At 41.9% G+C, this 144,179-nt stretch overlaps 4 protein-coding genes, 1 long non-coding RNA gene and 1 pseudogene across 5 annotated transcripts; 3 read left to right on the plus strand and 3 right to left on the minus strand.

Moving 5' to 3' along the window:
* Positions 1–9,347: 9,347 nt before the first annotated feature.
* On the minus strand, positions 9,348–16,197 carry LOC142391281 (uncharacterized). The gene is made up of 3 exons (XR_012770522.1): positions 16,109–16,197; positions 10,803–10,919; positions 9,348–9,619 (listed from the first exon to the last, which is right to left on the minus strand). It is a non-coding gene; the product is annotated as an uncharacterized LOC142391281 (long non-coding RNA).
* A 21,314-nt stretch (positions 16,198–37,511) lies between these two features.
* On the plus strand, positions 37,512–39,161 carry LOC142391964 (proprotein convertase subtilisin/kexin type 5-like). Its single transcript, XM_075478160.1, has 5 exons — positions 37,512–37,575; positions 37,684–37,917; positions 38,280–38,497; positions 38,754–38,854; positions 39,024–39,161. The coding sequence occupies exons 2-5, from the start codon at positions 37,829–37,831 to the stop codon at positions 39,159–39,161; spliced, it is 546 nt and encodes a 181-aa protein (XP_075334275.1). The 5' UTR covers positions 37,512–37,575; positions 37,684–37,828.
* Positions 39,162–45,930: 6,769 nt separating this feature from the next.
* On the plus strand, positions 45,931–71,425 carry LOC142391464 (riboflavin kinase-like). The gene is made up of 5 exons (XM_075477219.1): positions 45,931–46,181; positions 47,810–47,961; positions 56,247–56,349; positions 56,494–60,072; positions 68,910–71,425. Exons 1-4 carry the CDS (start codon positions 46,100–46,102, stop codon positions 56,664–56,666), a joined length of 510 nt encoding a protein of 169 aa, XP_075333334.1. The 5' UTR covers positions 45,931–46,099; the 3' UTR covers positions 56,667–60,072; positions 68,910–71,425.
* Positions 71,426–73,094: 1,669 nt separating this feature from the next.
* LOC142391965 (proprotein convertase subtilisin/kexin type 5-like) lies at positions 73,095–75,619 on the minus strand. Its single transcript, XM_075478161.1, has 6 exons — positions 75,556–75,619; positions 75,214–75,447; positions 74,634–74,851; positions 74,277–74,377; positions 73,903–74,107; positions 73,095–73,538 (listed from the first exon to the last, which is right to left on the minus strand). Exons 2-6 carry the CDS (start codon positions 75,300–75,302, stop codon positions 73,129–73,131), a joined length of 1,023 nt encoding a protein of 340 aa, XP_075334276.1. The 5' UTR covers positions 75,303–75,447; positions 75,556–75,619; the 3' UTR covers positions 73,095–73,128.
* Positions 75,620–88,196: 12,577 nt separating this feature from the next.
* LOC142391966 (general transcription factor II-I repeat domain-containing protein 2A-like) lies at positions 88,197–90,092 on the plus strand. The gene is made up of 2 exons (XM_075478162.1): positions 88,197–89,698; positions 89,825–90,092. The coding sequence occupies exons 1-2, from the start codon at positions 88,197–88,199 to the stop codon at positions 90,090–90,092; spliced, it is 1,770 nt and encodes a 589-aa protein (XP_075334277.1).
* Positions 90,093–103,795: 13,703 nt separating this feature from the next.
* On the minus strand, positions 103,796–106,985 carry LOC142391466 (muellerian-inhibiting factor-like; annotated as a pseudogene).
* Between the last annotated feature and the right edge of the window lie 37,194 nt (positions 106,986–144,179).

A 144,179-nucleotide genomic window follows, 5' to 3' on the forward strand; every position in this document is an offset into this window, starting at 1 on the left:
ACTCAAACAATACTAAATATCATAAACAACCAAAAAAGGTTTATTCCCCAAACTAAACCCCCAAAAGATAACTAACTAATAAGTGAGGCAAATATACAAAATAACAAATAGCTCCAACATTCCGGCCCCTAATTGTGAAAAGTTTAAACTCACAATTATATTAATTTTTACAAGGAGCTATTCCCTTTATCTCTCCCAAACTCTACAAAGAGGATTCTTCTGTCTTCTTCTGGTATGCTGTGAACAAAAAACACAGACAGAGGATAGAGTAGTCAGGGAGAAAGAAAGAATAATGTCCAATGTCCATGATCCTATACTGTGGCCTCCAGGAGCAGGCAGATCTTTGTTACAGGCCGCTGGCATCAGACTTGGTACTCAGAACTTGGCCCATCATCCAGGATCCTCTGGGAGCTGTAGCATCAGCGATGATGACAATATCTTCTCCGGTAAATCTGCCATCTTCTGCTCTCCAAGTTTTGGCGTCAAAATCCTCCCTCGAAGTGTGGCTTTGAAGCTCTGAAGTTTCTGTTGAAGAGAATTTTCAGCTCCTGTTTCCTTGTTGGTGTTCTCCATGTCCTTTGTATCTGCAGTAGCATCTGTATGTTCAGTATCTTTGTTGCTTGGAGGTGTCAGACTGTCCAAAGTCATTCTGCCCTCAAACTTTTGCTGCCTTTTTTGATGCTTTGCTTGCTTCTTTGCCTTTTTCTTTGCTTTTTTCTGCTGGTATTTGCTGCCAGCTCCAACAGGAATATCATAATTTCCACTTGTCGAGGCAGGACTGTTTGTGCCATTTTTTTCCAGTTCTGTTGTAGTTTCCATAGTTTTCATGAACTTAATGTCCTCTCTTGACATTTCCAATTGCTCCACTGATGTTTTTTCACTGAAATCATGATTATATTGACTAATAAGCATCTCCTCCAGATGTTCCACAGAGATATGATTAGTCGTGACGACAGAGCTGTTTCCACAACGAAGTGGTCCATTGATTACCCAGCCGACTCTGGTTCGGACTGCGTATGGTCCTTCCCCCTGACTGTTAATCAGTTCCCAGGGTTCCATCACCTTAGGAGCATCTGTCCCAATGAGCAGATCAACCTCTGCATCCAGGGTGTGAAGTTTTATGCTCCTCAGATAAGACCATTTTGCAATATCCTCTTGCTGTGGAATGTTCAATCTTGACACTGGCATGGTCTCTTGTGTCAAAACACTTGGCAACTCAATAAAATCATTTGCATCCATACCAGACACTTCCACACCAGACAATACAGTGGTACTCACAATTTTCTTCTGACCCATGGTTCTCAATAAAATGTTGGTTGGTTTGCCTTTCAGGCCCAGTCTCCTTGCCAGACTGATGGTGCAGAATGTACCTGAACTCCCAGGATCCAGAAAAGCATATGTTTGCACAATCTCATCACTTGTGTGGCATTTAACCTGTACTGCGACAATGGAGAAGACAGCATCATCCTCATCACCGGCCCCAATAGCTCCACATGTCTGCGAAAGCCCAGGAGAAACACTCTGTGGGGGGCTCACAGTAGCTTGTGCATCTTTAAAGGATGTAGCTTTATCCTTTTCCTGAATGTGAAGGACTGATGGATGCTTCTGATCACACACGATACAAACCAAACGACCTCTACAATGTTTGCTTGTGTGACCAATTCTCAAGCAACCAAAACAAATTCCATTTTCCTTTATGAAATTTATCTTGTCCCGATGCATCTTCAACTTGAACTGTGAGCATTTATCCAGAGAGTGACTGTTAAGTTTGCAGAATAAACAGCATTTGAGATGGCTTTGATCAGAGGAGGACTTGATGTTACTGTCCATGTAGATTTTGTCACCTTCCTTCACTGTAGCGACACTGGTGGCAAAAGTGCTTCCACTTCTTCTTTGCTTTGTGTAACTGACATTTGAGGCTTTGCTCCGGCTGACAAGAGGCAGATCTTGAATATTACCAAAGAGCGGATCAGAGACTATTTTGGCTTGTTTTTCCACAAAAGTCACCAGGTCAGTGAACATTACTCTGCATCCATTTTGCTCCTGCAGATCACATGCAACACTCCTCCACTTCTCACGTAGCTTGTAAGGAAGCTTCATCATAATAAGTTTGAGATTGGAGGGCATGTCCAAATCCTTCATATAGATTATCCGCTGTGTCAAATTGGAGCAACCTCGAAGAAACAGGGAAAACGATTGCAATGCTAGTACATCCTCTGCTTTAATGGGGGGCCAGTTGAGAATTTTTTCAATGTAGGCTGAAGAAATTTTATGCTCATTTCCAAAATGCTCCATAAGAAGGAATTTGGCTCTCTGATAACCCACGCTTGGGGGTAGATGCTGACAGCTCCTGACAAGATCTCTTGGCTGCCCCCTGGTGTACTGTTCCAAAAATGACAAACAATCACTGAAATTGTTAGTTTTTCCTTCTACACAGTTTTCAAAGGATCTCATAAAAGACTGGAACTGAAGAGGGTCACCATCGAAAACAGGAATATTTCTCACTGGCAAAGCAGATGCCAAATTTTGCTGAACCAACAATGCAGTGATGTCATTCTGCCTTTGCATAATGTCCATAATATCGTTGCGTGAGTTCCTGTTGCTGGCTCGATTCAGAGCGTTAGGAACCATTTGTGTTGTTTGAGTTTGACTTATTATTGGGCCAGTGTCAGTTTGTGTTGTTGCTGCTCGTCCGAGTCTGACATTCACATGGGTATTAGTTGTCATTGATGGTCTGACGGTGACAGCTTGAACCTCAATGTGAGCTTTCCTCTGAATGTTATTTGCTGCATCCTTTTGTGGAACAAAGTCATCTGCGTGTAGATTCAGCCGGTGCGTTCCCTGAGCATCAGTCCAGTTCCTGTCGAAATATGAGTTCATTGCGTCCGATCCTTTAGAGCCACATTTTGAATTGATTTCCAACACATTCAGTTTTGCATTAGCGGCAGCAAGTTCCGTTTCCAAAGCGAACAGTTCTTTTTCCTTTCTGAGTTTTTCCGCTTTTGCTTCCAATGCATGTTTCCTTTCTAATGCAGCCATGCGCTCTATAAGTGCTGCTTTATCAGCTTCTGTCTTTATTCTTGCAGATGATGTAGATGATGCTTTGGATAACTTAGAATGTGCTCTGGAACGTTTCTCCTCTTGACTTGAAACGTTTGAAACACTGTCTTCGGGATTAATCTCATCAGAAGCCACACTTAAGTTATCAGGAGGTTGTTCATCATCATTTGATTGAGCATATGGATGGCCAGCATCAGACAACCAACATTTGACATTTTTAATGAAATCAGAAAACACAGACCGTTTTGCATGAAAATACGTATTTTGCCGTTCAACTTCATCCTCTGGCAAATTAAGATTCAAAATGGCTTCATGCATATCATTGGCTTCTTCAAAGCACTTAATACATTTGCTCAGCTGAGCTTGCACTGAGTTCACATTGTCATTGGATTCCATCAAATCGCGTATTTTATCCATACACTTCTTTACTTGTTTGCACTTCGTAGACCTTTTTTCTTGACATGTCTTTACATAGAATTCCAGACCCTTTGAGGTAAACGTGACGCTCCGTTTTGAGAGCACGGACACAGCGTCATTTGCTTTAGATGCAGCCTCAGACATGTTTTCCACATCAAATAGTTTTCAGTCTTCTTTAATTTCCACACTCTTTGTTGAACTATTCACAACACACAGGGATATCGTTTGTGACACACGGCTCCGCATCAAATAACTTTATGAATGAGAGTAGGCGTGGTTTACCGTGACAGTAGTAGTATTGCTCAGCACACGCGCGTCATCCAAACTTCCAAAGATCCCAATAAACATCCAGTGAGAAGAAACGATGATTCAAACACTCCAATAGTTAAGCCGTTTTCCAATACAGCCTGCTTGTAATCCGTTGCTCACCGATGCTGTTGAGTGGTTTCGTGCGATGTCCGTCGGCCAGTGACTCTCCAAAACTGACGCGTTTTCCAATCCAGCAATCCTCTTTAATTTACCATCAATCCAATATCCAAGCTTCCAGAGATTCCATCCTCCTAATCTTCACTTTAGGGAAGGTTTTTACTTTATGTAGTGGCTATTCGTCCTCTTGTGTCGTTAATCAAAAAACAAAAAAGATGTCAAAACCATAATAAACTAAATGAAATCAAACGGCCACTGAGACACCATGGGAGTGAATTTACGCAGGTAATTGAATCCATTGTCCAGGCAAAAACCACGTTTCTTTCGGTTTATTTCTCCAAAACAAGCAAACAAACAAATGACAATGGCCTTTGCCGCCTCTCTTGCCCTGGTAAAAACCTATTTGCCCTCAGGTGCCTGCTCACCTGTGATTGCCTGCTCATCTAAGTAAACTCTCCAGTGCACCCCAGCTCCCCAGTGCTTTCAGAATAAAAGCATAATTAAATACCCAAATTAACTCAAACAATACTAAATATCATAAACAACCAAAAAAGGTTTATTCCCCAAACTAAACCCCCAAAAGATAACTAACTAATAAGTGAGGCAAATATACAAAATAACAAATAGCTCCAACAGGTGTTCCTAAAATCCTGTTTTTAATCATTTACAGATCCAGGATACTGTGCAAGTTTTATTGATTATTTTTCTGAATTATTGTCTGTTATTTCGACTGATTTTAACCATTTTATCTTGACCGGGGATTTTAACATTCACATGGATAATATGACGGATGGTAATGCCAAAGAATTTTCTTCTGTGCTGGACATGTTTGGTTTGTGGCAACATGTAACAGAACCAACCCACCTTCGAGGTCACATTCTGGACCTGCTCATTTCTAAAGGTGTTGATATTTCTTCTGTTGTTGTTACTGATTTGGCCTTGTCTGACCATTTTTGTATTTTATTTTATTTATTGATCACTCAGAATGTTCAAACAACCAGCTTCTCAGTTAAGAAGAGGTACATCAATGAGAAAACAAGTGCTCAGTTTAGGGAGGCCATAGCTATGTTACCAACAATGAGCGCAGAGTCGGTTGAAGGAATGCTGGATCATTTTAACTTGAAAATTTTTAATGTAATGGAAGCTGTTGCACCGATAAGAATCAAGAGCACCTTGATCAAACAGAAAACCCCATGGAGAAACACCACTACGGTCAAAGACCTGAAAAGAGAATGCAGGAAAGCTGAATGTAAATGGAGGAAAACAAAGCTTCAGATTCACTATGAGCTGTATAAAGAAAGCCTGCGTAGTTATAACAATGAGCTGTGCAAGGCCAGACAGCTGCATTTATCTGAAATGATTAATAAGAATGTCAACAAGTCTCGAACTCTGTTTGCTATGGTTGAAAAACTCACAAATCCTCCTAAACAGTCAAATCCAGACCTCCTCTCCACTGAGAAATGCAACGAATTTGCCCACTTTTTTAGCCAAAAAATCAAAACAATTAGACAAAACATTAACGCAACACAGACAAACAAGAAAACTAATCTGTGTCTAAAACCTAGAAATAACTCTGACGTTATGTCACAATTTAATATTGTTAATTTAAAAATCCTAGAGGAAACAGTTCGGCAGCTGAAATCTCTGGACATAATACCATCCGACTTTTTAAAAACTGTTTTTACCTCAGTAGAAAGTGATCTCCTACGAATAGTTAACAGCTCACTGGCATCAGGCATTTTTCCCAAGTCACTAAAGACAGCTGCCATTAAGCCACTCCTAAAGAAGAGAACTCTAGATGCCTCTATGATGAACAACTACAGATCTGTCTCTAATCTCTCTTTTATATCTAAGATTATTGAGAAAGTTGTATTTAACCAGCTCAACGACTTTCTGAATGAAAGTGGAAGTCTTGATAACTTTCAATCAGGCTTCAGACGTCATCACAGCACTGAAACAGCTCTGGTCAAAGTGTTAAACGACATCAGGTTGAATACTGATTCTGGTAATGTTTCAGTCCTGGTTCTGTTGGACCTCAGCGCTGCGTTTGGTACTGTAGATCACAGAATCCTGTTGCACAGGCTGGAAAACTGGGTTGGACTTTCTGGAGCGGTCCTTAACTGGTTCAGGTCCTACTTAGAAGGCCGGAGTTATTTTGTTACAATTGGCAGCTATGAATCTGAGCGAGTGGCCATGACTTGTGGAGTCCCCCAGGGGTCCATTCTTGGACCTCTTCTGTTTAACTTGTATATGCTCCCTTTGGGTCAGATATTGCAGAACTTTAACATCAATTATCACAGTTATGCAGACGATACACAACTTTATGTGTCTCTGTCAGCGGACGACTGCAGCCCAGCAGACGTACTGTGTCAGTGTCTGGAGGAAGTAAACACCTGGATGAGAGAGAATTTTCTACAATTAAATGAAGACAAAACTGAGATCTTTCCGTTTGGTAGCAAAAAGAAGAGGGTCAGCGTTGGTAAATATCTTGAGACTCGGGACCTTACAATCACTGACCAAGTTGGTAACCTCGGAGTGTTGATAGACTCAGATCTGACTTTCAGCAGCCACATCAAAGCTGTCACCAAGGCAGCTTTTTACCATCTCAGAAACATCAGCAGAATTAAAGGTTTCCTCTCCCAAAAAGACCAGGAGAAACTCATCCATGCATTCATCTCCAGTAGACTCCATCACTGTAATGCTCTTTTAACTGGACTTCCCACAAAGAGCATTAAACATCTGCAGCTCATCCAGAACGCTGCTGCTAGAGTTTTAACCCGGACTAAGAGATCTGAACACATCACAGCAGCTTTAAAATCTTTACTCTGGCTTCCAGTCAGTCACAGAATAGATTTTAAAAGCCTGCTGATGGTTTACATCTGTGATCTGTTCAGAGAATATAAAGCCAGCAGAGCTCTTAGATCCAAGGACTCAGGTCAGCTGGTCCAGTCCAGAGTCCAGACTAAACATGGAGAAGCAGCATTTAGCTGTTATGCTGCCAACAAGTGGAACAAACTGCCAGTGGAGATTAAACTTTCACCAAATGTAGACATTTTTAAATCCAGGTTAAAGACATTTCTGTTCTCATGTGTCTATGCATGAAATCTGCACAATATCTCTGAACTTATCTGGACTGTTGCTGGTTTTTAAATTCATTTAAATGATTTTATTTGTTTCTCTTTATATTCTTTTATGTATTTTTAATGCTTCTTACACTCCCTGCTGCAATGCTTTTATTTTATGTAAAGCACTTTGAACTGTTTGTACATGAAATTTGCTATATAAATAAATTTGATTTGATTTGATTTCAGCTGAAAAAAAGTGTAAACAGTACTATGTAGAAGAAGGCAGAGACATACATTCTGTCAGAACGCTGCTTTTTAAACCAATGTTGAGCTATTAAAAAGTGGTAGCCTTAGGGCCATTTCAGACCAGGGCGGCAAAGCGTGGCGGAACGGAAGCGATTTTCACCGGCGGAGGTGAAAATACATGGAAACAGATCTGTCCTTGCACACCGACGCGGCGGTAGTCGGGTGGTAGCGGCGCGGAGACGCCTCCCTCCCGCGCTGCTTTTTGAAAATAGAACTCGAGCGGAATTTGGACGGCAGCGGCCGGCGGCGGCTGGCGGTGTCCCGTTGAAATGAATGGGGAATGCAGACAGGGCTGGAGCAGAACTACCACGGCCGCGGACTGTCCGGTGTGAAAAGCCAAGTTGAACACACCGCCTGATAACCGGCGTAAAGACTGCCGTCGTTTCGCTGCCGCCACGCCACGCTCTGGTCTGAAATGGGCCTTAAAACAGTGATTGTCAGCGGAAGTGAAGGAAACAATAAAGAATTTCAATGCAAAAGTTGAGAAATCAGGTGACCACCAACTGTGATTAGCAACACAATGAGAGCTTAAAGGCGGGGTAGGGGATCTTTTTCTGGAAATTTTTTTTACATATTGCTTGAAATACTCTTCACACCCCCATTGCAAACAATTAATTAAAAGTTTTGACACAAATATGAAAAGTTCTAGTGGCTTCTAGAACATACAATCTAGGAAAAACAGTATCCAATCATTGTGAACGGACCGTTAACGATGATTGGATACTGATGCGTCTATCAAACTGCAATCTGCTCCTCCCTCCCCCTCCTCCCCCCCCTGTGCGCGTACCCTGCTCCGTGAACGAATTACGCGTCCAGAAGCTTTGCAGGAAGCTAAACTAGAGCTAGCTTGGCTAGCACCTAGCATTATTAAACGTATAGTTAGCATATACTAAATACGGCAACGATCGATGCTTGCTGTCAAAATAGCGCTTGTGGACCTTTGTGCGTGTTCATGTACTCTAGAGGCGTGGCTTCGGGGGTAAAGTGAAGAAAACGGTTGGGACTTTTTACCTGTGTATTTTCAAAATGCAGCTTCGCTGGACTCAAAATCCAGGATCTCCTGCCCTACCTTTAATGCAAACACTTTCAGTTAAACAGTCAGGGAACCCACTGACAGCCAACCCAGCAGAACAAACCCCTCACAAAGTATATATGTAAAGGTTGTCACATCTGCACGATGTGAAGAACCTTCACACAGATCATTTCCCACACGGTTTAAAAGAACACAAAGTGAGTTGAAAACTGCTAACGGAAGAGTTTTGATAAAACAAAACAGAAAAAAAATCAAACCCAGGTGTAGATATGAACTATTATTAACTAATAACATACAGTACAAATGTGTGGTATGGCGGGATGCAAAAAAAATGTAGTACAAACATCTAAATATCTGTATCTTTTTCTTTATGCACAGTAAACAGCCTCCATGAGTTTGGGATAACGTGTGATAGAATCTGTAAACAACATGAGTGGACTCATGAGATCAGCAACACAAAACAACGTTAAGAAGAGGCTACCAGAGGACGTTATCAGTGTCTGAGAGGATGTAGAGCTAAACATTTTTAAGGGCTCAAAGTGTACTTACATCTAAAAGGATTCGTCTGGTTAATCAGTTCTACAAGTCAACAGACTGAGGAAGTGCTCTGGATCAAAAGATAAAGCTACATATGAATCTATTTACAGTATCCATGCATTTCACTGCCTATGACATTAAAGCAGCAGGAAAACTACAAATAGGTCACATTTGGAATCGGCACAAATTCACTTTACTGAATTTGTTCAGTTTCGCTGTTCTAATTTTACTTTAGGTCTTAGTAGGTGTCTAAGTATCTATTAATTGTCGTAGTTTGAACTAAAACAAAACTCAAGATCACAAACTGACTTTATAAGCAATGAGAGAATCATTTAACAACGGTCTCGTTTCAGATATGATCTGTGTGTGGGAGCATGTGATGGCAGTCTATTAACATAGAGTAAATATTGTGTTGTATCCGGCAAATCAGATCATTTCTCTGGATGTGAATAACATTTTTTTTTAAGGATTTAAGGAAAGCATAAGGAATTCAAAACAAAAACTTCACAGCTGGACATCATAAGAAATTAAGTGAGGTCACTGTTTTATTATTTGGCCGATACACAAAAAACAAATCAAAACTAATCTAATATCAGTAGCTGTGAGATTGTAGTTACAAAATTATACATAGGGGCGGTCTGTGGCGTAGTGGGTACAGCAGACACTCCAGAGGCTGTGGTCCTTGTGGCCCCGGTTCAAATTTTGCATCGGATGGCCCTTTGCTGTGTGTCGTTTCCCTCTCTCTGCCCCTTGCTTCCTGTCTCTCTTCACTCTCCTATAATAAAGGCATAAAAAGCCCCCCCCAAAAAAAAATTATATATAGATTATGTACCTACATCGAGCGCTTCTATCAATTATTATTGAATAACCTCTGCCAAAGAGGTTATGTGATTAGCACCGTTTGTGCATTTGTTTGCAATATTGTGCTTAAATTATCAAGCCGAATTTTTATGAACTTGGACTTGGAGTGTGAGCAAAGAAAGAAACCCATTAAATGCTGGAGCGGATCAGGATGACTTTTGTTCAGATTTCAAAACCTTTCAGCATTGGCCTCGGTGGTCGGTGCGCTCTCTGACATCTCTTGTTGTTCACTTGCTGGGAACTGATAGAAGACCGGACCCAGATGAGCTGAGGGGTCTGGAAGGTTCATACTGGGTCAGGAGGTCCCTGATGTGTTCTGGTCCTGGACCATTCAGAGCTTTATAGACCAGCACCAGAACTTTAAAGTCTATCCTCTGATGGACAGGCAGCCGGTGTAAAGACCTCAGAGCTGGACTGTTGTGCTCCACTTTTTTGGTCTCAGTGAGGACTCGAGCAGCAGAGTTCTGAATGAGCTGCAGGTGTCTAACGGACTTTTTAGGTAGACCTGTAAAGATGCTGTTACAGTAATCAAGCCTACTAAAGATGAATGCATGGACTAGTTTTTCCAGGTCCTGCTGACACATCAGATCCTTTAACCTCGATATATTCTTAAGGTGATAGTAGGCTGACTTTGTTACTGCCTTAATGTGTTTTTCCAAATTTAGGTCTGGGTCCACCACTACACCCAGATTTCGGGCCTGGTTGGTAATAGAGGACATAGAGGACACGCGTGTTTTGCTACTCCACAAAGGAAGTCTGGAGCGTTCTTATTCAGACTGGCAGTCTTTGTGTGTACATGGAAACATTTTGATCACAAAAGATATGGCCCCTGTGCTTTCCCTGTCAAAGTTTTAAAAAAATCCAGAACAGCCCGCACGGTTTCTCTTGAGTCATTTATTCTGAAACACACCCTGTTTCTTAATCATTCACCTTGTCCAAACAAGAGATCGTGGGAGCTGCGTTTCAAGTCATCCAAGATTCTCTGTAGATGTGGCCTTGAGGTCATGTACTAGACTTTCTAGTCCCTATATTTTTTACTGCTTTTTTTTGTTTCACATGTATGAGGTTTTCTCTGGTAACTGTTGTCAAACTTGTACCTCCTCCATCACTTCCATGACGATTTTCCTGGGTCCGGTCAGAATCAGGTTGCTGATGGTCCGGTAGTCGTGACAGAGGACATTCAGTCCATTCACAGACACCACAAACTGACACACCTGGAAACAGACAGACAAACGGGAGAGCTTCTTTGGCTTGTGAAATAAAAGGATAAACAGTACAAACATGAAAGATTGTGAGAAATAAAGGAATACCCCCCCCCCCCCCCCCCAAAAAAAAAAAAAAACTCTTCTTGTAGTATCAGTTACAAAAGACTTGAAAAGTTTGACAGCTGCTTTGTTTTAAAGCTATGACGATGCTGTCGGGTTTCTGGAATGTGACAAACGTAAAGATTAATGCTGCTGTGTGAACATGTCTTTACTTATTTATGAAATTACAAACGATGGCTCTGGATCATCACTGAAATCAGTTCAAACTATTCATAAAGCTGCAAAATTAGGCTGGCTCCTTTAGAGTCATCCCTTCAGCCCACAGATTATTGGCATTATTCTAAACAGATTAATATTTGATGTATACACTCTGTTTATTCAGTTTAGACACAGATTTGATGCTATCCTTTTTGTATGTGCCAGTGAAGTGAATGGCTTTGGGTTTGACTTTTGGCAACATAAAACAATCTCAACAAATGACATTGGTGATTTAACAGGCATTTTTTTATGCAACAACAAGCACACAATCATCTGATAAATCCGCCCCAACACAATCCATAAATCTACTACTTTCATGTCTTTTTTCTATTCATTTTTCTCTGATTGATGATTATCTGGATTCTTTTTTTAACATTTCTTAGAGCTCAGCATTAGTGTACAGTTCCAACAAATAATTTTTTTGTTACACATAGGGAGCATGTTTATAGCCTTTGGTTTGGGTCTTGATACTCTTGATACTAGATTGTTTTGGGGTTTTTTTTCTTTCTTTTTATTACTCTTCCAATCACAACTGATAAAGTTCATAAAAAGCAACCAAACACAGGGAGAGTCAGTGAGCATAATCATAGCTCCAAAGTCAACAGCATGAAGGCTGACTGACATGAAGTGATAAGTGATTCTAAACAACACCAGGACACACACCGAGTTCACTCTTCTGCCACACCTGAACTCCGCTGTTCTTATCAATAAATCAACAGTGCTGCAACGCTGCAGGTTCCAGATTAAATTAAAACACCTCGTCTGAGCTGATTTTTAATCATTCAGATCATAGGTGTTGTTAAAAAACAATCTTTTTAAAAACCTAAGAAGTGCTTGAAAACACCCTCCTTAAATTTTCTCGAAAAAAATATATATCTCAGCCTTTGAAGACACTTTAAATATGTCATTCAACCCTTTTACTTTTACCTTTTACCCTTTTACCACTACCATACTGAGCAAGCTCCATGAAATTGTCTGATTTGTTTTATGGTAAATGATGTGGCCTCTTTTTCTGTTTCAACCTCATATCAGGGTTGCACTGCTATAAAAACGTGTTTGCACATGGTCTGAAGAATGCACGAGAAGCACACATTCTCACAGCAAATTGTTCCTTTATAAATACCAGTTTGTGGGTAGAAAAAGGTCCGCACATAGTTCTGTGTGTAAACTTCTTTTAGTTATCTTGCCTCAGGTCTTCAAGAGAAGATACGGGCATATGCGAACAGTCCTGATTCTTTGCTGGCAAGAGCCCTAAAAGCATGATACATGTAAATGAACACACATACTTATATTTGTTTTTAAATCAAAGGACAGACAGAAACAGCTGAGTGAGGAAAAACTGAGTGAAGAAAAACCTTTACAGATGTTTCGTGGACTCTACAGCACAAGAAGTATCACAAACAAAGAGAGCAGCCATTCATAAATTATCTCTTGCGTACATGTAGATGCTTTATGTACATATCGTGATAGTTTTTACAGCGAAAAGATGTACTACCCCCCTCAATATTTCAGTAAAAGAAAGGCGAATAGGTGACAGATGGATTAAGAGATATAAAGATACTTTATCTTCACACCAGCTGATGACTTTCTCTGTTCTAGGTTTCCTATAAACCTGTTTAACTCTCTCCTTACACCTCCCCCTCCTGTCTCTCTGCCATTGCTATTCTTTTTTCAGGCCCTTGAGTTGTTGGTCTTGGCTGGGGTCCAGCAGAACTTAATGACTCCTTGTGCCGAGTGTTAAAAACAGAAAAAAGAAAAGACAAGGAAAAGGATATGAAGAAAAGACATGGCAGCTGAAAAAGGCAAAGGTGAGCCACTCATAGCAAAACTACTCAGGTAATAGATGAGCCAAGACAGCACATTTAGGCTGAATGCAGTCTATATACTGCATGTTGCATTTACAATAATAAAAGCCCAGCCTCACTGAGAAAGTAGAAGACTGATACCACTGATACCTTAAAGCTAGGAGACAGCTGGCTCAGCTTAGCATGATGCTGGGGTTTTATTAGCCAAAAACGAGTTGTGGTTTCACAGTGTGATACATGCCTGGATCACAGCCAGGAGCAATGGCTTGCAGAAGTCCAGTGGTTGCCTGGCAACCTCAATGTGACAACAAGATTCCAGGAGTACTAACAAGTGAGGTTTCCAAATGTCAAACTACTCCTTGGTATCTTTTTCGATTTTTCTCAACATCTCATGACTGTGTGCATCTAAAGTGTAATGGAAGTATTCTTCATTTAATAGCTCACGTTTAAGATGTCACATTTTTAATTTTATGCCTAAAATTTATTTTATAGTGAGGTGAAGAGACTCTTTTGTCCATGTTATAAAAATACAATACCGGGACCTATTATTTTCTGAATCCGTATTGTAATGGTGAAGCATTCAGAATAAATGGACATGAGGTGAGACAGACACCCTGCTCTATGTTCTGCTTTAGAAAGTGCATCTGATTAAGCTCAGAAATAATGTATCCGACAGTTAGATAAGTGCTCCAACGGCAACGTTGACGTGTGTCTGTGTGTGATGGAAAAAGAGACACACAGACCAAAATTAAAACGTTTGTGAGCGTGTGTGGGTGATGAGAAATTAATGTTTTTTACAACATGCAGTCAGAGTACAGTGGGTGTACACCTCTCCTTTGGTCTTTTACCTGGAAGTGGCAACTCTTTACAAACTCAGTAACTCATCATCTTAATTGTGTTCTTGACTCATCACACATCACTAAAACTATACAGGTGAGGGGAAATGGGAGTTACCTACTGGGAAGTGCAAGCAAATAAACGGGTGAGGTCCTAACAAACTGCTGCACACCAGAACTGCAGCAATTTAAGGCAAAAAAGAATGTGATAAATCTAACCCAATATTCAGATTCTTCAGCTTCGCTCTTAAAGCTGCAGTCTGCAACTCTTTTTCAAGCATAATGCCTGGAACTGTCCGGGGATTCTGAAAGTAGTACATTAAATACCCCAATACAAAATAAAAAGAGTTCTCTAGGTCCCCTATATGTCCCGCTAGGTCCCTCCAAAGCCAGCAGGTTTGTTTACAAAATTGCAGACCGGACCGGTAAAAGGTAACCAATCAGGTTTACGAGCTGGGCTCTGCTGCCTGTCAATCACCGATTGTGCACGTGCGATACAAGGTAGGCTCGTCCCCACGCTTATTTATCTGGACTATTGAACTTCATTACGGGCTAGTCTACTTACTGTGTCTTCCATGATCGCAAATGACAGGTGAGTTGATGAATGAGGAGTCGTGTACGCGCATCTGGCGTGCACGTCTACGTGCACGAGTTCTCATGTGTTTTGATGGGGCGGGACAGGAAGTTGAATAACTTTTTATTTTTCGGTTAAAAAATAAGCATTTCTTGCATTTTGCGACTACGGAGGTCACCGTTTTCAACTTCAAGCGTTCTGATAGATCATGTAAACTCTTAAAATGCCAAAAAGTAGGACTTTACGTATGACAACAACAAATCCTGCAGACTGCAGCTTTAAAGACTGAATTGTGATAAACTCACAAAGAAAGTTTCAAAATCAGTCCACCATGCCTTCGAAAGGACAAATCACACACATAAAAAAATATTAGCAATGAGAAGTTTATGACCAACTTGAACCATGATACAGTAGATGTTTCCATGGTAATAAGAGTAAGCAGAACTGATATTATTTCCACTGACCGTTTCCTCTTTTTGTGTTGATACTTAAACTGTTCCACATCTACCTCCTTCCTCATCTTCCACAAACTTCAACTCACATGCTTTAATTCAAACATGACAATAATCACTGCAGTTACTAGTGATGGGATTTTCGGCTCTTTTTCGAGATGCGGCTCTAATTGCTCATCTTAAATGTGGAGAGCCGGCTCTTTCGGCTCCCAAACGGCTCCCCATATATATATATTTTACATTATTAATTAATTTATAGCTTAAACCTAATTTTATAACTTTTTGTTTCATTATTGACATTGTTAAGCACTTATGATGAGTAAAAATGCTGCATGACAATGCTTTATGAGTAAAAGTTTGATTATAACCACTTAAATTTTTACAAAATAGCACCACTTCCACAAAAATAACTTTAAATAAAGTAAACGGTTATAAATACAAACACCCACTACAATATGAAAAAGTATCAAAGCAGCTACATAACAAAAAAGGTGCCACAATACAAATATCAAATACAGTGCTATTAAATTAAAGTATAAAACTATGAAGGATAAAAAACATGTGAACAACAAGTTTTGAACCACTAGAGATGAAGAACTCACTGTATTAAATCGCTCAAAGACTTACAGATTGGCGTTGAGAAACACCAGGTGTTTAAGCTTTTTGTTTTTAAGTTTTAAGGTGTTTAAGGGAGGGAGAGGGAGAGGGAGGGGGAGGGGGAGGGGAGAGACAGCGAGGCACCGAAGGACAAAAAAAACGATGTGGGGAAAAAACTGTCGGCTCTGTGGCAATTGCAGAGCACAAGCGCAACGACAGGGAGGCGGAGAGACAGCGAGATACTGAAAAAAAAACGGCTCCACAATGGGAGCCGTTTTGGGATCCTATTTGGGAGCCGTTTTTTTCCTGTCGTTCACTTCAAAGAGCCGGCTCGAGCCGGATCGTTCGCGACCGACACATCACTAGCGGTTACTTAAAAAAAAGCAAAAAAACACATCACTTCTTTTTTAGGGAAAACAAAAACAAAAAATAATAGTTTCTCAGTGGCTGGGGGATATCTTCGGGTGGCTGGATCATTTTCATTATGCTTTAAAAGTTTTTTATTTCATCAATATCAATCAACGCCTCAAATCATTATTGAAATGTTATTCTTTCGCCACCAGAAAGATTTTTTCCCCTCCCACTGCTTTTTCCATTTAGTCCGTTCTGGTTTTACCTTCATGCCAGCAGCAGCTGCAGGTCCACCAGGGTCCACAGCCTGGATGTGACAGGGTTTGCTGCCTCGCACCACGAAGCCCCAGCCCACAGCATCGCCCACAATCTAAGAAACCACGGCAACGGATTACATGTCAACATGATGAATCACTGTGTTTCGCACGGAAATAAGGACCTCTGTACACAGATCCTATTCACAACATGGTGTTTAACAAAACATCAAGTGTCTATAAACTATCGCATGCACTTGTATGTAAAGAACTCTGCAAAGGTCTTGACCCACACCTTGTTCATTTACATATTGCTGAAAAACCAGGAAATAGTTGCAGCGATTTACTGACACATTGGCAAACATAGATGTAAATATAGTATGACAGTAACAGAGTTTGTACAATTACAATAAACTTGGAAGTGAATAATTGGTCCGACCACCTTTATTCTTCAACACGGCCTGAGCCCTCTTAGACAAGCTTTCTTGTAATCCTTTAAGTCTTCCTTGAAGGACTTTTCAAAGCTCTTCTTTGGACGTTGGATGCCTTTTGTTCCGTTTTCTGTCAGATTCCACCCCACACTGCTTCAATAATGTTGAGCTCTGGGGATGATTCATTACATCATACGCCTGTTGCCACAGATCTTTAATCCAGTTGTGTCATTTGGCATATCTCAGCCTTTTCTCCCTGTCTCCCTTCCTTAAGGATGGCTTTTTGACAGCCACTCTTCCATGGAGACCATTTCTGATGAGACTTTGGTGAACAGCAGATGGTTCAACTGAAGGCCTAGATGCTCCGGTGCTGCTTCAGGTGATTGCTGGATGTTTTTTTAAGTTCCAGATTTTGTTCAACTACTCTAAATACATTTTTAGGCCTGACACTTTTTTCTTTCGTCATCCACTTGTCCAGTTTCCTCAAGTTTTATGCCAATATTTAACCTAATACCTCTTTGGGAATCATCTTGTTGGGGAAAAAATGTCATGCCTGTCGAATTTAAAAGACATTCTTTATTACATTGTCTGGTATACTTGGACACGACACTGGTTCATCCCTTGAGTTAGGACCCCGTTATTATGCTTAAATGACTCATAGGTCGGTGTTAATTGGCTTGAGAAACTAAAAAGCACATTGCTCAGAAAATGGTCAGGACCAAATTAAAAGTTTGTCTCCTTGGAAGAAAAATGTAAAGAAATGAGAGGTGTCCCAAGACCTTTGCACAGTACTGTATGTGAGAGGGCACATGCGCCTGTGTGTGAGTGTTCCCTACGGTGAATCTCTTCTTTACAAAAGGCCCTCCTGGTGACTGCAGCTCCTCTAGACTCACTTGTCTCTTTAGAACTGTAGAGAAAAAACCCACCAACACAGCACATAATGTTACTTTGTACAGTGAGACAAAATCAGTTACCCACAGTAAGATTAAGATTGACCCAGAAAGCATGGATTAAACAACATATCTGAACATTCAAAATCAAGCATGAGAAAACACATACAGTACAAAGTGAAACCCAGAGATCTAATCTTACAATCATATATTTGTTTTTAAAAATGTGTATGCATGTGTGTGAAGCAAAAAAAAGGGTTGGTCACGTGCTGACAGAGCCTGAAGGAATGTTGCTTCCTGAAACAGTGCAGCATTTCTCTCCTCCAACTTCCCCTTACTATTACTCAGTTCAACATAACTCTATTAAGGGATTAACAATAACTTTGCATCTAAAATGACTTTAAATCAAATTCTTTAAAGCAAATGACTAAAAAATGTTAAAACTTAGATAGCTCAGGGTGACACCTGAGTATACAGATTACATTAAAGATTATACTGTGGTGGACTAGTAACAAGTCCGTGTTTTAACCAGCCTCTCGCCCAGTGCATGCTGGGATAGGCTCCAGCCCCCCAGCGACCCTGAACTGGACTGAGCTGGCACAGAAGATGAATGGATGATGCTTTTGTTTCTTTTACTCCTTCAGACACTTTCTTTTCTTGTCATTCAGTCTCTTTTCTTTAGTATTCTTTCATTCAAATGTGCTTTTTCTGGTCATTATCAAAACATTTTAAACAGAAGCCCTTAAGTTAACAAACCGGTGATGGAAGATGATGACTAAATAAAAAACACTGTCACCTATAAATTAAAAAAATGTGTGTAACAGAACGATGAATTACTCTCACGATGCTTAAATCAGAGTGTGCTCCTTATAATGCCCTAAGGCCTGTGTGGAATGCACTGTATGTGTGTGTGCTGTGGCCTGTGCACTATCTCACACTGATCTGATAAGAAAAAGGAAGTGAGAGTAAAAAAAAAATCCCTTTTTTCAGGACAATTTCATAATATCTCATTTGAATCCTGATCTGATTAGATATACGGAACAACTTCGTTTTAATACTTTTTCCATCTGTCGCTTTCACCTCATATTACAAGCCAATGTCAGGCGAATTCTTTTGATCTGTCTGACTTCATAAGAGCATAAAAGCAATCACACCAGACACTAAGCTCATCATATTTGTAATATCTGCTGTGAATGTTATAGACTTTCCTCCTTATCTTCTTATCATGTGATACACAAAACTAACTATGATGAGGAAAAGGAAGATGGGAAATACCCCAACAGTATATTTTTTATGTGTGTGTGTGTGTGCGTGTCTCCATTCCTCTTTCTGTTCATTGTGTGAGTTATATCGACGGGATTCTGCTGCTTCAAAGACAGTCCTGTCAATAATTCAGTTTGAATTATATATCAAAGGGAAACCTCAAAGTAGTCAAGATACAGAAAGTAGAAAAACATACAGTGAACGATGTGCATTCAATAGTTCAAACAGTTTATGTCAACATTATTTTCCTGATCATTATTATGAACAAGCAGCCTATATCTGTTTTTGTCTCTAGTAAACAAACCCTCCTTTTTAGCACTTATAAATCCCCAACAACAAAAAGCAGGTGAGCTGCTTTGTGGTTTGTGATGGAATTTGAGTCCTGATCTGTTGTGAGTCTTCTACATCTACGATTAATTAATTTTACAATCATTAACTGAAAAAGCAAATTACGATTAAATGTCTTCTAAATTGGTATAATCCTTTAAATTGTCCGAAGAGCTGTTCAGATTTGCAGGGCCAAAGTAAGCCAAAACTCTCAGCTCAGAGTATTGCTGCCCAGCCTCCTCATCTATATCTCACCCAAGTTCAGCTTCAAATAGTGCTGCATTCGCTGTGCCTGAGAATTAGGAAGTTCTAACTCTTTCACTCCTGCTTTATGCTTTTACAGCAGATTCTCACCAGCATCCAATAAATCCCTTAGCTCAAAAATAAAAGGAGCTAATAATGCTTTTCCAGTCCTTTGTTTAATGTTTTATAATTAAACTAGAAAATAATTTACCTCTAACGGGAATTCTTTTACTTTTTTTTACCAGTCAGAAGCTAGATTTGCAGTTTGTCATTGAATGGAGAACACTCAACATTAACTCCTAAAAACTAGAGCAAAAAAGAGAGGAAAGGGCCCACAGTGTAATATCATGTCCTCTTTAACTTTAACTTCTCTTTTTTTCATTTTATCAGTACTTTTTATTGAGCACCGACAATTAACAAATACACAACAAAGACAAGATCCTTGAAACAATGCTCACATATTTTCATTTATGTCACACACACATACTTACACATACACTTAGTCCCCACTCCCCCATCCCACCCCGCAAACAACCAACAGAAGGGACACTCACCCAAAGAAGCAAAGGAGGCATAAAGCCGTGTACTGTTCATAAAGTTATACACTATTTGCTATGTTTTGCATGAAGGAGCATAACTGAGAGAAAAGACTGCTCAGTGAGAAGGAGTAGGCATAGTTTTAGTCTAGCTAAATACGTCAACACCGGGTTCCAGATGGAGAAGAAGTTTTCCCGAGACCCTCTGAGTGTATGTTTAAAGGTGAGAATGGTTGAATGGGGCATTAATCCTTGTTCTGTGATGTGATATGTAGCCCAAAAAAAATTGGTTGGGTCTGTAATGGCTCAGAACCTCCCTAAAAGGCTCTCTGAAACAGCTGTTACTATGCTGGGTTTAGAATGCGTCGTTTTCCCTTATTGGCGTCGTTTCAGAGCTTTTCTGGCAACCTCATTATGAAATGCAGGTAGGTGTTGGCGCTATTCGGTTGCCGTTGCTTGATTGGCTGCCCTTGCTCTCACTGAAAACAGAGCTATAGAGTAACACACTGACTGGAAACAGAGCTATAGAGTAACACACTGACTGGAAAGAAAGCTCATCAGAATCAGAATTCGTTTTATTGCCATTGTTAGTGAACAGTGTTCACTAACTAGGAATTTGCTGCGGCGTAAGGTGCAAACATGTAACATAGGATATAATAATAAAAAATAAAGAATAAAAATATATGAATATAAAATGTACAAGGTGTGTACAACAATACACAGTATCCAATATACAGAGCAACAACAGTGCAGCTTCATTAGTGCAGTTTTAATGATGGTAAAGTGACTGGGGCAGGTTATGAGGTGATTATGAAGTGTTCATAAGTCCAACTGCAAGGGGAAAAACTGTTTTTCTGACGGGAGGTTCTGGTCCGAATGGACCGAAGCCTGCCCGAGGGGAGCGGTGCAAATAGAGAAGGGTCAGCTGTGATCCCACCTGCTCGCCCCATAGTCCTGGAGACTGCAGGTCATGGATAGATGGGAGACGTGCAGGTCATGGATAGATGGGAGACTGCGGGTCATGGATAGATGGGAGGCTGCAGGTCATGGATAGATGGGAGGCTGCAGGTCATGGATAGATGGGAGACTGCGGGTCATGGATAGATGGGAGACGTGCAGGTCATGGATAGATGGGAGACTGCGGGTCATGGATAGATGGGAGGCTGCAGGTTAATGGATAGATGGGAGGCTGCGGGTCATGGATAGATGGGAGACTGCGGGTCATGGATAGATGGGAGGCTGCAGGTTAATGGATAGATGGGAGGCTGCGGGTCATGGATAGATGGGAGGCTGCAGGTCATGGATAGATGGGAGGCTGCAGGTCGTGGATAGATGGGAGGCTGCAAGTCATGGATAGATGGGAGGCTGCAGGTTAATGGATAGATGGGAGGCTGCAGGTCATGGATAGATGGGAGGCTGCAGGTCATGGATAGATGGGAGGCTGCAGGTCATGGATAGATGGGAGGCTGCAGGTCATGGATAGATGGGAGGCTGCAGGTCATGGATAGATGGGAGGCTGCAGGTCATGGATAGATGGGAGGCTGCGGGTCATGGATAGATGGGAGGCTGCAGGTCATGGATAGATGGGAGGCTGCAGGTCGTGGATAGATGGGAGGCTGCAGGTCATGGATAGATGGGAGGCTGCAGGTTAATGGATAGATGGGAGGCTGCAGGTCATGGATAGATGGGAGGCTGCAGGTCATGGATAGATGGGAGGCTGCAGGTCATGGATAGATGGGAGGCTGCAGGTCATGGATAGATGGGAGGCTGCAGGTCATGGATAGATGGGAGGCTGCAGGTCATGGATAGATGGGAGGCTGCAGGTCATGGATAGATGGGAGGCTGCAGGTCATGGATAGATGGGAGACTGCGGGTCATGGATAGATGGGAGACGTGCAGGTTAATGGATAGATGGGAGGCTGCGGGTCATGGATAGATGGGAGGCTGCAGGTCATGGATAGATGGGAGGCTGCAGGTCATGGATAGATGGGAGGCTGCAGGTTAATGGATAGATGGGAGGCTGCGGGTCATGGATAGATGGGAGGCTGCAGGTCATGGATAGATGGGAGGCTGCAGGTCATGGATAGATGGGAGACTGCAGGTTAATGGATAGATGGGAGGCTGCAGGTCATGGATAGATGGGAGGCTGCAGGTTAATGGATAGATGGGAGGCTGCGGGTCATGGATAGATGGGAGGCTGCAGGTTAATGGATAGATGGGAGGCTGCGGGTCATGGATAGATGGGAGGCTGCAGGTCAGGGATAGATGGGAGGCTGCGGGTCATGGATAGATGGGAGGCTGCAGGTTAATGGATAGATGGGAGGCTGCAGGTCATGGATAGATGGGAGGCTGCAGGTTAATGGATAGATGGGAGGCTGCAGGTCATGGATAGATGGGAGGCTGCGGGTCATGGATAGATGGGAGGCTGCGGGTTAATGGATAGATGGGAGGCTGCAGGTCATGGATAGATGGGAGGCTGCAGGTCATGGATAGATGGGAGGCTGCAGGTCGTGGATAGATGGGAGGCTGCGGGTCATGGATAGATGGGAGGCTGCAGGTCATGGATAGATGGGAGGCTGCAGGTCATGGATAGATGGGAGGCTGCAGGTTAATGGATAGATGGGAGGCTGCAGGTCATGGATAGATGGGAGGCTGCAGGTCGTGGATAGATGGGAGGCTGCGGGTCATGGATAGATGGGAGGCTGCAGGTCATGGATAGATGGGAGGCTGCAGGTCATGGATAGATGGGAGGCTGCAGGTCATGGATAGATGGGAGGCTGCGGGTCATGGATAGATGGGAGGCTGCAGGTCATGGATAGATGGGAGGCTGCAGGTCATGGATAGATGGGAGGCTGCAGGTCATGGATAGATGGGAGGCTGCAGGTCATGGATAGATGGGAGGCTGCAGGTCATGGATAGATGGGAGGCTGCAGGTCGTGGATAGATGGGAGGCTGCAGGTCATGGATAGATGGGAGGCTGCAGGTCATGGATAGATGGGAGGCTGCAGGTCATGGATAGATGGGAGGCTGCGGGTCATGGATAGATGGGAGGCTGCAGGTCATGGATAGATGGGAGGCTGCAGGTCATGGATAGATGGGAGGCTGCAGGTCATGGATAGATGGGAGGCTGCGGGTCATGGATAGATGGGAGGCTGCAGGTCGTGGATAGATGGGAGGCTGCAGGTCATGGATAGATGGGAGGCTGCAGGTTAATGGATAGATGGGAGGCTGCAGGTCATGGATAGATGGGAGGCTGCAGGTCATGGATAGATGGGAGGCTGCGGGTCATGGATAGATGGGAGGCTGCAGGTCATGGATAGATGGGAGGCTGCAGGTCATGGATAGATGGGAGGCTGCGGGTCATGGATAGATGGGAGGCTGCAGGTCATGGATAGATGGGAGGCTGCAGGTCATGGATAGATGGGAGGCTGCAGGTCATGGATAGATGGGAGGCTGCGGGTCATGGATAGATGGGAGGCTGCAGGTCATGGATAGATGGGAGGCTGCAGGTCATGGATAGATGGGAGGCTGCAGGTCATGGATAGATGGGAGGCTGCAGGTCATGGATAGATGGGAGGCTGCAGGTCAGGGTTAGATGGGAGGCTGCAGGTCATGGATAGATGGGAGGCTGCAGGTCAGGGTTAGATGGGAGGCTGCAGGTCATGGATAGATGGGAGGCTGCAGGTCATGGATAGATGGGAGGCTGCGGGTCATGGATAGATGGGAGGCTGCAGGTCATGGATAGATGGGAGGCTGCAGGTCATGGATAGATGGGAGGCTGCAGGTCATGGATAGATGGGAGGCTGCAGGTCATGGATAGATGGGAGGCTGCAGGTCATGGATAGATGGGAGGCTGCAGGTCATGGATAGATGGGAGGCTGCAGGTCATGGATAGATGGGAGGCTGCAGGTCATGGATAGATGGGAGGCTGCAGCCGATCAGCTTCTCAGCGGAGCGCACAGCTCGCTGCAGTCTGTCTGTCCCTGTCGGAACTGACCCTGTACTGAGCATTAAATTCCGACTGAAGCCTGCTCGGAATCGTGCAAGCTTTGTGAAACTGTACTCCGTGAAATGTGCAGAGCAAAGGAAAAGTCGGCGGTTGTATGTACAGGGGATGCTGTTAAAAATAAATAAAAGCCATTGATCGCGAACATTGCTTTCCGGGATCGTAGTCCGCTCTCACAGCCTTGGAAGGCTCACCAGTTCCTGTTTCTCGCCGAAGGGGCGTGTCTGAAACGGGGTGGCTGTGGATTTGGGTGTGGGGGGGGTGATTGCTGAAAAAGTGACATCACTTTTTCACAAAAACGGATTGGCACTTTTTCAGGGGGATATTCAAAAAAGGGGATTACTTGAAACAGAGGTTCTGACACTTGCTGGCACTTGGTGTGTACTCCCCACAGCGGGGAGACTCAGAACTAACACCAAAAACGGGAAAAAGACGATTTTGATTCTCTATCCCCTTTAATCTTTTCTAGTTGTATGAATTGCATCAGATCACATAACCATTATGACACTTTACGTTGATTCTTGGATTTCCGATGTAATAATATTCTCCTGCGTGCCAGTAAGGTGATAAAAGCAATGATATGTTTATCTTTTCCTAATTGTAAAGCAGTTCCTATCTGTGACACCAAATATAGCCATAGCGGCACTGGGTTGTAGATTAATATTCAACCATTCTGACAGTGTTTTAAAGATCACCGACCAGTAGGTTGTCAGGGAGGGACATGCCCAAAACATATGAGTTCGGTTGGCAGGAGTGCCATGACACCTGTCACAGCAAATTGTATTATGCCGGGTTTTGCACAAGAAGTACTGTTATTTACTCTTCGTAGAGCGCTGTTCCAAATATCCTCAAAACAATTCCTCCCCTAATTCATTCTCCCATTCAGCCCTGATCTTTGCAAGGGAGATGTTTTTAATAGGTTATAAAGACATTTGTTCTTGAAATGAGTCTCCTTGAGTCTAAAGGAATTTCTAACAGATTACCCAAGGTAGACATTGATATGTACGGGAAGTTCGGGTCATGACATTTCAGAAAATGATGGACTTGGAAATGGCGGAATAAGTTAGACCGAGGAAGGCTGACTTTTAGGGATAGGTTGTCAAAACCATTTATGTACATATCCTTAAATGCATAAATCCCATGTCTTTTTAACTTTCACTTTTAATATTTCTTGTATTAGATAAGTCAAAGATCATCCATGTGATCATACCAGATTTAGGGTTGCAGAGGACAGGTGGACTGCTGCTGCTCATGCTGCTCCGCCGGGCTCCGACCACTGAGACAAGAGGGAGAGAGAGGCATTGCACTAAATAATATGCAGGTCAATGAGCAGTTGAGTGCTAACATAGAGCCTTTACCTTAACAAATATTCAAAGACCATCTTACTAATGTTGCACATTGGAACTTTAGGAGTGACATGCAAAACTCTGGTCAAAATATAAAAAATGTCTGCATGTAAAAATAAATAAATAAATAAAAACAATGACATCATTTCCAAAAGTCACTAGGTTAAAGATGACACTTTGTTCGGACAAGCTACATAGTCTGAACTTTTAACACAATCTCTGACCCGGCATGATCACTGTGTGTGAGAGCTTTCAGTAGCAGTGAAGAGTCCTTTTTCTTTTTTGGAGAATTTTCTTGCATTCTTCCTAGAAAAGGCTTCTCATTCTGTGAGATTCTCAGGTCATCTTACATGCACTGTTTTGAGGTCTGTCCACAGATATGTGATTACTTTTTAAAGACAGTGAGGGCCATGGGAAAACCTTCAACTTTCACCTTTTGAGGTGGTCCATTTTGGATTTTTGTTACATGTAGTTAGGATCACTGTAAAAAATCAAAGCTTTCCTCTTTTTATATTTAGCTTTTTTTTGTTTGTACAGACCACAGAGTGGTGGTTTTTTTTAATTGTTTTTTTTAAATCAGCAATTTATTCTTTTTTTTTGTTATGTCAAACATGGGCTTTAGATTTACATCTCTATCAATCTTAGGAGCTGTTTTATTGGCCTTGCAGACTTCAAGTTGACTTCCACATTGCCATTAACAGCCATACTCTACTACATAAAGAAATAAAGGAAAAAGTTCTGGGAAATTTCTGTGCTTCCGTCTTATGACCTCTATCTGCTTTGTGGATATTAATCACTTTAATTTTAGAAAAATAGGGCAGCTGCTGAGGAGAGCCCATCGCTGCTGCATGTTCGGATAATCCCTAACAACTAAATCATCAACGTCTTTGACCATACTGAAAGCTACGAGAGCTGGAAGGTTTTACAATTTGATTTGCTTATGACAACAGCTTTATGCCACTCTTGTGATATGAGCCTGTTTCCTCTTGTGTGCATGTAAGCGTCTCCAAAAAATGCTTTGAGCTAAAAACAAACAAACAAACAAACAAAAAAGTCTCTAAACTAAAATTAAAGACAAGAATCACGATAATTCATATCTATTGATATCCTGATCCCTTTGACATTCATACAATGCAGTAGTATAACAGTGGAATAAGGCTTATTCAAATTCCAAGAAGCTACTTATTTTTGGAAATGTTATGATGACAGTTGAGCACTTTTCACAATCTTATTCTGACCGGTAACACAAAGCAGGACAGCTTTGTTAGCTGTACATCGCAGACGCCACCAAGGACATTGGCTGCCTGCGTTTGGGTATGTGTGTCAACAGATGATAAGACAAATGGGATAACTTTGTCACTGTTCAGTAAAGAATAGGGGCAATTTCCAGCTTCTATAATTAGGCTACAGCTGCCTCGGCGAGCACACAACAATATCGCCACATTTAAAGTTTTCGATGAGAGAGCAAAAGTTAGCCTGTACCACTTCCCAGAACATGTGGCGCCATCTTCAAATGTAAGCAAATCCTTTTAAAGAAAGACTTAACCTAAACTTTTTCCTGATTTTAACAATATTACCAAGGTGAGAGAAGGCAGTCCTGGAAACCTGTTTTATATGCGAGTCAGAGGACAGATCCTGGTAAGATATAACTCCAAGGTTCCTCACTGTAGAACTATGGGTTGCCAACTCCTTGATAAAAAAATAAGGGACACCTCATTGGCAGGAACGGCCGACCCGATTGCCTTCACCCTTCCATGCATGGTGATTTTTTTTGGGGTCTTTTTTTGTAAGTGAAATGATTTTTTAACTATTTGACTTGAACCTGAATTGAATTAAATGCATATTTTTGAGTGATATAAACACATGCAAAACAAATGTTTTACCAGAAATGTACTTTCTTAAAAAATAACAATAAACTGAATAAAATAAATATCTTTCTTAAACAGAAATGTCTTAAACCTAAAACTGTATAAATAAATATAAATCGATAGACAACGCAGAACTTGAAGAGGGCAATTATTTGTGTTCCTATTTATCGAGTCATTTTCACAATTTAGTATGTCAGCATTGGTGGTCCAGAGGGTGGACGCCCGCCCGCCACGCGGAAGGGCACGGGTTCGACTCCCGGCCAATGCAATTATATTTATTATTCATTATTTGATATAATATTTATACTCTTTAGGCGGCCGTCGCTCAGTGTTTAGAGTGTATAGTTTCTCTCTTGACTTATGAGGCTCTGGCTTTCTTTGAGATTTTAGTCACAGCATGCATGATAACTGAAGGCTGTATTTTTTTCATTTTTTTTAGGGGAAAGACTTTTTACATGCTGCACCTGATTTAAGTCTAATATAGTTTGATTTGATTTATTAAGATCTCAATTCAGCTCAACCATTGCAGATGCAGGCCTTTATTGGCCGTAATGGTTTTGCCTCTAATGTCCTGTGCCAAGCTAAAATTATTGCTGCATACATTTATTAATGACATTCATGCTTTTGATTACCAACATGGACAGAGCAAGCCGTCTTTTTGGTAAATGCATGTATTTATGTTGTTATTGAATGTTAGGTAAAGAGAATGTTTTCACTTTCCATAGAAACCCTTTGAGAACAGCTAACCATCTAAACCAGTCAGAAATGTACAAAGACAGTATGACTGGATTTCCTGGCAGACAGCAGAGCAGTCAATGGAAACTCCAGGCCTCTGCTGATCTGGTCTCATCTCTACTGAAGTTAATGTAGTTTTAAGGATGATCTGTTCACTGTCAGACAGGCAGGCAGCACTTGTTCTTCCGTTTGGTTTGGACCGATCTAATTATGTGAGCAGTTGTTAAGGTTTCACAGCCTAAAGTCTGATACCTTCATTTTTACAATGTGTACCTACCGGATAGCTTTCATTTTTCTGCTATTTCAGTTGAATAAATATTCAGAGCCTTATTTCAAATGTTCCAGCTATTACTTTTATACCTGAAACCTGTCTGAAGTGCACTGTTTGAGTTTTGGAATGGACAGGTCAGTGAATAACAATAGTTTAAATAGAGTGTATTAGTGTCTCTCTCTCTCTCTCTCTCTCGCTCTCTCTCTCTCTCTCTCTCTCTCTCTCTCTCTCTCTCTCTCTCTCTCTCTCTCTCTCTCTCTCTCTCTCTCTCTCTCTCAACGGACATTGTCTCTGATATGGCTTGCAGGGCTCTTTGTATCGTTAAAACTTGTAGGTTATTTTGTTTCTGTGACTCTGTCACCAGTGTCATACAGAAGAGACCAGACCACCAACTTGAGACGGTATACAGATTGAAACACGCATCACATGCACCACAGCACTAAAACACCAGAAGTGAAACATTCATTGAAGTTGTTATGCTTTTTATTTTTTAGCAGTAAAAGAAGAAATCTATCCTACATTAATCATCAGTAAAGGAGATCTAGGAGTTTTTCTTCCCTTGCTGTATTCTGTGGTACGCCAAGTTTCTTATCTCAGATGGTAAAACAGGAGTATGGGTTATATTGTGGCTATCAATTATGAATGTTGGAGCATTCTTGAAAAACCATCTGTATTCTGTCGGCTGCTGTGAGCTGTGGACATTGCTGCTAGAGCAAAGTGTAGCAACATTTGCCAGAGGCAGCTGCAAAATGAATGAATGAATGATCATATGCACCCTTCTCTCATACTTGAATAAATGTTGTGCTGAAGATGCAACATGAATTCAAAACCAAATGTTCTACTTGGTCCTGCTTTACAGTCTCCACAAGGTTACAACATCAGATGGACATTGAGTTTGACTTTTTCTCTCTACAGGATGATGAACATGGAGAACAAGTTAATACAGACTCGAGAGGAGGAAGGCGAGTCGTTTGAGCGGACGCTGGTGGCGTCTGAGTTCGTCGACTGGCTGCTGCAGGAGGGGGAGATGCCAACCAGGGAGGAGACTGAGCGGCTTGGACGACGGCTTCTTGAGCATGGAATCATTCAGCATGGTGAGGACGAGGGTTACTGTGTGCACTGTTTGAGCCCTTAAAGATGTAACGCAACAAATAATCAATTTTCTTATGCTAACTATGAAAATCAAAGTGAATATGAACGGGTCCCTCATTGCGATTAACTCACAAAGATTTAACTATTTGTTACATTTACACTTTATAACGTGGTAACACTGCTTTATATTTATCTTATTGTTATATATGTTACATTTTCACTCTCTGTTTTGCTTTGCCAGCCCATACTTGATAACTTTGGTTACTCTCACTGCTCTCAACACTGTCAGGCTGCTGTCTTTAGGGAACAAATCAAATCAAATCAAATTTATTTGTATAGCACATTTCATGTACAAACAATTCAAAGTGCTTTACATAAAATAAAAGCATTGCAGCAGGGAGTGGAAGAAGCCTTAAAAATACATAAAAGAATATAAAGAGAAACAAATAAGATAATTTAAATGAATTTAAAAACAAGCAACAGTCTGGATAAGTTAAAAGATATCGTGCAGATTTCATGCATAGACACATGAGAACAGAAATGTTTTTAACCTGGATTTAAAAATGTCTACATTTGGTGAAAGTTTAATCTCCACTGGCAGTTTGTTCCACTTGTTAGCAGCATAACAGCTAAATGCTGCTTCTCCATGTTTAGTCTGGACTCTGGACTGGACCAGCTGACCTGAGTCCTTGGATCTCAGAGCTCTGCTGGCTTTATATTCTCTGAACAGATCACAGATTGTAAACCATCAGCAGGCTTTTAAAATCTATTCTGTGACTGACTGGAAGCCAGTGTAAAGATTTTAAAGCTGCTGTGATGTGTTCAGATCTCTTAGTCCGGGTTAAAACTCCAGCAGCAGCGTTCTGGATGAGCTGCAGATGTTTAATGCTCTTTGTGGGAAGTCCAGTTAAAAGAGCATTACAGTGATGGAGTCTGCTGGAGATGAATGCATGGATGAGTTTCTCCTGGAAACCTTTAATTCTGTTGATGTTTCTGAGGTGGTAAAAAAGCTGCCTTGGTGACAGCTGTACAGTTGAGTACAGTTGAGGTCTCATTGTGCCAAAGACTATGAAGCACCAGCAGGTTTTCTGTGGTCAGCAGTCAAGATATTTACACAGTACATCTTAAACTTACTCTTTGTCTGACAAAATTTCATCCTGAATCAGTTAACAGAGAAAGACCAGCCCCTCAGTGAAGAGGAGTGTAAAATACACTGAAGGCTGATCTATGGTGTGTGTGTACTTCTTTTTTCCCTTTTGTCATGCATAATAAAGGGAATATGTCAGGCTGATTGCAGCCTTGTATCCACAAATTGGCTGGTGAACTAACCACAAGCCTGAGCTGTATTACTTACAACCAGGTTAGTATTCAGCAGAAATGCATTCAGTTAACATGACAACATAATGTGGGGCAGATCTGTGGACTACAGTGTGTAAAGAAAACACCAACTGAATGCATAGTTTCTGTCATGGTCTCGGGTTTTTCTTATGTTTTTTATTCTGTTTGTATCTTGTTTTTTCTCATTTCCAGGTTTTGTCATTTTAGAAATTCTGCATTACATTTTGTTAATCTTTCTAATTCTGTTTAATTCGTTCGTTGTTTTAGTGTTCTTTTAATATTCCCTTTGTCTTTTCATTGGGTTGTTTCAGTCAGTCCTGCTTTCTGCTCTTCCAAACCGTTTTCAGTTTGTCAATTACATCACACCTGCCTTTTGTACCTCCTCAACACCTTCTGAGTAAATGTTTCCTTGGTCCTCTGTCAGGTCCTTGTCTTGTTATGGTTGTGTTTCTCACCTTGCTATGTCCAGTCTTGTGCCAAATGCTCTGTTGTTTTTTTCAGTTTGTTATTTTATTTTGCTCTGGCCTGCCTCTAGAATCTCATCTGCATATGTCTCCTGCACTTCTCAATACACTACACTGCATAAGACTTCATACGTGGAGAAAATGGTTCTTTTCAAGTACTTTTTTCAATCTTAAGTGTGGGTTTCAAGTGCAATGTCAACAAACCAACACAATAATGAAAAATGATGATTTTTTAAGCCATCTCATCTGGATATCTGGTTTATAATCGGGTCAAAGCTGATTTCTAGGCATGTCAATGTAGTCAGCAGAGACTGGAGTTCATTCATTTTAGAGGACCTGCTGCTGTAAAAAACAATTTTTTTCTATTTATATATGACATTTCTCTAAATTGATTTACAGATGACATTAAAGCTCAGCTTCTGATAAAGATAATCCAGTTAACAGATGCTCCTCAGTCTTGTCATAAAATATTATTGACAGCTTAACTTGTACATAACTTATGTACCAACCACACTGCATATTTTTTTTATATACATTTTCCATTGGCTCTTTTAGTTTTAGCTTAGTATATGTCTTACCTGTGTGCCCTGAATGTTTACTTTGTATTGATATGTCCTGTCCTATCTGTTGTGCCTGTGCACTTTATATGTCACCGTGAGAGTGTGTGAAATGTCCTCTCGATTCCTTTGGATGTTTTGGCATGTGAAGAAATTGACAATAAAGCAACTTTGACTTTGATATAATACTTATAATATAAATAATATGACAAATATAATTGATTATAAATGAAATGATGATAATATATTAAATGATAATATATTATCATTTAATATATTAAAAGATAATAAATTAAATGATAATATATTATCATTTAATATATTATCATCATCATCATCCTCTACCTTCAAAACGTTGTGGCCTGTGCATTTATCTGGGTGGGTTGGGTCAGGATTGATAAATGCACAGGCCACAACTGTCTGAGCAGCTCTATAAAAGCTGCTACATTTACCAGAACATAGAAGCAACATCAGAAAGCATGAGCTACACCTAGAACTCATGCTTTCTGATGTACCATAGGTATAACACATACCAGCTGATACCCCACTGGGGTGGGGGGAAAGGTGGGTTGGGCAGTCAAAGAACTGTAACTCTACAACAACTAAAACTGTTTAGATCTGTTTCCTCCAGACAGGAGACATGTTCTCCTGTATCCTCCATGACAACATCCTCCAGCACCAACTCCAGCAAAAAAACACACACTACGATACAATGGCCCCTGTTAACCCTCACCTGACCACCTGGCTGACCCTGAGAAAAAAAACCAATCATGCTGCCTCAGACCACCAGCAACAGGGAACTCAGCCCTGCTGCCTCATACAGAGACATGTCTTCCTCCTGCCAGTGACCAGGGTTCTTCTCAGCTGACAGAAGGTAGAGTGGAGATCTTCTCTTTGGAAAGACAAACATTCACTTCATTCCTCTGAGTATGCTGTGTTTATTCATCTGTTGATATCATTCTTATGAATCCATTCTTTCATATCACAGATCCCAGTATCTAATTCACAGTTCCATTGTTTTTCTGTAGGCCTTCCTCTCTTGTGAATCCTTCATAGCTGAGACAGCTGTAACAATGACACGTTTTGTGCTAACTACATTAATGAGCGCTTCACTGTGTTATTTAGCTGTGAAGATGATTTTCATGGGGAGAGAGGAGGTCCCACTGTGTCAGCTGAAGCTGCAGCAGGTCCTCAGTGCAGCATCAGGCCTTCTTAATGAGCCTCACAGGTAAAAATACCCCTGTTTCCTGGGTGGAGGACGAGGAGGCAAGGCAAGGCAAGGCAAGGCAAGGCAAGGCAAGGCAAGGCAAGGCAAGGCAAGGCAAGGCAAGGCAAGGCAAGGCAAGGCAAGGCAAGGCAAGGCAAGGCAAGGCAAGGCAAGGCAAGGCAAGGCAAGGCAAGGCAAGGCAAGGCATCATTATTTATATAGCGCATTTCATACCACAGGCAACTCAATGTGCTTTACATAAAGACAAGGCATTTAAAAGAACAGCATAAAGCAGCATAAAAACAAGCAATTTAAAGAGAAAAAAAAATAGAATAAAAATTAAAGCAATCAAAGAAGAGGGGAAAAAGAAAAATATAAACTCAACCATAAGCACACTGAAAGAGAAATGTTTTAACCTGGATTTAAAAGTGCTTACAGTTGTGGCTGATTTCAGTTCTGCTGGTAGTTTGTTCCAGTTGTGTGCAGCATAACAGCTAAAAGCTGCTTCACCGGGTCTAGTTTGAACTCTGGGCTCCACTATCTGACCTGAGTCAGCAGATCTCAGAGCTCTGCTGGGTTTATACTCTGCTAGCATGTCATTCATGTATTCTGGACCTAAACCATTCCGTGATTTGTAGACGAGCAGCAGAACTTTAAAATCTATTCTGTATCTGACCGGGAGCCAATGTAAAGACTTGAGAACTGGGGTGATGTGATGTGATCTCTTTGTTCTGGTTAAATCTCGGGCTGCAGCGTTCTGAATGAGCTGCAGCTGTTTGAGACTCTTTTGGGGGAGTCCAGTCAGAAGACCATTACAGTAGTCAAGTCTGCTGGAGATGAAAGCATGAATCAGCTTCTCCTGAACTGTTTGGGACATGAAACCCTTCATTCTGGATATGTTCTTAAGTTGATAAAAGGCTGATTTGGTGACTGATTTCATATGATTGTTGAAGGTCAGGTCTGAGTCTATCAGCACGCCGAGGTTCCGGACTTGGTCTTTAGTTTCTAGAGACAGTGACTCAAGATGTTTACTGACAGCAAACCTCTTCTCTTTGTTGCCAAACACAATGACCTCAGTTTTTTCTTGATTTAACTGAAGGAAATTTAGGTTCATCCACTTTTTGACTTGCTCTAAGCAGTCGCACAATGACTCTATAGGACTGCAGTCATCTGGAGACAGTGTGAGATATATCTGTGTGTCATCTGCATAGCTGTGGTAGTTGACTTTAGAGTTCTTCAGAATTTGACCCAGAGGCAGCATGTATAGGGTGAACAGAAGGGGTCCAAGAACTGACCTCTGAGGAACTCCACATGTCAAAGCCACTCAATCAGATTGATTACTTCCAATGGTCACAAAATAACTCCGCTCCTCCAAGTAGGACCTGAACCATTCTAGGACTGTCCCGCTGAGTCCTGCCCAGGTTTCCAACCTGTTCAGCAGTATACTGTGATCCACAGTGTCAAATGCAGCACTGAGATCCAACAATACCAGAACTGACACCTTGCCTGAGTCAGTGTTCAACCTTATGTCATTTAACACTTTAATAAGAGCCGTTTCTGTACTGTGGTGAGGTCGGACGCCTGACTGAAATTTGTCAAGGAGTCCACTGGAGTTCAAGAAGTTACTGAGTTGATTAAAAACCACTTTCTCAACAATCTTGGCTATAAAAGGAAGATTTGAGGTGGGTCTGTAGTTGGTTAAAATGGAAGCATCCAATGTTGTCTTTTTTAGGAGTGGCTTGATGGCAGCTAATTTTAAGGGTTTAGGGTGGAGTCACTCTGAAAAACGGGGAGTGCTTAGAGGGCAGACAGCTGGAAGCTTGTCCTGAGAAACACTTCAGAAACAGTATGGCACATGTTAATTTTACTTCGGTAATGAATGCCATCAACACTGACCTTCTGTTTCGATTTGTACACAAAGGCATTTGATTAACTGAAGCATGTCTCTGATTTTGAAATTGTGGAGCTGACCCTGTGCTTTCTTCTCTTAACGATAAACTGAAATAAGAATGTGAATCCAGATGTCCATTCAGACATGTTGCCATGAAATATATATGTACACAATAACACATTGTTGAGTCTGTATTCTGTTCCTCTGATGCTTCTCTTTTTGTTTCCTCCTTCCTGTTATGTAGTTCCTGACATAGTTGTTTGTGCTGTTTTCTGTTGTATTTTTCCTGTAGGTCAGGATGAATGTGAGCTGTGTCACTCATCCTGTGAGACGTGCTTTGCTGCAGGGAAGGAGAACTGCAGCAGCTGCCACACAGGTACGCTTATTCCATCTATAGGTTGTGTTGGAGTGCCTTGGAAACTAGGAAAGGTTTAGTCTTGTCATAAGCTACTGGAAAAAATTCCTTCACAGCACAAATATTTTTATCAGGTGGCGGTGTGTGTAAGGGCGATAAAGATCAGCATCTACCTTGATTGCATGTCATGACATGCTTCAAAGGAAACACAAACCTTCACACGGCAGCCGAGATATTAACTGCTGACAACCTTTTTATCCAGCTATTTTTTTTTCTTGAAACGCTGTTTAGATTCTTTTTTTCTCCCCCCCTTTAGGTCGATTTTTGACTGCTCATCAGACTTGTGTGTCTCACTGTCCATCTGGTACATTTGGCAGCAAGACATCTGGCAAGTGTGAGGACTGCTTGAAGGGGTGTATCACATGTCAGGAGGCCCAAGTCTGTCCGCAGTGTGGCCAAGGACTTTATCTGCAAGAGGGAGCGTGTGTGGTTGAATGTCAGAGGTGCTTCTCGTGTTGTCTCATTTCTTAATTTGTACATAAACACACGCCATGCATTAGCACTGACACCTCTCTCTTCCTCATTCAAAGAGGGTTCCCACGAGATGATGTATGCCAACCGTGTGCCCCAGAGTGTGGATCCTGAAAGGAAAGTCCCTCCCACTGTCTGAGCTGTGAGAAACTGTTGCTGCTGCTGGACCACTCCTGCAAGTCCCAATGTCCAGAGGGCTATTATGCCAGCAACACAGAATGCCATCGCTGCTCAGATCACTGTAGCAAGTGCAATGAGGACGGCCTGTGTAAGAGGAAGTGCACTCAGAAGAGTAGTGAAGGGTAGAATGATGGAGGATGTGAGGATGAAGATTAAAGAGATGCGGACTGGAAATGTGATTTAATTTAGAATTGAAGTGGCTGGCTGAAGAGAGGAGGAACATGAAGAGGAGATGCGCAAGAGAGATAATCAGCAAGGACAGCGAGATCCCTCTCTGCTCCCTGCTCTGCGAGTGGTTCAGCCTAAATTTAACAGCAGAAGGGGGGGCCGGTTGTAGGAACCACAGTAAAAACATAGCAGAAATGATTAACATGAATACAGGATATATAAAACCATCATTTGTTAGGATTAGAGTAGTTTCAGTAGTGACACCTTTGTGTGTATTTTAGGCATATTGAATATCATTATGATTGGATTTCATATAATGCACAAGGCTTTAGTGCGTAGCTTCTGGGAATTGGAAGATTGTTTGACTTGATAAAAGGTCAACTGATTAGCTCAATGGACAGGATTGCTTTGAGCAGTTTAGAAATGATTAACACCGAGACAAACTGAAATCGTTCTTCTTGGCTGCATCGTGTTCCAGAAGTGAATCCTGGATAATATAGACAAACCAGTAAGAGGTTATGGGCTGTTTCTTGTTAGCCCAATCTATTTCCCTCCTTAAACCCAACAAGGTGAGATCGTTTTTAGTCATTATACTGCCATCTCCTGGTATTAGCTCCCGCTGGACCTTTGTTTGCTCATGTCTTCACTTTAACATATTTTGTTTTGAAAATGTCTTTTCCGGTGCTATTTTGATTTGCCTTTGAATACTGAATTTATGAAAATTAATTCTAATTCCCAAATCTTTTTTTTTGCAAAAACGTTTATATTTATCCATGAAATTTGTTTCATAAATTTGTCTTGCTTGGAAAATATTATGGGGAAAATATTCAGTTAAAGTGAGAAACGGCTGGTGAACAGGGTCAAAGTTTAACCTGGCAGGTATCAGGAAGCGTCCTCATCTGTGAGTTGATTTCTAGTTTCTGAAACACAAAGTGTGTGAACTAGAATTTTTTTTTTATCTCTTATTGACAGATTTCAATAGAAAATCCTCTTTACAGGTTTACGGAGAACTGACGTAATGGTAATGGAAGCATTTTTCCAACCGTCAACTGCATGTTTCATGTAACAAAATAAACATAAAAATGTGTATTTTAGAGATTTTCTTTCCAAGTGCCTGAAAATGACGAAAAATGTCTGGACAAAAAGCTAAATGATTACAAAGCTTTTGCTGCATTATGTAGAAATTTTAATTTTCAGTGCGATAACAGATCAAATTTCAGCTTTTCAGCAGTGGAACTTTAGAGTTTAAGAAAAAAGAGTGAGTTGCTTGTATATGACAATAGTCTCAATCATATATGCCAAACTGGTCCTGTAGACCAAGTACATGCATATTATGAAAAGCAATAATCATTTATAAATAGACTTTATTTTTAACTTAAACTACCTAACCAAAATTCAAATTGTTGTATTTTCTCGACAGTAAAATAAACGAAACACAAATAAAAGCCCACACTGAGTCAGCTGAGACTTCAGTACAATGTGACAAACACAACCTCTCCTTTATTATCTTGCATATTCTTTTCTTCTATCTCCCAGAGTGTTCGGAATACTACTTCCTCCATGAGGATAAATGTGTGGATGATTGTCCCACTGGATACTTTGCCAGTGAGAAGCAACAGGAGTGTGTGCGGTGTCACGCTGATTGTGCCTCGTGTGACGGACCGGACATTGATGACTGTGAAGTGTGTCACAACCCGAAAGCTGTGCATTACAACGGAGAGTGTCTGTCTGAGTGTCCAAACAACACGTTCTATGAAAAGAACACCAATGAATGCAGAGGTGTGGAACTCCAAAACTGATATCACAGTAATATTCATGATATTAATGCACCTGTAATGTGTTACAGGTGCTTTCCAAAAAAAAAAATGCCTTCTCATTTTTTCACAGACTGTGACAAGTCATGTCTGACCTGCTCAGGACACGGGCCCTCAAACTGCCTCAGCTGTGATACCAACAGACGGAAAGACGCCAGCGGACACTGTGCGTGGTACAGTCAGTGCGCCCCGGACACATACGTGAATCAGAATGGGGAATGCCAACAGTGCCACGCACTCTGCAATCGCTGCTCCGGGCCTGGAAAAGACCTCTGCCTCAGCTGCAAGGAGCCATGCTTCCTGCTGAGTGAGTCCTCAAAATGCCAGAGTTGTAGTTTGTGCTCATTCAGGTGTGCTTCCAATCTTTTTAACTTTAAAGTTCTTGACTTTGTGTGTGCGTCCATCAGACATCACCTGTGTGAAAGAGTGTCTTGTGGGTTACTATGCTGAGGACAAGGATGAGCGTGTGTGTGAGCGCTGCCACCTAAGCTGTCAGTCCTGTGTTGGTCATCATAGCGTGCAGTGCGTCACCTGTAAACCTGGATTTTTCAAGCTGGGTAGCAGCTGTGTTGAAACCTGCTCAGAGAGGTTAGAGGACACGCGACAGACTGAACGAAAGCCTTCCCACTAGTCTACTGACACCTATCAATTGTTCTTCCTCTCTTTTAGTCACTTTGGCAACATGGCCACCATGGTCTGTGAGCGATATGACCCCTCCTGCAGCCAGTGTTCAGGTAGTAGTAACAGAAACTGCCTGAGTTGCCGGGAGGGCTACGTCTACCTGGGGCAGTGGGGCCAGTACCTGAAGAGCTGCCCTCCAGGCTACTACAAAGGCAGGAGGTCTACTACCTGTCACAAGTGTCACCCTACCTGCAAGACCTGCAGCGGTAAAAGAAGCCCGTTGTGGCTTTCTGTATTATTATTATTATTTACCCAGCTTTTTTGTATTTTTGGGATATGAGATGTGGTGAGAAGTTAACACATGTTGATTATAAAGACGGGGCAAAGACAGGGCAACATACCCATCATATGATATACTTCGGCTGGGCTTTTTGATTCAGTTGTTGTGCTTCTTTGTTTGTAAATTCCAGCTCAGTCATGTGTTTACGCGTTCTTCTTTGTGTTATATCCCTCTCCTAACAGGTGAGGGTGCTCTTGCCTGCCTATCCTGTTATGATGGCTTTGACTTTAAGAGAGGCATCCGTTACAACCCTTGTTTCGTAGGCTTCTATGCTGCCTCACAGGTGACAGACAGCTTTTGTGTTACTTTATGTACAAAAGGGTGTTTTGCTTCATGAAAAAATAAAAACAACATCCTGGCTTTGTGTCAAGATTTGGTGAAGTATCCGCAGGTCAAATTCACTCACAAGAGTGTGGCGCTGCAGTCTAATCTGTATTCTGTTGTTGCTCCAGGATTCAGAGAGTGAGAAACCAAATTGCAAAGCTTGCGACCTGTCTTGCGAGGGCTGCCATGGTCCCAGCATGAGGGACTGCACTCTGTGCCCTGCGAGCCAGATCTTGTCTGATGATGGCCAAAGGCTGATTTGGTGACTGATTTGATATGATTGTAGAAGGTCAGGTCTGAGTCTATCAGCACGCCAAGGTTCTGGACTTGGTTTTTTAGTTTCTAGAGACAGTGACTCAAGATGTTTACTGACAGCAAACCTCTTCTCTTTGTTGCCAAACACAATGACCTCAGTTTTTTCTTGATTTAACTGAAGGAAATTTTGGTTCATCCACTTTTTGACTTGCTCTAAGCAGTCGCACAATGACTCTATAGGACTGCAGTCATCCGGAGACAGTGCGAGATTTATCTGTGTGTCATCTGCATAGCTGTGGTAGTTGACTTTAGAGTTCTTCAGAATTTGACCCAGAGCCAGCATGTATAGAGTGAACAGAAGGGGTCCAAGAACTGACCTCTGAGGAACTCCACATGTCAAAGCCACTCAATCAGATTGATTACTTCCAATGGTCACAAAATAACTCCGCTCCTCCAAGTAGGACCTGAACCATTCTAGGACTGTCCCGCTGAGTCCTGCCCAGGTTTCCAACCTGTTCAGCAGTATACTGTGATCCACAGTGTCAAATGCAGCACTGAGATCCAACAATACCAGAACTGACACCTTGCCTGAGTCAGTGTTCAACCTTATGTCATTCACCACTTTAATAAGAGCCGTTTCTGTACTGTGGTGAAGTCGGAAGCCTGACTGAAATTTGTCAAGGAGTCCACTGGAGTTCAAGAAGTTACTGAGTTGATTAAAAACCACTTTCTCAACAATCTTGGCTATAAAAGGAAGATTTGAGATGGGTCTGTAGTTGGTTAAAATGGAAGCATCCAATGTTCTCTTTTTTAGGAGTGGCTTGATGGCAGCTACTTTTAAGGGTTTAGGAAACGTGCCTGATTGAAGTGAGCAGTTTATTATTTGCTGCAAATCTGTTTGGACAGAGCTTACAATAGTTTTAAAGAAGTCAGATGGCATTGTGTCAAGACAGGATGTTGATGGTTTAAGATGCTGGACTGTTTCTTCTATGGTTTTTTGGTCAACTGTATTGAATTCTGACATCATAGTTGATTGATTCCTAGGTGGTTTTAAGGTTTGTGTCATTTTATTATTTTGCTGATTTATGTTGATATTTAGCCTTTTAGATTTGATTTTTTTCATTGAAAAAACAAGCAAATTCATTGCATTTTTCTGTGGAACAGAGTTCTGAAACTATCTGTTTTGGGGGGGTTGTCAGCTTATTAACCATAGCAAACAGAGCACGAGTGTTGTTGATGTTCTTATTAATCATTTCAAAATTTCATTTCATTTCAAAATTACAAAGACTTTGTTTGTCGAGGTCATGGTGAATTTGAAGTTTAGTTTTTCGCCATTTACGCTCTGCTTTCCTGCATTCTGTTTTCAAGGGCTTTACCATAATAGTGTTCCGCCATGGTGTTCGCTTTCCGCTCAAGATCATCTTATTTTTAACAGGTGCAACAGTATCCATGACATTTGAGATTTTCAAGTTAAAGTTATCTAAGAGTTCATCAACTGTCTCTGCACTCGCAGTTGATGACATAGCTATAACGTCCATAAACTTAGCACTGGTATTCTCATTTATGTACCTTTTTCTAACAGACACACGGGTTAACTGAATGTTTGGAGTTAACTGTAAGCCAGAGAACACACAGAAATGATCAGAGAGCGCCAAGTCCTTGATATCAACAGAAGAAATGTCAACACCTTTAGAGATAACCAGATCCAGTGTGTGGCCTCGAGTATGTGTGGGTCCATTCACATGTTGAAGGAGGCCAAAAGTGTCAAGTAGAGAGCAGAGTTCTTTGGCATTAGTGTCCATGTTATTGTCCATGTGAATGTTAAAATCCCCAGTTATGATAAAAAAGTTATAGTCAGTGCAGATCACTGACAGCAGTTCAGCAAACTCATCAAAGAAAGTTCCTGGGTATCTTGGTGGTCTATAAATGATTAGGAAGATAACTTTTGGATCCCCCTTTACTAAAAAACAGAAATATTCAAAAGAGCTAAAATCACCAAGTAAAATTTCTTTGCACTGAAAGACTGATTTAAAAATGGCAGCAACTCCCCCGCCCTTCTTACCACTTCCACACTTATTGATAAAACTGAAATTTGTTGGTGCGGCCTCATTGAGAATGGTATCACAGCTACATTCAGTCAGCCATGTTTCACTAAGAAATAAAAAGTCTAGATTATAGGTCATGATCATGTCATTTACTAAGAGGGATTTGTTGGCTAGTGATCTGATATTGAGTAGGGCTAATCTCGTGGAGACAACAGGTGATACTGGTGTGTTTCGGGGTTGACACACTATATTCAATAGATTGGTAGATTTAACTGAACCTTTTTTATTTCTCACCAGTTTGACCACTTTTCTGTTACCTGTCATCACAGGGATTGAAAAGGCTGTCTGAACTCCATAGGGCCCTGACTTTATCTGGGGAAGAGCATTCTTGATATCAGTATTACAGCCTGGACCCGGCACATATCAGTCAGACTCACAGATATGATGATTCAGAGGAGGTGGGGGGGCTTGGTCACTTCTGTTTGAGGGTTGTTTCCAACGTGATGGACGTGGTGGAATGGGAGGGGCTGGATGAGGTGGGATGTTAGGGGGGAAGAATATGGGATTTTGGCGTGGTGTCAATTGTATTCCAATATTGAGAAAGCTCTTCATCCTGTCCGGGAAATCTAGAAGTAAGGAGTCCAGAGTGAGTGGAGACTGCTGGGGGCTGGGTGGGGTCCGGGGGGGCGAAAGCTGGGGGTTTCCCACTGGGGCTGGGGGAGACTCCGCCTGTTGGACTGCCGGGGCTGGTGAAGACTCCTTATCTTGGGGTGAGGATGATGACGTTGCAGGTTCTTTCTGGATCTGCTGTCCTCCATGGTCAGAGGAGGAGGGGGAAGCGGCCACAGCGGAGGTTGAGGCCACAGCAGCGGAGGCGGAGGAAGCGGCCACAGCAGCAGAAGGTTCCTCTGTGAGAGAGAGCCAGACAAACACCTTACAGATGTCTCTGGCTCTCCCCACATTTTTGTGGAGTGCGTAGAAACGCTCCTGCGTCTCCGCGCTGTGGCACATGAAGGTGGCCAACTTCCCCCTCATGGCCTCATCGTTCTTCTGGAAGTTCTACAAAAGACAAATTCATGCTAGAGTCAGTATGGATTATGGTTAGGCTGTAAAAATCAAACATCAGGTGTCTGTTATACTCACATAAGTCGACACTGCTGTCCTTAGGTCGAGGAGGCTGGGGGAACCGGTCAGGCCCATCTCGGACCAGACCTGGCGAAGGTACCTGACCAGGTTGTTCGCCTCCCCCCGCCCAAGGGACGCGAAGAAGTACGTATTTGTTGGCACAGCACGTTGGCAGAGGGCGAGCCAACGTGTGCACCAACCATACTCCTGCGCGTCCAGGAAGATTTGTGCCACACCAAACTTCCTGACCGTCTTGTGATCCAGCACCTGCAACAAATAGAAATGACAGAAAGCAGAAAGAGCAGTCAATGTGATGAACCTATGAAAACCCAATTTAACCTGATTTTCAAAGTGATCACATCATGACACTGTTTGAAATTACACTGAAACTTACATTAACGAGGTATCCACTCTGGGCGTCCCCCAACGGCCTCCTTCACCTCGGACGCCCGCATCCGGGTGAGGACGCCTGCCCTGTGCCCATAAATAGAGCACAGGAAAGCTGCGAGGTACCCAAAGAAGCGATACCTCGTCTTTGGGTCCTTGGGCGGTGCCTCCTCGATGTCGTCTGAAATGAGTTTAAGAGAGAGAAGAGAATAATGAGTGACAAAAAGTGTAGTGTGTGTGTGTGTGTGTGTGAGAGAGAGAGTGACAGAGAGAGGCAGCACAGACTTACCAAGAAGCGAAGGAATCTTGGCCAAGGCCAAGACCTGGCATTTGGCCAGGTCTTCCCGGGTCACCAGCCTCTTCATTTTCTCCTGTTTGAGCAGGTGCTGGTGACCCAGGATGGTCCGGCCAAGATCCTTGCAGAGCTTCTTGAGCTCTCTGAACAGCAGTGCCAACTTCCGTGCGGGCATTCGGGAGTACTTCGGGGTGACGTCCCGAACGTACTCCACAAATGCTATAGCCTGGCCCACGTACAGGGAGATGGTCGTCGGGGCCAGGCCAAAGGACCGGAGGAGAGCAGGGTCCATCTGTGGAAAGAGCAGTCTGCATTTAGTCTTTATCGTTCATTTGTTTTCAGTACTTACTATGTTCTGTCTTTCAAAGTTCACTACTTACAATTTGACCAGCGGGATGTTATCCAGGAACTCCCAAGTCCAGAACTTGACCGAAGGCCAGCCGACCATCATGAACTTTACGAACACTTTGGTTCGGCTGGCCTTGGACACTAATTCTGCTGCATCTTGGGAGTTCCTTCAGTACATCCACGTACGACTGCATGTACCGGTCTATGAGAATAAAACACATGTGCTGATTAATGTAACAAGATAACACTCCACACACCTGCACAAATATACTATGTGTGATCTCAGTGATACACCAAGCCAATCTCAGTGACAAGCTGCATCCTACAGCCTTGCCACACCGGGTGACAATTCTTGGTGGAAAGTAAGAAATAACTTAACACTTAACTGTATCACACTTATACATGTTTTTGGAACTGTTTTTATTTGTTTACGTTGCTATTCTAATATAGTATGAATTAATTTGTGAGTGTTCATTACATTTTTCTGCTATATTGTCAGCATCCACAAAGGTACGAGCCAGCTGCAGTAACATACCACCTGGGCACAAAGAATCACTTTGTGGCATTCCACAAACTGGGCGCTGACAAAGACTGGCATTTTTACGATGGCCTTGAGGAAATGCTCAACCCTGGCAAGGGTGATGTTGTCATCACTGACACATTAAGGAAAAAGAAACTTAAGGCTAAGAGTAAAGTTAGCCACATTGTCATGGTCAGGGTAAGTATGGACATTAATTATGGCATAACACTGTCTTGACTTCTAAAACTAGTTTTCCTTAATATATGACATTTCAACAGATAACAAAAATATTCATGTCTTTTGGTTCACAAATAAGAAATTGAAATTAATCACAGTAATAACTAAACGTGTTAATCAGACTTACTTGTCTTTCACATTCAGGTGACAATCCTTTCTGGAGAAAATAGGTGATAGTCCTCTTACATAATCTCTTCATAAAAAATTATTTGTTTTCCTCTTGCTTTAGGACAAAGCAACAGAAGCTGTTGAAGCCAGGCGGCAGGACAATGAACAGCTTGTTACATTCATTGTGGACCACAATGGAGCTGATGGAAAGCTGAGGGTACGTCTAACATGTCATAACTTTCCCATATGGAGCAATTTTACTAAAAAAAGCTATGAAATTACAGAGCAACACCTAACCTGATCCATTTATAATGTATCACCCTGTGATAAAATGTGATATATTAAACACCCATTAACCAATTACTAACTTAATGGCGAATGTGCAATTAGTTCAGTGAAGAAACATCTGTAACTGCTTGTGGCTTGTTCGCTTCTGCCAAGAACACCGTTCTCCTTACATGGACTGCACTAGACTGCACTTTATACCAGCACATTCAGATACTGAGGTGTATGTACCCACAGACAAAATGGAGGAAACAGGCCTTATTTGAGTTCATTGAGTCCACAGCTCTATAAGTTCATTAAGTTCATAATGGTTGCGCGCGCCTCCGCACGTCTCCGTGCAAGACACTAAGATACACTGAAGAATAAACCCCTTTTTCTTACCAAATGTAGATTTGATATGAGACATTCTTACAGTCAGACCATATCTTTTGGCTGTACGCCTGGACCAGTCGCCTTGAATCTTCTTTAAAAGTAAGGGACTTTCTCTCCCCGGGCAGAGAGTTTTTCCATTTGACAACCGGCTCTCCCAGAAAATGCATTTTCTGTAATTGAGATGGACCTGACGACAGAAATAAAGATTTCTTTTGTTCGACTACGTCCGTTTCAGCAGCTTTCTTCATCACTCATTTTCTGCACCGGTTTTTGAGGGACCTCTCTCAGAATTCACCACAATACCATAGTAGTTAAGTCAATTAGTTTTACAGTAAAGCAAGTTTCATTGCAGAGATTTAAAGACACATATGTCTACTGTGGAAAGAAAGCCACTATTTGGGGTATTCTGGCCTCTTGCTGTGAATGGAACTAATGAAATAGGCTGAGACACGGCGATGCCTCACAGCACCACTGTGTGTGAGCAGATAAAAATTAACTGAACGTTTTTAAATATTCATGTTTAATTACTTTCATAATGAATTCAAAATAAATAAGTAATGTAGTTTCCATAAAGGACCCAGTTTAGGGTGATCAGAATTCCAAAAATGCAGTAAAATGGCCCTGTTCTGCATTTTCACAAATCAGAAAAAGGTTTCACAAATCCCAAACAAGGTTTTAATGAATCTATAGCCTCTTTAGAATAATTCTATCCAGATTTGAGCAGTCTAAGTAATGTAGTTTCCATACAGGACCCAGTTTATGGTGATCAGAATTCCAAAAAAGCAGTAAAATGGCCCTTTTCTGCATTTTCACAAATCAGAAAAAGGTTTCATGAATCCGAAACAAGATTTTAATGAATCTACAACCTCTTTAGAATAATTCCATCCAGATTTGAGCAGTGTAACTATTGTAGTTTCCATACAGGACCTTGTTTTGGTCGATCAAAATGCAAAAAAGCAGTGAAATGGCCCTTTATGCCCACCCCTTTAATGCGCGAATCGGAGGCTGGCGAATCGGATGCCAACTTCAGCGTCGTGTACCGCCCACAGGTGAAACAAACGATAACGCTGGAATGAGCAATTAAAGAGACAGACTTCAATCTTGATAACGGTGTTCGTTGCGTTATTAGCTAGCAGGGTATTTCTGGTTGAATAGCCAGGGTCCGACTTCCTTGTGTAGGTCATTCTGTCGCTTTCATCTAAGCCAGCTGCTCTTGGGAAACTAGTCATGAAGAGCCTTCCGTATTTCTGTCGAGGAGAGGTTATTCGAGGCTTTGGAAGAGGAAGCAAAGAACTTGGGATTCCCACTGGTAAGAAAATAGTTTAGCCTATATCTCTTTGGGCTTTTCAGTTGGCTAATATGTAACGCAGTGCTTACGCAGACAACGTAAACCCAGTGTACATCGTTTTTCTACCAAACCAGAGCAATATCAAGGAATAAACCATGTGTGAGTATTCTTATCACGACAATCACTTCTTCTCAGGTGACTTATCAGATACTTCGTGGTTGTTCATGCACACTGGATACATGAGCGTTAGCTACACTGGTTACGACACTCTTTCACGTAACGGAACTTGCCCTGTTTTCTACCTGGTTTGTCGCTATGGATGTTTCCATAAACCTGTTGTAGGTGGATAAAAATGTGCTCTTGGATACTGAATTAGTTAAGCAATTTATGAGCGTCGAATGTAGGGAAAATTGAATTTTGTGACAAACATGCACTCTTAATGTTCGTTATTTCTCTAACATTCAGCCTGAAAATAACTGCGAATGTTTAAGACGTACAATTTCATTTTGTCATGGGAATTCTGAGTTCAGGACATCATATTTGGCAAAGTGACAATGCAGACAACGGGGAAGTGAATATTTGTTTGAGGTGGTTCAAGCTTTGTTTAATCAGAAGGGAAATAATACCAAAGTATGACATTATATTATTAAAGCGATACTCCGTAGTAAATTCACCCTGGGGTCATTTGAACCGTGATATCCAGCCAAGTAGCCCACCCGCAGTTTTTTCGATCTTGGCTGAACATCAGCTGAGTTACTGAGTTATCCCGAATAGCTTCATACAAGGGTTAATGGATCCTGGTCTGTATCTCCAAAATTACCACACTAAAATCACATGCCATGACACCAAACTTCTACAGTAGTACAAATATGGTCTGTACTCACCAAACGATGCATTTGGAAGTTTGTACATAGTCCAGGAGTTTATTATTATCAACACAAGCCTGATAGCTTCTCTGCAGCTAAAGCTGCGTCGACGTCACTTCTGGGAGCTGGGAGCTTCAAAGTAAGATGAGGGTTGATCTACTACTGTAGACAACAAAGTATATGCTATATTCTACATGTTTTTTTATGTTGTAGAGTAGTGAATTTATTTTATTAATGGAGAAATTGAGCAGTCTTGCTTTGTTGTCTACAGTAGTAGATCAACCTTCATCTTACTTTGAAGCTCCCAGCTCCCAGAAGTGACGTCGACGCAGCTTTAGCTGCAGAGAAGCTATCAGGCTTGTGTTGATAATAATAAACTCCTGGACTATGTACAAACTTCCAAATGCATCGTTTTGTGAGTACAGACCATATTTGTACTACTGTAGAAGTTTGGTGTCATGGCATGTGATTTTAGTGTGGTAATTTTGGAGATACTGCCAGGGTCCGTTAACCCTTGTATGAAGCTATTCGGGATAACTCAGTAACTCAGCTGATGTTCAGCCAATATCGAAAAAACTGCGGGTGGGCTACTTGGCTGGATATCACGGTTCAAATGACCCCAGGGTGAATCTACTCTGGAGTATCGCTTTAAAACTGTCCTGATCTGGAAGTAGTCTGCATCAACTATTGAAAACCATTGTAGGTGGGTCGCTACTCCTTGTTACATGCCCCTGCTTCTTACCTTTCTTTGTACTTCTTCTGACTCTTGTCTCTGTTTTCCAGCCAACTTCCCAGACTCGGTGGTGGACAATCTTCCATCAGATATCAGTACAGGGATCTATTATGGCTGGGCCTGCGTCGGTAACGGTGATCTGTACAAAATGGTGATGAGCATTGGCTGGAACCCTTACTACAAAAATACCAAGAAATCCATGGTAAGTATAAGATTTTTTTAAAAAAAGTATTCATTACAATCAGCTCGGTCTGAAAAACGGTGTGCACATTTTAAATATGTTTCCAGTATGTTCGATAGTCCACGGTCTCAAGCTTATTGGAACCCATATATTACATGACTACACATCCGATTATATATGTCAGTTTAACTGAGCATTGGAGTCTTTCTGGACTCTAATGGGAAGAAAGATATTGGAACCATTTTGATTTGATATATTAGATAAAGTTCCTTTTATATATAAAAAAAACCTCTACTGATCAGAATAAAACCAGGAAAACCCCACAAATCATTAAAAAAATGGCCATTTTTGTGTGCGTGTGTCTGAGAGTACTTTGGTTGTCAGCTCCTAATGAACCAACATGAAATCAATGGTTGTATTTATTGCTCATTGAATGCATCGTATAAAGTTGGACTACGGTCAGTCGCGTAAGAAGCTGGCTGCGGGCCCCGGTGCGACATGCGGAATACGGGCCCTCTAGTGGTCATAGTGACATTTAAAGCTGCCGTCGGCAGGTTTTCAAAATTGCGAGTCTAAAGTCGGAAAATTCGAACTGATACAACTTTCAGGTCCCTCCCCCAGCCTCTAACAAGCTCCGAATCGCCCCCAAAACCCCTCCCCCTCTGTGGACGAGGTTGTGCACGTGAGTTCACACCAGTGTGAGCGCACACAAGCTGGGGCAGACTCACGCTCAGCAGCGTGTGCACAAGCTGTGATTGACAGGTAGGATTCCTCCACCCTAACGTGATTGGTTAAAAACAGCCGGGAGCGCTCGGTTTTTGCAAGCATGATTACAGGCTTCAGAGGGAGCTACAGATTTCATTATTTTTCCTAAACAGCCTATTTAATATTCTACTTCCAGAATCCCATGACAGTTCAAGCTAATATGACAAAAAAAAAGTTGCCGACCGCAGCTTTAAGGGAGGACTTAACATAAGGGTGCCTAATCCTCAAGGATCAAAGATAGCCTATAGAAGTAGTTTATATTGTTGTACATAAAAACATACTCCACAACATTGAGTCAATAATATGGGAAAACTTTACAAATCATTTTTATTAATAGGCCTATACGGTAATCAAATATATACAGCATTGACATTAGCGCATGCCATGGAAGTAGGCTCAAAGCGCTGAAACCTCGCCTTCTGCTGAAACAGCAAGCTCTTACAGTATGGTTGCCCTAAATATGAACTGCGCAGAAACTGAACTTGGGCTTTACAACGGTGCAGGAACAAAGAAAAAAAATATTCATACAACTGTGCAGAAACAAAGAAAAAAAATATTCATACAACTGTGCAGAAACAAAGAAAAAATCATACGACCATCACTGTACATTAATCATCACTAGAATGCCATTTTACGAGCCTTGCGTTGTGCAAAATCATCAACGATGTCACCAATATTTAATGCTCTGGCTCTCCTGTTTTCAATGGATAGTATAGCTAACCCACTGAGTCTGTCCTGCCCCATGCTGCTCCTTAGGTATGTCTTTATAAGTTTTAGTTTTGAAAAAGATCGCTCAGCTGTTGCCACAGTCACAGGTAGTATGAGAAACAGCATGAGCGCAGTGCACACTTCACCGAATGTGGATGTTACCGTATCACAATCCACCACAAGCATTTTGGCCAGTTGTAAAATGGATGTTTTTTGCGCAATCTCTGATTTGAAACACGACCTAAATGAGAGGAGTTGACTTGGAAACGTTGGTGCGATGTCCCTGGCGTAATAATCAGATAAACGCTTCGCTTTTGCAAACAGGTCGTCATCATCACCTGCGAGCAGAAGGGTGGTAGGACGCAAAGCTTCAAACTAACGACACGTTTCCCGCATACTTTTAAATCTTTGTGTGAGTTGGGCGTTTATTATGTCCAGAGTGCCATTAAATATATGCACTCTGAAGTAACTCTCTGCGTCGGTAAAACGCTCATCTTCAGACAGTTCGTCAAAGTGACGCTTCACTCTCCTTGCCCTAACATTTTCAAATGCACTCTGAACCCCCCATTTACTTGCGAGCATCTGCGCTGTAGTCTTGGCCTGGTCAAATGCACCCCAGTACTCAGAGATGACTTGTATCGAGTTTTCTAGTAACTGAATTGTGGTCTGCAAATCTGTGTCTGTCTTTTGAAGTGTTTTTGACACAGCATTGACAGTCTCCAACACTTTTGTCTGCACAACGAGCAAAAAAATGAAATGAAATTTTTCCATCAATTTCGTAAGCCCAGCGGCTTCGTTTCGCTCATCCCTTTTGTCGCTTGTCAGAGCTATTTTTGTCAGCACCCGCATTACATCCACATACCTGTACCGTATAGCACTGAGGGAATCGAATCTGGAGGACCAGCGAGTGGGGCATAATCGCTTCAGAGTCACATCTGGGTGATCTGAGCCATCTGCTGTTATTATGCCACTGAGCATGTTCCATCTTTTAATGCTGGTTCCAAAGAATGTGTAGATGTGTTCTATGGTGTCATAAAACCGGTCAATCTCTGGGATGTTTTTCACTGCATCATTCAAAACCAAATTCAAATTGTGCGCTGCACAGTGAACATATGTAGCAAGCGGCTCACTCTCCCGTAGTCTGGCCTGCACCCCTGAGTAAATGCCACTCATATTTGCGGCTCCGTCGTAACCCTTTTTCGATAGCTGGACTTAGGTATTTAATGGAACCCTGTGGTCGGCTTATGAGCTCTTTCAGTAAAGGGTCGTAACCCGCGAGCAGCTCAATTATAGAAAGAAAATTCCCACTATTGGGCTGTCCCAGTACCTCCTGATGAGCCCTGAATGCAAGGTTACAAGACGCCAGAGTAAGTGTAACATTGACTATGCGCTCCAGCACTCCTCGCCAAAAAAGTGCGGCATTACGCACATCCCTCTCCAAATCTTTGTCAATGGTACCATGGAGCTTCCATTGCTCAAACACAACACAGGCTGCTACAAAACAAAACAAAGCTTCAGATTCACTATGAGCTATACAAAGAATGTCTGCGTAGTTATAACAATGAGCTGTGCAAGGCCAGACAGCTGCATTTATCTGAAATGATTAATAAGAATGTCAACAAGTCTCGAACTCTGTTTGCTATGGTTGAAAAACTCACAAATCCTCCTAAACAGACAAACCCAGACCTCCTCTCCACTGAGAAATGCAATGAATTTGCCAACTTTTTTAGCCAAAAAATCAAAACAATTAGACAAAACATTAACGCAACACAGACAAACAAGAAAACTAATCTGTGTCTAAAACCTAGAAATAACTCTGACGTTATGTCACAATTTAATATTGTAGATTTAAAAATCCTAGAGGAAACAGTTCGGCAGCTGAAATCAACAACTTGTTCTCTGGACATAATACCATCCGACTTTTTAAAAACTGTTTTTACCTCAGTAGAAAGTGATCTCCTACAAATAGTTAACAGCTCACTGGCACCAGGCATTTTTCCCAAGTCACTAAAGACAGCTGCCATTAAGCCACTCCTAAAGAAGAGAACTCTAGACGCCTCTATGATGAACAACTACAGATCTGTCTCTAATCTCTCTTTTATATCTAAGATTATTGAGAAAGTTGTATTTAACCAGCTCAACGACTTTCTGAATGAAAGTGGAAGTCTTGATAACTTTCAATCAGGCTTCAGACGTCATCACAGCACTGAAACAGCTCTGGTCAAAGTGTTAAACGACATCAGGTTGAATACTGATTCTGGTAATGTTTCAGTCCTGGTTCTGTTGGACCTCAGCGCTGCGTTTTATACTGTAGATCACAGAATCCTGTTGCACAGGCTGGAAAACTGGGTTGGACTTTCTGGAGCGGTCCTTAACTGGTTCAGGTCCTACTTAGAAGGCCGGAGTTATTTTGTTACTATTGGCAGCTATGAATCTGAGCGAGTGGCCATGACTTGTGGAGTCCCCCAGGGGTCAATTCTTGGACCTCTTCTGTTTAACTTGTATATGCTCCCTTTGGGTCAGATATTGCAGAATTTTAACATCAATTATCACAGTTATGCAGACTATACACAACTTTATGTGTCTCTGTCAGCGGACGACTGCAGCCCAGCAGACGTACTGTGTCAGTGTCTGGAGGAAGTAAACACCTGGATGAGAGAGAAGTTTCTACAATTAAATGAAGACAAAACTGAGATCATTCTGTTTGGTAGCAAAGAGAAGAGGGTCAGCGTTGGTAAATATCTTGAGACTCGGGACCTTACAATCACTGACCAAGTTGGTAACCTCGGAGTGTTGATAGACTCAGATCTGACTTTCAGCAGCCACATCAAAGCTGTCACCAAGGCAGCTTTTTACCATCTCAGAAACATCAGCAGAATTAAAGGTTTCCTCTCCCAAAAAGACCAGGAGAAACTCATCCATGCATTCATCTCCAGTAGACTCGATTACTGTAACGCTCTTTTAACTGGACTTCCCAAAAAGAGCATTAAACATCTGCAGCTCATCCAGAACACTGCTGCTGGAGTTTTAACCCGGACTAAGAGATCTGAACACATCACACCAGTTTTAAAACCTTTACACTGGCTTCCAGTCAGTCACAGAATAGATTTTAAAAGCCTGCTGATGGTTTACAAATCCCAGAATGGTTTAGGCCCAAAATACATCTGTGATCTGTTCAGAGAATATAAAGCCAGCAGAGCTCTTAGATCCAAGGACTCAGGTCAGCTGGTCCAGTCCAGAGTCCAGACTAAACATGGAGAAGCAGCATTTAGCTGTTATGCTGCAAACAAGTGGAACAAACTGCCAGTGGAGATTAAACTTTCACCAAATGGAGACATTTTTAAATCCAGGTTAAAGACATTTCTGTTCTCATGTGGCTATGCATGAAATATCTTTTAACTTATCTAGACTGTTGCCTGATTTTAAATTAATTTAAATGATTTTATTTGTTTCTCTTTATATTATTTTATGTATTTTTAATGCTTCTTGCACTCCCTGCTGCAATGCTTTTATTTTATGTAAAGCACTTTGAACTGTTTGTACATGAAATGTGCTATACAAATAAATTTGATTTGATTTGATTTACATGTGGCTGAGAGGACTCGTGACATTCAATTTTTTAAGACAAATGGCCCCAATCATTTACTCCATTCACCCATGCGTTATTATAATGCGATGAACGGCGATCTCCAAATAGCCAGCATGGTTCACAGTAAGCACAATCCAATTTTGGTGAATAGCAAAGCCACATCCGTGGCAATTTGACACCTGCCTTTGTTTGGGTATGATAAAACACATCAGAAAAAGAGCGATTGTGTTTATTTTTAGGAAAAAGGCCGCTAAGTTTACATGAACCCATTGTTGAAATGTAGTTTTTAAAGCTGCGGTGGGCAACTTTTTTTTAGTCATATTAGCTTGAACTGTCATGGGATTCTGGAAGTAGAATATTAAATAGGCTGTTTAGGAAAAATAACGAAATCTGTAGCTCCCTCTGAAGCCTGTAATCGTGCTTGCAAAAACCGAGCGCTCCCGGCTGTTTTTAACCAATCACGTTAGGGTGGAGGAATCCTACCTGTCAATCACAGCTTGTGCACACGCTGCTGAGCGTGAGTCTGCCCCAGCTTGTGTGCGCGTACCCTGGTGTGAACTCACGTGCACAACCTCGTCCACAGAGGGGGAGGGGTTTGGGGGGTGATTCGGAGCTTGTTAGAGGTTGGGGGAGGGACCTGAGAGTTGTATCAGTTCAAATTTTCCGACTTTAGACTCGCAATTTTGAAAACCTGCCGACGGCAGCTTTAACAGAAGCGTCCAAGACATGTTCTTGAAAGTGTCCCCTGTCTGTAGGATAACGTTCTTCCCCCGCTCCTGTCCTGTCCAGCTCCTGTTCTGTACTGTCACTGCCTGACGCCTGTTTACCACAGTTTCGTCTGCAGACAGGTCACCTGCGCCACTGACTTCATCGCTAGTTTCTGGTTCTTTCTGTTGAGAGCTGCAACAAAGATTATACGAATCGAAATTTAGAATGAGCATCCAGTTTACTATAGGTCTAGGCTAACAAGCGCTAGTGTAACGGATGACAATTACCAACTAGAGTTTGGCGTAGAACGTTAGTAAACCTCCCTCCCGAAGCCTCATAGTTCTGTCGGTAGGCTACACTGTAACATGCTAACGTTCAAATAGCTAACACTTAGCTTATCTTGTGATTCTACTAGCAGCGATCATATTTTCAGATCTGTGTGATTATATGTATCTCGGTGGATTCTACATTCTACAATGAATACCCTTTCTATGTTGTTGTAGGTAAAATCCAACATGTTTGATCCTGAGCTCACACCTGTTGCATGGTTCTTCACAGTCGCCGCTAGGTGTAGATGTTGTTCTGTTCTTCTCACTGCTCTTGGTGGTAAACCCGAATTTGTCCAGTTTTGGCAGTTTTACCACCCTGTCCTGTTCCTCCCTGCGCTCCTGTCGCTTCTGGGAGCCGCTTTTGTGTTTGAAGGACTTTTGAGAAAGATAATGACAACAAACAATGGTGACCATTTCATTTTATTTCACCGGTTCACGATCTGAAATTTGGATAAACATGTAGGCCTATGCTTACATCTTCGTTCTTGTAGAGAACGGCCCGGCGGCAGCCGGCTTCTCGTGATCGTGCGGTTCTCGCGAAGAGAGCCGTCCGAGCGGCTGACAGATCATGAAGTGCTGCACGGGGTCCGCGGGACGTGCGGAGAAGCTTAAAGGATAAGACCGGTTTTTTGACATTGGGCCCTTGATTTCACATTATAACATGATGTTTATAATAAATAAAGCATAGTTTATAATAAATTATAAACTATGCTGTTTATAATTTATTAATTACTCTACACCAGCACTGATAACGTGGAGGTGCGTCGCTTACTTAAAAAAATCCGGGTTACTAATTTTGAATTTTAGCCGAATGAATAAATAGGCAGCAGGTCTGTGGGCTGTCTGTGGCAGTAGCACCACGATGACGTCAGTAACACCCACTTTACGACAAAAAAATCAAAATTACAATAACCCGGATTTTTTTAAGTAAGCGACGCACCTCCACGTTATCAGTGCTAGTGTACAGTAATTAATAAATTATAAACAGCATAGTTTGTGCCTGTATGAGCTTGCCCATAGGAAACCGTTTCATGGCCGAATATCTCAAGAGAGCAGCCAGACGCCTCGCGAATATCTTCGGAACAGCTCCAAATGTTCAACAACAAGCAGGGGTGATTAGAACATCATGCTATAATGTGAAATCAAGGGCCCAATGTCAAAAAAACGCTCTTATCCTTTAAGATTTGCTTGCGACGGGCAAGGTGACCGTCGCTGGCCAGGGTACTGAAGTGCCACTGACTGAGAGCTCAGCGGATGACGGGTGAGCGTAGAATAAATCCTGCATCGTGAATTAGGGGGGTGCCGAATTTCGTTGCACTGAAATTCCACCGAATGACAGCTCAGTGGAGAATAAACGGGCCCTGCAACGGCCACGGGCCCCGGTGCGGCTGAACCTGCTATAGTTACGCGCCTGACTACGGTTAAGTTTTTATCTCGGCTCACCTTTGTTGAACCCCTTTCACTAAACGTGCAGCTAAAAATTGTTCAAAGGACAAACTGAAAAGCATACAGACACGAAGAGGTGAAAGCAGCGAGGCGACGTGATGGTGGTAATATGTGTTTGGGGTCATTTTTGCTGGCGCGGTTTAGATTAATTTGTCTCTTTAGTGGGAAGGGCCGCTGCAAATTTACACTTGCAACATGTATCAAGAAACGTGAGGAATGACTGTCTGCAAACAGATTTCTTTTGGACAATGTTGAACCTTTTTTGTTACAAACCACGCTCGGCAGCTGTGCTGTTATCACAGTTGAAGGATGAGAAAGCATCTGTGACAGACAAAACAAGAGCCTTGGAGGTGGCTTAATTTCAAAATTATATAAGAAATAGGAGCACACTTTGTGCCAAAGCATTGTTTTAAAAAGACTTACTTTCTGAAGTTAAGATTTGAGACACATTTGAAGATACACCACAAACTTGAGGGCAAGTTGAAAAGCCCTTGTGTTCTGTATGTGTACAAAGAGCAAAGGTTTTTATCCTGCAGTGCAGATTTAATCAGTTTTATAACCATCTCTTTGAATTATTACATGAGTTTCCCATCATGGTTGCTACGCACACATTTTTCAGCCTCTTAATTTCCTGGTCCCTAACTTCAGATGCCAAAGCTAATCTTTGTACTCTCTGATTTCATAATACCAGAGAAATGCAGTAAATTCTGGCGTCTGCTGTTCTCTGAGAAAGTTGATGCGAATGCTTTTTTTGGCCCTAGGAGATGCATGTGATTCACAAATTCAAAGAGGACTTTTATGGGGAGATTATCAGTGTTGTCATGGTGGGCTACATCCGTCCAGAAAGGAGCTACGACTCACTCGGTACGCCTTGCCTTAAAGTTCTTATCTTTCACACCTTCGTATTTTAGTTGGTGTTTGGAGATGTTTTTGCTTTTGTTTTTTTTTCCTCCACAATGCCCACTCTTAAGTTTGTTCTCCTCTGCACATGTTTACCTGTCCTAACAGAGGCTCTCATTGTGGCCATCAACAATGACATTGAGGAGGCCAAGATGAAGCTGGAGCTCCCAGAACATCGCAAACTGAAAGAGGACAACTTCTTCACCAGCACGACCAGCTCGACTTCAGTCACACCCTCCACCACTGCATCCACGTCTCAGACTATTACGAACGGTCACTGACAGCTGGCAGTGACAGCAGCGCTTTGTGCACGCACTCACACAGACCAGATGAGCACAGTTGTCTATATACACACACACGCAGACACAGACAGGTTGTTTATATGCACAGCCTTATTCTGAAACCTGTCAGCGGGCGCAACATGCATATAATCATAAACAGCCAATCTGTTTTGATATATTTTTCTTTTTTCTTTGTCAGTGTTCCTGTTTGAAAGAGCTTGCTGGAATTATTTTTTTTTCCTTTTTTGCAGTCAATTATTAGATTACTGTTCTCTTCTCTTTTTTTGTTCATCTTCACACCAGACTGCCTCTTTGCATCTCATTGGTCCTGCTGAGCATTTTATAAGAGAACACTGGTAAATTACAGATTTTTGGCAAGATATCGAACAGAAAAAAACAGTTTTGTAATAGCGCACCAAACAGACTGTAAATTCAACTCTGTGAATGCTGTCCTCCTACCTTAAGGTGGTTGAGAGAAGGTTTCAGCATTATTATCTGTAACGTACTGTGGCCTCGAAGTCAGAAAATGTTGTGTAACATTGTCCCCCTGGTTTTCTCATTTTTCACCCCTCTTCTAGAGCCTTATTCATCACTTGCCCTGAAAACCTCTACATTGGACCAGAGATTTTATTTGTGGTTTTGAGGCATTAAAAATAAAAAATAAACGCTTGCTAGATAGGACAAATTCAATAACTTGCAGCATGGTTATTTTTTTATGAAAGCTAAGCAAATGTGTTTTGATAGACAGGCTTTTTTCCCACTGTTTCAGCATATTCATTTGCTGGATTTAAGTATCTTGACACTTGGTCGTTGATAATCTAAAGAACACAGTAAAGCTTAATAACAAAGCAGGTGCTTCTGCTCGTGGTTTATTCACTCACAGTTCTAGTGACACATTGGTAGATGGTAGTACGAATTAGAAAAAAACAACAACTCACCAATCCTGTTAGACAACCACAGGCTTTTAATTGCACGAAGAGCAATGTTAGAAAGTTGCTTAGAACTGGAAATTGTTCAACATGTATACGACTCCTAATAACTCTCTCTACAGCAAATATACTACACGTATGTTTTGTTCAGAGGGACTTTTCAAGTTCTTAACAAATATATTCCAAAACAGCTGGCAAAACCCTGAAGGAGTATCTCTTTATAGTGTGTGTGTGTGTGTGTATACTTGAGAGATTACATGAAATTGTCAAAGATAAAACTACAAGTCTCAACAGTTATTTGAACCCCCTGTAAAAAATAGTTTTAGGTGATAAAATATTTAAGTCTGCATATGTGATTATTGGATTTTAAGTCTGTTGGATTCATTATTTTTGTTTATTAAAGTGTTAAATAGGCAGCGAAAGATGTGACCACATTTTCTGAATGTTGACTTAATCATGCAACCGGAGGTGCGATCCTGTTTTTCGGCCGATGGCTTTTCTTCTTCTTCTTCTTCTGCTCTCCGTGTACATTGTTTTCATCACTTTCTTAACCAGCCAAATGAAAGCGGTGTAATCGGATGTGTCGCTTCGTCAAATCTTTCAAAGATTTGAAGAGGGCAGCGCTCGTAACCCTGAAACGTGTTACTTTACTTTGTCACTGCGGTGAGGCTCGTGTTTCCAGGTCCCATTTGTTGGAATAATTCGCTGTAGTTTACACAGGGACCGGGGTTGCTGCACACTGACTGAAAGCTCTGTTTTAATCCATCGTGTTTTACATCATTTTATTAAATGAAAAATTTGATCAAATATATTTCAAAGTTCATTTTTGATGTTTTTACATGTTAAAAAAAAAAAAAAAAAGAATGTAAATGATGCTTCAGGAAAAATGAACCTTATAGAAAATACTTGTGGCCTTGCTGTTTTGGGACTTTGCATCCACAGTTGAGACCTTTCTTTTAGCTTCTGCCATGTTGCACAGATGCGAATTATAGTTGATTTATTTTTTATCTTTTTTGAATATATAATTGAGATGATCGTCATCTTCCCTTTTATTTGTGCTCCTGAAAGGAACTGTGAAGTGGAACACTGTAAGCAAAACAGATTCCACTGTGTGCGTCGAAACAAGCGAAACAATGAAGTGCATTTTGCGTATTATGTTTCTAATCCAGACACGACAAGTTCTACTGGAAATCAGGTATTTCTAACTGGCAAAGCGAGATTAATGCACGTTTAACATGCACGGCTTAACAAAAAGTCAGTTGAAAAAAATATATAGTCATTACATAAAACATTCAGTTGTTCACAAAGGCAGAAATTAAATGCAAACAGAAAGAAAATAGCATAAAAACTACGAAATTATGAACCATCTCAAAGGGTTATAGGCTAGTTTGAAAAAGTGATCAAATAAGTGCAAGTGGCATACAACTTTAAATGATATATTTGAATATATATATATATATTGTTTTTGAACAACCACTACTAAAATGTTATGTTGTCAAATGAATGAATGGAATTAAAAAAAAAAAAAGAATAAATAAAAGTATCTCAGACCCATTTATTAACACCCAACACTGACATTTCATTACAGCCTCACAAACTTGTATGTAGCCGCCCGGAGGCTTCTTGGATCCGTCTGCTTTGTTGTAATCGCATCATTTCCTCAAATAAGTCAGAAAGCCGTTAGACTGACTAAAGTTCCTACAACCTCAGTGAACCAAGACATGATGTTAAAAGGGTCTGATTTATTCCAGTGTCTTTATCACGGTGGCAAAGTCAGGAGAGCAGTCTGAGAACATCTGAAAGGCTTTTGTGAAAAAACTATTTCAGAAGCCACATGAAATTCACCTTAAAGTTCTCGTTTCAGCACTTTTTGACGCCATGGTTTACTGCTGAGCTGTGTAAGGGAAAAATTAATTCCTATATACATTGTTTGAGTGTTACTCTGTATCACCCGGTAATAACTCATTTAAGACACTTGTTTTTCTCTTTTCTCCCTCTTTCAATGAGGGTATTGTGCTCTTATGATTTAACAACTTTAAGGAGTTTGACAGGGAAGATGGCACGGTACCGAGGTGCCTTGGCTGGAGAAAGGGAGGAAAGATAGATAACAAAGTCTTGAACATATCAAAGGAGTGACTACGTATTAACCTGTATATTAACTGACTTGTTTTCGCCTAAGAGTCAGAGCAACTCTGAACTCTGTTCTGTGTTGTTCTCTCTTGCAAGATATTATTAAAAGCATCTTATCTCCTCAGAAAATAACTGACTCTGTGCCTTACTAAAATTTCCGCAACAATCTTGGCGTCACCAACAGGATCCCTCGACTGGTTTACCTGGACCGGACCGCAGTGCCTGATCAGCCTGGACTGAAGCTCCAGCCTCATACCTCCAAGGCCTTTCGGAGAGAGAGGGCTGACGGGTCCGTTTCCTGGATATCAGCGCTGGGGTCATCTTTTGAAACACAGTAATCTGGGGCGGTAAGATTGCTTTCTGTTATTATTTGGAAAAGAGGGTTTTCCCGGTTGTGTCATTAGCGAGACAGAGATTTCACGGGTAAGTGAATCTTAAATCAGTCCGAAGAAGTGTGACTGAATCAGTCCGAGGAAGTGTGACTGAAGTAGTACTCCGAAGAAGTGTGAGTACAGATTAAGGTCCTCATTGGAGACGTCCTTTGAATGAAGGAATATATTCCCCCATTCCAAGTCCGAGAATGGGAAACAGTAAGTCTCGGGCTTCTGACCCTCCCGGGGGACCCAAGTATGATGAAATGATAAAAAAATATGGTCCGGAGAGTGTAAAATGGACTACTTATTAGATAAAAAATTGGGGTTTTCCCCCTGAAGGTTCTTTTAAAATGTCTGAAATAAGAAAATTAGAAGAGAAGATTTGCAAATGTGAGAAAGATATGAAAAAAAAAACAGTGAAGGTTAAACAGTGGGAAAAATTGGAAGAATGTAAGAAAGGTATAGAGTGTTGGAAAAAGGAAAGTGAAGTGAGAGAAAGAAAGAAAAATGCTAAACAAATGCCAGGACGGAATGATGATGATAATGCAGTATGTGGACGAAAAGATAATTTATCTCTGACTAAGACTGAATCTCCTTTTAAGCCACCACCATATTCTACTGGTAACATTTTTTCTTCTCCCTTTTCATCCGCACCTCTTTACCCTACACTGAGCGCTCTCGCTGTGCCGGATCCGGACCTGGACTCCTGCCCTCCACGACGCCTACAACAACAACAACTACAGCCACAACAACAACTACAACAACAACAACAACTACAGCCAGACACACCACAAACATCGGTTTATGGGAAGAGGGAAATTCTCCAAACTTCTCCAGGAGAAATCTCTCCTCACCCACAACATCTGTCACACCAGTCTGAAGATGAAGAAAAGGAGGAAGTTGAATTCTACAGTGTACCAGCCCAAAACCTTTTAATGCAAGTAAAAAAACTCCTCTCCCCACAATCTGGAAGTCGGAAATCTCAACGTGTGAAAAAACCAACCCAGATCCAAACCATGCCTATGGTTGAAGTTGCAGGTCCAGTTGGACCATTACTGGTCTATCGACCCTGGACTGAGACTGACATCATCGAAGCATCACGAAGTCTCCCGGATCCAGAGAATTCTGGACCCTGATTTGCTGACGAGTTGCGAGGCTTCTGCGCACAATTCCGCCCGACCGGAGTGGAACTGCGTCGCATATTGACAAGAAAGTTTAAACAAACCGACCTCTGCAAATTAGAGGCGGGTTTGCCACAACCGGATCTGCAACCTACTAACAGTAAGCCTGGACATAATGACAACATTCATTACGAAGCAGCCATCCAGAGACTGTGTCAAACCATCACCACTCAGTTTCCGACCAAAATCAACATGTCCCACATTTACACCTGTAAACAGAAACCCGGTGAAGGGACTGAGGACTTCATACACCGCATCCTCGAGGAGGTGAGCAAACACAGTGGTCATCAGAGACCAACGGATTTGGGCCATGAACCAGGACCATGGGAGAGTATTGCATGCGATGCAATAATTAAAGGCCTGATGCCAGATGTCGCCTCTGAAGTAAAAAACATCTACGTGGGATGGTGTGAGGGTCCTGGTCTAATTGACGTCCGCCGATATGCCCGACATGCCCAGAACCAAGTTGAGACCCGTCAAATAGCCAGAAAGGACAAGACTGAAAAGGAGCTGCATTTGGCAGCCATGAACATGTATTACGCAGTTGGTGATGTGACAGGTCACCCCGGAAACAGAGGACGAGGTCGGGGACGTGGACGTGGACGTGGAAGGGGAGGTCGACGTGGACCACACCTGAACTATGACTCAAATGTTTGTTTTTACTGTGGCCAGACTGGACACTGGAAGCAGGACTGTCCACAGCTGAGAAGTGATGAAACTGAGCAAAAGGCTGACTGAGGGTGGGAGGCGGGTTCCGGACGTCACACGCCAGCGGAGCCTCAACAAATGGGTGATAACACAACACACACACATGCTTTTCCTGCTCTGTGCAATGAAGAGACGCTTGCTGACTGTAACTCACATAGTAAAGTTTTGCATGCTATTTCTGTCCTAGAGCAAAGATGTTCACCTCAGGTGATAGGAACTTATGCTCATTTGACATCTGAAGCCTACAAGGCTTTTCCAACTTTTCAGCTTAGTATTTTGGGGAAACAAGTAACATTTCTGGTTGACTCTGGGGCTACATCATCAGGAGAGAAGTCAGGGGAATTTGATCGTCCTCCAAAGCTAAGTTGAAACTACGTCTATTCCATGTCTGCATCAGGTCAGGTTGTGAAGGAGAAAATGACAACGCCCATTGCGTGTGTCACTCCCGATGGGCTCTCCTTCAAGCACTCATTTTTGTTATCAGAGCTGTGTCCCATTAACCTGATGGGCCGTGATCTGATGTGTAAACTGGGCATTATTTTAACTTCCACACCAGAGGGTGTTAAGGTTATGTTGCAGCCTGAGAAGGTTTTTACAGCGGTGCAGTTTGACTCATCAGCACTTACATATGCTTATGAGTGGAAACTTCCCAGCTCTCCTTCCTCACAACAGCTCGTGGAGGAAGCAAAAGCTTTAGTTTCACCCCTTTCTGATTTCATGCAACCTGCTGATCTGCACTGTACATCACACATTTCTTTGGGGCCTGACTATGACTATGAGAAGAAGTGGTTTCGCACTCCTTTTGAAAAAATATGTACGTCTACTTTATTTTGGAATTCACAAACTGCTGCACTGGCTGTGTGTCTCACTCCAGAGCAGTTAGAGTTTTTTAATGTTTGTGGTACTCGCCCTCACATCTCCTTGGCCAAACCTACACATTGGCACTGGCAGTGTGTGGGAGAGTTTTTTGCAACCTGTAAAAAAGAAACTGATTGGACAGTTTCACCTGCTGATCCAAATTTGTTGTTTTCTGAACGATTGTCAGCATACAAGAAAACCTTTTTGAGCACAATGCATTGTCAAAAAACTGTGGAACTAGTTTCCACTACAGAATCACATTTTGAAGCATGTTTTTTATCTGAAACAGATCTGTCTTCGTTACCCATGTTGGCTGAAGTGCCCACTGATCTTTGGGCTAAAAGCAAAAATGATGTGGGGTTGATAAAAGGCTGTGAACCGGTAATTGTCACCCCTAAATCGGACTTTCGCCCGTGTAAAAAACAATACCCTTTGAAGCCTGAAGCAATCAAAGGGATCAAGCCTGTTTTTCAATCTTTTCAGAAAACAGGCGTCATTGTTCCCTGTGAAAATTCACCTGTGCGCACTCCATTATTTCCTGTTAGAAAGATTAGAGATGCTGGCCAGCCAGATGAATGGCGTTTTGTGCAGGACCTCCAAGCAGTGAATGCTGCAGTTCAGCCACGTGCTCCCACTGTGCCCAGTCCACACACTATTTTGTCTCAAATTCCATCAGATGCACAGTTTTTCTCAGTTGTTGACTTGTCTAACGCATTTTTCTCTGTCCCTGTGCATCCTGACAGCCAGTTTTGGTTTGCCTTTGAATTTGAGGGGGAATCTTGGACTTTTACCCGGTTATGCCAGGGATATTGTGAAAGTCCCACTATTTACAATGCTGCCCTCAAAGCTAGTTTGGAACCACTCCAACTAACCCAAGGCTCTGCTCTTTTGCAGTACGTAGATGACATCCTTTTATGCAGCCCATCCAAGCAACAGTGTGAAAAAGACACAGTGGCCCTGCTCAAGCATCTTCATTCTTGTGGCCACAAAGCCAGCCTTTCTAAATTGCAGTTTGTTCAGGACAAAGTCACCTTTTTGGGCCATGTGATTTCCAAAGAGGGGCGCTCACTTTCTCCTAAACGCGTTGCTGCTGTTCAGAACATTCCTAAACCAGTTACTAAAAAACAGCTCATGTCCTTTTTAGGCATAACATCTTACTGCAGGAACTTCATTCCTAACTACTCTTCTCTCGAAGCTCCTTTAGGTTCTCTTATCCACGGGAAAGGCCTCCAGTCAGCTGATGGTGTTCCATGGACTTCTGAGGCTGAATCAGCCTTCACTCAGCTTAAGCTGGCTCTTCAAACAGCTCCTACACTTGGTATCCCAGATCCTCATAAACCTTTCACACAGGCAGTTGATGAGAAGCGTGGTTGTATGACATCTGTTCTTATGCAGGAACACGGGGGAAGACAAAGGCCAGTGGCTTATTTCTCCGCAAGGTTGGACCCTGTGGCTGCAGGTCTGCCTGGTTGTCTTTGTGCTGTTGCAGCTGCAGAGAAAGCTGTCCTGGCCTCCCGAGATATTGTAGGCTACAGTAATTTGACTGTTTTGGTTCCTCATTCTGTTGCCATTATTCTTCTTGAGCAGAAAACCTCACATCTTTCAGCTGCTCGCTGGCTCAGATACACCTCTGTGCTCCTTGATATGCCAAATGTCACTGTTAAACGTTGTACTGTTCTGAATCCGGCTACGTTGCTTCCCACTCCTGATGATGGGGAGCCGCATGACTGCGTAGTTGTTCTGGAACAGGTTTGTACACCCAGACCTGATCTTTCTGACATTCCTCTTCCCAACTCTGACATGATTCTTTCTGTAGATGGATCAGCTTTGCGTGATCCAGCCACAGGTACTAACTGTGTTGGGTTTGCAGTAAGTTCTTCACATGACACTTTGCTGTCTGGCTCCCTTCCTAAACACTTCTCTGCCCAAACTGCTGAACTCATTGCACTCACTGAAGCATGTAAGCTGGCAGCTGGTAAGTCTGTCACCATTTACACAGATTCCAGATATGCTTTTGGTGTTGTTCATGACTTTGGTGCGCTGTGGAAACACAGACATTTCCTTAAATCAGATGGCAAACCCATCTTGAACTCCTCACAGGTTTCTGATCTTCTTGATGCGATCCTTTTGCCTACAGCAATTTCGGTCTGTAAGTGTGCGGCTCACACTAACTCAGATTATCCTGTTGCTCGTGGCAATGCTAGAGCTGATGCTGCAGCTAAGCAGGCAGCTAACTATTTTCCTGTTTTCACTTCCCTCTTTTTGCAAGCGGAAGACACGCCCACAGATTTCCATGCTTTGCAAAGTTTTGCTTCTGCAGATGAAAAACGCATTTGGTCCTCAGCGGGTGCAACTCATACAGATGGTGTTTGGCTGGGACCTGATGGTAAACCCTGTCTTCCTAAACATTTTTTTCCTCACTTTGCTAAATTGACACACGGGTTGGACCATGTGTCAAAAGGGGGGATGCTGAATGCTCTCACTGCTCATTGGTTCACAAAAGGGTTCAGCTCATGTGCACAGAAACACTGTCAGTCATGTATGGTTTGTGCTACACACAATGCAGGGAAAGCAATACACACTTCACAAGCTGCACATCCTCCACCAGAAAGACCTTTTGAACATTTAATGATGGACTTTGTTGAACTCACACCAGCTGAAGGAAAGAAATATGCACTCGTAGTGCTACTGTTCTTAATGAAGCAGCTCCCCCAAACTTTAGTTTTATGGATAAATGCCGAAATGGGAGGAAAGGTGGGGGGGAGGCTGCCTTATTTAAAGATACATTCCAGTGTAAAGATATCTCATTTGGGGAATTCACTTCTTTTGAATATCTGAGTTTTATTTTAAAGGGTGTTCCTAAAATCCTGTTTTTAATCATTTACAGATCCAGGATACTGTGCAAGTTTTATTGATGATTTTTCTGAATTATTGTCTGTTATTTCGACTGATTTTAACCATTTTATCTTGACCGGGGATTTTAACATTCACATGGATAATATGACAGATGGTACTGCCAAAGAATTTTCTTCTGTGCTGGACATGTTTGGTTTGTGGCAACATGTAACAGAACCTACCCACCTTCGAGGTCACATTCTGGACCTGGTCATTTCTAAAGGTGTTGATATTTCTTCTGTTGTTGTTACTGATTTGGCCTTGTCTGACCATTTTTGTATTTTATTTGATTTACATATTACTCAGAATGTTCAAACAACCAGCTTCTCAGTTAAGAAGAGCTACATCAATGAGAAAACAAGTGCTCAGTTTAGGGAGGCCATAGCTATGTTACCAACAATGAGCGCAGAGTCGGTTGAAGGAATGCTGGATCATTTTAACTTGAAAATTTTTAACGTAATGGAAGCTGTTGCACCGATAAGAATCAAGAGCACTTTGATCAAACAGAAAACCCCATGGAGAAACACCACTACGGTCAAAGACCTGAAAAGAGAATGCAGGAGAGCTGAATGTAAATGGAGGAAAACAAAGCTTCAGATTCACTATGAGCTGTACAAAGAAAGCCTGCGTAGTTATAACAATGAGCTGTGCAAGGCCAGACAGCTGCATTTATCTGAAATGATTAATAAGAATGTCAACAAGTCTCGAACTCTGTTTGCTATGGTTGAAAAACTCACAAATCCTCCTAAACAGTCAAACCCAGACCTCCTCTCCACTGAGAAATGCAATGAATTTGCCAACTTTTTTAGCCAAAAAATCAAAACAATTAGACAAAACATTAACGCAACACAGACAAACAAGAAAACTAATCTGTGTCTAAAACCTAGAAATAACTCTGATGTTATGTCACAATTTAATATTGTAGATTTAAAAATCCTAGAGGAAACAGTTCGGCAGCTGAAATCAACAACTTGTTCTCTGGACATAATACCATCCGACTTTTTAAAAACTGTTTTTACCTCAGTAGAAAGTGATCTCCTACGAATAGTTAACAGCTCACTGGCATCAGGCATTTTTCCCAAGTCACTAAAGACAGCTGCCATTAAGCCACTCCTAAAGAAGAGAACTCTAGATGCCTCTATGATGAACAACTACAGATCTGTCTCTAATCTCTCTTTTATATCCAAGATTATTGAGAAAGTTGTATTTAACCAGCTCAACGACTTTCTGAATGAAAGTGGAAGTCTTGATAACTTTCAATCAGGCTTCAGACATCATCACAGCACTGAAACAGCTCTGGTCAAAGTGTTAAACCACATCAGGTTGAATACTGATTCTGGTAATGTTTCAGTCCTGGTTCTGTTGGACCTCAGCGCTGCGTTTGATACTGTAGATCACAGAATCCTGTTGCACAGGCTGGAAAACTGGTTTGGGCTTTCTGGAGCGGTCCTTAACTGGTTCAGGTCCTACTTAGAAGGCCGGAGTTATTTTGTTACTATTGGCAGCTATGAATCTGAGCGAGTGGCCATGACTTGTGGAGTCCCCCAGGGGTCAATTCTTGGACCTCTTCTGTTTAACTTGTATATGCTCCCTTTGGGTCAGATATTGCAGAATTTTAACATCAATTATCACAGTTATGCAGACGATACACAACTTTATGTGTCTCTGTCAGCGGACGACTGCAGCCCAGCAGACGTACTGTGTCAGTGTCTGGAGGAAGTAAACACCTGGATGAGAGAGAAGTTTCTACAATTAAATGAAGACAAAACTGAGATCATTCTGTTTGGTAGCAAAGAGAAGAGGGTCAGCGTTGGTAAATATCTTGAGACTCGGGACCTTACAATCACTGACCAAGTTGGTAACCTCGGAGTGTTGATAGACTCAGATCTGACTTTCAGCAGCCACATCAAAGCTGTCACCAAGGCAGCTTTTTACCATCTCAGAAACATCAACAGAATTAAAGGTTTCCTCTCCCAAACAGACCAGGAGAAACTCATCCATGCATTCATCTCCAGTAGACTCGATTACTGTAACGCTCTTTTAACTGGACTTCCCAAAAAGAGCATTAAACATCTGCAGCTCATCCAGAACGCTGCTGCTAGAGTTTTAACCCGGACTAAGAGATCTGAACACATCACAGCAGCTTTAAAATCTTTACTCTGGCTTCCAGTCAGTCACAGAATAGATTTTAAAAGCCTGCTGATGGTTTACAAATCCCAGAATGGTTTAGGCCCAAAATACATCTGTGATCTGTTCAGAGAATATAAAGCCAGCAGAGCTCTTAGATCCAAGGACTCAGGTCAGCTGGTCCAGTCCAGAGTCCAGACTAAACATGGAGAAGCAGCATTTAGCTGTTATGCTGCAAACAAGTGGAACAAACTGCCAGTGGAGATTAAACTTTCACCCAATGTAGACATTTTTAAATCCAGGTTAAAAACATTTCTTTTCTCATGTGGCTATGCATGAAATATCTTTTAACTTATCTAGACTGTTGCCTGATTTTAAATTAATTTAAATGATTTTATTTGTTTCTCTTTATATTATTTTATGTATTTTTAATGCTTCTTGCACTCCCTGCTGCAATGCTTTTATTTTATGTAAAGCACTTTGAACTGTTTGTACATGAAATGTGCTATACAAATAAATTTGATTTGATTTGATTTGATTTAGTGGTGGACATGTTTAGTAAATGGGTTGAAGTTTTTCCTGCAAAACATGCAAACAGTCATGCAGTAACTAAAGCACTGCTGACAGAAATCATTCCAAGGTGGGGCATTCCAGAGAAGATCAGCAGTGATAATGGCAGACACTTTGTAAACACAGCATTGACCGAGGTTGGTAAGTTCCTGGGAATAAGCTTGCGTACACATTGTGCCTATCATCCACAGAGCGGAGGTGCTGTGGAGAGAGAAAATGGTACTTTAAAGTCCAAGCTAGCCAAATGTTGTGAAGAAACGGGTCTGCCATGGACAAAAGCATTACCTATTGTGCTCACCTATATGAGGATGAGAATTAGAGCTCGAGTGAACCTCAGCCCATTTGAAGTTTTATTTGGCAGACCTCCTAACCTGGGAGTGGGACCTGTAACCAGACCCCTCCCCTCCACAACTGTTTGTGATGATGCAATGTTGTGTTACTGTCAAAACCTTTCCACTGTCCTCTCTCAAGTTTCACAGACAGTGAAAGCGGCACTTCCAGCCTCAGCGGACACACCCCTGCACCCACTCCAACCAGGTGATTGGATAGTGGTGAAGGAATTTCGCAGAAAACACTGGAAGTCCAAACGCTGGCAAGGCCCGTTCCAGGTGCTACTGGTCACTCACACAGCTGTTAAAGTCGCAGAAAGAGCAACCTGGATTCACGCCAGTCACTGTAAGAAGGTGCCAGAACCAGTAGATGACTTCCACCCTGACATACATCAGCCTAACCAACTCGCCCTGAAGGACAAAGAAAAGAGTCAGCAGTAAAAGCTGTACTCCACCGGTGTGTTAAGTGCTAGTAACCTCTGACACCGAAGATTGAGACATCCTCACCGAGACCTGCGATGAAGCGACGTGATCATCACACGTGCGAACAATGGCAGAAACTGTTTGTTGTTTGTATTTTACTATTTGTAACCAGCATGTGTACATTTTATCTTGATTTCACAGGCAGCAATAATGCAGATCATGTTAAAGATGCCTCTCCTGGTGGCAAGTCCAGAAATGTTTTACAAGAACCATGGGTGACACGCAACGTTTGGTATCAATTGGCGAATTATTAAATCTGTCACCGATGCTTCTTGTGTGGTTTGTATGAAAGATGCACAGCCTGTTGCTTTTACAGGTGTGCCTGGGGAAGTTCATCCTTTAACTTGTACTTCCTATGCCATCTGCTCTAAAGGCATTCGTAATGTGACGCTGTACCTGCCTGAAGTTGACCCTGAGATGACAACATCTCCATTCCGTGGTATGAATTGTACTTATCACCTGTGTTTGACACATTGTTGGCTGATGAGAGGAAGTTATTTTAAGGGCGTGGATGGCAAATATCATAGTAAGGGAGACCATTATCCTTGGAGTACTGAATGTCCGCCACTCACCGGTGGCATTATTCCACCACCGCCACATTTTAAGTTATCTAGAGCACGAAATACTTATATAGTTTGCTATGAATCCCAACCTGAACCTGCAAATGAATTCAACAGACATGCCCTGGGCAGTGTCCCACCTGACATGTGTAATGTTACTGTCCCTGTCACATGGGGAAGAAGTAGTACTCAGAATTCAGTAGCTTTTCATTGTATTTTTACTTATTGCCTATTTGATTCTCCCTCCATGTCTCATTGGATTTTTAATGATACTTTGCATTCCACTCGCCCTGTCCCCGACATGTTTTGGCTGTGTGGCCGTCACAGTAAGCTACATTCTAGTTTGCCTGCCAATTGGACTGGTAGGTGTGCCCATGTGATGTTGGTGTATAATGTCCGTATTGCTGTTGATCCTTTTGCTCCTCAACCCACCCGCTCAGTACGCAAACGCTCTATTCCTGGCAGTTTTGATGATCGTGTCTATGTTGATGCAATTGGAGTTCCCAGAGGTGTCCCTGATGAATACAAAGCCAGAAATCAGATAGCTGCTGGTTTTGAGTCCATTTTCTTATGGCCTACCATTAACAAAAATGTGGACTGGATCAATTATCTTTTTTATAACCAACAGCGTTTTATTAATTACACTCATGATGCTATTGAAGGACTGGCTGAACAGCTAGGCCCCACTTCTCTTATGGCTTGGCAAAACAGAATTGCTTTAGATATGTTGCTAGCTGAACGCGGAGGGGTGTGTGCTTTGATGGGTGATTCATGTTGCACTTTTATTCCTAATAATACGGCTCCGGATGGCTCTGTAACCAGAGCTCTGGATGGCCTCCGCTCCCTTAGAGAAGAACTGGCTGAAAACTCTGGCGTTGACACCTCCCTTACTGGTTGGCTTGATTCAATGTTTGGCAAATGGAAGACTCTTATTCTCTCCCTCCTCACAGGGTTAATTATTGGATTGTGTCTATTAGCTCTTTGTGGCTGTTGTATTATTCCCTGTGTGCGAGGCCTCATTGTGCGCGCCATTGATAAGTCTGTGTCTTACCAAATGATTCAACTGACTCAGCAAACTCCTTTGCTTTCAGGTTGTCCTTTTAGTGACTCTGATTTGGACATGGATGACGATGTTTCTGTTTAATTGTTGATGTTTTTATTGTTCATCATTGGACCCTTTATCACTATGATGCCTGCGTTTTAAACTCACGTTGTGTGTGAATGCAGACTGATGTTTACTGATAAAGTTATTATTTTTCTTGCTTCTTTTGGGTTGATTAAAATAATGGTATTATTATAATCAAAAGGGTGGAGTGTAAGGGAAAAATTAATTCCTATATACATTGTATGAGTGTTACTCTGTATCACCCGGTAATAACTCATTTCAGACACTTGTTTTTCTCTTTTCTCCCTCTTTCAATGAGGGTATTGTGCTCTTATGATTTAACAACTTTAAGGAGTTTGACAGGGAAGATGGCACGATACTGAGGCGCCTTGGCTGGAGAAAGGGAGGAAAGATAGATAACAAAGTCTTGAACATATCAAAGGAGTGACTACGTATTAACCTGTATATTAACTGACTTGTTTTCATCTAAGAGTTAGAGCAACTCTGAACTCTGTTCTGTGTTGTTCTCTCTTGCGATATTATTAAAAGCATCTTATCTCCTCAGAAAATAACTGACTCTGTGCCTTACTAAAATTTCCACAACAGCTGTAAGTAAGAATGAAGAAATAATCTTTTTTAACGGTGGAAATGTGCTCAAAAAACAGGTTGGGGTGTGTTTCACCAGGGAATGGGGTGAGGCAGGGATTATGGAGTGATGACGCTTCACATAACTTTCTGTTCTTGTGAAACTAAAGGAAAAGGTTGCACAAATCATCCTTAATTAAGAGCTTCGAAGTTCACATTTTGTGTGTGATACACAGTCAAGTTTAATAAAGGTACCAGCAAAATGATGACATTGCAACACTCTGAGCTGCGGTTAAGTCTGGCATTTGATATCATGTTTGTGATTTACAAAGTAAGTAAGAAGCCCAATCAGAGGACCAGTCTGCTTAATCCAACACTAAACCTTTTTATTGTTTGTTGTGAGGCTGAAGGCCATCGGTAAGCTCACGTCCAGCTTGACCTCGCAGCGTTATGTCGGATTTCTCAGATGACTCGGTGACTTTCACAGTGACTTTATTTGCAGACTCCAACTTCTGGGTCAGATATTGTCTGGGCTGTAAAAACCTCTCTTTTCTGTGTCCCTTTCAAATATGTTCATGGATATGTGGCATGCAACAGCAGGGTTGTTTAAAATTTTGTGAATACTATCAAATTTTCTACATTTGAGCAAAGATGCGTTGTGGAACACCACTGGATCTTTAGACTTTTTAAAGATTAACAAACACTAAATTTATTTAGACATAGACTAGACTTAGACAAGTCGTTTCTCTACTGAGGAAAGTGGCGTTACATACTGTATCTTAGTGGCAAAAGCTTGTGGGACCTTTGCCTTCAGGAGGAGGTAAATTCAGTGTGACTTGGCAAACCTTTTTTATTCAAAGAACTGAAAACTTCACAAAATGTTCAATTCAAAGAAAAGTTCAATTCAATTTGATCTAACTTAGCTGTACTACGTTGGTGGAGAAAGGAAGCACTGTTGTATATTTGAAACATTGCGGTGGTGGTGCTGTCATGCTTCAGGCATTTTTAGTTTTGTTTTTTTACGGCATCTGAACTGCATACAAGAGGTTTTACCAAAGCCTAACCAGCTTAACAAGAATAAAGTCAATGTAATAACATGGCCAAGTCAAAGTCCTGATCCAAAAAGGCATGTTGTTGCAGGGCATAAAGTAGGAATTCATTTGAGGAAAGTCACCAACATCGCAGAGTTGTATTAACAACTGCTCAAGAGTTCTTCAGCCAAGGCTCACAATCTGCATCCGCCGAGGAACTCTGCTACTCGTTAAATTGAATAATTTTCCTCAATAAAGGTGTATAATTGTGTCTCTTGTTGTACTGGGTTCTCTACAGCTATGACAAAGACTTGTGTGATCATCTGATGAAGTTTCAGGTCACATTCAGTGAGGAACACATTTAACTTGTTAGTTATAGCCAGAATTCCTAGATGAATACAAATCGCCCTGCTTTAACCTAGAAATGTGCTAAAAGTCGGAAGGAATACAGGTTAAAAAAAAGGATTCATTAAAGATCAAGACGGTTTATTACATTGATGTTTGGTTTCCAAACAAGTAATACATTCACAACAAATTCAACTGCAGAAATAGGCGAAGAACTGTGTCCGTCCACTGAAGGTCTTTTTTGTTTTCTTTTCACCTAAATGAGTAGCTCTCATCGTCATACTCTAGCTCCATGTCATCCTCATCCAACAGTCCATACTTAAATTTACGATACACCATGCCATCTTTTGTCATGTACACAATATCCTCATCATCGTCTTCTTCCTCTTTATCTTCACACTCAATTATTTTGTCACCGTACTCCCCAAACATAGAGGTGGTGGCTTGTGGCACCTGTCTTTCACTGGTGTCCAGTTTCTCATACCCTCCCGCTCTGGTTTTGTGAGTCATGGCGGCAGTTTTAGATCGAGCACTGAGGAAGAGGAAGATCCCTCCGCCCAAAGACAGGATGACCACAACACAAACAGTGACAAAGAGCTTAGCCGTGCCGTCCAAATCGTCAGTCGTCACCATCACAAAGTTGACACTGAGCATGCACTCCACTGGGAAGAAGAAAAAGAAGAGCTTACAGTACATTGCTGGGTGTGACCAGCTTATCTTAAATTGTTGTTGTTGGATCAGTATGCATGACATCCGTCTTCCTTGATTAATTTTGCACTTCTTATGTGGGGAATTTCATCGGCCAGTTCCCCATATCAAAAAATGTCGTTATTGTAAACTTATCTAACAAAAAAAAAAAAAAAAGAAAGACGATTCAATTCTTTGTACATTCACTTATATTCAACATGTTTCCATGAATAAGTATGCGTACTGTTTTTGTGCACAAATACTGGAACTTCCTCAGGAGTTTGCACTAATGAATGTCACAAGATGTCTTGTTGCACCTTCAGTGTTCATCTTGTTTACCTTTTGATGACTTGCAATCACAGCACTCCCTGGGTATCGGTTTATTATCGTGCAGGGTCTCATTTCCACAGCAGCTCAAGCAATGGCCATCATCAGACAAGATCTGGCTCGCAGGGCACAGAGTGCAGTCCCTCATGCTGGGACCATGGCAGCCCTCGCAAGACAGGTCGCAAGCTTTGCAATTTGGTTTCTCACTCTCTGAATCCTGGAGCAACAACAGAATACAGATTAGACTGCAGCGCCACACTCTTGTGAGTGAATTTGACCTGCGGATACTTCACCAAATCTTGACACAAAGCCAGGATGTTGTTTTTATTTTTTCATGAAGCAAAACACCCTTTTGTACATAAAGTAACACAAAAGCTGTCTGTCACCTGTGAGGCAGCATAGAAGCCTACGAAACAAGGGTTGTAACGGATGCCTCTCTTAAAGTCAAAGCCATCATAACAGGATAGGCAGGCAAGAGCACCCTCACCTGTTAGGAGAGGGATATAACACAAAGAAGAACGCGTAAACACATGACTGAGCTGGAATTTACAAACAAAGAAGCACAACAACTGAATCAAAAAGCCCAGCCGAAGTATATCATATGATGGGTATGTTGCCCTGTCTTTGCCCCGTCTTTATAATCAACATGTGTTAACTTCTCACCACATCTCATATCCCAAAAATACAAAAAAGCTGGGTAAATAATAATAATAATACAGAAAGCCACAACGGGCTTCTTTTACCGCTGCAGGTCTTGCAGGTAGGGTGACACTTGTGACAGGTAGTAGACCTCCTGCCTTTGTAGTAGCCTGGAGGGCAGCTCTTCAGGTACTGGCCCCACTGCCCCAGGTAGACGTAGCCCTCCCGGCAACTCAGGCAGTTTCTGTTACTACTACCTGAACACTGGCTGCAGGAGGGGTCATATCGCTCACAGACCATGGTGGCCATGTTGCCAAAGTGACTAAAAGAGAGGAAGAACAATTGATAGGTGTCAGTAGACTAGTGGGAAGGCTTTCGTTCAGTCTGTCGCGTGTCCTCTAACCTCTCTGAGCAGGTTTCAACACAGCTGCTACCCAGCTTGAAAAATCCAGGTTTACAGGTGACGCACTGCACGCTATGATGACCAACACAGGACTGACAGCTTAGGTGGCAGCGCTCACACACACGCTCATCCTTGTCCTCAGCATAGTAACCCACAAGACACTCTTTCACACAGGTGATGTCTGATGGACGCACACACAAAGTCAAGAACTTTAAAGTTAAAAAGATTGGAAGCACACCTGAATGAGCACAAACTACAACTCTGGCATTTTGAGGACTCACTCAGCAGGAAGCATGGCTCCTTGCAGCTGAGGCAGAGGTCTTTTCCAGGCCCGGAGCAGCGATTGCAGAGTGCGTGGCACTGTTGGCATTCCCCATTCTGATTCACGTATGTGTCCGGGGCGCACTGACTGTACCACGCACAGTGTCCGCTGGCGTCTTTCCGTCTGTTGGTATCACAGCTGAGGCAGTTTGAGGGCCCGTGTCCTGAGCAGGTCAGACATGACTTGTCACAGTCTGTGAAAAAATGAGAAGGCATTTTTTTTTTTGGAAAGCACCTGTAACACATTACAGGTGCATTAATATCATGAATATTACTGTGATATCAGTTTTGGAGTTCCACACCTCTGCATTCATTGGTGTTCTTTTCATAGAACGTGTTGTTTGGACACTCAGACAGACACTCTCCGTTGTAATGCACAGCTTTCGGGTTGTGACACACTTCACAGTCATCAATGTCCGGTCCGTCACACGAGGCACAATCAGCGTGACACCGCACACACTCCTGTTGCTTCTCACTGGCAAAGTATCCAGTGGGACAATCATCCACACATTTATCCTCATGGAGGAAGTAGTATTCCGAACACTCTGGGAGATAGAAGAAAAGAATATGCAAGATAATAAAGGAGAGGTTGTGTTTGTCACATTGTACTGAAGTCTCAGCTGACTCAGTGTGGGCTTTTATTTGTGTTTCGTTTATTTTACTGTCGAGAAAATACAACAATTTGAATTTTGGTTAGGTAGTTTAAGTTAAAAATAAAGTCTATTTATAAATGATTATTGCTTTTCATAATATGCATGTACTTGGTCTACAGGACCAGTTTGGCATATATGATTGAGACTATTGTCATATACAAGCAACTCACTCTTTTTTCTTAAACTCTAAAGTTCCACTGCTGAAAAGCTGAAATTTGATCTGTTATCGCACTGAAAATTAAAATTTCTACATAATGCAGCAAAAGCTTTGTAATCATTTAGCTTTTTGTCCAGACATTTTTCGTCATTTTCAGGCACTTGGAAAGAAAATCTCTAAAATACACATTTTTATGTTTATTTTGTTACATGAAACATGCAGTTGACGGTTGGAAAAATGCTTCCATTACCATTACGTCAGTTCTCCGTAAACCTGTAAAGAGGATTTTCTATTGAAATCTGTCAATAAGAGATAAAAAAAAAATTCTAGTTCACACACTTTGTGTTTCAGAAACTAGAAATCAACTCACAGATGAGGACGCTTCCTGATACCTGCCAGGTTAAACTTTGACCCTGTTCACCAGCCGTTTCTCACTTTAACTGAATATTTTCCCCATAATATTTTCCAAGCAAGACAAATTTATGAAACAAATTTCATGGATAAATATAAACGTTTTTGCAAAAAAAAAGATTTGGGAATTAGAATTAATTTTCATAAATTCAGTATTCAAAGGCAAATCAAAATAGCACCGGAAAAGACATTTTCAAAACAAAATATGTTAAAGTGAAGACATGAGCAAACAAAGGTCCAGCGGGAGCTAATACCAGGAGATGGCAGTATAATGACTAAAAACGATCTCACCTTGTTGGGTTTAAGGAGGGAAATAGATTGGGCTAACAAGAAACAGCCCATAACCTCTTACTGGTTTGTCTATATTATCCAGGATTCACTTCTGGAACACGATGCAGCCAAGAAGAACGATTTCAGTTTGTCTCGGTGTTAATCATTTCTAAACTGCTCAAAGCAATCCTGTCCATTGAGCTAATCAGTTGACCTTTTATCAAGTCAAACAATCTTCCAATTCCCAGAAGCTACGCACTAAAGCCTTGTGCATTATATGAAATCCAATCATAATGATATTCAATATGCCTAAAATACACACAAAGGTGTCACTACTGAAACTACTCTAATCCTAACAAATGATGGTTTTATATATCCTGTATTCATGTTAATCATTTCTGCTATGTTTTTACTGTGGTTCCTACAACCGGCCCCCCCTTCTGCTGTTAAATTTAGGCTGAACCACTCGCAGAGCAGGGAGCAGAGAGGGATCTCGCTGTCCTTGCTGATTATCTCTCTTGCGCATCTCCTCTTCATGTTCCTCCTCTCTTCAGCCAGCCACTTCAATTCTAAATTAAATCACATTTCCAGTCCGCATCTCTTTAATCTTCATCCTCACATCCTCCATCATTCTACCCTTCACTACTCTTCTGAGTGCACTTCCTCTTACACAGGCCGTCCTCATTGCACTTGCTACAGTGATCTGAGCAGCGATGGCATTCTGTGTTGCTGGCATAATAGCCCTCTGGACATTGGGACTTGCAGGAGTGGTCCAGCAGCAGCAACAGTTTCTCACAGCTCAGACAGTGGGAGGGACTTTCCTTTCAGGATCCACACTCTGGGGCACACGGTTGGCATACATCATCTCGTGGGAACCCTCTTTGAATGAGGAAGAGAGAGGTGTCAGTGCTAATGCATGGCGTGTGTTTATGTACAAATTAAGAAATGAGACAACACGAGAAGCACCTCTGACATTCAACCACACACGCTCCCTCTTGCAGATAAAGTCCTTGGCCACACTGCGGACAGACTTGGGCCTCCTGACATGTGATACACCCCTTCAAGCAGTCCTCACACTTGCCAGATGTCTTGCTGCCAAATGTACCAGATGGACAGTGAGACACACAAGTCTGATGAGCAGTCAAAAATCGACCTAAAGGGGGGGAGAAAAAAAGAATCTAAACAGCGTTTCAAGAAAAAAAAATAGCTGGATAAAAAGGTTGTCAGCAGTTAATATCTCGGCTGCCGTGTGAAGGTTTGTGTTTCCTTTGAAGCATGTCATGACATGCAATCAAGGTAGATGCTGATCTTTATCGCCCTTACACACACCGCCACCTGATAAAAATATTTGTGCTGTGAAGGAATTTTTTCCAGTAGCTTATGACAAGACTAAACCTTTCCTAGTTTCCAAGGCACTCCAACACAACCTATAGATGGAATAAGCGTACCTGTGTGGCAGCTGCTGCAGTTCTCCTTCCCTGCAGCAAAGCACGTCTCACAGGATGAGTGACACAGCTCACATTCATCCTGACCTACAGGAAAAATACAACAGAAAACAGCACAAACAACTATGTCAGGAACTACATAACAGGAAGGAGGAAACAAAAAGAGAAGCATCAGAGGAACAGAATACAGACTCAACAATGTGTTATTGTGTACATATATATTTCATGGCAACATGTCTGAATGGACATCTGGATTCACATTCTTATTTCAGTTTATCGTTAAGAGAAGAAAGCACAGGGTCAGCTCCACAATTTCAAAATCAGAGACATGCTTCAGTTAATCAAATGCCTTTGTGTACAAATCAAAACAGAAGGTCAGTGTTGATGGCATTCATTACCGAAGTAAAATTAACATGTGCCATACTGTTTCTGAAGTGTTTCTCAGGACAAGCTTCCAGCTGTCTGCCCTCTAAGCACTCCCCGTTTTTCAGAGTGACTCCATCTTCGCAGGTGTCACAATCATCATATTGTGGCCCTCCGCAGCTGCGACAGTTGCGGTGACAAGGCTCACACTCTCGACTCTCCTTGTCCACAAAGAAACTTTCCATACAATGATCCGCACTCACTGTTGTGATTGCATTTCACAGCCGGGGATTCGGTTTCTGATTAAACTCAGGCCTCCGTGTGTATCGTTGCTTCCACAGGAATGAAACAGAAAGATCTATAATATTGTGTGCGACTTTAATTTCATACCTGCCTGGAGTTGTGTGTGTGTGAGTCAGTATTCTGATGCTGTCATGCTCTTTGATTGACCATCTCTTTTTTTGTTATTTCATCTGAGTTTGTTCCCTGTCATGCTCCCGTCTTTACTTTTTCCTTTTGAGTGACAGACGTAGAGCAAAGCGTTACGGGTTAGTATCAAGAATTGTCTGCTCAGTATGTGGCGGCACCTTCTGCACGTATATGTGTGTGTGAGAGAGATGGGCTGAGATAAGAGAGGTTGTTTTGAGAAAGAAACAGCATAGAGAGAGATAGATAGAGAGTCTGTTCATGCTATTATTGTTATGTCTCATTGAGCCTCAGACAGAGCTGCAATTAAATGGAACCACATTTGCAAACAGAGTTTGATAAACTTTCCAGCTAAATGAAAGTGTGTGTGCACAAATGAAGGTGTGTGTGAAAAGAGAAAATCTGGTGCTAATTTTCTCTTGGCTGTCTGGTATCTGCAAATGTGTGTGTAGGTAGGAGTGTAACAGTATATCCCCAGTGTAAATACTCTCATTCCTACAGCCATAATACTGTCTGTAACTGTGTGATAAACACAGTCGTTCTTGACATTAACAGGCCGATATTTCTTCAGCTGTGATCCAGTAATGACGTCAGAGCTTTATAATAATACGAGGGTGTTTTATGAGGGTGTGCATCTTTGTTTAAGAAGATAAAAGAGGTCATCGCACACAGACACAGTTTGTCCTTTAACTGAGATCAAATGAGATGTTAGATAAAATCTTGAGATGTTCAGGGATCTCTAGATCAGGATGCAACATGCGAGTGAATAATTCCTCTTTTCAACACATCTATCAACAGTTCATAGCTGAATTACTGCTTAATTAGATCCAATTACTTTCAGAAGATGGATTGGTGGTGTCTGACACAAATGAGCCTTAGCTTGATCCAAGAGCATGATTTCATTTCATTACAGTTACAGCTACATAAATTAATTTTTAAGAGAACACCAGTGAACCTCTGCAAAAAGCTACCTGTGTCAGTTCAAACACAGAGAGAGTTCATGTTTTATGAGCTAGGGGAGAAAAAAAAAAGGGAAACTCCATGCTCTGTAACTGGGGCAGCTGGCTGGCATACCTGTGTCACAGCTGGTGCACTGGTCAGGTCCCTCATCAGTACACGCCTGGCAGGTGTGGTGACAGAGGTTGCATTGCCCTCCCATAGCATAACGACCAGTTTGGCAGTGGATAACACAGAGTCCTTCATCAAACAACCTGCAGGGTGCGATTCACAATTGATGAGCACAATCAGATTGAGCTGCTGCATCTGATGTACATATCACCATATAGAACAACAAGTTTGATTAATCTACCTAAATGAACAAGATTTTGCAAAAGCTGGACCTCTGCATGGATTAAGAGCCCAATTTATACCAAATGTAATCAGATGCACTGTTACTTTACATCTTTTGTATGTGCAGCGCAGATGGAAAGTTTTCAAACCCTCTTAAAAGTTCCACATTTTCTTGTGTTTGAGGCGAAAGTGGATTCAGATTGTTTTTCTCCCTCGTTCATTTACACGCAACAGTGCAAAAAGACAAAGCAAGAGCAGATTCTCGAGTGTTTTGTAAATTCTTTAAATAGAAAAACTGAAATGCCCCTTTTGGCAAACCTTTCTCTTGGCAGAATCCTTAAAGGTCAATCAGGTTGTACGGGGAGCATTTGTACTCAACCATCTTCAGGTCTCCCCAACAATGCCCTGCTGGGTTTAAAATCTGGTCACTCAACCCCTTCACAGAGTTTTTCTCAAGTTTCTCCTGTGTTTTCGTGATGGGATGCTTGAATTGCTCTCTTTTCTCACTAATCTTCCAGACCTTGTTGTAGAGTGTATGGAGGACGGTGTCCCGGAGGTGTCTAGTTCCTTGCTCTCGTCTGAGAATTATGGCCAAGTAGTTCAATCTTTGTTTCATCAGGGCAATGCTTCTCATCGCCTCAGAATCGTTTAGATGTCTTTTGGCAAATTCCCAGCAGGTTTTTATGAGCCTTTAGTGAATAATAGTTTCTGTCTACCACCACCATAAAGACTTGGTTGACTTTCTCCGTTTCCACAAAAGAACTTGCATTTGTAGTGACCATTACCTTGTTTTCTGTCCGACCAGATTACTAAGCTTGGCTAGGAACCCAGACATAAGAAATCTGTTTCAGGGCAATTCAGGTCACAGTGCTTTTGGGCTCCTTAAAACACTGAAGAAATGGCCCGGTATCCTTCCCAGAGAAGTTGCCTTGACTTATCTGGTCTAACACACTGACAAATCTATCAATCTCAAGGTTTGGTTTTCACTCAGAAATACATCATCAACTGTTACATTAACAGATCGTATCTAACCAAATTCAATCAAGCACTGATGGTCTCTGAGTACTGTGTCCAGATCGACAGGGTACAAAAAAACCCAAAAAAACACAACCTTTTTAAAATCAATTTGATGTGGAAAACATTCAATCTGCTCAGTAGATGCTCGCATGTCAGTGGTGGTCACCTTGTTGCAGGGCAGCTGGTGCAGTCCTCACTCTCTGGACCTGTGCACTGCAGACAGGTAGCATCACACAGGTGGCACTTTCTTGATTTACTCAGGTACTCTCCTGCTGACAGAGAGCCACACTGAATAACACTGCATTATACCTGCTGCATACTTTTTGTGTGGTAGCATTTTGGTCGCTTCATGCCTTTTTAATTTGTTTACCAGGTTGGCTTTCTTTGTGCTCATTCTTTTTTTTTTTTTAATCTACTTGAGTGATCCTATTTGATGCTATGATGTTGCTCAGTTGAACCAATCAGCCAACACACTGTTTTCACTTTAATAACAGGCCCACCTCATTGTCCTCTGGTTTCTGACACCTCCTGCAAAATAAAGACTAAATCTTTCATCTGTCTTGTCATCATGTTCGGCGCAAATCAATTTCACAGATCAAAAATCCCTTTTGAAACTATCACTCAGATGGACTTATTGAGTTTTTTAAATTGATCTATTTTCCATTATGAGTTCTAAGATAAAGGTTGATGAAATAGATTATCATCATTTTGAGACCAGAAATGATCTTTGACAAGCACAAAATAAAATAAAAACTCAATTCTTACATAAACTTAAATTGATGATAATTTGGTAACTCACTGCAGAAAGTTTTGTTCGTCATGGCTTTTTGTGTCATTTGCCATTTCACTTCACATTTCTGGGGTTTCCCTTCATCGTACAAAGAAATACAGTTGATATAAACTTTATGCTACCCTGGGGCGGTCTGTGGCGTAGTGGGTACAGCAGACGCCCCATGTACAGAGGCTAAAATCCTCGCTGCAGCTGGCCCTTTGTTTGTTTTTTCTGTTTCTCTAGGGCATTGGAGTCATTTTAGGACAGGTAGAGGACAAATGGTTAAGAATTTAGCAATAAACAAAATCATCTAGACTGAAACCACAAAAGAGGCATTTTCTTCTGATGATTAGTTTTTGTGACCAGATAATGGCGGCATCAGCAGGCCTCTGAAGGAGAAGCAAATTGGAGCAGAAATCGGCAGGATCATCCACCACCTTTCCTCGAGCTCCATGGTCACATCCTCCACTGCTGAAAATGCTGAAATGTGCGTGGGCAGTCTGGAAATTGAGTTTTGGATGCCAGAAATCTCCACACCTGGCGGAGTAATTGTTGAGTCACTGCACTGATTGAAAACATTATCACACTCCAGGTGTATTTGTAATTTTTCATTCCACACTATGTAGCAGTGAAATGTACTCATTGCTCGTGTATCAAAACAATCCTGTTCGCCAAATTCGTTTTTCTCTTTCAGGAGTGGGTAAACTCTGCTCCCACAGAAAATAAATTTGACCCATCTTATCCATTGTGGAGAGAGAATTGAGTTTCCAAAAGTCTCTTCAACCTTCAGCTTTACACTTGGCTGCATTGAAACAGCCATAACAAAAGAGGCATAAACATTGTCTACTATCCCACTTTGGTATTAGACAAAGGTGACAGTCACTGGTTCAAGCCTAAGGATGAAGCTGTGTGTGTGTGTGTGTGTGTGTGTGTGTGTGTGTGCGTGTGTGTGTGTGTGTGTGTGTGTGTGTGTGTGTGTGTGTGTGTGTGGAAGAGCATCCTTCAAGGCACCGGCGTGGTTGTCTGTGCTCTCTGGCTTTCTGTGAAAAGCTCAATTGTGTCTTTGAAAAACAAAAGAGCTTCTTTGTGTACAAACACAACAGGCAGTGGCTTCCCATTCAGCCGAGCTCTGCTGAAACCATTCAAACAGCCCCCGAATAAACGCCGTCACTCTTCCTCACACACACAGATTGTCTCCCCTCCTCTCGCGCTAACAAACAAACGGCGAGCCAAGCTCTCGGGGGACAGAAAGCCGCACAACTTCACTCAGCAGAAATAGACACTTTGGACTCACACTGCCAGACGGAGCAAAGAAGAAAGAGAGGCTGTCACTCAGGGGAGTAAAACTTTTCCTCCGTTATAGACTACCCTGACCTTGTGACGATATGACAGTCTCTGTCAAGAAAGATAATTGTGTTGCCAGGTATCCCACTGACACCACCCACTCTTAGTTCCGAATCCCAGTTTCCTGAACCCTACTCCTCCTGAACCCTGCTCATCCCTGGTCCAAGCAGAAAAAGAATAACTTCATTCGGCCCTGCAGGTCATCTGGATAACATCATCCACCTGGTTTATCTACTACTGTGCACCTATTAACTGACATCAGATATACTTTATCAATCTTTATTGTACTCGCTGTGCAGGAGGTGAAGAAAGTTTCCTCATTGGCTGCCCTCACTTTGAATGAAACTAGATATAAAAAAGTGGAGGCTGATTACAGCTGGAATTGTCATCTGAGAGAGATCAAGCAACAACAAAAGAAACATCCTAATGGAATGTAGAGAGGACTGAAATCAACATTTGTCTGCACAGGGAAGATTAGTTTCAACAATAAAACAGCTTGCTTGATGAATTTGAAAAATTTGCTTGTTTTAAAGATAAAGTTGATCAGAAACTAAAGGTTTCTTAATACATTACCTCTGTCTTGCAACTACACTGCACCCCATGCCTCTCTAAACACGCGACCCCAGAGGTTGTGCTGTGGTAGATTCCAGAGAGTGGCCGTTAGCAGCACATTGCTCTTTCTATATCCTCATTTTTGGGGAAGTTAGAAGCCCAGGTCTGCGTATTTGGTTTCATGTCCACTGAGCTGTTCTTATTTAGTTTTAGCATGAGGGCGAGCCACAACAATGTTTTGGATCATAAGAGAGCAGAATCCACATGAATGCAAAGAGCCAGAGTTTCTCAGCAGAACAAAAATGATTCTCCAAATCTAGTGTGGAAGAACTTAACTGGCCTTAACAGAGCCCTGACCTCAGCTTTATTGGTCATCTCTGGGATGGACGGGAACAGAGACTACAAGACTTGTCTTGTGCCTAAATGGGATTGCTCCCATTTAGGCACCACCAAGTCTCCACCAAAGTCTTCCTTGAAGTGTGTAGTAGCGGACGAGTGCCAAAAGTTATTGTATTGAGATGTGCAGCATTCGCATCGAGGCACGATGTCAGCAGATCTATCCTAAAACAGACTTTACGCACATTTTTGACTCGCGTGTCAGAAAGTCGGATAGCTTGTTTGAGCTTGTGCCTGTGTTGTACCTGATTTGTCGGTCAGCGCTCTCCACGCAGATGTGCTGAGCTGGGACTTGCTTCCATCCCTCTGCCTCCTTCACCATCGCCTCAGCGTCCATCAAGCCAAAGCCGTACAGGTACAGGTACTGCAGAAACGGTCAAACAGTGGAAAGTCACAACTGATCAGACCACTCCTTTGCTGACTCAACTGTTTTGCAGACCAATGAGGATTTACCGTTGTTAGAGCTCTGGGACAGATTGTGAAATTTACTGACTAAACTCACGTCGATCGATCATGTGAATGAAAGGGTCAGTTTAAGCATTGGTGCGATTCCAGCACAATTCCAGGCTAAAAATGTTTCTTTATGAGGAAAACTCCAGATCGAGTTGTTCTTCTTAAACAGATTCTTTATTATGCGTATTATGAAATTACTCTGAAAAATTAACTCTCCACTATGAAAAATATAGTTTGGAAACCATACAACTTATCTTATGGGTACAGCTAATAAACAATGAATTCTTTTCATACTTCTCCACCCCCATTCTCTGCTTTGTCACTTGGAAGATCTCCAGGTACACTGAGCCTGCAGCCTGGCTGACCCTTAGTTTTCACTCTCTTGGTTTCTCTCCAACTCACACTCACAACACACACGCATTTATAACACACTCAAAGTTACAAAATAGCACCCACCACATGGACCCTGACAGATGGCAGCTGGCGGCGCAGTAGTTAGAAAGCAAGAACTAAACATTTTTGGAAACAGCTCATCACCCCTCCTCCGTATGGAATGATAGGAGTGCCACAAAAAAGACTAAATCTGTAAAAGAATAAGAAAATAAATGAGGAAACATATACAGAAATATATCAAATAAATGTGGAAAGATAAAGACAAATACCTAAAAGAATAAATATGGAAATATATTTTAAAAAGAAAAAGACGAAACATAAAAGAATTAAAGTATTTTCATTTTTATTTTCACATTTATTTGTTCATTTTCCTTTATATTTACACATTCAAATCTTTTTTAGATAAATATTTCTATCCCTCGTATGAAAGTTGCTCTATTTTCCTTTACTTTCAAATATGTCATTTACTTATTCCTTTATATTTCCTCATTATTTTCCATTTTGCTCTTCTTTTCTTTCTTTTTTTTTTAAAATACATTTCTCATTGCTTTTTCGTTAAATAACTCCAGTTAGTCTTTCCTGTTTTCATCAGGCTTTTTACTCTGGGCCAGTCAGGTTTGAGCCACAGTTGCCTCGTCCACAGAGCCAATAGGGTTTGAGCACGAGCGCAATCATGTTGAATCGGACTAATTAATCTGTCACCATTTCACCTTGACAGTATATCAAAATCCATTTATGACCACATTTGAAGGGAGAGATTAACAGTACCGTTACCAAATAATTCGGCCATCAGATTATTTCACAAAAACAGTAAATTGTGCTGTAAAAGTTAACATTTATTTCTCACCTCAAACAATTATCAAATAGATTTTGTTTGATAAATGAGGGAGAGATTAATTGGTCTTCTCATGCAAAAACTCCTAAAAAAGAAAAGGAGTTTAGTGCTCGATCAAACCCAATTGGCTGACAAGACGAGGCAGAGGCCGACTGTGGCTCGAACCCGATTGGCTCAGAGTGAAAGCTTGATGGAAAAAGTTCAAACTAACTCGAAATGAAGCAATGAGCAATTAAAATCAATCCAAATGGAAAAGAAAAATGAAACTAAAGGGATAAAAATAAATGAAAAACATGATTTAAAAAAGAAAAAAAACATGGAAAGAAAATAGAGCAACTCGCATATAAGAAATAGAGATTTCATGTCTAAAATTAAAACAAATCAATGAATAAATGAACAACCAATAAATGAACAAATAACTGAAAATAGATGAAAACGCTTTTCAATGTTATTTTGTCTTTTGCCGTCTTAATATTTCCACATCCATTTTTTCCTTTGTCTTTTTATTTCCTCATTCATTTCTGTATAGATTTCTTCGTTTGTTTTCACATCTTTTTTAAGATGTGTTCCTTTTTTTGTGGCAATCCTAGGATTCCATTTGCCGGACTAAAGAGAAAATGATGCAACCAAACTCCTCTGAAGCTTTTCTACCCAGACTTGTCTTAAATATGACTAAATACGGATACGTTCATTTCTGTGACGCTGTCCACATAAATGAACTAAAGTAATGACTTTTCACGTCCAGCTGATTAGTTCTGTTGTGTCGCACTGGAATTATGGTATGAGCATATACATGCTTGGATGCAACATCGTGAGTTTTTCTGCTTTTGTTTCAAGGTTTACGTCACCTGCAGCCTTTGCAGGACCATCTGCGTCCACTGACAATAGATCTTTGAGTTATGTGTTGTGTCAAGTAGTGTGTGTGTGTGTGTGTGTGTGTGTGTGTGTGTGTGTGTGTGTGTGTACCGTTGTAACCAGCAGCATTAGTCTTCCAGTCAGGAGCACTAAGGTAACCAGCTCTAGAAGTCTTTACAATGATGCGTTGGACATCTCTCCAAGTTAGAAGAGCAATAAAAGAGGAAACAGACACAGAAGTTTGCTCAACCATACATCATCATCTTATTTATAATATTATATATAATATATCTAGCAAGTGTAGGAATGAATAATGTTGTATGAACTAGGCGGATGAGTGACACTGTGCATAAATCCACATTCATACAGCACAATGTAGCGCAGGGGGATGATGCAGATGAGATGGTTATGTAAAATTCATTGTATTGTGAAAGAATGAGCAGAGCCTGGTGTGTGGATGTGTGTGATAGTCAACACAGTATTACAGGCAACACTTTTTCTCTAAGAAGAGCTGTATGAGGGTGAGTGAATGTGGCTTGTAGGGTAAAAGCACATTGAGTGGTAAGCTAGACTAGAGAATACAGTCCATTTGCCAAATAACATGAAGATGTAAACCTAAAGTGTAATAAGGACAGTAGGAACATTAACTAGCAGACATAGCTTTGTTAATGGGAGTAAATCTAGACAGGAAAGAGAAAAACAGAGGAATAGAAGGGGCAGGGGATTAAAAACACAGCAAAGGCAGGGACAAAGGATGAAATGTAAAATAATGTATAACAATGAAATACTGTAGGTAGAAGATCACTCAGAGGAAAATTACAGAAGGCATAAATAAGAGAATATGGATGCGCGTTCATCCACTCAGTTTCTCAGATCTCACGTGAGATCCATTTCAAGATGGCAGCCATGTGTCTTTTGATGTCCCAACATTACATTAAAAGGAAAAACCAGGAAGAAGTGGGTCACCAAGTTTCCTGGGATTCCCTTCTATCTCATATGTTGGCCAGATGCTCCGTTCCCTCCCCTGGTGTCACTGCCTCTAGAATTGGCAATACTCTAAAGCAGACCTGGGCATTCTACGGCCCGCGGGCCACATCCAGCCCGTCGTGCATCCCTGTACGCCCCGCGAGGCCTATTATAAATTACCAAAATAAATGGGGGAAACCCTCGTATTCCAAGTGCAATATAATGGTGCGACTTTTATTTTGAAATTGTTGCGCACGTGGTTACGTTCTAACGTGCTAGCATAGTCGAACTTTGGGGTGAACGTCTGCAACAAGTGAGGATAGCCATTCCCAGCACATCGCCGTCATGTCAGCTAAAAAGAGGAAAGTTGATATCGAAGGTCGCGTTTTCAACAAAATATGGACTGCCAAGTATTTATTTACTGACATCCAAGGTAATGCTGTGTGCTTAGTTTGTGGGACTCAAGTTGCTGTGCTGAAAGATTATAATCTGAATTGCCACTTCGTGACCAAGCATGAGGAGAAATACAAGAATCTGTCGGATGAAGAGCGTGCACGAGTAGCTGATGCATTGCTAGCCAATGCCAACAGAGACGCTACCGTCAAAACAAGTTTTGTAATTGCTCATAAAATCGCCTGGAGAAGCAAACCGTTCTCTGACGGAGAGTTCGTCAAGGAATGTTTAGTGGACGCTGCTGCACTGATGTGCCCTGAAAAAAAGGGTGCTTATGAGAACGTCTCGCTCCCCCGGCGCACTGTAACGAGGCGGGTGGAGGATATTGCAGAAAATTTGGAGCTGCAGTTGAAGGAAAAAGCTGCCGAATTCGACTGTTTTTCCCTGGCTTTGGATGAGAGCTGCGACGTACGTGACACCGCCCAGCTACTCATCTTCTTGCGAGGCATAACGAATGACTTCCAAATCACAGAGGAGCTGGCATCGATGCAGTCAATGAAAGGCACAACCACCGGCAAGGACTTGATGACCGAGGTAAATGCATGCTTGGACAAATTAAAACTTGAGTGGGACAAATTGGCTGGCGTAACAACAGACGGTTGTCCAAATCTGACGGGAAAAAATGTGGGATTGTTGAAAAGAATGCAGGATAAAGTAACCGAAATTAACCCCGAGCAGAAGTTGACATTTTTGCACTGTATAATCCACCAAGAGGTGCTGCGTAAGACGGTGTTGAAAATGAACCATGTCGTGGATGTTGTAACGAAAGTAGTTCATTTCATCAGAGCGAGAGCACTAAACCACAGGCAATTGGTGGCTCTTCTGGAGGACAGCGAGAGCGGGCATGGTGACGTAGGCTACCACTGCGCTGTCAGGTGGCTCAGCCTCGGCAAAGTCCTGAAAAATGTCTGGGATCTGAGAGTGCAGATTCAGGATTTCTGTGCCAAGAAAGGACATGACATTCCCGACTTTTCAGATGACGAGTGGGTGGCAGACCTCGGATTCGCAGTAGACGTGACTTCTTTGATGAACGAACTAAATGCCAAACTGCAGTGCAAGGGTCTGTTTGTGTTTGTGCATCAGATGTACAGCGCGGCGAAGGCTTTCATGAGAAAGTTAGAGCTTCTCTCAAGCCAGGTGAAGGAGAAGGTTTTGACTCACTTGCCAACACTGAAAGCAGCGACAAAGTCGGCCGATCACCTCCAGAAATACTCAGAGATGTTGGATGCACTGCATTGTGAGTTTTCGAGGCGATTTCAAGATTTCAAAAATCTTGAGAGTGAGATGCTATTGGTCTCCTCTCCCTTCAACTGCAGTGTGGAAAAAGCACCAAGTGATGTTCAGATGGAACTAATCGACCTGCAGTCTGATTCACTCCTTTCAGACCACTTCAGGTATTATTCAATAACTGCTGCTTGTGTGTGTGTGTGTGTGTGTGTGTGTGTATTCATGTAAGATGACAGACACCTTAATTTCCTTCAGAATTAATAAAAGTACTCTACTCTACTCTACTCTACTAGGTCAGTCTCCCTGCTGCACTTTTACTCCTCTCTCAAAGAGGAGAGCTTCCCACATCTGAGGAGGCATACTCAGAGGATTCTAGTCCTGTTTGGATCCACCTACGTCTGTGAACAGACATTCTTAGTGATGAAGTTCAACAAATCCAAACACAGATCCTCCATCACTGATGAGCACCTGTCTGCTGTCCTTCGCATAGCAACCTCAGACATTCAGCCAGATTTCAATGCTCTTGTTCAGGCCCAGAGCAGACTGGATTATTCTCACTGAAGAGTTGAAATTAAGTGGTAAATAAATAATAAATAAATTGCACTGATTCAATGACTGTTTTTGCTTTCTTCTTTATATATAGCCTACACCACAATTCCACATAGCCTATGAATAAATATAATACTAATATTAAAGATGTATTGATATGAATATAAAGAATATTAAAAAACCTTAATGATTCTAATAATAATAAAAGGTGAAAAAGGTAGGGAAGAACAACCATCCCTCTTCAACAAGAGTAGTAAATAATTAATGATTTGGCGCCCCCTAGTGGCGGACTGTGCTGGATAATGATTGATTGAATTAAGTGTGACCGTGGTACCCAGCTTTATATTAGACTCCCCACCACAGGTCAGTTCCTGTGCTTATTCCAGAACACTTTGCTGTAAGATTTCTCACAAAGAGCTGCATTGAAATGATAGTCATTAAGAACAATGTGCCTATTAAAAAAAAACATCAGCTTTCCAACAAATGTGTTTGAGTTTCAACAAGAGTTTCAAAAAGAGTTGTTAAGTGTGTGGGCCATTTGTTGCTCAGGGCCAATGTAGGATGTGTGTCAAAATATTTTTCTTTTTTCCCTTTTTTGTAATCCGGACATATTGTTATTTACCAGCCGCCACTGATGGTTATGCTTGGTCAATGAAATTACCACCTAAATTTATCGTGGCCCTCTGACATAATTTTGGTTTCTCATGTGGCCCCTTGAGAAAAATAATTGTCCACCCCGATCTAGAGTAACTATATAGCTAGACAATTTCTCCCTGAAGCGCTCAGGTCCAAAGATAACGACTTCAGTTTTGTCTGAATTTAGAAGCAGACAGTTCTGAGTCATCCAGGTCTTTATGTCTTTAAGACATGCTTGTAGTCTGACCAACCTATTGGGTTCATCTGGTTTTATAGATAAGTACAGCTGAGTATCATCAGCATAGCAATGGAAATTTATGCCATGCTGTCTAATAATGTTCCCTAATGGAAGCATGTATAAAGTGAAAAGAATCGGTCCAAGCACAGAACCCTGGGGAACTCCATGACTTACTCTGGTGTGTGAGGAAGATTCTTCATTTACAAGAACAAACTGAAATCTATCAGATAAATATGACTTAAACCAGCCTAATGCAGTTCCTTTAATCCCAATAACATGTTCAAGTCTGTGTAATAAGATACTGTGATCGACCGTATCAAATGCAGCACTGAGATCCAACAGGACAAGCACAGACACAAGTCCGCTATCAGAGGCTAAGAGGAGATCATTGGTAACTTTCAGCAGTGCTGTTTCTGTGCTATGATGCACTCTGAATCCTGACTGAAACTCTTCAAACAGATTATTACTGTGTAAGTGATCACAAAGCTGAGCTGCAACTATTTTATAAAGAACTTTAGACATAAAAGGGAGATTGGATATAGGTCTATAATGAGCCAACACTTCTGAATCAAGAGTAGGTTTTTTAAGTAAAGGTTTAATTACAGCAACCTTAAAAGTCTGAGGTACATATCCTGTCAACAAAGACAGATTGATCAGATCCAATATGGAAGTGTCAATTAATGGGAAAACCTCCTTGAACAGTCTGGTTGGGATTGGGTCTAAAACACAAGTTGATGGTTTAGAAGAGACTATTGCTGTCGTTAGATCAGAGAGATCAACTGGGCAGAAGCTGTCTAAATACAAATCAGGTTCTAAAGATACTTCTAAAGCTGCTGTACTTGATGATACATCACTGATAATAGTGGGAAGGACTCCATCAATCTTCTCTCTGACAGAAACAATTTTATTAATAAAGAAGCTCATGAAATCATCACTGCTGAGAGTTAAAGGAATAACTGGCTCAGCAGAGCTCGGACTCTTAGTCAGACTGGCTACAGCGCTGAAGAGAAACCTGGGATTGTTCTTATTCTCTTCTATTAATGATGAATAATAAGCAGTTCTAGCTTTACGAAGGGCTTTCTTATACATTGTTAAACTATCTTTCCAGACTAACTGAGACTCTTCCAAATTAGAGGAACGCCACTGTCTCTCCAGCTTTCTTGCAGTCTGCTTTAAAGCACGCAGCTGTGAATTATACCAAGGAGCCAGCCTCTTCTGACTGATTACCTTCCTTTTCAGAGGAGCAACATTGTCCAGTGCTGTACGCATTGAAACTATAGTGCTGTCAATGTTATGGTAAATTCGATGTCTGCTAACCTTTTGTCTCTTAAAAGACACTTTGTTGTAGACCCAATGTCTGCAGACCATGTGTCTGTTGATTAACACATTGACAATAATCATTCAAATGACCATTGTCTCCGGATTCTGCATCTCCCCAAAGTGCGAGACTTTCCCCCAGGGGGTGTGGCAAGGAGACAGTTGGAGAATACACACGGTGTGTTCTTTCAGGTGTCACCTGAAAGTCCAAACCCTCCTCTTTCTGTATAAATGCTTCTGATTTCCTTTGTTCTGGGTCTCTTCTTACCACGAACGCTGACTGGTGAGGATTGACCTCTTTTGCAGAAGAAAATAAACACGTGGCCGGCCGGCACAAACATTGAAAGTCTATATTTCACTTCTCATCAGATGTTATAGGATGGTAAGCAAAATCTTAATAGGGAGTTAAGACAATAATTCCATAACAATTTGGCGTTGTCGGCAGGATTCACGCGCAATCGTCAGGGGCAAAACACGGGAAGCGATTGGCCGTCCTGAATTATATAATTCAGCCTCTGAACGTCTGTTTAGTTTTTAAGACGGGAGGGCTTAACCGTGTATTTGTCCTGAATCGTTGCCGCTGAAGTCCAACGAACATAGATCAGCGAAAAACCATCTGGTGAGTACTGAAATATTGACTTCTAAATTATTATTTCAAATTTGGGTTTTAACATTTCCATTTCTCATGATCTTAGCAGGTGGCAAAGTTTTTTTTACTGCTTGGGAACTTAAGACAGACGAAGCAGAGGGTGTTAAATGTTCGTAAAACGTTTGTCTAATGTAGTTTTTTGCTGCTTGTAAACTTTAAGAAAAACGAAGCAGAAAGATGAATGTGTTTGTCAGAAGGGTGAATGTGTTTGTTTGTAGTTTTTTGCTGCTTGTAAACTTTAAGAAAAACGAAGTAGAAAGATGAATGTGTTTGTCAGAAGGGTGAATGTGTTTGTTTGTAGTTTTTTGCTGCTTGTAAACTTTAAGAAAAACGAAGCAGAAAGATGAATGTGTTTGTCAGAAGGGTGAATGTGTTTGTTTGTAGTTTTTTGCTGCTTGTAAACTTTAAGAAAAACGAAGCAGAAAGATGAATGTGTTTGTCAGAAGGGTGAATGTGTTTGTTTGTAGTTTTTTGCTGCTTGTAAACTTTAAGAAAAACGAAGCAGAGGAAAGTTCTACTTGGAGAATAATCAGTCGTACGACGCTTCCTAGTTGGGGTGGGAAGCAGGGTCCCCGTTGAGGGAGCGCGGCCTCCGGGGAGGGCCACTTGTTGACGTTATGAGAAGGAAATGTGGGGAAAGAAGTTTAAAATATCTAAATGTTTGGACGAATGAGTTTGGGTTTCCAATAGGGGGATCCTTTATTTTAAAAGACATATCAAAGTTAGAAAAAAAAAACTGAAGAATAGAGAACAGGAAATAATAAGACAGAACAAAATTCAAAGAGTTTACTAGAGAAAAAAAAAAAAAAAAAAGGAAAAGTGACATCTGTGTGCACACCCAAAGGAAAATCCAGCTGGTAACTAAAGCACTTCTAAAAAACTTTTGTTGTTTGTCCAAAGAAAACACTGTACTCAAACAGCCTTACAGGAGGTCTCCAAGTCACTGTGGACTGTCGGTAAGTATGATGTTTTTCAAAGTTTGTGAAAATGTTGTCATCACTCCAAAATCAGACTTTAAACTTAGTAATTCAGTTAAACAAGAAGCCATCAATTCTTTGAGCCTCTTAAGACAGCAGGAGTCATTGTCCCGGATGATGATTCTCCAAAACACACACATTTATTTCCTGATAAGAAGATCAGAGATAAAGATCAGCTAACACAGTGGCGTGTTGTTCAGGGTCTGCAAGCAGGTAATGCAGCCAATTAATACAATATTTGTTTCAATGGTCAACTTTTTCAGACATCTAATTTGAGGCTCCAGGTTTACACAGGAAGCTAATTCTGGTTTGCTTTCAACTTCAGCACACGAGGCCATACATTCACACGTCTGTTTCAAGAATACTGTGAAAGCCAATGAAGCGCTCAGACAGTCTTGAATCCTTTGTTTTCTCTCCAGACACTACTTTGTTACAATATGCTGATGACCTAAAGATTTGCATCCCACTTTGCAGGTCTATTCTGATGTTGATATTCTATTCTCACACTAACAACATTCAGATCCTGTCTCTCTCTAGGAAATGCAGGCGAGGATGCCGCTGGCTGCAAACAGAGCGACATTCCAACACACTGATCCTTTATTTGTATCAATTCCTGTTACCATTCCCAACTTTCTTACAGCAACACAGCCCTTCGCCACACCACAGGAAAAGACGCTCCAGTGCCACACAGAAAAGGAAGCTGTGTGGTGTGGACCTGACGATAAATCTTTCCTGCCTGAACATTTCTTTCCTCACTTTGCATAAGTGACACATGGGTTGAACCATGTGTCAAAAGGGGGGAATAATGCCATAACCCAACACTGTTTCATTAAAGATGGATGCCATAACCCAACACTGTTTTCACTAAAGGATTTTCAGATATTCTTCAAGTTTCATCAATCATGAATGGTTTGTGCAACGCATAACAGGTAAAACAAAACGATCACACCCACTCACCCACCACAGACAGACCATTTGAACACCTGACGATAGATTTAATAATTGCTTAGAAATAGATCGACATGTGGTCGAACTGAATTGAAGTATTCCAAGCAAAATACCAAAAAGGCTCTGCTAACAGAGATTATTCCCAGCTCACTTTGTCAATTCTGCAATAACCCAAATTAATACATTTCTTGCTATTAACCTCAAACAACATTGTTTATAACACCCTGCCAGAAAATGACACTCTAAAATCAAATTAGCGTAGTGTTGTGAGGAAACAGGACTGCCAGGGACAAAAGCCTATTGTCCTTATGCATATTAGAATAAGGAAAACATTTAACATACACATAGACCTTTTGCAATTCTTTTACACACGGAGTTTGTAACCAGGCCACTCCATTCCACTCACACAAGGAAATATGTTAAAATATTGCAAAACTTATTCTGTCTCTCTGTGTCAGCAGGTAAAATCACCACCAGCTTCCACTTCACGCCATGACTTCCAGCCTGACGACTGAGTGGGGGTGGAGGGCCTGAGAAGGAAGCACCGGCATTCCAAAGGGTAACGAGATCCATCCCAGGACCTTATGATGACGCATACCGCTGTGACGATGGCAGAGAAACGACGCGGGTTCACGCCAACCACTGAAGGAAGATCCCCGAGCCAACGGAGGAGCCAAGCTGCCAACCGGAACGACAGAGGAGGAACACACGCCGAGGAGGAACAACACGAGGACGAATGGTGCAAGGACGCACAGACGCCAAGGAAGATGGATGACATCAGGAACGAACGGTGCAAGGACGCACAGACGCCAGAGAGGACGACGCAAGGAATCAACTCAATAAACGCCAACTAGACGTGTTTCAACAAACTACACCATGGCACGTATTGGTGTGGAATTAAATATCCAAGCTCGGATATGTACAAACAACTCAGTTTTAGTCAATGGGTCACCCGACCCACATGGCTCCCAATTTAACATGCTGGTAGATTTTAAGACGGTCAAGCGGACCTCTAGAACTGAAGACAACCATTCTGATGAATATGAGAACATTACCAGCATCATCAAAAATATGCAAGATGCCATTCAACCCCCACCAGCAGTGAATGACTTTCTAGGCTAAAATCTTAGAGCCAAAGATGGCCATCACGGTTTTTAATAATAATTTTCTTTTTGCTCTGCATCTTAATTCCATGCGTGTTAAAATGGCTGTTTGATGTGCTCATAACAAAGATGATTTACTCCTCCACGTATGTTCATGTGTATGCCAATAAGGCCGACCAAAATTCAACCTCTGTTCACATTCCTGACACCAAATCAGACTTTGATGATAACATTTTGTAAATGTTTATTTTTATTTTCTTTGTTTTGCTTTGTGTTGGTTTGGTTTTGTTTGTTTGTTTTTATATTCCCATTATTTTCTCTCTTGTAGACAACCACCAGGATGATATATTTTTCAATCTGTGTGAATTAGTGATAATAGTTATGACTATTTTTAATTTTGTTCCCTTTTATTTTTTTAATTCCTTTTTATTTTTCTTTAAGGTTGTTTTGTTTTCTATTAGTGATTAGGTCTACTCAATTGAAAGAAAGTGGTTGATGATTTCTAATTTTTATCTTTTTAAAATTCTATTTCAATATTGTTTTCCTTTAGTTTTACACTATTTCATTTTTTTTTTTTTTTTTATGGTTTTCTCCTATTAATGATTAATTAATAATCAAAAGGGACAAGTGTTATGGTAAATTCGATGTCTGCTAACCTTTTGTCTCTTAAAAGACACTTTGTTGTAGACCCAATGTCTGCAGACCATGTGTCTGTTGATTAACACATTGACAATAATCATTCAAATGACCATTGTCTCCGGATTCTGCATCTCCCCAAAGTGCGAGACTTTCCCCCAGGGGGTGTGGCAAGGAGACAGTTGGAGAATACACACGGTGTGTTCTTTCAGGTGTCACCTGAAAGTCCAAACCCTCCTCTTTCTGTATAAATGCTTCTGATTTCCTTTGTTCTGGGTCTCTTCTTACCACGAACGCTGACTGGTGAGGATTGACCTCTTTTGCAGAAGAAAATAAACACGTGGCCGGCCGGCACAAACATTGAAAGTCTATATTTCACTTCTCATCAGATGTTATAGGATGGTAAGCAAAATCTTAATAGGGAGTTAAGACAATAATTCCATAACATCAACAAGAGAGTCAAGTGCTGCTGGAGTAAAGTTTAGGTAGTCGTCCTCTGTCATATCTGCACATGGCAGTGAAGAAAAGGATGATGGAATTAACTCTTTAAATCTGGTTACAGCATCCTCTGATAGACACCTTCTATATGTACATTTCTTCTCAGAAACTGTATAGTCAAGTAATGTAAACTCAAAGGTTATCAGAAAATGGTCAGATAAGACAGAGTTATGAGGGAACACTGTTAACTGTTCACTCTCAATGCCATAAGTCAGCACAAGATCAAGTATTTAAAACATTACAACAATATTACTGGGCATGTATTGTTGTAATGTTTTAAATACTTGAACGCAGTTTTTCTAGAGAATATAATTGTTTTGTATATGGGATTATCGTCCATCGACTCTTTTGGGCTTTCACATGCGCGAGCCTACAACCAGCCGCTGTTTCTAAAGTTGTTTTGTAACGTCCCCATGCCAGTAATGTGAGAACCATGCATATGGTTTTGATGGTAAGGCTTGTGACTTTATTGTCGGATGGTTTATAAAGTGGTGTGACGTTTCTGCAGTGTGCAAGTTGTTGTTTTACGTGGAAGGGTTAGCGCTTGCCCCTTAGCCACCACGTATTAGCCTCGCATGACAGGCTGAGCGAACAGAGCGATCTCCACACAGGGAGCGCAGATTTGCACCAGTCTGTGTCCTACTGTCAGTATTTGACAACCTCTAGCAATGGAAACATGCTTCAAATGCCCCGGAGTTCCCCTTTAATGCTAACATGATCCTTCTGCTGCAGCCAGGTTTCTGTAAGACTAAATATATCAATATGATGATCACAAATCAACTCATTCACTAACAGAGACTTGGAAAGGAGAGATCTGATATTCAGCAAACCACATTTAATAGTTTGATGTTTTTGTTCAGTTAAAGTTTTTGTTTTAATTTTTTTTTGCACAAGAGGATTTGCTCCTTTTGTGTTAAAGGTAGGTTAGGAGATCCTGGATTTTGAGTCCAGCGAAGCTGCATTTTGAAAATACAGAGGTAAAAAGTCCCAACCCTTTTCTTCACTTTCCCCCGAAGGCACGCCTCTAGAGTACATGAACGCGCACGAGCACGAAGGTGCACGAGCGCTGTTCTGACAGCAAGCATCGATCGTTGTCGTATTTAGTATTTAGTTTATGCTAACTATACGTTTAATAATGCTAGGTGCTAGCCAAGCTGGCTCTAGTTTAGCTTCCTGCCAAGCTTCGTTCACGGAGCAGGGTACGCGCACAGGGGGAAGGAGGGGGAGGGAGGGGGAGGGGGAGGGGAGGGAGGAGCAGGTTGCAGTTTGATAGACGGCATCAGAATCCAATCATTCTGAACGGTCCGTTCAGAATGATTGGATACTGTTTTTCCTAGATTGTACGTTCTAGAGGCCACTAAAACTTTTCATATTTGTGTCAAAACTTTTAATTAATTGGTTGCAATGAGGGTGTGAAGAGTATTTCAAGCAATATGTAAAAAAATGTTCCAGAAAAAGATCCCCTACCCCGCCTTTAATTGATTGGGTGGGTAGCAGCAGGTGGGAAGCTGCAGAGAAGTGTGTAAGACTACAACTCTGCATCCTGGTCTGAGCCCTGGATTGTCATGTTTTAGGGTGGCAAATAAATTCATCCATATTTCTAGAAATGAGAGCAGCTCCTTCCAAAGTGGGATGGATGCCGTCTCTCCTCATCAGACCAGGTTTTCTCCAGAAAGATTGCCAATTATCTATGTAGCCCACGTTGTTTGCTGGACACCATCTAGACGACCAGCGATTGTAGGACGGCATGCAGCTAAACATGTCATCACTGGTCAGATTTGGCAGGGGTCCAGAGAAAACTACGGAGTCCCACATTGTTTTGGCAAAATTACACACCGATGCAACATTAATTTTAGTGACCTCCGATTGGCGTAACCGGGTGTCATTAACGCCGACGTGAATAACTATTTTACCATATTTACGTTTATCCTTAGCCAGCAGTTTTAAATAGGATTCTATGTCGCCCGCTCTGGCCCCTGGAATGCATTTGACTATGGCCGCTGGTGTCTCTAATGCCACGTTTCTGACTATAGAGCTGCCAGTTTCCAGGGTTTTGTCCTCAGCGGGTGTGTCGCTGAGTGGGGAAAATCTGTTTGAAGCGTGGACAGGTCGATGGTGAACAACGGGCTTGACTTTAGAGCTATGCCTCTTCCTGACAGTCACCCAGCCACCTTGTAATCCTGGCTGCTCAGGTTCTGCTAGGGGGGAGGCTAATTGAGCTAGCTACGCTAGGTGGCTCCACACTGGCTAAAGGGACCTGGCTCGCTATCGGTTGATTTTCAACAGTGCAGAGCCGAGCTTCCAATTCAGATAACCTCGCCTCCAAAACTACAAAAAGACTACATTTGTTACATGTACCATTATCGCTAAAGGAGGCAGAGGAGTAACTAAACATCTGACACACGGAGCAGGTGAAAGCAGGAGAAGGAGGAAGAGAACCGGTAGCCATGCTACGCTAGAGAACCAGACACACCGCTAAAAAGTGACAATAAAGATTAAAGATCTGTAGGAGTGTGTTAGAACAGAACGGTAAGCTATAGAGTTTAACTATGCAAAATTGTGTAAGTTATAGATCGAAATAAAGTGATTATCAGTACTCCAAGCGGAGCAAGAAATTCCACAGTGCACAAGCAAGGTAACAGGAAGTGATGCAACACGTCTTACTGCAAAGCAAAGCGTATACATATACGGCCGTGGGTTACAGTTAGGTGTTTATATTTACATGTTTCAGAACAGAATATCACAGAGTATGTTAAATTATTCTTGCTTCCTGCTTCTGAATAGTGCAGACGTGTCTCCTCCTGCTGCTTATCGCTTTATTTGCTTTTAAATCATTTTACTTCTTTCCACAAGTCTTGGATATCATTTTTATATCCTAAAACCTAAAACCTAACTATCAAGTTAGAAATCTCGGGGTAATATTGGACTCAGACCTGAACTTTAACAGCCACATTAAATCTGTAACATCAGCAGCTTTTTACCATCTGAAAAACATTGCCAGAATCAAAGGAATATTGTCTAAAGCAGACTTAGAGAGACTGATCCATGCGTTTGTCTCCAGCAGGTTAGACTGCTGTAACGGCCTTCTCACTGGGCTCTAAACGGGCTGTAAGACAGCTGCAGTACATCCAGAACGCTGCTGCTCGAGTCCCAGTGGCGATTCTAGAGATTTATACATGGGGGGGCAGGCATATATTGTAGGGTGGCAATTTTTTTAGGAAGCCCATCTTACTTTGTACTTTATATGAACCCATATACAACAGTTTTTTCAACACCCAAGTGTGATTTCACTTCAATATTTGGTCTACATACATGCATGAGCATTCCACTTTTAGTACATTAAAACAGTGTTTCCCTTGGGATTATTGTAGCAGCAGAAATGTTGCTCATCCCAAATTTTTTAAAAGGCTTAGACAGGCTGGATATAGTTAGATACTGTAGCTGGCTAGTTAGATATATGCCTACACAATTGAGTAACTAAATGTGTATTGATACTTCAAATAAGTCTTTGATACGTTTTGCTTTATTTTATAACAGCATTTAACCTACAGAAATAAAATGCAGATGATTGCGCGTTCAACTTAGCCTACCTACATGTCTTTTACAGTCATTAAGTTCGCAGTGGACAATACTGAAGTCACTACTGCATACAGTGCATCTCGCACGGTGTCATCATTCTTCATCTTCTCTAGACATGGATATACTTTAGTATATTCTGCTGTAAAATGAATCTTATATTTTCGTTTTTTACTCGAGGATTCACGCTCTGCCATTTTGCAGGATACACAGTTTTGAGTGGTAACTTAGGTGACTGTCAGAGAGTAAATCGAAGCCCTCCCACACCGAAGGTTTTTGGCTTATTTTGCTGACTAAACCAATCAGCCTTCTGACAAGCAGTCGCCCTGAACGTTTGTTGAATCGCTTTGGACAGATACGCACAGGTTTCACAAGCAACCTCTCACACCCCTCTCTCTCTCGTGCATGGCGCACAAGTTATCAAAGTCAAAGTCAAAGTGAACTTTATTGTCAATCCAACTATGCAATCAGTGCAAGTAATTACATAGAGGATCGAAATTGCGTTCCCCCATACTCCAATGTGCAGCAACATTATAACACACTCAAAATACGCAACATACAATAATGCACACAGGTAAGACAAAATAAACACACAAGTACAGACAAATGGACGGGTGAATAATTAGAGGTAAATAGGGATGTGCAAAGGTACAGTAAGTAAAGTGCAGAGTGACAAAGTGTATTGCCTGCACGCTCTCACTCGCATTGAAAAAAAAAAACCACTCCCTTGCATAGTCTAAAATCCGGGATATTTTATCCGACTTGCGGGCATCCGTGATAAACTATCAATATCAGGGAGACTCCCGGAACTTCCGGGAGACTTGGGATGTCTGTGAATGAGACCCAGCTGGCTTGAAAATGATAATAATAATACTTTTATTGTGTACAGCGCCTTCAATCTATGAGGAATTATAAACGTTTCCAAACCATATTACACTTTGATGCATGTTACCCACCTGTGAACAGACTCCATCTGACAGCTTGTGTCCGTACTGACTCCACGTCAGTACGGCAAAGAGATTCTGCGATATGGATGCAACCATTCGTGATGGGGAGGGGAGGGGAGGGGGGTGGACCAACGTGTTTCTTTTTCAAATTTAACATTCTGCAGTTTGACACCAATTTCGGATTGTTTTGCATTTGATTTGATCTTAAAACGATATTAATAAATATAGCTGCAAGCAGCAATATGGGGGCCTAGCAGAATGGCACAATAGGCAAGGCTTGGGCTGCTCAGGAAGGGGTCATGAGTCCATGCACCAAGTTTGGCATTGATACATAAATGCATCGCAGAGATACGGCCAAATGTCCCATTTGCGTGTCGGCGTAGAGTTTGATTGGCTGCCGCGGTTAAACAGAAGTGAAATAAAAATATCCACAGGGTAACTTTTTTGCGGCTTCGTCTGCAGATTCTATGTGCCAAGTCTCGTGGAGATTGGACAATATGCGTGGCCTGAAATGCTTTTTGAATGTTTTCAAATAAATTCAAAATGGCAGAAAATCCAATATGGTGCTCATGATGTCATGAGGTACGTTGGCCTCGTCTGCATCCAGGGATTCCAGCAGTACCTTATTTGTGAAATTTGGACCAAGGGGTCCAAAGATATGAGCAAAAATGCATTTTTGAAACATATAGCGCCACCTATAGGCCAAACGTCACCAAACCTTTGTGCCTCTTACTGTAGGGGTCTTGAGTCTCTGTTAGTAGTTTGACGTCATAACATCAAATGGTTACCAAGATATGGCCTCACTTCCAGTTTGGAGGCGTCAACCTCAAGTTTGATTGGCTTTTATGGAAAATCGGAAGCCTAATTAAAAATTCCCTTGAGTAACTTCTGTGCGGCTTGGTCTTAAGAGTCTATGTGCCAAATTTCGTGAAAATTGGACAATCTCTGTGACCTGAAATGCTTTTTTAAGCTTTTTGATTTAATTCAAAATGGCGGAAAATCTAAGTATACGCAAATTGACGTCATAGTTGGACTCGTCATGATCCAAGGATTCCAACGATGCCTCATTTGTGAAATTTGGACCCCCGGAGATTCGGGGCTGAAGCCCCGTGTAAGGGAAAAATGAATTCCTATATACATTGTATGAGTGTTACTCTGTATCACCCGGTAATAACTAATTTAAGACACTTGTTTTTCTCTTTTCTCCCTCTTTCAATGAGGGTATTGTGCTCTTATGATTTAACAACTTTAAGGAGTTTGACAGGGAAGATGGCACGGTACCGAGGTGCCTTGGCTGGAGAAAGGGAGGAAAGATAGATAACAAAGTCTTGAACATATCAAAGGAGTGACTACGTATTAACCTGTATATTAACTGACTTGTTTTCGCCTAAGAGTCAGAGCAACTCTGAACTCTGTTCTGTGTTGTTCTCTCTTGCAAGATATTATTAAAAGCATCTTATCTCCTCAGAAAATAACTGACTCTGTGCCTTACTAAAATTTCCGCAACACCTGAATGACCAGGTCTCTCGACGCCCCTGTTACTTTCAACAATGAGTTGTCCATGTTCTGTTGTGCATAAGACTCTGGTTAATGACATTTGCGGATCATCACAATGTGTTTTTGTTTATATTTCACACAGCGCCCCAGCCTTTGATACATAGGGGTTGTAATTAGATTTTTATACTTAAAAACTGTAGTCATTATACTTGAAAACATATTTCTTTAGACATATGAAGATATCTAGGTTTTTTGTTTGGCCTATTTTTTTGGATTATTTATCTCTAGTATAATTACCACTGTATATCCTTTTGGGTAAAAAGAATATTTGTTTACCAAACATTGAGCGGGTCCTTCTGTTTTGCTATATATTCTCTTTATCTTTCTCAGTTTACAGTGTGTACTTTTGTGGCCTTTACTGTGTGAATTGGACAGCTCGTGGCTGCATGTTTTCTGCCTCCAGATTTCCATGTGGGACACTTTCATGTGGTGGTGGGGGACCGAAGAACTTGGAGCAATAAGAAGAAGAAAAAAACCGATCGTCAACAAAGCAATCCTGAAGCCAAAAGCTAAAGAGTAACACGGGAAATGCACACGGAAGGTCATCACCTGTTCAAACAGCAGAACACAGACGTTATTATGTATACTTTTCATTTAATCTATAAAGATTCAGAATGCTACATTCAACCAGCTAAAATTTTTTACCATCATTTAATGAATCATACAGAAGACGCCATATTGAGACATTTAAATATCTTATTACACATGATTTGGAAAATTAAAAACTAAACTCACTGTAAAATTATCTGACATTGCCATTAGAAATAATCATCTTATATAGTGTGGTCTTATAACTCTGTTAACATACATTGTACGTGAGCCATATATTGATTGTAATCCCATAACAAATTTCAGAACAGATAACACTGTATAAAGTGAAAGCACCTCTGTGTTAACTTGCATGTACTATAACTGTACTGCATAAATACTGCACACAACAAACATTAAGTGACACTTTTTTCCCCACTAAACATGTGACACTCAGCAAGGGTTACGGCAAACAAGCAAAATATCTAAAGTGGTCTCCGAGGGGCGAACGGCTTTAGCGACATCCACACTCTTTCACTATCATATCTGGCTTGATGGAGAGAAAAGAATTTTCCTCGTTCCAGTCTATGACCTCCAGGTGGTCGTAGGCCACCGGCACACAGCAGGGGGCCCGCTCGTTCGCATTGCCGCTCTCGATGTGCGAGTTGAGCAGGACGGCGTGGTTGTTGCCGTTGATCAGTGGGAAAGCACACGAGCCTTGGCAGTTGTTGATGTTGGCCGTCCGTGGGCCCAAAAGAAGCTTTTCGAAGGACACGGTGAGACTCCTCAAGCCACATTTGTTGCTCCCCGATGGACTGTCGAGTCCGGCTCTGGTGGGCCGCAGCTTTCTCTGCATGTTATATGCATGGGCCACCGTCTGCAGGGCCTTCAGCAGGAGAAATGCACAGTACTGACTCTCACCTGTTCAAAGCAGAAGAGAAAAGAGGAGCATGAGTTGAAAAGAGATTTATTATGTCTGTGGGTTAAAAAAAAAAAAGGTCAGATTCAAGTCTACAGTGGTCCGTGCCTTACGAAACGGTTATCTCTCCACATCACCTGCTGCTGTTTCCTTCCTTTGAAAAGCACTGAGTCCTTTGAGCCTCCCTAGCCTCTCTGTGGCTCTGGGATCCACGTTTGCCTCACTTATAAACTCCAATATCTGCATCTCACTCTGCTCCAGCCTCTGCCCGAGCTCCTCTAACAGTGCGGGAGACAGGGCCAACCGTCCGTGTTGCACCGGAGATTTGGAGCCCCAGCTAGTGAAGGAGAAGACAGTAGGGGCAGAGGAGGTGATGATGCCTGCCAGCATTGTCTCGCTGGAGGATAAGCCAAGTGCCAGGGGAGGCAGGGACTGTAAGGAATCCATTGGGAGCAGAGGGAGCTTGGTGTGGTCCTGAGGCAGGACGTTATCCAGGAACCGCCTCAGCTCACAGAGGAAGAAGGTCTGTGAAGAACCCTGCGCAGGTCTGGAACAGAGCGTGAGACATGTCACTGAGCACCACTGTGACAACACTTATTTTCAAAGGAGGGATGTGAGAGCAAAAGCAACCTTGTTTCAGGTCCAGTTTCCCCTGAGAAAAGCAGAAGTGGTGTTATGGGGATGTTACTTCCTGATTTTCCACCAATAAGGACGTCTTTAAGGTTTTGCCCTGCAATGAGACGAAGCGTGACGAGGGTGCACACGACATATGACCATGAAAGCAAATGAAAATCATATCTCACTCATATTGGGGGATTTCGCCTCAATAGAAATCGTCCATTTCTGCTCATCACTGTCCTCTGATGGCTTTCCTGTCAGCAGTATGTGTTGGGTTCCTTGTGTAATGCACACAGACTGGAACAGACAACAGGTAAACTTCTGGTTAGTGTTAGCCCGATTCTTTATATTGGAAGCCCAAGAACCAGTTGGATCAGTCTTAAGTTAAACAAAGTATTTATTGGAGGTCACAGGTCAAGTATCAGCGCTGGACTTGGAGAGACAGAGTTCTCGCATGAAATCCGTCCGACCAAGTCCCGAGATACGGAAACATTCCATATTTATGTTCATCTCAGAGGTTGTACCTACATTTGATGACGCATCATTGAATATTTACTCATGATGTGAGCAGGCCATCCACCGTCTTTGTCATGTTCTTTGGATGTGATAAGCGATGTGTGTGTGTGAGTGCTGTTTCAGGCGTGCATCTACTGTACCAGACCTATCTGTCCTAAGAGACGCTTTATCTGACCCAGTTATTTTATCCCGCTACGTCATCTTAAAGTTTTGAACATACATTCGCGTTGTATGAGCAGAGTGTAACGTACAAACTAGGAAAATAGATTATCTAGAGAACTACAGAATATGAATACATAAAGTCTAAGAATAAAGCCAATTTATAACATTAGCAGGTGACAGCATTTAAAATCTACAAGTTCGATGCCTTTCGATTTTCTCTTTGGAAACTTTTTTTTGTCTCCAACACTGTTTTCCTTAAGCAATGAAATATCGAAAAGCAATTGTCCCATTCTCACATCAGATTTAACAGCATAGTCCATGCAGTGTTCCCGCCTGGCCTTTCATCACCTGTGTGTGAGGCTGTAGAGTCTGACCAGTGAGCGCAACATCCAGGTCACCGCCTGTGAGGGGACTTTCAAAGGTGAAGAGCAGCACCGGGTTAAGCTTGAGCAAAGGGGATCGAGGGAGGTCAAAGGTTACCGCGATGGCTGCTCGCTCATCGTCCTGCTCCGACACCAGCACTGATGGAGAAAACAAGATGCAATGTGTGATAAAAAAAAAAAACAAAAAAAACCCATTTCAGCAAAAATGACATTGCAGCCAGAAAGAACTACTACCTGCAGCCGGATGCAAAACTTCCAGACCGGCTCTCCTGTTCCGCCTCAGTGCTTCAGCGAGCCGTGACAACAACAAGCGTGATGAGTTATCTGAGGCCCTGCAGACTCCAAACAGAGACAGACTGCTGTCTGCGAGGTCACCATCGTTCCCGACTGCTTCGTGCAGTGCAGCAACTATGTCATCCACAAAGCAGGGTATGAGGTTATGAGGTGCTGAGGAAGCTACGTTTGCTGATGGGAAGGCGTGCTCTGAATTGAAAAAAGTTTAGTATTCAGTTTAGTTTTTTTTTGCTCAAAACTAAATGAAAACCAACCGAATAAGGCAACGATGCTGCACAAGATTGCATCAATCAACTGACACCGCCTGACCTGATGCTCCGGGGATGGGAAGTGGACTCTGCCGATGCACGACTTGCACTGCCACCCCGAGCCAGCTCGAGAATATCACCAGCACGGCCAACATGCTTCACTGTCTGCTCAAAACTCCGACCTCCGACGTGCAGACCTCCGACATGCCTTTCTCCGAAGTGTCTATGGCAAGCCGAAAGTGCCTAAATGCGCATCTAAGTGTCACGTTAATGTGGCAGCCGAGCAGACTAGGTTAAGCTCAAATGGTTTTCGGTGTGATCCAACAACGCCACTCCAGGAATTTCACCCAGAGAATTTACTAAGTTTAGGTTCAAAGACACGCAGATTTAAGATACAATGAATGTGGAGATGTAGTTCGATGTTTATACAAAAAGATATAGCTTTTACAGGGCTCTCAAGTTTTCAAGTTTGCTTGGAGTGAGATTCGGGCGGGGCAGGGGCCGGGCCGTGTGCATGGGGGGGTTTCTTTCGGGGTTTTTTTTTGGGGGGGGTCCCTTGCAGTATCCCATCGCCATAAACTAGCTACTTAAAGAACAAAGAAATTGTTTTATTTATACCAAAATCACAAATCTTCACTTTTACACTAAATTCTGCTATATTTTAAAATAAATTGTTTTAGGTATGCAAAGTCTTAACAAACAAAAAAACAGACAAATTAAATTAAGAAAAACAAACATAACCCCAAATGGGCCCCTTGAGCAGCCCCTCTCTGTGTGTGTTTGTTTATGAGTGTTGTTGGAAGTGTTTGTGGCAGATTTTGATGCTTGATGACTGATATTGGGGGCTCCCATTTAAAGCACTGTGGCTCAATGTCAGCCATTTTCACAGTCATGATGGATGGCACAGTTCCATTCAGAAACAAAGTGTTCCTGCTCTTGGTTTTATTGAGCCCCACCATGGAAAAAACCCTCTCTGCATCAGCATTTCAGTGTGGCAGAACTAATACCAGTTTGGCAATTGTAGATAGCCTTATTGGGAATCTGCTCATACCAGTCACCTTTGAAAAGAATTAACCACGGAAGCCTAATTACACTCCTACATATTTTTCATTTTTCATTAAGTTGCTCATGTCAAAGGGTGTGTGCTGAATATTTAGGCCTACTACTCCAACGAACACTTTAATCGGCAGGTATTGGTCTTTTACAAGGAGTAGGAAAACTATAGTAACTAATAAAAGATTCAAATAAATGAAGATATGACCTGCTGATGATCCTGACGGTTCTCTTCCACCTCCAGCTCGTCTACAACTTCTGCACGCATTCAGAGCATAATAGGCAATGTCCGCTGTGCATTCATGGGACGCGTGCTTGCAGCTGAAAGCTATTTCACACCCGGCAACAAGAACTTCTGTTTTCTGATTGGCTGAGAAATTCTGTTTTGTGATTTTCCGATGGGTTGCTAAATCAAGACAGCTGTACCAGAGCTATAGTTCTGAGCTGTACGAGCGCACAGTAACCTGCCATTGACTCGTTTATAGTATCGGCCATTCTCAGCGTGAGAAATGGCATGTGTGGCGTGTGAGCGTGTGAACTTTTTGAAATGCGTGTGTCTCACCCTCATTGCGTGAGACTTGAGAGCCCTGGTCACACTCAAACCAAAAATACACAAATTAACATAACTCAACAAAATTAATGAAGTCAAATTAGCAACTGAGAAAGAAATAAACAAAACCAAAATACAAATTTACTTTTAGCAGTCAAAAATCTAGTAAAGATCTAGCAAAGATTTAGCAAAAATCTAGCAAAAAGCAAAATGGTACACAAGATAAATGTAGCTTACGAATTCTGGATGAATCAAGAAGTCCACAGCTCCTCCAGAAGGTCAAACACACTCAGATAGTCACAATACGATCTGAGCTGACTAAGGTGCCGTTTACACATACCCGGGTATTTTGAAAAACGAAGACCTTTCCCTTCGTTTGTGCCTTTCGTTTACACACAAACGGAGTTTTTTCCTCCGAAAACGAAGCTAAAAAAAAACTCCGGCAAAAGTGGAGATTTTTTAAAAACTCCGTTTAGCGTTTGTGTGTAAACTGGTTGAAAGACGAAAACGGAGTTTTCAGAATGGAATGCGGAGTTGTCGTCATAGTACAGAGCCCCGCCCCTATCCACCATAGTGGCAGGATAACGCCATTCATTGTTTATCTGGCAAGCATGGAGGTACTAGCAGCATTTATTTTGTTGAGAGCTATACTCGCTTGTGTGATTTTGAAAATTACACTCCTACAAAGTATTGAACAACAAAGGCGCATTACGGCGCGGAGGGCAACAATTGCGGAGCTTCTGTTGGCAGACAGAGCCCGGCCATACCACCGCCAGCGACGGCGATTCTGGATCAGACCCGGACGGACTGCTTTATGGTGGGAAAATTTTGAAAATGGCTTTGTTGTCCCGGAGGAATGGAGGGAAAATTTCAGGATGTCACGATTTTCACTCCTTTCCCTAGCAGAACTGCTACGCCCGCACATCCAGGGTGAGAGTACTCACATGCGCGCTTCTGTTGATGTTGTGAAGAAAGTTGCCTGTCAGCGGTTCTCTATTAGGCTTCTGATTGGCTTGTGTGGAATTCTCATTGTTCTAACACTGCCACCGTCAGGCTTGGCGTAATTTAACAGCTCCTGATAGCGTATTTCTCCGGATCAATGTAGACGGGGTTTTTTTTAAAAACGGGGCTGTGTGCACGGGTTTTTTTTTGAAAACGAAGGTTAGAAAATATGCGTTTTTCAAAATACCCGGGTATGTGTAAACGGCGCCTAAATAGGGGTAGGAAACTACCTGACTAAATAGGTCATGCAAACCCCTCCCACAGATTAAAAGACAAGTGGCCACTCAGGGCTGAAGCTAGTTTCAATGGGGCTGTTATCACACAGTGAAAACAAGCCTCCGGCAAATTTACTTTTAGCAGTCAAAAATCTAGTAAAGATCTAGCAAAGATTTAGCAAATATCTAGCAAAAAGCTAAATGGTACACAAGATAATTGTAGCTTACGAATTCTGGATGAATCAAGAAGTCCACAGCTCCTCCAGAAGGTCAAACACACTCACACTCACACTCACACTCACACTTTATTCAGTTCACTCTTGCTTACATCCAAGGAAACATTTTCTTTAAAATGACCAACATTTCTGTGGAGCTTACTCTTGAATTCTGGTCTCACTGTCATCTGAGGCACAATTCTAGAAAAACTAGATCTGACTAAACTAATAACACACAAAGAGTTGTACTTTTCAGACCTGCTGAAAACTGTTATTGAACAAACCGAGTAATCATTTACATTATGGGCTGGAAAATGTAAGTAAACATCTGTTTTAATGACTTCAAAAGCTACTTGGAGACAGGTGTTTGAAATAGAGAGCGGAGAGGCAAAGTGTGGGTTGCGGAGGTTAACCCCCCCATGATTAAAAAAAAAAAAAAAAAAGTCATGTTGTCTAAAATGAAGCCTAGCAGAGGTGGGATGATGCAACAAGATGATATTCCAAAGTACATACACTCAGCTGCAGAGTGCTTGAAAATGAAGAAAATGAATGTCTTGGAATGGTCAAGTCTTCTGAAACCTGACTGAGACAGTGTGGTGCACGATATGAAGAGGACTGTTTAATAAAGACATTCCAGAAACACTAATGGACTAGTATCCCTCTTCATCACAGTGTGTGTCTGTTAGCTTAAGTCTGTTGAGCAGCTACTGGAAACAAATGATGGTTTTGTGATGTTATGATGCTGTGAGTTTCTAAGAATAAACAGGTTAAGATAAGTTTTGATTACATAATTTTTGATAGTTTAGTTTAGAATGTGTTTGTAAGTGTGCCACATTCCTGTGAGTAATTAGCACAGACATCCAGGCAGTTTTCTTTCTGTAATCTTTTCTTTGTAATAACTAGACTTTGGTGGACCTTGTCTCTTTGAAAAGGCCTTTGCTGCTGAGAAAATCAATAGAACTAAATTATCAGCTGCTCTCACTGTAAATTTGAAGTAGCTCTCTGTGTAAATACCAGGAGAGTTACTTTGAAATAATGTTAACTCCACCAATAGTCACCCACATTTCCACTGAAACCTCTGGACCTTTTTTTTATTTATTTTTTTTATATATACATATTTTCACCTTTTACTGGAGTAATTTTCTTTTGGCCTCAGAACTCGATCAGCACATTGATGATTGCTGCTGAAATTGTTTCGGTTCGAAAATAAATCTTCTGGATTCTGGATAGTTCTTGTTTAATTTTTGGGAAACTCAGCAAATCTTCCTCATTGGGACCAAACTTATGTTCACTGTCAGCTACAGAGATTCAGTTTCTTTTCTAAAAAGGCTCTGGAGTCCAGTTGATACACACAAGAGCCGGAAAATTCAGGTTGTGAGTTTGATCCCTTCTTGTCTTCAGCCACTAAAGCAAAATTCTATGAAATTCTTTACATTTTACATTTTCTGCCATTTGTGAAGTCAGTCTGCTGGAAAATGAATGGCAGTAGGAGAGGATTTGTGCTGATGGGAGAGCAGTACTTAATTTTCCATCGGACCACTTTGGGAGTGCCAAGTTGCGGAGAAGAGCAGATAAGTTATATTGCTTATCAAAGACTGTGGTTGTTGCTACGCTAATCTATGCAAATTGTAATGACACACCAGTACTTTTGAGCAGATACATTCACGCACAATTCCTGATGACAGTGTTATTTTGAAGCTAATGGCGTGTGTAAACGGTCGCTTGGAAGCTGATAGTGCTGCCTAAGATGTTTAAGTGAAATGAGCTGAGACCTTGGCAGACGAGAGGAGCATCAGGCTTTTACTGGCTTTCCACTCTTTACATTTCTCCCTGCCCTGGATTTCTTTTTCTTTCTTTTTCTCCCCATCTTCTTGGAGTCTTACATGGGAGCTTCCAACAGTTACTAAATTACATCACCTATACAAGTGTTTTTTTTTTTTTTTTAATTCTCTCTTTCCCTCCTTCATAATCAATGAGTCATCTTCAGCCAAGTCAGCCTTCTCTTGCTATCTTTTAGTCTCTCTTGCTGTTTGTTTTCACATCCCTCCTCTTCCAGCTCAGCCTTCTTTTATCGACTCCTGGGACTCGTTCTCTTCAGCACTTTATTGCCTCCCCTCCTCTCATCTTATCTTGTCTTGTTGCCTCGCACTCCAACTCTCCGGAGATCCTGGCAGATTGTTTCAGTGCATGAGACCAGATAATCACTCCTCAGTGATCATGTCAGCTATTCTCCCCCCCCCCCCCCCCCCCCCTCTCTCTTCTCCTCTCAGTCCCGCTGAAGCTTTATTGATGTAGAAAAAAAATGCTTTGTCTTTATCGAGGGACTTTGTTCAATAAGCTCTAGGCTTTTCTGGAGCTGGCAAACAAAAAACACCACTCAGCGTGAAAATGATTTTATCGATTTTCTTTTGAGTTTAGTCTCTTTGTCAGTACTTCAATTCAATTCAATTCAATTCAATTCAATTCAATTCAATTCAATTCAATTCAATTCAATTCAATTCAATTCAATTCAAATTCAAAAATACTTTATTTATCCCAGAGAGAAATTAAATGTTGATGTAACTCAATTAAATTAAAGAGTTATTATAGATGCTGATGGCTGTGGGCAGGAAAGATTTCCTGTAGCGGTCCGTTTTGCATCCAAACTGAAGAAGCCTTTGACTGAAGAGACTCTGTTTTCCGATAACAGTCTCATGGAGAGGATGTTCAGGGTTGTCCATAATTCTCTTGATTTTATGCAAAATCCTTCTTTGCATTATTGTCTCCAGAGGTTCCACAGTCGTCCCCAGAACAGAACCAGCCTTCCTTATCAGGTTGTTGAGTCTTTTTAGGTCTTTGTTTTGTTAACATTCAAGATGAGATGATTGTTCCCACACCATGCCACAAAGCGGTCCACCAGCTCTCTGTACTCAGCTTCTTGTCCATCTCTGATACACCCGACAACTGCAGAGTCATCTCAATATTTCTGTAGATGACAGGAGTCTGACTTGTACTGGAAGTCTGAAGTGTACAGAGTGAAAAGGAATGGTGAGAGTACAGTCCCCTGTGGTGCTCCTGTGCTGCTGATCACCTGGTTAGACACACAATTCTTCAGTCTGACAAACTGTGGTCTGTTTGTCAGGTAGTCATTAATCCAGGTGATTGTTGAGGCCTCCACCTGAGTCTTCTGGAGTTTCAGACGAAGCAGATCAGGCTGAATTGTGTTAAATGTACTGGAGAAATCAAAGAACATGATCCTCACAGTGCTGCCTGCTTTGTCCAGATGACAGTGGGTTTGTTGAAGCAGGTGTATGATAGCGTCTTCAACTCCAACTCCATGGCGATAAGCAAACTGCAGGGGGTCCTGATATGTGCTGGTTTGCTTACACAGGTGGGTCAACAGGAGTCTCTCCAGGACCTTCATGATGTGGGATGTCAGGGCAACAGGTCTGTAGTCATTGATATCTGAAGGGTGAGTTTTCTTTGGTACCGGAACCAGACAGGATGTCTTCCACAACAGTGGTACCTTCTCTTGGGTCAAGCTAAGGTTGAAAAGGTGTTGCAGAATCCCACAGAGCTGCTCTGCACAAGCCTTCAGGACTCGGGGGCTGATACCATCTGGACCTGCAGCCTTGTTCCGATTCAGTCTCTCCAACTGCCTCTTCACCTGACTTCTAGAAACAGAAAAGTGGGAGGGGGAGGCAAAGGGGACAGCAGCATCTCCTGATTTGGTTGAAGACAAACTAGTGGAAGCAGAAGAATCCATGACTGAGGTGGAGGTGGAGATGTTACAGGAAAGCTGTGGAAAGCAGTGCAGTTTTTACTTTATTTTTCAGCACTTAAGTTTGTTTTGATCATTGATTAATCAAACATTTTGTTTTATTCTTTTTCTTGAATCCTGGATATTGTTATGGAGTCTCTGAAAAAACAGTCGAGTAATTGGTATTGTTGTGCATTGTTGTTTGCCGTCGTCTCTGTTTCATGTTGCGTTTCGTCTCTCTCCTTTCCTTTATTCTTCCTCCTCCAGTCTTTGTTCCCCTCTTTCTTTTCGTAACTCTTCGTCACTCCCATTTGTCAGCATTTGCTCCAGTCTCATCCTCCTCTCACTCAGAAGGGCTCATGTATTACTTCCTTACAGAAGCCTTTCTTTTGAAAAGCTCAATCCTACCTTTTATTGCCCTGTACTTGCATGTGTATGTTGGGTCTGTGTGTCATGACAAGCGCTGTGAATCACAGTGTCAGTCGGCTTGTCAAGTGTCTTTTCCGCTGACTTCTGGCTAAACTTTACCTTCATGAGACAGTCGGTCCTCACCAAAGCTGTGACACCTTCTGTTTTCTTCCACTAGGTCCGGTGTTTAGATCATATTAAATTTAGCCAGATCTGGTTTCACTGTTTCTACCCAAACAAGTGGGTTTGAAATGGTGTTGAACGTCCAAAAATAATGGAGGCTGCATTTTATTTCATTTATTTATTTTTATTTTTTTAAGATCTTCTGAATACAACTGGAGTGTTCTGAAAACCTACTGAATACTACGCACAATATATGCACAACTCTTCTGTCTTTCTAGCAAACAAAGAGATTGTCATTTTCAACTTTTAGATTTACAACAAATGTAACAGAAACAGATTTTTTGAGAAAGTTCAAGCTGAAGTCAAACATCACTTTTGAGCTGAACATGCATAATTTTGACAGTTTATCACAATTTGAACAGAAAGTATCCTTATTTTTAAGCCATATTTCAGTCAATAAAGGAACTTTCCACCTCTGCTGCAGTCGAGGGAAAAGAGACTGAAATTCACCTCCCTTAACCCAACGTGTAACAAAAAAAACACCTCACTAACATCTCCGACATCTCTTAGGAGTCTGTCGCACGTTTTATTGATCTTTCAGCAATTGAATGCACAGAAATAATTTTTTAACAAAATTTATATTGCTTTTTTTTATTGTGTGTGTAAAATACATGAGATTTACAGAGCTTATTATCGGTCCGCAAAGGCAGCATGCGCTGCCTTCTCTGACATTTATATTAGACTCCTAAGGGTTAAACATGATTACTGAACTTGGATATTATTATTTAAAAATACCCGAACCAAATCAAAAGACAAGACAAAGACATCAAAAGATCTTTAAAAAAATCAAGACTATACAGCATTTTTTCAGCAGCAATTACCCTCAAGTACTGAGGAAATCTTAACCTCTTTGCTTCTTTTCCTGTCAGGGGAGAAAGGGCCGTGGCTCTATCTTTGTATGGGCTTCAGGCAACGGCGGGCGCAGCAGAGATCACTGCTCCTGTGACGGCTACACCAATTCCATCTACACCATCTCCATCTCCAGCACAGCTGAGAGTGGACGCAAGCCCTGGTACCTGGAAGAATGCTCGTCCACACTGACCACGACGTACAGCAGTGGGGAGAACTACGACCGAAAGATCGTAAGAAGTGAAGTGTCTTTGTTTGTGTGTGTGTGTGTGTGTGTAGACTTTGAGAACTGGGTCTTAATACACATGCGTTGGACCTTTTCCACCAAGGTATTTCCAAAGCTGGTTTGGAGCCAGTGCCTAATTTAGAAGCAATTCTTTCTGTTTTGACTTGCAAAGCTCTGGCTCCAGCACACACACAAACAAAAAAAAAACCTGGGGCCACAACTGCACCAACTCATTGATGGTCTAGAAGAATGAACGGCACATCAGGGGTAGTGGGTTAAGGGATTTCAGGGTTTTGAACACCAATCGGACCAACTAATACTTTTAAAAACACCATTGAGTTTGAAGATGGATGTGAGATCGAAGCAGCAGTGTAAGCACATGAACTCAGTCTTCCACTCATTTTCCTTTTGCAGCAGCATAAAAGACAGTGGTTTTCAATTAATAAACCATGTTTGCAGCCTTTTTTTTGGTTACAAATTGTATGTGCTTTTTTTTCTCTTAAATATTACCAGCTAGTGTTTCTTGATCTTGCTTTAAACAGTGTGCAGAAATCTTGTTTGCAGCGTGATCATAAATGCCGTTCAGCATTTGGAAAAGCTCGCCTGCTATGCAAAGAACATTCACAGACACAAACATCATTTGTTGTTTATCAACTTAACTGATGAAGATAAGATATCAGTTTGTAAGAAAAATGAGACGCACACTTTGATCAGTGGAGATGAACTGTCCCTCTGTGCTGCAGTGCAATAGAGAAATACACCAGAGGGAGGTTCAGACATGTATTGGAAGAGACATTTAAAGTGAAATAATGATGTTGCTCAGAATGGCTCTCTTTCTGTGGTAAGTCAACCGCTTCCTAGATCTAAAGTTGAACTAGCTCTAAACTGGCTCTTGTCCTAGCCCGGCACCAAAGCATTGTGGAAGAGTAATAATTCAAATACAGTCATTCGAGGTAAGCAGCCAAGACATGATTTCATTTAGATTGCAGCACAAAACACAACAGAAACAACTTTGATTGTAGTTTTTCAGTAACAAATGTGTGAGAAACGTGCTTGCAAATGTGGGTCTCTTTGTAGGTTTGCACACACAGTGTGTAATTTTAGTTTAGAGTGCAGCATGACACAACTTGGCGTTAACTTGGCCTTGTGTGTTTGTACTTGCTTGGGGGTCTAGCGGGATGACCGTGACTTAAATTGACCACATCTCTCCCATGACCTACTGGGATGAACGGGGATGGTTGGCCACTTTTAGCTAACTTGTCTGCCAGTGTCTTGCTACATTCCTCATATTGATGCTACAGACTGGCACACACACACACACACTTTCTTTACAATTCACCCACAACTTAGCACAATTAACAATAGAACCTCATATATCAGAAGTTCGGGCTGTCTGCTGCAGCACATACTGGCCTGTCTACTTTGATACTTTTGGACCAATTTAATTTCTTACAAAATCATTACATCATCCCGTCACTTCATCCCTTTGCACCTTGCTTAACCTCTAATGCTCTTCTATACTCTGCCCATGATGGGGACACGTGAGACTTTTTTTTTTTTCTTCTCATAATCATAATTGCAGGAATGCCTTTATCTGTTTGGAGGAGTTGCAAAATTTGTGCAGAGATTTGTAAAAAGGATGCACAAGGTTTCAGAATATGCAACTGTCTTGGTGGAAAGCTGGACTAAATACCCTCATATCGGCCTCTTGTTTTCAGTTAAAGCAGTCCAACAAATGTGTGTAAATGTACAGCTGAAGGCTGCGCTCCCTTAGCACAGATGGTTAGGATGCAGTGTTAAAGCTCAGCTTTGATACACAAGGGTTGAGTGGCACAAATACAGTTTGATTCTATATCTGGGTACAAGTGATGAAGGCAGAAAGCTCAGCAAAAGAAGTTAGCAGCTGTTAATATTTACCTGTTATTTTCACCCAGACCGACGCAGTCAGTGGGAAGCTTGTCGATGATCAACAGTTTGACCTCCTTGGGTTTTAAACAGGTCTTTGGGATTGTTTTGAAGTAGAGGCAGATTATACAGAGACCTTCTTTCAGTAAACAATGGCTGCTTCTCAGGTTGTGGTTTGTCATCACACCTCTTCAGTGGCAAAAACGTTTGTTTACATTCTGCTCTCTATTGTGTCGAGACAACCATGTTTGGCAGCAGTGTGTATGTATTGTAAGCAGAGTTAACTTGCTGCGGTATATCCCGAGGCAGGTGTAAAATACATTTGCATTTCTGTTGTTTACTGCACACACTTGGTTGATGTGGTGTTCTGCCGTGTGGCCTTTATTTGGCACAAGGTTTCAGCTTTGAGAAACGCCTCGACTTCAGTAACACTGACAGTAATCGATTAATTTAGAATATGAATAAATGCTCATGAAACGACAATTTCCAAGAGTACCTTCGTATTCAGGAACACCCAGACTGTGATAAAAGCAGATGGTTGTCATTTTTATGCTATATTACTGTGGGAAAGTAATGGGATATCATGACCACTATTTTTTACACTTTTTTGGACATGGCAGTTCCCTTTTGAAGATTGAAAGAAAAATAAAACCTTGATTGATTTAGAAAGGGTGCGTTTGAGCAGGGCAGCATTTCGCTCTTGAAATGAGAGTAAAATGTAAGAAAAGTCTTGAAAGCAAGTTATTTTTCCACTATGTTTTAGTGTCCTGTCCCCATCCCTTCAAGACGCTGTTGTTGCCTCTTCTTTTTTTTTTAAATTTCTTTTAGGGGGTACGATAGTTGCTCGCCAGCTTTTCTGTGAAATCTGTACAGTGGCTTCATGTTTAATAAAAATCAAGGATTTCACTGCAGGTAGAGAGACTGAATTAGGCCCATCACATGTTGAGCAGCTCAGATAGCCGAGGTCACATCGATTAGCCTGGATAATCAAATCCAAATCCTCCCTACAGAAAAAATTCTCGGTTTCCAGGCAGTACTGGGCACATAAGCCTGTTTCCTCAACAAGATTATCACACACGCTTGCCTGCCTGCTTTCTAGTCATCCGCTGGCTCTCACTTCCGCTGGCTCTGCCATTCTTGCTGTGCCTCCACCACTGTCACAGTGCTCCTTGCTTACTCCTCCAAGGCAAACTCTCTTCTTTCTTTCAGTCATTTCATTCAGTTTCTTGCCTGTGTGATACGTGCAGTCAAAGAGGACAGGATGAAAGAGGGGCAGGGAAACAGTTTAGACAAGCTGGCACAGTACTGATAACATGTGCTCTTATCAGGTAAATGAGGGCGAGCAAACTTTCTGCGATAAACATGACACGATACCCTTAAACTGGACTTTACTAAACTATCTGTCCTCTTGGGTTTCTCTTGACCTGAGAGTACTTTGGAACACTGGTGTACTATGTTAATTATTTGCCAAGTTTAAGATGTTGTTTAAGTGATTGATGATTAAGCACGCCAAGCTTTTGGATCTTTTTTAAAGAATCTTTCCTTGTGTCTGTAGAAATAAAGAAATGGAAAAGTGAATTAGCTAAGACGTTGAAGACTTCCTTGAGAAATTTAGTAGAAACAAACAAGAAAGTGAGAGGAGCAACCTGTCATATAAACTTGTCCTACTCGGAGGGTCTTATGAAGGCAAAACAAATATAAACGATTTTTCTTTGGTTGTCTGCTTTAGAATTAAAACTGCACCAATTTTAGAGTAAAAATTTATACTCACAAAATGACAGGTTAGAGGATAATCTGCTGTTACTGGATTGAATTTATGGGAAGTGGAGATGAAATCTCATTTTCTCCTCTCTGCTCTCTGCCTTCTCCCTCCAGATTACTCCCGGGTGTTTTCACCCATAATTACACTTGAGAGAAGTGCCGAGAAACTTATATTAGACTTCTTATTTGCTTCTGTTTTTTCCCCTTTCTGTGAGCTTCTCCAATAATTAGTATTGGTTTGTTTATGGGAAGGCGGTCATGGCCTACATGACGATGCCAAAGCCACTTTTAATTAATGACCATAAAACTTTAATGGAGCCATAATTACACAGTGGCAGCTAAGCCTATTAATATTGATGTGAACATTAATTATTCTAAATCCCTGCGCTCTAAATATTGCTGGCCTCAAATATCCTTATAATCAATTGATTCTCAGCATCCAAACTTAAATCTCTCCCGTACTGAACAAACCTGAGTTGACATTACTAAGTATTTTTCCACTGCTGCACATAAGCCTATCTGAACATTACAGAATAAAGAGCATGCACAAAAGCTGCTTTTGACTACATTCTGTGAAAGTCTGCAGCTAAATGTGTGACGGGCAGAGCCCACCCCCCCACAATCCTCCAGATGTTCATGATTTTAAACATACCTGCCCCCTTTGCACACAACTCAACAGGCAATGGCCTGTTGCTCCCTGTCTCCCCCTCATACTACACCTGTGTCATGTCTTAGATTGTGAAACCCATTTGTTGGATTACAAACCTAGAAAATAACTTTTTGTTCAGATGCTTTAGATCAGGGGTGGGCAATTATTTTTCTCAAGGGGCCACATGAGAAACCAAAATTATGTCAGAGGGCCACGATAAATTTAGGTGGTAATTTCATTGACCAAGCATAACCATCAGTGGCGGCTGGTAAATAACAATATGTCCGGATTACAAAAAAGGGAAAAAAGAAAAATATTTTGACACACATCCTACATTGGCCCTGAGCAACAAATGGCCCACACACTTAACAACTCTTTTTGAAACTCTTGTTGAAACTCAAACACATTTGTTGGAAAGCTGATGTTTTTTTTTAATAGGCACATTGTTCTTAATGACTATCATTTCAATGCAGCTCTTTGTGAGAAATCTTACAGCAAAGTGTTCTGGAATAAGCACAGGAACTGACCTGTGGTGGGGAGTCTAATATAAAGCTGGGTACCACGGTCACACTTAATTCAATCAATCATTATCCAGCACAGTCCGCCACTAGGGGGCGCCAAATCATTAATTATTTACTACTCTTGTTGAAGAGGGATGGTTGTTCTTCCCTACCTTTTTCACCTTTTATTATTATTAGAATCATTAAGGTTTTTTAATATTCTTTATATTCATATCAATACATCTTTAATATTAGTATTATATTTATTCATAGGCTATGTGGAATTGTGGTGTAGGCTATATATAAAGAAGAAAGCAAAAACAGTCATTGAATCAGTGCAATTTATTTATTATTTATTTACCACTTAATTTCAACTCTTCAGTGAGAATAATCCAGTCTGCTCTGGGCCTGAACAAGAGCATTGAAATCTGGCTGAATGTCTGAGGTTGCTATGCGAAGGACAGCAGACAGGTGCTCATCAGTGATGGAGGATCTGTGTTTGGATTTGTTGAACTTCATCACTAAGAATGTCTGTTCACAGACGTAGGTGGATCCAAACAGGACTAGAATCCTCTGAGTATGCCTCCTCAGATGTGGGAAGCTCTCCTCTTTGAGAGAGGAGTAAAAGTGCAGCAGGGAGACTGACCTAGTAGAGTAGAGTAGAGTAGAGTACTTTTATTAATTCTGAAGGAAATTAAGGTGTCTGTCATCTTACATGAATACACACACACACACACACACACACACACAAGCAGCAGTTATTGAATAATACCTGAAGTGGTCTGAAAGGAGTGAATCAGACTGCAGGTCGATTAGTTCCATCTGAACATCACTTGGTGCTTTTTCCACACTGCAGTTGAAGGGAGAGGAGACCAATAGCATCTCACTCTCAAGATTTTTGAAATCTTGAAATCGCCTCGAAAACTCACAATGCAGTGCATCCAACATCTCTGAGTATTTCTGGAGGTGATCGGCCGACTTTGTCGCTGCTTTCAGTGTTGGCAAGTGAGTCAAAACCTTCTCCTTCACCTGGCTTGAGAGAAGCTCTAACTTTCTCATGAAAGCCTTCGCCGCGCTGTACATCTGATGCACAAACACAAACAGACCCTTGCACTGCAGTTTGGCATTTAGTTCGTTCATCAAAGAAGTCACGTCTACTGCGAATCCGAGGTCTGCCACCCACTCGTCATCTGAAAAGTCGGGAATGTCATGTCCTTTCTTGGCACAGAAATCCTGAATCTGCACTCTCAGATCCCAGACATTTTTCAGGACTTTGCCGAGGCTGAGCCACCTGACAGCGCAGTGGTAGCCTACGTCACCATGCCCGCTCTCGCTGTCCTCCAGAAGAGCCACCAATTGCCTGTGGTTTAGTGCTCTCGCTCTGATGAAATGAACTACTTTCGTTACAACATCCACGACATGGTTCATTTTCAACACCGTCTTACGCAGCACCTCTTGGTGGATTATACAGTGCAAAAATGTCAACTTCTGCTCGGGGTTAATTTCGGTTACTTTATCCTGCATTCTTTTCAACAATCCCACATTTTTTCCCGTCAGATTTGGACAACCGTCTGTTGTTACGCCAGCCAATTTGTCCCACTCAAGTTTTAATTTGTCCAAGCATGCATTTACCTCGGTCATCAAGTCCTTGCCGGTGGTTGTGCCTTTCATTGACTGCATCGATGCCAGCTCCTCTGTGATTTGGAAGTCATTCGTTATGCCTCGCAAGAAGATGAGTAGCTGGGCGGTGTCACGTACGTCGCAGCTCTCATCCAAAGCCAGGGAAAAACAGTCGAATTCGGCAGCTTTTTCCTTCAACTGCAGCTCCAAATTTTCTGCAATATCCTCCACCCGCCTCGTTACAGTTTGCCAGACTCTCTTGCTTCCTTCTGGAGATTCTTAATCAGGTACAAAGTATACCCAACATCATTCTCCAAAAGCCACCTAAAAGACTTCCCTTTATATTTGCCAAACTGCAGGATGTAGTCTCCATGCGCCTCTGTCATATCTGTGACATCCCCACCTCTCTGACGGACCATACTCAGAGCATTCTGTCGCACAAGCTCTGCTCTCATGGGTGCTGATTTATCTTGAAGACTCTTATCATCCTTAATGTGCTTGGCCTCAGGAGAAGGCTCCTGGAGGAGAAAACCAAGAGGCCCCTTGCGGAAAACCACTTGAATTTTCCCAGGAAAGAAAAGAGTTTTCCTCTGCATCTTAACCTGTGAAACAGTAAAGTAAACAGTTAATTTTTGGTTTTTAGATTCCACTTTAAGAAAATACCAATGACATACATATTTTTCATGTTATTTTCACATCAACTTTAATAATCTAGCTCAAAGGATAGTCCTATTAAAAACCTGTTACTCTCCATCATCTTATCCTTAAAGAGGTCAAGAAGAGAGCAGAGGCACAGGTAGAGAGAGATAGGACAGTGTGTGCATATGAGTGCACAGACTTTTTTAGTGTGTATAAGAAAGAAAGAGGAGGGAAAAATACTTTGAGTAATAATTAAATTGTCACTCTGGAGCTTTACTCTAATTGTATTATTCCAAAAACAATCAAAAGTAATCCCTTGATAAACAGCCTACAGAAAAAAATAAACGTTCTTGTTTCAGTACAGTACAGAGTTTGATGGAATCAGTGCCTCCGCGCTAGTAATCAATATTAACTGGACAGAAAGACGGGAGTACTAAGATGCGTTAGCGACACAAGGTGGGTGTAAGATAATATACAGTAACACCGATAGCGCCAGTCTCTTACAGCTGGCGTTAAGTCAACACATCGTTAAAAAAAAAAACCTCAGTAATAATGACCAGATAGCTTACAGTTATAACATGAAAGCCTATACATGAATATGAATGAAAATTTTCATTCATCATTTGACGTATCATTACACAGCGTTACGTTGTATTTAGCCGCTTTCGGACAGGAAAGTAGTTATCAGAACTACCCTTCTCGAATTTCGTTCTGATAACTATCTTCCCCAGCGGAACTGTTTTAGTCTGCATTCGCACATGAGTCGGGACCAAGTCGGGACTGATGTTACGCAACCGATGTGACGCACCCGTCTGCGACAGTGACGTATTACTTTAGCGCCGCATTCAATAAAAGCCCGCGAAAAGTAAGGAGAGAACAAAACAACATCACAATGGAGAGCGAGGAGGCCACCGTGTTCATGGTTTGCGCGACGCTATTTTTATTAATGGAAGATCACATCAGGCATCTAACATCGAGGCTGGCAGAGCACACAGAGAGAGTCAGGAGACGAAGAATCGAGCGACAAGCGATACTTTTTAATTTCATGACGGAAAGAAGGAAAGCACAGCGCTGCTAACAAAGGAGACAACGTGTAAGTTTTACTTATTAAACACCCGCCGGTTGTGTCTGTGTCGTATGAGGAAACATTTCAGCCGTTATTGTACTGTTTGCGTTGAGCCGATTACAATAAGTGAATATTTCAGACTGTAGGTAACTCGTGTTCTGATTGCATTTCAGAAGTTGCTGCAGCTCGTTGCAAAACACTCCTCGCCGTCCGTCTGGGTTCGGAGCAAAGTTGATGAATGGTGGACAAAGGTTGTTCCCTGTTTTACTGACGAGCAGTGGATCGATAATTTCCGTATGTCCAGAGAAACTTTTCAGTACGTTTGTCGCCGCCTGAAGCCGTCACTGGAGAGAATGGACACAACATATCGTCTTGCTGTACAGCTTGAAAAGAGAGTTGCTGTTGCCATTTGGAAACTCGCCACTAACTCCGAATACAGGAGCATAGCACACTTATTCGGAGTTGGCTTGTCAACTGCCTGTGACTGTTTAAAGGAGTTCTGCTCCTCTGTGGAAGAAATCTTGTTGCCTGAAGTTATTAGTATGCCAAATGCAGAAAAACTAAAAGAACTGTCACGGTACTTTGAGCAGAGATGGGGGGTACCACAGTGTGTTGGGGCTGTTGATGGCTCTCACATTCCTATTTTGGCACCCGAAGAGTACCACACAGAGTTTTTCAACCGGAAGGGATGGTATTCTATTACTTTGCAGGCAGTCGTTGATGGAAGAGGTTTGTTTTGGAATGTGTACACTGGGCAACCTGGCAGCTTGCATGATGCCAGAGTTCTACGTTTGTCTGCACTGTGGGAGCTGGGAGAGGGAGCGAAGGTTTTTTCACAGCAGCACAGGGGCATTGGAGGACAGGATGTTGGCTACTACATCATCGGAGACGCTGCCTATCCGCTGACAAGCTGGCTCATGAAGCCGTTCCCAGACAACGGTGCCCTCACTCACCAACAGGAGACATTCAACCTAAAAACAAGCAGGGCAAGGGTTGTGGTTGAAAATGCTTTTGGCAGACTGAAAGGCAGATGGCGATGCCTACAAAAGCGCAATGACTGCAGCCTTGAGAGAGTGAAGTCCATGGTGGTCACATGCTGTGTGCTTCACAACCTCTGTGAAAGCCACGGTGAGGAGTATCGAGAGGAGTGGAGTGAAGACAACCCTTATCCGCAGCCAGATATTCCAACACAACCACCTGCTGCAGATACAGAAGGAGTTGGAGTGCGTGCAGCCTTGATGCGCTATCTTGTGACTTCCGGTTGATCACATGAACACACAGTTTCATAATGACCATCGTATTTTGGAAGTTTGTCGAATGTTCCGTAGAACTTGAATTCTTTGTTCAGTTCATTTTTTTTTTTATGTGCAAAATAAAGATGTCAATTCCTGCCTTTAAGTTTTGTGTTCATTATGAAATCAATCAAATTTATTTGTATAGCATATTTCATGTACAAAACAATTCAAAGTGCTTCACATAAAATAAAAGCATTGCAGCAGGGAGTGGAAGAAGCATTAAAAATACATAAAAGAATCTAAAGACAAACAAATGAATTTAAAAACAAGCAAGTCCAGATAAATTAAAAGATAGTGTGCAGACACATGAGAACAGAAATGTCTTTAACCTGGATTTAAAAATGTCTCCATTTGGTGAAAGTTTAATCTCCACTGGCAGTTTGTTCCACTTGTTAGCAGCATAACAGCTAAATGCTGCTTCTCCATGTTTAGTGTGGACTCTGGACTGGACCAGCTGACCTGAGTCCTTGGATCTAAGAGCTCTGCTGGCTTTATATTCTCTGAACATCAGATGTATTTTGGGCCTAAACCGTTCTGGGATTTGTAAACCATCAGCAGGCTTTTAAAATCTATTCTGTGACTGACTGGAAGCCAGAGTAAAGATTTTAAAACTGGTGTGATGTGTTCAGATCTCTTAGTCCGGGTTAAAACTCCAGCAGCAGCGTTCTGGATGAGCTGCAGATGTTTAATGCTCTTTGTGGGAAGTCCAGTTAGAAGAGCATTACAGTAATGGAGTCTACTGGAGATGAATGCATGGATGAGTTCTTCAGTTATCAAATGTTAAGGATAAATCAGTCCTGAAGAGGTTATTTGTGACTGTCTTGTGGTTTAGTGAAATGAGAGTCAAAAGCAGTATGTGGAGGTTAAAATGTAGAAAGTGGTGTGTGGAGAAGTATTTGAATGCCAGACCTTTGCTGTAGTGTGATGCACACCAGAAGATAAAGATGGATAATTCAATATTTCATACTTACTATTAATAATAATAATACATTAATATTTCATAGTTAGATGTGGCAACAAAACATCTAACTGGCAGCACTATCAATAAAGATACAGAAGACTTCTGACTTTTCAAAAAGCCATTTATTAATATATAAAAGTGATTGTGCAAAACAAACCAAAAACAAAAGTGCAAAAAACTATTTACAATTTTCATGACATTTACATGACATCACTTAGGTGCCATTCCTTTTAGTGCACCCAAGAGCTCCTCCATAATGGCTCTGCTATTGCGACTGGCTTCCACAAGCTCCGCCCGTAGAGCCATGCGCTCCTCTGCCTCCCTCTCTGCCTGCTCCTTAAAAAAAGCCATCATGTCACCTAAACAGGCATCACTCCGCCGTTGCTGCTCTGCGTCGGAGACCAGCATCTCCTGCACAGTGGCCAGAAGTGTGTCGGTCCTTTTTCTCTTTCCTAAAAAAAAAAAAACAGAGGGTGGAGACAGATACTTAGTGAACAGCAATTATAATACAACACCTTGAATTCTAATACTGTGACACTCAAGATTCATATAAAATGCAATAGGCTGTTTTATTTACCAGGTCTAGGGTGGCAGAGGGTGCTTGCAGCTGGCTGGGGCTGGCTTATGGTTGATGATGATGATGATGATGATGATGATGATGATGACGATGATGCTACGGGCTCTGGTGTAGTTGCTGAAGGGTAAAAACATTTAAGAATAAAAACAAGTTATAAAAATGAAGGATGGTTTAACTGTCATTATAGTTCTGTGTGACTATCAGTTCTTTTTTTCCATTCAAACAAGACCTCAGTAAGAGCAGCCTACATGATGCGTTTGTGCTTGGCTCTTGTTACCACCATATCGACAGCAGAGATTATATATTTTCATATTCAATAGCAATGTTCTTTACCTGGTGTAGGGTGGCAGAGGGTGCTGGCCACAGCAGAAGGGTCTGGTGTAGTCACTGAAGGAATAGACATTGCAGAATAAAACATTTTTATAAACAGGAAGCATGGTTGCATGGCAACAAATCACGATTGTACCTCTAACAAAAAATAAAGTATTAATGAATGATTGAATGTTTCAAAATATTTCGTACGTGACCATGGTTTAAGCGGGATAATGCCCTCCGAGGTGCCCATTACCAGAAATGAATGGACGACGCGAAAACAACAGTCCACCGCGGTTCACGCCACCGTGTAGTCCATTAATTTCTGATAATGGACACCTAGGTGGGCATTCTCCCAGAGTAGCATACAATGGTCCGTTTACATTTGGCTTTTCTTAACTCCATTAAATTGAGAACAGACAGTGAACATTTTCATAAGAGTGTTTTCTTTACCTGGTCGAGGGCGGCAAGGGGTGCTGGTGGCGGTAGGAGGATCCAAGACGCTGTTGGACCCTGTAACTGATAAAAAAAAGAAACAGATCAGAACCATATATATAAAATAAAAAAATATGGCAAAACTGGTGAGGTAGATCAGCACAGCTGTTTTTAGTTATTTACTAACCTTCTAGCTCCTCTGAGCGCGTTGCTTCGCTCCGCTGGAATTCCTCCAGAAGCGCGGCGCCAGAGTCCTTTGTCCCCGCGTTGCCCGAGTAAGCAGGTCGGTGACCCAAAATGCTGTCTAACGTGCCGAACCACTTGCTTGTCTTCCTACTCGCCCCACTCTGGCTATTGTGGTCCTTGATTCTTTTGTAGTCCTGTTTCAGTTTTTTCATCTTCTCTCTGCATTGCTTCGCGGTATGATATATCCCCGCTTTTTCCAGCTGGCAGCTTATCATAGCAAAGATTTTCAGATTTCGCTGCGCACCTTCAAAATCCCTCTGTATGTCCTCTGTGGCATATATAGCAAGCAAAGCTTTGACCTCCTCGTCCGTCCATTTATCTGTGGCTTTGTCCATAGCTCGAGTGTTTTCGTAGCAAAAGTGTTTTTTAAAAATGGCGGGGGCACAGTATACAAACACAAGAAGCGGAAATGAAGAAGCGGAAAAGGCGTAGCCATAAGGCGTAGCTACCGACCACCAAACACCTACGTCACATTCGTTCTATAGAACCATGAAAAGACCCGACTTCGGAGAAGGAGCTAAATAGTTATAGGAACTAAGGGAGAAAGCCCCGAGTTCCTGTATATCCGAACACGGGAGAAAACGGCCCCGCGGATTAAAAGGTTATTAGAACTACCAAAGGTTCCTACAGTCCGAAAGCGGCTTTTGATCAGCAGTTACTATGAACTACGAACTAAAGTTTATGATGTACTTTTTTAAATATCTATCCACGAAGGCGGGTGAAAAATAATATACAGTAACAACAATAGCGCGAGTCACACTGGTAGCTTACAGTAACACTGGTTACTGTAAGAAAGGTGCGCCAGTTTCTTAAAGCTGGCGTTAAGTCAACACATCGTTAAAAAAATTAATAACTCTCAAATAATGACCAGATAGCTTACAGTTATAACATGAAAGCCTATGCATGAATACGAATTAAAATTTTAATTCATCATTTGGCGTATCATTGTAAAACGTTACGTTGTGTTTTATCAGCAGTTACTATGAACTACGAACGTCATTTCATGATGTACTTTTTTCAATATATATCCACGTTAATATGTCTTACCTTTTATCGATGAGCACACGTAAAAAATCTCTGAAAATCAGCGAAGAGCAGTCCCGTTCTCATGGAAATTTACTAATCGTGGCCTAAACCATGGAAATGGCATCAGACTCTAAACACTGAGCGACGGCCACCAAAAGAGTATAAATATTATATCAAATAATGAATAATAAATATAATTGCATTGGCCGGGAGTCGAACCCGTCCACCCTCTGGACCACCAATGCTGACATACAAAATTGTGAAAATGACTCCATAAATAGGGACACAAATAATTGCCCTCTTCAAGTTCTGCGTTGTCTATCGATTTATATTTATTTATACAGTTTTAGGTTTAAGACATTTCTGTTTAAGAAAGATATTTATTTTATTCAGTTTATTGTTATTTTTTAAGAAAGTACATTTCTGGTAAAACATTTGTTTTGCATGTGTTTATATCACTCAAAAATATGCATTTAATTCAATTCAGGTTCAAGTCAAATAGTTAAAAAATCATTTCACTTACAAAAAAAGAGCCAAAAAAAATCACCATGCATGGAAGGGTGAAGGCAATCGGGTCGGCCGTTCCTGCCAATGAGGTGTCCCTTATTTTTTTATCAAGGAGTTGGCAACCCATAGTTCTACAGTGAGGAACCTTGGAGTTATTTTTGACCAGAACTTATCATTTGACTCGCATATAAAACAGGTTTCTAGGACTGCCTTCTTTCATCTTTGTAATATTGTTAAAATCAGGAACATCTTGTCTCAGAGTGATGCAGAAAAACTAGTCCATGAATTTGTTACTTCAGGATTGGACTGCTGTAATTCTTTATTATTGGGCTGTCCCACATATTCTCTGAAAAGCCTCCAGCTGATCCAAAATGCTGCAGCCAGAGTTCTGATGAGAACTAACAGCAGAGATCATATTTCTCCAGTTTTAGCTTCTCTTCATTGGCTGCCTGTTAAATTCAGAATAGAATGATGCTGAACTGATGCTGAGGAGAGCAGCAGTGGAGTGAGTGTGATGGTTTACAATACTTTTACCAATCTTAAACAAGTTTTGAACAAAGACAGACATTTGGTCATGTTAATGTTTTTTATTTACATTAACATTTTTTTCAAAACAATAACTACCCTCTTCGGGCACTTTTTGGTAGACAGCTTTTCTTTGATTTTTTTTTTTTTTGCCAGTGCCTGGGTGCTGCTCCGCCTCTTCTTTGGATCCACCTTTGGGTGACGGAACAGGTATACATTGAGCTCAGTGAATTTGGACATTTGTGTGACAGTGATTACGTGGTTTTCACTTACTGTGCCAGAGGAGGAGGCAGCGGCCGCAGTGGTGGAGGACAGGGGCGGATTGGGAAGTATTTTTCCATTTTTCCCTTGCCGGCCTCATACCAAAAAAAATACATGCAGTAGTCCTCAGAAAAAAAACTCTAAGATGGCAAACACGTTCCAAGCGACGGCTCAATGGTAGGCTGGAGAACCCACCGGCTCTCAAAACCCTAAGACGTAGCTAGCACGCCAACAATCGCTAACGCTACCTTTTTCTTCGATCCAAAAACCTCCTAACGATTCAACATTGTCATCGAATGATTGCCAAGAACTCATCTGAAAAAAAGTGACAGGCTCCACCTTAAATGTATATAGACTATACAAAGATTAGACATCTGCACAGGCTCGTTTGACAGTTCCGTCCAGGGGAATCATCTTCTTTTCTCGCTCCTCTCGCTCCAGCTGAACTCTCAGGCTCCCATCATGGCCTCCACCGAAGGAAAAAAAGAAGGTAGAGCAGGCTGGGATTTTAGAACAAATATCCTGCCGCCGTCACTGTATAGTCCCGAAGAATGGTTAAAAACTGTTGGCTCAAGATCATCTAATATTGCTTCAACAATTCTTTTTAGAAGGTGTTAATCAGACGCCCACATGTGTAATTGTTTCAACACTAGGGACATTCCAGGATTTTGGTACATTTCAGGGGTGGTCACTTCTGAAAATTTGATCTTCAATTTGATCATTTTTAGGCATATATTTATTGACTAAAGGTAATAGACTATCAAAAAGTTTGATTCGTCAAGCTCAGGTATCGAAGCAGTTTTTTTAATTCGATGCTTAAGTTGGTATGCAATATATTTGGTGCAACCCTGTTACCAATACTTAAAATCCTGTAAAAATTATTTTTAAAATTTTTTTTTTTGCAAATCTTTTGCCAGCATGTAGGCTAAAGAAAGATATATACAACTGAATTATCGATTTGATTTCAGTTAATTACTGGTTTCCTTACATTTTATTGACTTTCAAAGTCTTTCTTAACTGAAATGTCAAAATTCGTATGTGTTGTGGTTTTATTTTTATTAGTTTTATTTTCAGATATTTGCTGAACTGTACATAGAATGAATGATTCAAACTATTTAAAGGGCAGTGGTATTAAGATTTGCAAGATAAGGATATTATACAACATTATTTTAGCTAAAAATGTTACAGCAACAGGGTTGAGGTTGAGTAACAGGGTTGCAGGGTTGAATGAAAATCTATAAAGACCCGATAAAATGCCATGAATATAAGCCCATCACACAGGATTACTGAAATGCTTTTTTATTCATCAAACTTCCATGAAGACACAACAAGTAGGAATGTGATTCATCACTGTAGTATCAATAGAACAGTACTCAGCTTTTTGTATTTCATTTTAGATTGAACTCAACTGGTATGTGGTTTTATACCCCTTCTTTTAAAAGTGTTCAGCAAAATTGAGCATGAACTATACAAAATGGAATTCATTAATGTAACTCATCAATGTAATATCATCAAGAACAGTACAAAAAATGTATGAAGATCAGTCTATTATCATTTTATACTAAAGTCAATAGTCATGAGGTTTAAAACCTCTTTTTAAAAAACTTTTCATCAAAATTGAACATGAATTATAAAAATTGAAGATGAATTTTTAAAAGAAATGAACAATAACACATGGCCGCAAAGTGACCCACTGGAGCCTAAGCCTGAACATGAACACATTGGATTTTAGTTCACAAAATGTCTTTACATTTCTCGTTCACAAGAGGCTATTGAACTCCTGCGGTCACATGACTTTTGGTTTTCATCCGCCATTTTGGCAGTAAACATGACGACCGGCGCCAGCGTTCAAGATTTCCTACCAAGCGAGTATACGTGTCATTTTAATTCAAGTGAAATTCGGCTTTATACTACAAATTACAAAGATTAAACATAAGCGACCCATATGCTGTTAGGCAAATGGTTTTCTGCACCAAAACGTGAAACTGCAAGCACTGATCTCCAGCAACAGTGGTGCTACTGCCGTGCACCTGCGGCAGGAAACATGCTTGTCTGCGCTTCAGAGTTCTGTGCCGTGAAGAGGTTCCACCAAACCTGCCTTCAGATGAAAAGGGTACCGAAACAGTGGGTGTGTCCTAGCTGTAGGAAACTAATCAATGCCCAAAAAAAAAAAAATTTAATTACTCAGTCTTACTTACGAAAGGTGTGTGTGTGTGTACTGTGCGCATCCAATACTGTGCTAATCTACCTGTACTGTACTACCTGTTCAGTGAATACTTGAATCCTGCACCTGTAACTGAAAGCCATCACTTGATTGTATATTTTATATTTTTCTCTATATATTTTCATCACACTAGTCATACTGTTAATATATCTTTACTTTTGTGGGCATCTGAGGGTTGCTTCCAAACAACTTGTCATTGTATTTATATAGTGACAATAAAGCGCTACTACTACTACTAAATGTGTGAATGTTAATGAACTGATATTTTATTGTAAAGTATTTAACTGTTAAGCCAATGCTATTGTCTTCTGTGTCTGTAGCAGTATCTGTAGCGCTCTTAAAACATGGATAGGTTACTCAAATCTAGTGAGTGAGAAAAATAGTCACAACAAAAGTTAGAAGCAAATCAAAAAGGTTTATTTTCTGTTGACACAAATTCACTCAAAGGGCACCACAGAATCTGGTACATTTGTTAGTCCACAACATACACTCACAATTTTATCAGGATAAGTAACATCATTTTCTTTTTCTATGTCTGTGAAAGTTATTGGCACAGTGCTTTGTAAGATAGTATACTTCTGACGGAGTACTCCTATGACTCTTTCGATGTGAATCCTCAAAGAGGCTAGAGATCTTGTATTCTCTATGTCAACAGGATCTAACTGTGTTTTTCCACGAGTAAATGCTGGAATTTTTAATTCAGCCTGACACCTTTCAACAGACTCTTTCACCAGAAACCCCCGGTCTGCCAAAACAACATCCCCTGGGAGAATATTAGGTAAAAAATTACTGTGTTCTGTAATGAACTTAACCCTTAAACTAATTGAACCTTGAGGGCAAATGCCAATTAAATATTTCATGGTGTGATGTGATTTGTATCTTGAGTAACACTGTGCACTGGGTCGCAATCTACTTGGTTTCTCTAGAAAAATTTCAAAACAATCAATGATACAAACAGTCTTCTCGTAGTCACCATTTCTAAATACATATGGAAGAGATGTTCTTAAAGATTCTCTTTCAGGCCACACCACTAGACTTGGCACCAGTCTACAATAAATCAAATTCACACAGTGTTTGAAGTACCTGGAGACAGTAGTTGGGTCGATACCAAAATAAAAACCTAAAAAGTCAAATGTTATGTTCATTCGAAGCTTCATCAAAGTCAACATGTATTGTTGAAAACATGTTAGCGATGATTTAAGTTTGAGAAATGGAGCCAAATATTGAAAAATGGCCATAAGACATGTATAGGTTGCTAACCTGGTGAGGTTATTCACCTTTTTATCATCATTCTGCAAACTAATCTCTGTCAGGGTCTTCCTATTTATTTTGTCCCTTAACAACATATTTTCAGTCCTTAGAGCTTGGCATTCTAGCTCAAGACACTGGATGTGGTTACGACAGGTTTCAGAGGTGCATGGTGGTGTTGCAGGATCAGGCTGGACAGGATCTTCATCGCCTGAGTCTTCCAAAGGATCTGTGATGGGGGGCTCCTTCAAAGGCTCTGTGGTGTGGTCTTCTTTTGCTGCCTTGTTCGGGGGACAATCAGTTGATGTCCTGATGAAAACACAGAAGCAGCAAAAGAAGCTTTCATGCATACAATACTGATGGCAGTTTGACATGTTTACATATTTACAGTTTGACATATTTAATGGAAATCAAATGATATTAGCCTTCATTGAATGAGTTAACTAAAAGTGAACTATTTAATCAGACAGGAGTTTGACCTACCCACCTTTGACAGATGGCTTCTGCGGATAGCTTTGCCTGCTCTATTTTGTGTAATTTTGCCTTCAGCCTTCTGTTGAAAACCTCCAGTCTTGTTATTCGTCTCCTCTTCTCCGGAGATGGAAGGTAGTCAAAAATGGATGGAATAAAATCTGGACTCAACGGGTTATCACTCTTTCTCCCTACAAAATAAAAAGGAATATTTCAACACAGGGTTTGTTTACCGTTAGCTTGCTACACGCTGACTTGCTAACAGGTTACTAGGCTGCGCCAGAGCTACACTTGTTGAGTTAAAACGGGACATCACAGTGTCCATTACTTAGCTATAACAACAACTGGGTGCTGTAATTCAAGTAGGTACTTCGGTAACATGAAACCGACGTGGACACACCTCGGGGCTCTTGATGATCGCTCTGCCGGCTGATTTCAGGGCAACCATCCCGCGGTGTGTCCGCTCTCCGCCAGGTGGATTCTCAGTGTCCGCACCGCAGGGAGCTGAACACGGCGGGATGGCTCCGGCTGATTTCACCAGAGAGGAGGCAGGCGGACAGGGAGACACAGACACACGACCGCGGGTCTCTCTGCTTCCTCTGTCCCCGGTGGTGTGAGCTGCTGAGGGCAACAGACGCACCCACAGCACTTCGTACATCTACTCGCAATAAAAACTGCACTGAACCCAACGTTTTATTGCCTTCACCACTCAACAAGCATACTAATAGCGGCAGCCAGGAAAACCCATGGCACCTGTGACGTCACACGGAAGCCCCGCCCCCAGTCTGGAATTCCAGGAAGGATTTCCAAGCAGCAAATTCAAAATCGCAAATTTCATGCGTTTATGAAATGTTTTGGTGTAGAGTCCAATGATCATTATTGTTCCTCTGTGTATGTATTATCATTATGTATTGGGTGTAGTGTCAGCTTTCTGTAGGCCTTTAAGAAGCATTTCAAACTCAAAGACCTCACAAAGAAAGGCATCCAGGCCTTCCGCAACTGTAGAGGGTCCTACGTAGCCAACCTAGACGGGGGCTACTTTTTCAATTTGGTGGTTCTTCCTAAAGACCTGAAGAAGCCTGAAGAACACCTCCTCAACAAAAAAAAATTCCTGGAAGTTGCTGTCGATGTCTTCAGGAGGGTTGGAGAAGACTTTAAGGACAGGCTCCTTAATCTGACAGAGGAAGACCTCTGCAGGCCAACCATTCAAAAACAGCACCTGATGGACATCGAGAAGTTCGAAGTCCTGGATCAGGATCTGGGCTTTGTACTTCAGCTGCCGCAGGCCTCAATTGACGAGGTAAATTCAAAAACCACAGCGTTGATGATTGTGCCAACTGTCACAAGGTTCGGCCAGAAACAGCCAGGCTTCCTGTCTCTGGACTTCATCAACAAATTTGAGGTCCACAGCATTACAGTGCACTGTGCATGTGTCAGCCAAAAGCCTTTTTCCTTAGCCTTTTGGACTTCCGTAAATGCCCAGGACAGAAGAATCACAGGAATAGGTTTAAAATATATAACAATTTTATTAGGTAGATAAAAGTGTAAATTGTCCTCTAAAATAGCCTAAGCTAATAAGAAAGTGAAATAAAAGAAGTTAAATTAAAACAGTCCAGTTTGTGACGCGAGTGGCCTTCCGTAGGCGCGCCAGTCGTGGAGGAGTGGGGAAGCCCGGCTGGTGACGTCGCTGCTCTGACGGCCGAAGGCTGAGGGAATCCCTGATGACGTCCGTGGCTCGTCCAGGAAGCGGCCCAACCTCGGACAACAGTAGCAAGCGTCAGCGCGGAGCCAGCAAACAGTGCAACCACGATAACAGAGGCAACAATAAAGGAGGTGTCTTACGTCCCTTTTTGTGGTTGTTAGCGAGCGTTGTATGGAAGACAGGTCGGCGTCGGGTCCTCCAGGTCTGGTCAAGGCTCCAGTTGGAAGTCAGCCGTGTCAGCCGCGTTGTACCACTCTGGTGCAGACCACGGTCCTTCGGGCTCGCTCGTTCTGGTTCGGTTCGTTTCGTTTCGTTTCGTTTCATTTCGTCCGGTTTCGTCCGGTCTCGTCCTGCTCTCCAGGTCTACCAGTGTTGGCTCGCCTCCTCCGTCCGATCCCCACTGCCTTCCACTCTCCAGGGCCCACCAGTGCCGGCCCACCAGTGCCGGCCCACCCGCCGCCGCGTCCGATCCCTGCGGAATCCCCCACTGACCTCCCTCCTAGTAAGTCTGCAAACATCCTTTTTATACCAAACCCTCTCAGTGTTCAAGCAACAGGATAGGTGGAGTCCTAATTGTCTGTGTAGCAGATCAGGTGTTGGCAATTGAGTCATTAGTGAGCCGCAGAGGAGACGGTATGTGGGTGGCAGTCAATTTAGAACATACGGTGCACTCATAACACAGCAAACAGTAGCACAGCAACCAGTATATAAAAACACAGCAAACAGTGAATAAACCAACAAACAAAATACCCCACCTCCAGCAGGCTGACAATTCCCCCCCGCCTTGAGTATAGTCGACCCGACTATCACGGACAGAATCGTACTGGTTTGTTACCTTGGGTCGAGCGTGAAGAACGCCGCAGGGGCAACTGGTCCCCATTACCTTGAGGAGCAGGCGGGACTGGGGGGGTAGGCGACCCAGGCACACTGCTCAATGGCGGACCTTGCGCAGGACCATCCGTCTGGGTGGAGGGTCGTCCTGCGCCAGTTCTTGGGGGCCCTGACGGTGCCTTCCTTCAAGCATAGAAGGTCAGGGGCCAGTAGGCCCTCCCTGGGCCTGGTAGGCCGTGGTCCACGTCCCGGTCCTGGTCGGTGTCGTGTCTGGTTTCGTCTAACAGGGCCACTTTGCGTCGGGCGTCTCCCTCTAGGGCACTGAAGACAAAGTCTGCTTGCTGATCACCTGAGAGAGGTTGTGCGCGCAGCATAGCCTGCACCTGGGTCCGCCATTCCCCAAATCGCCGCCGCTCCCCGTTGAACTTTGGCAGCCATGGGGCACTATAAAACCAAGGCATAAACAAGGGTGAGGCTGGGGCATTAGATACATTAGGCCTACTTTTATCACCAACAGCATTTTGACTAGCATGGGTTTCTTCTGTGTCACTGGGCATCCTGCCGACAACGCCAGTTAAATGTCAGCCAAAAGCCTTTTTCCTTAGCCTTTTGGACTTCCGTAAATGCCCAGGACACAGAAGAATCACAGGAACAGGTTTAAAATATATAACAATTTTATTAGGTAGATAAAAGTGTAAATTGTCCTCTAAAATAGCCTAAGCTAATAAGAAAGTGAAATAAAAGAAGTTAAATTAAAACAGTCCAGTTTGTGACGCGAGTGGCCTTCCGTAGGCGCGCCAGTCGTGGAGGAGTGGGGAAGCCCGGCTGGTGACGTCGCTGCTCTGACGGCCGAAGGCTGAGGGAATCCCTGATGACGTCCGTGGCTCGTCCAGGAAGCGGCCCAACCTCGGACAACAGTAGCAAGCGTCAGCGCGAAGCCAGCAAACAGTGCAACCACGATAACAGAGGCAACAATAAAGGAGGTGTCTTACGTCCCTTTTTGTGGTTGTTAGCGAGCGTTGTATGGAAGACAGGTCGGCGTCGGGTCCTCCAGGTCTGGTCAAGGCTCCAGTTGGAAGTCAGCCGTGTCAGCCGCGTTGTACCACTCTGGTGCAGACCACGGTCCTTCGGGCTCGCTCGTTCTGGTTCGGTTCGTTTCGTTTCGTTTCGTTTCATTTCGTCCGGTTTCGTCCGGTCTCGTCCTGCTCTCCAGGTCTACCAGTGTTGGCTCGCCTCCTCCGTCCGATCCCCACTGCCTTCCACTCTCCAGGGCCCACCAGTGCCGGCCCACCAGTGCCGGCCCGCCCGCCGCCGCGTCCGATCCCTGCGGAATCCCCCACTGACCTCCCTCCTAGTAAGTCTGCAAACATCCTTTTTATACCAAACCCTCTCAGTGTTCAAGCAACAGGATAGGTGGAGTCCTAATTGTCTGTGTAGCAGATCAGGTGTTGGCAATTGAGTCATTAGTGAGCCGCAGAGGAGACGGTATGTGGGTGGCAGTCAATTTAGAACATACGGTGCACTCATAACACAGCAAACAGTAGCACAGCAACCAGTATATAAAAACACAGCAAACAGTGAATAAACCAACAAACAAAATACCCCACCTCCAGCAGGCTGACACATGCACTATAACAGCACAAGACCACCAGACACACCTCCTCTGGGCACGCAATGGCCTCCAGGACATTGTTGGGAATAACTACAGCCTCTACAGCTGCCTCGGGATGCATGAGGCCATCAACATGCAGACCCCCCTGGATGGCAGGGAGTTAGGGATGAAGAAGGAGCTGTTCGACATCTGTAAGGCCCCAGTGACCTTTTTCCAACTATACTCCACTTCCCCTCATGTCAAGTACAGTATGAGGTACTATCATCCCATCAGCGGCCTCATAACCCTCTGTGGTCTCCAGCATGTGGCCACAAAGCAGGCCATGGACACAGAAGCCTGGAGATATGTAAGCCATGTGAAAGAAATGGCGAGGAAGATAGTGGGCCAGCTGGGGGCCAGGGTGGAGTATGTGGCCAGGTTTGACAAGCCATCAACCATTTGCAACATGTACTCACCACAGCAGTACATAGATGAAGATGCGCTGCTGAAGCTTGTGTCCAAACGCCCTGTTTTGCTGCCCTTCCAAGGCAAGGCAGTTCCCCATACTTTTGTTAGATTTGGTTCTTTTAGTTGGAAGCTCAAGAACGGACCGGAGTAATTCAAGTGAAAATGAAGTCTTTATTTGTAGTCACACGTCAAAGCATATCAGCCCTGGGCTCAGTGGGAAAGAGTTCCCGCAGGAAGTCTGTCAGACTGCGCGCCGATTTCCGGGTATCATTTGTATTTATAGCCTCATAGGTTGGACTCACACTCGACCTAATATGATTGGACATGAGTAGGTTCAACATGCTTCGTCATTCTCTGGATCAGCCCAAAACAATGTGTGTGTGTGTGTGTGTGTGTGTGAATCTGCCCTTGCTTTCCCAGGCTTTCCTAATTGTTTTGTCTTTCTACTCCTGGATCACTTTAGGTCATAATGGAAAAGTACTGAGACTTATTTCATTCATAATGTCTAAGAACATAATGTCTCTTTCTCTCCCTTCTTTTTTTTTCTTCATCCCCTTCATCATCCACCATCCCCGCCGTTCATCATCATCATCATCATCATCATCCTCGCCACGATGTCTCGGCGCAAGCAGCCCAACCCCAACAAAGTCAAGCTGTGAGCAGTTGTTGCAGACACAAACACAACAAACCCCGCCCCCTCCCGCCCCGTCCCCGAGACTCGAGCGAACACGCGAGTGAGCGTTGCTTTACGAAAAGGACGGCAGTCATGGAGAACTCCACAGAGGAGATCCAAGAGGGGGGAGGAGCCAACACTGAGATAAACGAGAAGGAGGCGGAGCTAAAAGAGGAGAAAACGCACAATAACCTCAAAGGACCGATCAACGGCGTGTCGGAGGGAGCAACAAGTGGAGGAGAGAAGCTTCAGAACGGAGACCGAGGGGGAGGCGACCTCTCCTCCATCAACGCCATGATGTCAGCGGTGATGTCAGCAGCAGGGACCATAAACGGAGGAGGAGGAGACGAAGGAGAGAGTGGAGTCCCTCCGTTAAGAGGAGGCAGGACCCCGAGGAGAGCGGCGAGGAGCCGCCCAACAAGAAGGTGCCGGAGGACGCGGCGGCGGCGGTTCAGGGGTCGGAGGAGGAGCTGCTGCCGTGTCCCATCTGCTTCAACACCTGCAGCTCCAACGTTCTTGGATCAAATTTTTTAAAAAAAGCCAACGTTCTTGGACCAAAAAAAATAAAAAATGAAAAAAGCCAACGTTTTTGGACCAAAAAAAAAAAGAAAAAAAAGCCAACGTTCTTGGACCAAAAAAAATAAAAAATGAAAAAAGCCAACGTTTTTGGACCAAAAAAAAAAAGAAAAAAAAGCCAACGTTCTTGGACCAAAAAAAATAAAAAATGAAAAAAGCCAACGTTTTTGGACCAAAAAAAAAAGAAAAAAAAGCCAACGTTCTTGGACCAAAAAAAATAAAAAATGAAAAAAGCCAACGTTTTTGGACCAAAAAAAAAAAGAAAAAAAAGCCAACGTTCTTGGACCAAAAAAAAAAAGCCAACGTTCTTGAACCAAAAAACTAAACAAAAACAACGTTCTTGAACCAAAAAAAAAAAGAAAAAAAGTTTGGACAAAAAAAAACACACCCAAACTCTTGTGGTGTAGCAAAAAAACTAAACAAAAAAAATGTTCTTGAACCAAAAAAAAAAGCCAACGTTCTTGGACCAAAAAAAAAAAAAAAAAAAAGCCAACATTCTTGGACCAAAAAAAAAAGCCAACGTTCTTGGACCAAAAAAAAAAGCCAACGTTCTTGGACCAAAAAAAAAAGCCAACGTTCTTGGACCAAAAAAAAAAGCCAACGTTCTTGGACCAAAAAAAAAGCCAACGTTCTTGGACCAAAAAAAAAAGCCAACGTTCTTGAACCAAAAAAACTAAACAAAAACAACGTTCTTGAACCAAAAAAAAAAGAAAAAAAGTTTGGACAAAAAAAACAAACCCAAACTCTTGTGGTGTAACAATATTCCAGGTGAAACTCCTGGCGAGAGTCGGTTGTTCTGGCCAAAAATGTATGTGGCTAATTTATGGTAAGTATTTTGTCAAAAATCATGTCTATAAAATAGGTACTAAATGACTCCAATGACCTGAAATGTGCTCCTAAACGTTTTTTGTCGAACAGCTCCGGAACGAAAGGTCGTAGACAGTCGGGAGTCTCGCTTTGAAATTCTTCCCTTGCACATGTTGTTGTCTAGTTATCTATCACGCACTATAGAGTTTATTTGGCCTTCATTCTGCAGTGCAAAGTCCAGATTTGTTCTGGATCGCTGTGGAATTGGAAAATGGAGTGCCACATAGGGTCCAGCACCAAACGACCACGGAAAAATGGCAAGTGTAATTATGTTTTGAAGACTGAGATAATCATACAGTAGATTCCTTCAGAAGTCTGTGTCTACATACAGGATAGTGACATAAAATCCTTAAAGACAAAATGTAATTCCCAGAAAGATACATTCTTATATGTACTTAAACCCGGAGCAAAGTGATATATATATTTAAATTGAGCATTTCTCTCCCCTCCAGGTCCAGTTGCTGTTACCGTGACAACTTACTCATTATAGTCACATTGGTGGCTCTGGTCTGCGCATTCATTCAGTTATTGTTAATGCTGATGCATTACAAATATATATAAACAAAATTTGATTTGTTTGAGTCTTGGACTCATTATGTTCTAAAAAGAAAATGTTTTAAAAAAATAAACGTTTGCTAAAATCATGTCATTTGTATGTCTTTCTTTAAGACTTATTTTCTTTAGGGCTATATCATAGATGGGAATATGGGAATTTTCCGAAACTTAATCTATGGCAGGTTAGGATTAGGGTATAATAGACAAGAATGTGGAAATCCTGTAGATAAGAATGTGGAAATTCCGTAGATGAGAATGTGGAATATTCCACTTTCTGATCTATTGCATGGTCTATGATAGATGAGAATGTGGAATATTCCACTTTCTGATCTATTGCATGGTCTATGATAGATGAGAATGTGGAATATTCCACTTTCTGATCTATTGCATGGTCTATGATAGATGAGAATGTGGAAATCCCGTAGATGATAATGTGGAATATTCCACTTTCTGATCTATTGCATGGTCTATCATAGATGAGAATGTGGAATATTCCGCTTTGACACATTTTAATAGTTACAGTATATTAAAAACAAAAAGTTAGAGCTCATGAATTTTGCTCACCGTGTGGTCGAGGCTGCTCCATATGTCTATCCACTTCCTACTTCCTGTTGACACAGGAAGTCCAAGTTTTCAACTTGAAAACTTAAACTTAAATTTCTTTAAGTAAACTCAACTTGTTGAATTTACACTGTAAATTCAACAAGTTGAGTTTACTTAAAGAAATTTAGGAAACCGATTACCTTGGGAAAAGTAAGTTAACAAACTTAATTGTGTGAAGTAGCGTGAAATTATAATTTCACGCACACTTTTACCAAGGTAATCGGTTTCCTCAATTTCTATTAGTAAACTCAACTTGTTCGAATTTACAGTGCATACATGCATCATTCAACAGATTGAAGCAGCACTAGCAGCTTGGTATGTTTGCTCTGTAACTTCTTGATTTTTGCCAGATACAAAGCGTTGATACCTGACTGCTTTTGCTCTATTTCAGTGTGTAACATGTCAGTCTCACCTTAGATGTTGTTTTTTATTGCACTTTGGATTGTTTCAAAAGTTAATTTATATCACATGGTCAGCACATGGTCAGTAAAATGACATAGGTGTAAATGTGGAATTTCTCCATCAAAATTTCAAATTTTGTAGAGGATCATTTCTGCAGCTAGAAACGCTCCTCTTTCGTCTGTGTGCTTCATGCAACCTGTGTTTGTTAGTGTTTACCCACTGACACTGCCTTTTAATGCGTTAAAGTGTCGTTTTCAGCCATGCTAATTCATGAGCTAACAGTAATGCTGTAGATCAGAAATGGGAAACGTGGTACTATATGTAGATCAGAATTGGGAAACGTGGTACTATATGTAGATCAGAATTGGGAAACGTGATACTATATGTAGATTAGAATTTGGAAAAACCAACCGCAACCCTAACTCATACGCTCATTTATTTCATGGCCCTCTGCAGGTCAAACATATGACATCTGGCTTTAAGCAAGATGGTGAGTAGATATTCATGGCATGTTTATAGTGCGTGTGTGTGTGTGTGTAAAAAAATGCAGCTCATTAATTTTGCTCCCTTTTCTATTGCACACAGGCACATAAACTGTGCGGTCTGTGCTACCGCACATATAGCGACCTGAAGCAGCACTTGAATGTCAGTCACACCATCAAAAATATGGACGAATTCACCCTCCTCATGAAATATGGCAATGCAAGGTAAGAGTTGCCTTTCTAATTGTATTTTCTTTTTTAGTATGTCTTGTGCAGCATAAATAAAATTGAAAATGCTTGAATGTGAAATTGTCAAAATGCACTCCATTCATCTAATAGCATCCACTGGATGGCTCTTTTCCTTCAACAGAACACGGGCACATTTGGATTGCACCATCTGTGATGGGAAGGCCTTTGTCCGCCTGGACAAGCACTTAATTCACACCCACTTGATCACATCCACCGAGGCAAGCGCATCTAGCTAATCTATGTGCATGACACGCATAATCTTTTGGTTGACGGCAATATTAAAATGTTTCTCTAATTTCAACAGGAAAGGGAGCAGATTGTCATCCAGGCCAAACATTTGGCAATTGTCAAAGAATTTGCTATTCTGCGCGAGTCAGACCCGTTCCCACCGCTAGTCTCAAACCTGGGAATGGCCATTGATTCAGGTATGGCCGACTTTTTCTTCTTTAATTTTAAAAAAATAATAATAATTTAAAGGAGCAGTGTGTAAGATTTGCTGTTCGCTAGATTCTGTAATTTCCAATTACGTTTAAATGTGGTTGCTAGATTCTGTACTTTCCGATTGCCCCTGAAGGCTAGTGTTAGCAAGCTGGTCCATATGCTAATAAAAGCTAATTATGTTTGCAATTGTGTCTATCTACAAACGACTGTTCTCGACAAACAGACGGCGAGACCCCGTTGGACTTGGGTCAGCCTGAGGTACAAGTAGACCACCCGAGAACCTCAACTCCCACCCGTGTCATGAGCCCGAGCTCCACATACGAAACCCAGGAGTTACACCGTGAAAGCACACTCACAGACGAAGGCATTTTTTCAAACCTTGCGTTTGATGAGAGTGACGTCACCCGGCCCTGCCTCGCATCAGCAGCAGCGGCCGCCCCGACCCACACCCAACCGGCACGGTCCCCGCAGCAGCTGACCGGACCCCTCCCATGGAGACATCCCAATTCTCCGGTTTCTCCAGCTCCAACTGCGCGGCTGGGCACAGTTACGAGGAGTTGGCCAGCAGGGTTGCCAAACTCGAGCGCACGCTGTTGGAAAAACAGACGGCCGACTCTGGTGGCAGAAGGTCCGAAGAGCTCCAACGGACCCCGAGGTCGGTCCAGAAGGGCGAGCAGGCTGAAAGGCTGTACGAAAAAGTCATCCGTGACTTTCAGCAGTTTCGTCTGGGAGCCCGGACGGGCCGCAAGGACATCGATAACGCACATCAGTGCGCCAGCCATTGCCTCCGGTACTGCAAGTACATGGTGGGCGGACTGACCGAGAGCGCGACAGCGAAGGACCTGAGGTTCCTCGTTCGGATGGACAGGCTGCGGCAATATCCAGTCTACCTCAAGGGCAAGGGCTACATGCCAACGACTATAAGGAATATGATGATTAATGTGGGACTTTTCTACAAACACATCAGTCACGCTTTCCTTGCGAAAAGTAAGTTGAAGTCTGAAGACGTGAGTAGGGTGCTCTATGAGCTGAAGAGATTAAAGTCGGAGATCCACAGCCAGGTCGTCGTCCGTCAACAGAGGGTCAGGCGCAAGAAGACGGGTATTGTTGTTGTTATTTATTAATAAAATTATTTATTGGGGCCAAGCAGCGCAAGTCACTATATTTATTTAACACTGTTTTCAACCATTGCACTTTAGAAAGAGGTATTGTGAAACCCATCTGTTTCTCTTCTCCTGGTC

This window comes from Odontesthes bonariensis, chromosome 11 (genome assembly GCF_027942865.1).
Source record: "Odontesthes bonariensis isolate fOdoBon6 chromosome 11, fOdoBon6.hap1, whole genome shotgun sequence".
NCBI classification, from domain to species: Eukaryota; Metazoa; Chordata; class Actinopteri; order Atheriniformes; family Atherinopsidae; genus Odontesthes; species Odontesthes bonariensis.

Bases quoted from the DNA above. Each gene is read 5' to 3' on its own strand.
- LOC142391964 (XM_075478160.1), top strand. From the start codon at position 37,829: ATGCCAACAGTGCCACGCACTCTGCAATCGCTGCTCCGGGCCTGGAAA. The intron at 38,498-38,753 runs GTAAAAGAAGCC...CTCTCCTAACAG, and splicing joins TACCTGCAAGACCTGCAGCG to GTGAGGGTGCTCTTGCCTGC. The intron at 38,855-39,023 runs GTGACAGACAGC...TTGTTGCTCCAG, and splicing joins GCTTCTATGCTGCCTCACAG to GATTCAGAGAGTGAGAAACC.
- LOC142391464 (XM_075477219.1), top strand. From the start codon at position 46,100: ATGAAGAGCCTTCCGTATTTCTGTCGAGGAGAGGTTATTCGAGGCTTT. The intron at 47,962-56,246 runs GTAAGTATAAGA...TTTTGGCCCTAG, and splicing joins AAAATACCAAGAAATCCATG to GAGATGCATGTGATTCACAA. The intron at 56,350-56,493 runs GTACGCCTTGCC...CTGTCCTAACAG, and splicing joins AAGGAGCTACGACTCACTCG to AGGCTCTCATTGTGGCCATC.
- LOC142391965 (XM_075478161.1), bottom strand. From the start codon at position 75,302: ATGCCAACAGTGCCACGCACTCTGCAATCGCTGCTCCGGGCCTGGAAA. The intron at 74,852-75,213 runs GTGAGTCCTCAA...CCTCTCTTTTAG, and splicing joins GGAGCCATGCTTCCTGCTGA to TCACTTTGGCAACATGGCCA. The intron at 74,378-74,633 runs GTAAAAGAAGCC...CTCTCCTAACAG, and splicing joins TACCTGCAAGACCTGCAGCG to GTGAGGGTGCTCTTGCCTGC.
- LOC142391966 (XM_075478162.1), top strand. From the start codon at position 88,197: ATGTCAGCTAAAAAGAGGAAAGTTGATATCGAAGGTCGCGTTTTCAAC. The intron at 89,699-89,824 runs GTATTATTCAAT...CTACTCTACTAG, and splicing joins CTCCTTTCAGACCACTTCAG to GTCAGTCTCCCTGCTGCACT.